We start from the raw sequence: 144,179 nt of genomic DNA, 5'->3' as shown, positions 1-144,179 counted from the left end.
AGGAGGACTCCGCTCACGCCCCTTATACAAGCTGGCGTACCGGATACTCCTTTGGTCTCAAGAGAAATTCCTCTCCCTGAGAGCAGTCCACATCCCTGGACATCTGAATGTGGGAGCAGACGTCCTGTCAAGGCAGGGGCCGAGGCCCGGGGGATGGATGCTTCACCCAGAGGTGGTGAGGCAGATCTGGAGAGTGTTTGGCCAGGCACAGGTGGACCTGTTTGCGACTCAGAAGATATCGCACTGTCCCCTCTGGTACTCTCTAGTTCCTCCAGCTCCACTGGGGCTGGAGGCCATGGCACAGACGTGGCCGAGGCTGCGTCTGTACGCCTTTCCCCCGATCGCTCTGCTCCCGGGAGTTCTGGAACGGGTCCGTCGGTTTCAAGTGCGGCTGCTACTAGTAGCCCCGTACTGGCCGGCACGAGTATGGTTCTCGGACCTGGTATCTCTCCTAGACGGCTCTCCGTGCGAGATTCCCGTCAGGAGGGACCTCCTGTCTCAGGCTGGGGGCGCAATATGCCACCCCCGCCCAGAGAGGTGGAGGTTATGGGTGTGGCCCCTGAGGGGGCACAACTCATAGGAGCGGGTCTCTCAACCGAGGTTGTTGAGACCCTTCTCCAATCCAGAGCTCCCTCTACGAGGAAACTGTATGGCCTTAAGTGGAACTTATTCGCGAGATGGTGCCGCGAGCACCACCTGGACCCAGTCAACTGCCCGGTCGGTACAGTTCTGGAGTTCCTACAGTCTCGCCTATCCGCAGGGCTAGCTCACTCCACTCTAAAGGTATACGTGGCGGCCATAAGTGCCTACCACGCCCCTTTAGGTGGCCTCTCAGTAGGTAGAGAGCCCTTGGTCATACGGTTCCTCCGCGGTGCGCTCAGGCTGAGGCCTCGAGTGACACCCAGGGTCCCCACATGGGACCTCGCTGTGGTGCTAGAAGCTCTCTGCAAGCCTCCATTCGAGCCCATAGAGGAGTCTACGGACCGCGCCCTCACAATTAAGACGGCGCTCCTGTTAGCACTCACCTCCCTCAAGAGAGTAGGCGATCTGCAGGCCCTTTCAGTGGCCCCATCTCATTTAGAGTTTGCCCCAGGGATGGCCAAGGCCTTTCTATATCCCAGGGTCGGGTACGTCCCGAAGGTCCACTCCCTAGCACCGCAGCCAGTAACACTGCAGGCGTTTTATCCTCCTCCGTTCGCGGAGCCGAACCACAGGAAGTTAAATTGCATGTGCCCAGTCAGAGCCTTAGATGCATACGTCCACAGAGCTGCCACTTGGCGTAGAACAGAGCTATTGTTTGTCTGTTACGGCCCCCCTAAGAGGGGGAGCCCAGCTTCAAAGCCCACTATTAGTAGATGGATCATCGATGCCATAACTACTGCTTACGAGTCCTCTGATCTCCCCTCACCGTTGGGACTCAAGGCTCACTCTACTCGGGGCATGAGTGCCTCGAGGGCTCTGACGGCAGGTGTCCCCATACAAGACATCTGCAATGCTGCGGGTTGGTCCACGCCCCTAACATTCGTTAGGTATTACGAGCTCGACCTCAGAGCCGCTCCAGGCTCGGCTGTACTCTCGGCCTAGTGCGCTAGGCCTAGAGGGTCAGCCACCTCCCTAGCCAGGAGGAGACTTCTCAAGGCGCATTCTTTCTGCGGAAAGAAGAGAAGTCGTTTCGCCACTCATAAGAGATCTGCAAAACTTTACCCCTTTTGTCCGTGAAAGCTAGACAAAAGCCCTTTCAGTCCCTCTTGTCCTGGCAGAACCCCCAGACAAAGGACTAAGACCCCTCGTGAGCCCGAGGGCCGAGGGGTGCCTCTCGCACTGGCTGGCGAACCAGGCAGAGGTCACGGTTCTCGTGTGCCCGAGGGCCGAGAACTGTACAGCCCTCTTGTCCGCGGAATGCTAGACAATGGCTTAATTCTCCTCGTGTTCTGACGCAGGATGCTATCAGACCGAGTGTACTCCGGTCCCTCTGGTTTCTGGCTTTCCCCAGACCAAGGACTAAGACTCCTCGTCTGCCTTCACAGAAGGCCGAGGAGTGCCTCATGCACTGGCTGGCTACCAGGCAGAGGCACCTACTGTCTTCCCCGTGAGCCCGAGGGCCGGGGATTGCAGTGCCCTCTTGTCCGCGTAATGCTAGACAATGGCTTATTCCCTCGCGTCCTGGCGGAGCTCCAGGCCGAGCCTTGGATCCCTCTTGTTCTGGCTGAACCCCCAGACAAAGGATCACCCTCTCTTTGTGTGCCCGAGGGCCGAGGAGCCTTGAGGTCGAGCTCACCGTCCTCGTGGGTCTGCGGACCGAGGACTTCCCACACCATCTGTCCGCCGAGTGCTAGACAGTGGTTATTCGGTCCCTCTTGTTCTGGCTAACTCCCAGACAAAGGACTAAGACTCTGCGTGTGCCTGAGGGCCGTGGAGTACCTCTCGTTCTGGCTGGCGACCAGACAGAGGAAGACTACCATTCCTCGTGTGCCCGAGGGCCGAGGACTACAGGGCCTTCTTGTCCGCGTAATGCTAGACAAGGGCTCTCTCTTTTTCCACCCTGGTTGAGCAGACACTCGCAGGGCTCGGAAATTATGGGGGCGTTGGTAGTCTCGTTCCCCATAGCGTTCCTGACGCGGCTCGAGTTCCCGGAAGGGAACGTCTCGGGTTACTATTGTAACCTTAGTTCCCTGAGGGAACGAGACGCCGCGTCTCGGACCATAATTCCCGCACCCTGCGGCGCTCGCTTCATTCCTAAAAGAGCTGCCGCCGGCTTCAAACGCACGTGCTTTATACTTCCCGGTCGGTGACGTCACCGCGCCTGTGACGTCACCCCCGTCATTCATTGGTTGTTAGACATAGTTCAGAGTGCGGCCCGCCAATGGCGTTCCCCATAGCGTTCCTGACGCGGCGTCTCGTTCCCTCAGGGAACTAAGGTTACAATAGTAACCCGAGACGTTTTTGGTCAATTTTGACAGTGGTTTGGGGGATTATTTTATGAGGCCAAACTCTTTCTATTTTGCTGTAGCCCTACTGAAAGGTTAAATACGTTAAAGCCTACCTAATCACTATAGCCTGACGGATGAACAAATAAAATTAAAACCTTATGAATAAATAGGATATCTTGTAAGATACTGCATGATCAAATATAGTATTATTTGATACATTTTTAAAGTTTTCATTACATTTTGGGCATGAAATCCACGCTTAATCCACCCTTCTGATGGGATCAGGTTAATACAGAATTTTTGGATCAAAGTGATCCAAATCCTACAAAAAAGTTCTGAAAAACCCAAACTAAAGGTTTGATCCGGATCCAAACCAAGATTGGATTACGTGATCTAATCCAATTATGTAATCCATTTTTTCTTTTGAAAAACCCATTTTCAAGATTTGATCCAATCCGTTATCCAAAATCCTAGTGGATTACTTTTGAAAAACTGGGCCCAAAAGATTGGTATCAAATCCAAACACATCCCTTGCTTTTGAACTTTTCAATTTAGAGATTATGTTTTCTACTTCATTTTCTGTAATTATTTGAATATTAAACTTTGAATTTTGAGTTGAGGCATCCATATGGAGGTCGGTGTTGCCAATATTTTGTTGAGAGTCACAAGAATTAGAAAACAGTTGTGCAATTTCATCAATGGTACTTTGGAAATAATCATTCAATTTAGTTGCTAGGCTGAAAGGCTCTGATACCAATTCATTGTCAAATTTGAGTTCAAGGTCTTTATCAGCATTATGCTTATTTTTACCAAGGAGTTTGTTAATATTTTCCCAAATTAGCTTACAATTTCCTTTGGCACCATTAATTACAGTCATGAAAAAATTAGCTTTTGCCATTCTCAAAGTTTGTGTAACTTTATTCCTTGCAGATACAAAATTTAATCGATCAATAGTTAATCCAGATTGTAATGATTTTTTTAAGTAGTTTGTCTCTGAGAGTCATAAGCTGTTTACACTCACTATTGAACCAAGGCAAGGAATAAACTCGTTTCTTTAAATGACCCGCTTTCTGAAAGTGAGACAGAACCCCTTTAATAGAGGAGGATAGTAGATCACAACATTTATTTGTGTCATCACAAGATAATATATTTGACCAATCAAAATTATTTAAAGCTGCAGTTAAACGTTGTTCTTGGCTCTTTGGAATAAATGTTTGTTTTATATTAGTGCTTTTACTAACACCTCTCAAACGTTTTTTAGTCAACTTTCTAGAGAAGAATATGGCATTGTGGTCAGACAAGCCAGTCAAGAAATTGTATGTTTTTGTCATTCTTTCTAGTTTGTTAGAGAATACCAGGTCTATTAAAGTTTTAGAATGATTTGTTATTCTAGTTGGATCACTGATCATTTGTGTTAGTCCAAAATTATCTGTAATTTCTTTCAGTTTCTTTCTATCACTTTTGTTGTCCCAATTTACATTTAAGTCTCCCATTAGAATAACCTCATTATTAAAGTCACAACAACTCAGAAGTACTTTAAATTGATCATAAAAATCTACTTTTGCTGAAGGTGGACGATAAAGACATAAAACAGTAAATGACATTTCTGCTGAAAGTGACACTTTAACTCCAACACATTCAATTGAGATTTCATTAGGCCAAACTATTTGTGTACATTTTAGAGAGTCCTTCATATAGAGTAACACCCCTCCCCCCTTTCCTTGATACCTATCCTTTCTAAAGACATTGTAGCCTTGTAATGATACCACTGCTTGTGGGGAAGAGGGTTTAAGCCAAGTTTCTGAAAGTCCCATGAAATCTACATTTGAGTCAATGAGAAGATGCTCCAATTGTTCCCTCTTAGGGGCCATACTGCGTATGTTCAGATGGCCACCCAAGAGCCCTTTGTTTTTACACTGTGGATCCCATATAGTTCTGGCTTGATTAAGAGTCTGAAATAACTTACATGATCGATGGTTTTTAAATACAGGGTTCCTCTGTGTACGCATGGGTGTAATGGGTTGTGGTGACATACTGGGCTTAGCTGTAATAGGGTCCTGCAGTGGTGGTATTAGCCCAGGGAACTGCTCTAGCCCAGGTAGCAATGGTGGAATTAGCCCAGGAAGCTGTTGTAGCCCAGGTAGCAGTGGTGGATTTAGCCCAGGAAGCTGCTGTAGCCCAGGTAGCAGTGGTGGATTTAGCCCAGGGAGCTGTTGTAGCCCAGGTAGCAGTGGAGGAATTAGCCCAGGGAGCTGTTGTAGCCCAGGTAGCAGTGTTGGAATTAGCCCAGGAAGCGGTTGTAGCCCAGGTAGCAGTGATGGAATTGGCCCAGGAAGCTGTTGTAGCCCAGGTAGCAGTGGTGGAATTAGCCCATGAAGCTGTTGTAGCCCAGGTAGCAGTGGTGGAATTAGCCCATGAAGCTGTTGTAGCCCAGGTAGCAGTGGTGGAATTAGCCCATGAAGCTGTTGTAGCCCAGGTAGCAGAGGAGGAATTAGCCCAGGAATCTGTTGTAGCCCAGGTAGCAGTGGTGGAATTAGCCCATGAAGCTGTTGTAGCCCAGGTAGCAGAGGAGGAATTAGCCCAGGAATCTGTTGTAGCCCAGGTAGCAGTGGTGGAATTAGCCCAGGAATCTGTTGTAGCCCAGGTAGCAATGGTGGTATTAGCCCAGAGAACTGCTGTAGCCCAGGCAGCAGAAGTGGTGTTAGCCCAGGGAGCTGCTGTAGCTGTAGCACAGGACTTAAAACAGGTCCAGGGTTTTGCTGAACATCACCAGCCAGAAGTATTATCATCAAAAGATACACAACCCCAGGAGATGATCTAGATGCTGTTTGATCAAGTTTACCTGGGGGCGGCCTAGCATGACCACAATCCAGGATTCTTGCATACAGAAGATGTTGGCTCCTCTTTGCTGGATAGAGAGTTAAGTTATCCATTTTCCTTGGACACGTTAAACTCAAGAGGAGGTAGAAAGACAGGAGAAGACCAGACAAGCATGGCACAATCCAAGGGTTTTTGATATACTTTTGATATACTTTTGTGGCAAACACACAGGACCTGCCAAACACTGTGGCTGCACCCTGGCGGCCATCTTGAATTCGCTCACCGAATTCTGATTGGTCGAGAGGATATATCGCATTTAGATTAAAAACAGGTTTGGCGCTTATAGCGTTTTGGAAAGAAACTGCATCTTGCAGTACATTTTAAACAAGGAAATAAAGCGATTTGGCATGAAACATTTATGGAGCAGTGAATAGGTTCAGTACACTGCAAAATGGCATAATTAACCCATTTTTTATAAACTAAAGAAACGAAAATAAATGTCATTACTTCGCTATTAAAAACAGCAGCTGTGCAATGTGGAAGAGAAAGAAAAAGTCAGGTTCCAGTCGGACTCGGGCCATTAATTCCGATGAGCTGTCCAGGTTGTTAGGAATTTTTTGCAACGAATGTCTGTTTAATAGCATATTTAACACTTATTTAGGCTACTTTCTTATTTAAATGTATTCATTATTTTATTTATTTTAGCGTTTTGTAGGCTGCTTGTTCACTGACCGAATTGCTAAAATAAACACGCACGTTTGTTATTAATGTTTGAGCCTCATTTATTTTGATATATATAAAAACACCGCGCCACCTGCGGTAGTTGGTCCATTACCACCGCGGTGGTAAAAATCTGGTATTTTAACACATTCAAGGACAGATGTTTCAGCACAATTAATGTTTTTGCGCTGAGGATTAATTGTCTCCCCGTCTGTGTTCCGGATGTTTGACGCTCATTCAGTAAACTTAACACAGACTGTCATAATGAACTTTTATGCATAAATGGAAATGGATTTTATCGATTAGCTGTTGCAGCCCTAGTTTGGTTATGGGTAAAACAAAGACCATGCGGGTCAGGTAGTGGAAATGGTAGGCTTCGTTATGAATTAATTATTTAACAACAGCCATCACCCCCCCCCACCCCCCCAATCCCCCGCCTATGACGACGATGCCATCGTCCATCGCGATGTTTCCCATTAGACATTGTACGATGCCGAATTGGTCGACATCGCCCAACCCTAATAAGTAGATTCCCCTTTCGACCGCTTCAAGCATGTCCTTCATCTAAACAATAGGGAATCTACTTTTACAAGCTACCCGCTAATGTAGATGAGGATCCTTTTCATTTTAAAACACTGTTTGAAAAACAAAAACGCACTAGTAAACATGCAGGGCTTGAGTGACGAACCTTCTTTTTTGTTTTGTCTTTGTCTAGTCTGCGTTTTCTAACCACAGGTGCAGTTATCACTGCCTCATCCAGGCCATCAAAATTGTTAATCGAGTTTAAAGCTCTCATTTTGAAGACGTAACATCTCTCGCTTCAGAGCTCCGCCATGTTAGATTGCATCGAACGCTCACCGAATTCTGATTGGTCGAGAGGATATATCGCATTTAGATTAAAAACAGGTTTGGCGCTTATAGCGTTTTGGAAAGAAACTGCATCTTGCAGTACATTTTAAACAAGGAAATAAAGCGATTTGGCATGAAACATTTATGGAGCAGTGAATAGGTTCAGTACACTGCAAAATGGCATAATTAAACCCATTTTTTTTTAATTTGGCGTTTATCGCGTTTTGGAAAAGAGCTCTTCATATATTGCTCATTGTAGCCGTCTGCAATCGCAGAGAATTGTATAATCCGTCCTCGTCGTTGTATAAAGACAGGAATGTAAAGGAACTTGCTTGGATGAAGATCGCTGAAGAGATCGGGATGTCGGCTAAGTTATCAAATATTTTCTCAACGTAATTATTTCCCATTTCGTTAGCTACCGAAACATGGTCATGAGAAGATTACAAAATGTCCACTCCCTACTAGTTTGCCATTGTTTATTCAGGGGAAGTGTGCAAACTAGATGCGTTGCCTGACGTGTGCGGTGTGAACGCACCAAAAAGCAAGCGTTGCGAGCTTCAACGTACATCCGTCAAACTAGATGCGTTGGCAGCGTTGCCTGACGCAGACAAAGTGTGCGGTGTGAACGCACCATTAGGCTTTTGGCACTATTTTTTTGCCAAAATATGGCCAAATGTATTGTAAGCCTGTAAACAGAGTTTTGCAAGTGAAACGACCAGTGTCAAGAACTGCAAAACGCATTAATAGCGTAAAACTAATCTGTGTGTGTAAAAATAAAAACGACTTGTTGTGTACGTAGGATAAAAGCTTCCGAAATAACCCGATCTTGTACAGTTCTGTCTTTCTTATACTTGCGCTTACACTTCTGGCACGATTTTCTTACTCACTTGAGTTTTGCAAGCATGAGGGGGAAGGCGGGATTACCTTCATCTCCTAGCCAATCAAATGAGGTTTCCAGACTGTCGATGTCCCCTTATCTGATTGGTTGATTTAATGTGCTGGGCTCCAGAACACATCTGTAGCTTCATTTGGCTCAGCTTCATCCTCGCTGCCGCAATGGTACTCTTCATGCACACATACACTATATATATATAGGGATGGCCGATATCTAGTTTGCTAAAATTAACTTAATAACCTAAGTCGAGTGTTTGAAATAACCTTTTGTAATATCACAGAATGAGACAGAAATCATACTGTTTTATATTATTATACACAGTGATAAAAGCTATGTCGATTAGCATTGCATTATAAATATACCCTTTGCGAAATTAACTTCATAACCTAAGTTGAGTGTTTGAAATAATCTTTTTTAATAATCTTTACGTGGTTTCATATCACAGAATGGGGCAGAAATCATACTATTTTATAGCTTCTATCACTGTATAATACTATGTCGATTAGCATTGCATTATAAATATACTATATTCTTATAAAAATACCCAAGATTGCTTGAAGAACACAGACAATCCATATATTGTCACAGTCATATGTTTACTGTCATCAAGTTTCCGCAATTCAAATTTCTCTATCAGCGTTTTATTCAGCTACACTCCAGCGATGACTGGATACCTTTGTCCATATTAGGAATATCCTGGTACTACTACTTCTGCTGTACATAATTATGTAGAGTTTCAGAGCAAGGTCGCTCTCTGGCTTCCAGTATGAATTAAACAGTCATTACTGGTTTAGATCCTACTGTTACGATGCTTGAGGTAATCTGTGGGCAGATGGCATACTGTAGTGCTGCAGAAGAGCGATTAGAAACTGATTTAAAACATTTGTTGGACTGTGTGGAGGATGCACGCCACAACCCCACCCCTACCCCTACCTGACCAGGGTCCAATAGAACAGCTTCTAGTGGACCTGCTGGTCTCATACGTACAGGGATGATCTCAGCCTCTGGAAAGCCAAGTGGATCTCCTGGTATTAATACAGGGACAAACAGGCCTTCCCCAGCACCCACTGTCAACAATGAAATCCAAAGGTTAGTTATAAAAATTTAACATTAATGTAAATTATGTAATTTTTTTACACACTCTTATGTTGTTTACAGCCTGTATCACTCTGTCTGTGGAAAACAAAAGTTTTAGTCAGTCACTTTGTTGAAAAAGTATCTAAATATTAAAAGATTGAAAACTCAATTTGTCTAGGTAACAAAGCCAGGATGCCAACTGCACATCTGATAATTTCAGTCTCAGCTCACACACAGATGTTTTCTACTTTTTCTTTACCCTCAATTGGTCTGTAACAATTATTTCCAAATTATTCAGTTTACTCTTTAACTGTGGCATGCTACCAACTTATCTTAAAACAAAACAGAAAAACATTAAAAAACATATATCAAGACAGTGTACATAATATGTAAATAATAATACATTTTTCTTTAATACTAGAAAATTGGATTGTTTTGTACAAAGATATTTTGGTTTTATGGTTTTGCTATATCTCAGTGTAAATTACAGATGGTATTTTATGGGCTGATTTAATTTATTAATTTATATATATATTTAAAAAAAAAACAAAAAAAAACAGGGTAAACGGCGTTTTCAAGTAGCAAAATCAATAGGGAAAGTCTCCATACAATTCTTTTTGCTCCCAGAGCATACTGACAGAACTCCTAAGGGGGCAGATGAGCTTAGGCTACTTCAGGCAGGTCTTGGACGAAGGGTTGTATCATTGCAAGAAAATGCTACTCATAAAGAGGTAGTGTACTACGTTCTGAATATGTGCTCAGTTTTCACTTTACTAAGTGAGGTGTTTTTGTGACTGTTCTTTATTCTTTCTCTTAACCCTTTATTTAGATTGTCAGTATCCTTGAGGAGGAGTATGGGGTCAAATTTCCTTAAAAAGTATTGTGGTCACAGATCAAAAATAAGGGTGAATCAAAGATTTGAAAACGCATGTAAAAATATATCGCACACAAATGAAAATTAAATGCAAAGACATTCAGAAGAATAAAATACGTTGACACAAACTGAAAAATAAGCACAAGATAAATATTTATACACCTGCACGCACAAATCTGAAACGTGAATTCACAGTTATTTGATTTACTCTTAAAATCCTGTTTTCTGCTCACATTTTTAGTTTACGTACGTTTACGCTCTTTGCTCACTCGCTCTCGGTTCAACAATCTGCGCTTGTTTTTCTAAATGTTGCGCTGCTGGTTTCATGTAAATGAGGGCGGGCTTTAACGTCACCATTGGTCCACCAGATGTGATTGACAGCCTCCTTCTCTAGCCAATCGATCGAAGCGGAGAAGTTGACGTCACTCCATTGCGACTGTCAATCTCTCTCGCTGTGTTCTCCTGCGTGATGGATCGTTCCCGACAGGAAAATGCTGGACAATCTCAGGTAATTTTCCATAAGTATATTTTTTTATGTTGAAAGTTGCACCCTTTTTACGTATGCTATGAATACGTACACCAAATTACAAAGTTTCATGAAATAACACATTAGCAGGAACCGGTAGTAGTTATGTGGTTTTTACTTTTTTAGCACTGTGTCTAAAGTTTGTTTTATCAGTGTTTTAACCATTAAACTACTTTGGGCTCTTTATTGATAATAAAGCAATAACTCTAATTTGCCTGTAGTGGACTTTCATTCAGAACATCCGAATCTTTACTGTATTGTGGGTCTTATTTTAAGAGATGTGCCAAATTGTGCATTGATATGTGCATGTATGTATTTTATTCTGATTGAATTTGTTCTATTCACATGTTTTGTCAAGATTGCTTTTAAAGAGACTACAGTCTCGACTCCAGGAAGCAATACAGCACTTGCCCCTGTACTTGGATTATTTATATTTTATTTGTACAAACAGTTTAATATTGATCACTCACACATATCGTGCACATTTTCCTCAAGAGGTGATGCAATGTCTTTCGAACCTGTGTTCTTTACTTTCCAATCGAATGGACACAAGGCATACCACTTCAGTTGCTGTGGAGGCAATTGGTGGACCAGTGGGAAGTCCAAAACTCACTGTATCTGAGCAGCACCTCAGACGATTGATTGACATTGGTCTAACTGTACCCTGCATTTCGAAACTGCTCTGCATGTCAGTATCAACTGTAGAACGCAGAATGCGTGAGTTTGGGATGTTTTGTTTACATTAAGATACCTCAGTCACATTTTCACTCATCAGTGAACAGGACGGTAGACCACTGCTGCATTGTCCAGGGTCACATGGTCTTGTGCCCACTGCATTCGTTCACGGCGGTGTCTTGGTGTCAGTGGAGGCACCTGCAATGGTTGTCTGGCATTCAATCCAAAGCGGTGGAGTCAGTTGCCAATGGTTTGTCTGGAAACCCTAGTACCCCTCACATCTCGTAAACGGGCCTGCAGCTGTCTGGCAGTTGCATAACGATATCTGAGTGCATAGGTCCTTAGGTACTGGTCATCGTTGCGGTCTGTCACTCGTGGGGCTCCACTTCTGGGTCTGTCATGAACTCTGCCAGTAGTTCTGTGTCTTGATGCATGTCTGCTGATGACACTTTGAGACACCAAGTTCACGAGCAACATCTGACTGCCTGCCGCCGACCCGAAGGTGCCCCATGGCCAGGTGGTGCTGCTCGTCTGTTAAGTGACGTTGTGTGTTCATGGCTGTTTAAATGATCAACTTGGAATGACTTGCTGACAATAACAGCTTTTTATACCCACAGAATGTAGAAATTGATGCCACATTGAAAATGGTTGTCTTTTGGTATTGGCCTCAATAAAAGGCACACTGTGCACAATGAGACCATTACATGAAAAACACAAAATGAGGTGTGTCTATCACCCCAATACAATTGCCTCCCTATCCCAACAATGTCTAACGTAAAACAAACGCTGTATGTATGACATCCACTGAGTCTCTCACAAAATACATACATACTTTAATACATATCTAAAAATTACCAAAATCAAAAAAAAAAAAAAAAAAAAAAAAAAACATATTCTGAATTGTTTTGTAAGTCGTGCTTGTATAGGTTGATCCTTTTCAATAATATTCTTCAGATCTGGCTCGGGCTCAAACTGATAACTACCAGTTATGGTAAGCGGTGCAGCGTTTACAGACAATGTTCACAACACACTGGGCCAGCTAAACAAACTGAGCCCACTCAACAGACCATTTTTAGAAACAAAATTAACGTGAATAATAATGAAATATAAGGAAGTATGAACATGTTACAGTGAACCTCATAAACATAATTAAGCCTTCAACAAAAGACAAACCCTTTAAAGTTGTTGAAAGTGAATTTAATGCTTTTGCACACTTTTCAAAGGCCCATGGGTAACGTATTTTCTCCAGAGTGAATGAACAGATGAATTCAGAAATTAAACTTTTGCCACACTTACAATTCCTTGCCAGAATGCGTTTACAAATGAGGCCTCTCTCTGGTGTGAACTGTTATAAAACCATATAGTTTTTTTTTTCTTTATCTCTTTCTACACTGTTGTCAGGTGAAAAGCGTCTCTCAGTTGTGAGCTCTCATGTGAGTCCTGAGGTTTGCTTTATTAATGAAAGTCTTTCCACAGTCATTACACTTAAAAGGCTCTTGTCCAGTGTGTCTCATTGTGTGTCTCTTAAGAAGACTCCTGTCTCTGAATCTCAGTCCACACTGATGGCAGTTAAAACAGCTCTCTCTGAAGTGAATCTTCATGTGCTTTTTAAGGCTATCTGCATAAGGGAAACATTTTCCACACTGATCACATGTATAAGGCTTCTCTCCAGTGTGAATCCTCATATGTTTCACTAGTTCGCTTTTGCATATAATAAACAGCGTAAAGTTAAGCGTGTTTGGCATGCTGTCCGGGAGAGGGCTCCGAGCTCGGTAGTCATTCCCGAGCCCGGGGCACTCCCCCTGCCCAGGGAGAGGGGTCCGAGCTCGGCCTTTGGCCCGAACCCAATAGCGCTCCCCCCCTGGCTGGAGGTGAGGAGAAAATAAACAGGGGGGGTGGGAGGGATGCTGGAATCAGAGATAGCTGAAGGTAGGACTGCTTGGTTATTTAAAGGGACTGTAGTAATGGGATAGGGAGAGTGATTGGATAGGGAGTGATTGCTGATGATGAATTGGCCGTGTTAATTATCTGCGCGAGCTCCTCCTGAAATTTGTTAATGAAACATCACTTCACTAGTTCGCTTTTGCATATAATAAACAGCGTAAAGTTAAGCGTGTTTGGCATGCTGTCCGGGAGAGGGCTCCGAGCTCGGTAGTCATTCCCGAGCCCGGGGCACTCCCCCTGCCCAGGGAGAGGGGTCCGAGCTCGGCCTTTGGCCCGAACCCAATAGCGCTCCCCCAAAGTGCAAAATAACTGCAGGACAGCAGCCAGGTGGCCCCCCAAAAAGCTTAACTTGAGCTGGAGGGATGCTGGACGATTAGCGGCGGGGAAGCGCGGGAGGAGCTGCTGCGGGCACTGCTAGGGAAGGAAAAGCAAAGAGAACCTTATGTGGGGTGGCAATTAGGGGGAATGAAGAATGGCGTTTTCTTGGGGGTGGGTACTGCTGTGGTGTAGGGAAAACATGCTAGGTGCTCTAGGATGTGTGGGCTTTGCTGCGCTAAAGGGGACTGAGCGGGGGCTGCCGCGTGAAAGGGGGAATAAGCGGGGCGCTCTAGACAGAGCGGGCATTGTTGCGGCATGGGGAAATAAGCAGGGCGTTCTAGTGTGAGCGGGCATTGCTGCGTGAAAGGGGGAATAAGCGGGGCGCTCTAGTCAGAGCGGGCATTGCTGCGGCATGGGGGAATAAGCGGGGCGCTCTAGCAAGAGCGGGCATTGCTGCGGCATGGGGGAATAAGCGGGGCGCTCTAGCGAGAGCGGGCAATGCAGCGGCGTGGGGAAACGAGCAGGGGCTATGGTGAGAGCGGGCATTGCAGTGCGTAAAGGGAATGAGCGGGGCGTTCTAGAATGAGCAGGCGTTGCTGCGGCATGGGGGGAGCGAGCGGGGTGGCTTTAGCATGAGCGGGCGTTGCTGTTCTGTAAGGGGAATAAGCGGGGGCTTGAACAGGAGCCATGCGATGTTGAGCGTGACGGGAAAAGCGGGGCGAGCACTGCTGTGCGTAAGGGGGGCTCCAGCGGGGGCGCGCATTGCTGCGTGTATAGGGGATAAGCGGGGGCTTGAACAGGAGCCATGCGATGTTGAGCGTGACGGGAAAAGCGGGGCGAGCACTGCTGTGCGTAAGGGGGGCTCCAGCGGGGGCGCGCATTGCTGCGTGTATAGGGGATAAGCGGGGGCTTGAACAGGAGCCATGCGATGTTGAGCGTGACGGGAAAAGCGGGGCGAGCACTGCTGTGCGTAAGGGGGGCTCCAGCGGGGGCGCGCATTGCTGCGTGTATAGGGGATAAGCGGGGGCTTGAACAGGAGCCATGCGATGTTGAGCGTGATGGGAAAAGCGGGGCGAGCACTGCTGTGCGTAAGGGGGGCTCCAGCGGGGGCGTGCATTGCTGCGCATATAGGGGGATAAGCGGGGGCTTGAACAGGAGCCATGCGATGTTGAGCGTGACGGGAAAAGCGGGGCGAGCACTGCTGTGCGTAAGGGGGGCTCCAGCGGGGGCGTGCATTGCTGCGCGTATAGGGGATAAGTGGGGGCTTGAACAGGAGCCATGCGATGTTGAGCGTGACGGGAAAAGCGGGGCGAGCACTGTTGTGCGTAAGGGGGGCTCCAGCGGGGGCGCGCATTGCTGCGCGTAGGGGAATAAGCTGGGGTTTTAACGAAGGCAGGATGTCCCAAGGAAAAGGGACGCCGAGGGGGTGGTTGAAGCGGCTAGAGATGGCGTGGACGGGGGTGGGCTGGCGGTAGAACGGGTTGGCCGATTAGGGTTTGGTGTGTTTCCCTGATAAAAGAGCGATCTGCTCGAATGTAGCTCTTGAAAGCTTCAGATGACCAGCGGCCGAGCGCTTGGATCTGCTGTTGGGAGAGACCTTTTTGGGCGGCTGTAGTTGCTGCGCCTATGCGAAATGAATGGCTGGAGAAGTTGTCTGCTGGGGTACCAGAGAGAAGCAAGACAGACTTCAGGTGCTTTTGGAACCAGAAGCGTGTGGCAGGGCGGTTGGCATCATCAGTAAAGAGGGGGTCAGAGGGGAGGGAGGATTGGGATTTCCTGTGGCAAAGGAAGGCTAGGAGGGTTTGGAATGGTTGGAGGGGAGTTTGGAGGTTAAAAATATATATGAAATGGCCCTTCTTTATTTGGTCTGTCTTGCTTTGTTTAATAAAGTAAGAGATGGTATCGCCGTCTAGCACGGTTAGGTCGGAGAAGGTGGGGTGAATGGCTGGGTTAAAACTGGATGTAATGGCGAGCTCAGAGCATCTGAGGAAACCGAAAAAGCCAGGATGAACATGGCGTCCAGTATGTGGGCAGTGTGGATGGAATGGTAGCCTTTGCAGAGGGAGGAGATGCATTTGGTCAAAATATTTAAAGTGATAGGTTGTCTGGGGTCTGGGCGGTTGGGCTGGGTTTTTTGGATGCCTTTGATGAGAAGGGAGGTCTGGGAATTAGTTATATGAGGGGAAGGCGAGCCGTGACACAGTTTATGAAAAAACTGAATACCGCTAAGGTATGCTTTGATGGAGCTAGCTTGGAGGTTTTTTATGGGAATTGAGGTGGGAGATAAATGAGGTGACAGTGAGCAGGGATAAAACGGGGAAAGGTAAGCTGTAGGCGGCGTGGAAAGTTTTAAAGCATTTCCACGCTGTGGGGTAGGATTGGAGAGTCCTGAGGGAGACTGCTTGGAGAATGGAGTCGATGGATGCTTCGAGAAGAGGCCTTAGGGGGAGGGTTATGGGAATATCAGTTCTGAATAAGGAGGGACTGGGGTTGGGAGCGGGTCCGCTTCTGGAGCCAGCGATCTGAATTTCTGAAAAACAAAACGAGAGAGAGAGTCAGCGATTTGATTCTTTGACCCGGGGATGTGTTTTGCAGTTATGATAAATTGGTCACGAGCTGAAATCCAAATCAAACATCTGAGCAAAGGCATGAGTACGGGGGAGTGGGAACGGCCTTTGTTAATGCAGTGCACGGTAGCTGCGTTGTCGTATTGGACGACGATGCTGGTGGCGGACCATTCTTTGCCCCATAAGGAAGCTGCGGCCACTAATGGGTAAAGCTCAAATAGTGCTGAGGATGATAGCTGGAGGGGTAAATTTGCCAACTCTGGGGGCCAGGTAGAAGCGAACCAGCGGCCCCGGAGGAAACCTCCAAAGCCGACGGAGAGGGCGGCGTCGGTATATAATTCGATATCAATTGGGGAAGAAACCAAATTGCTGTAAAAGAACGATAGCTGTTCCACTGTTTAAGGAAGGAAATCCATAAGCTGAGCTCCTTGCGGCAAGAATCAGTTATGGAAATGCGGTCCTCAAGGGCGTGGGCGGAGGAGGAGAGGGAGAGGAGATGGGAGATAAAGGGGCGGCCTTGTGGGATGATGCGCATCGCGGTATTTAGATGACCCAGAATGGATAGCAGCTCGCGTTTTGTACAACAACAGTTTGTTAACAAAGTGGAAGCTACTAGAATTGTTCTAGTAGTCAATCTTTTCTTTGGGCAGGGAAGCCAGGAATTTTTGGGAATCTAAATTGATGCCCAAAAATTCGATGGAAGTGCTAGAACCCTCGGTTTTGTCTTGGGCGAGGGGAATCCCGAGCTCTGAGAAAAGCTTTGGGATGTCAAGAGGTGTGCGGCTGGGACGGAATCTGGGGGTGGGATGATTAAGAAATCGTCTAAAAGATGAATCAGATAGGGTAAACTGTAATTGTTGGAGAGGATCCAGCAAATTGCCTCCGACGGCGTGTCGAAGATTTTTTGGATTGCTTTGCAACCAAATGTGAGGCGGACAGCGAAATAGAATTCGTTTTTCCAGCAAATGCCAAATAAGTGCCAGAAATCTGGGTGGATGGGCGTAACTTTGAAAGCAGAAGTAATATTGACTTTGGCCAACCAAGCGCCGCGACCTGCTTTAATCAAGGTAGTGGCTTGGTCGACGTCGTGATAGTGAAGAGAAAACTCTTCGAGTGGAATGAGGCTGTTAATGCTAAGGAATGGGGAATTATGCGGAGATAAAAGATCAATTTATGAGGCGTTTTTGCCTGAGAATTTTTTGGTGGCAACGCCGATGGGGCTGACTCGATAGATGCTAAAGGGAGGAACAGAAAAGGGGCCTATCATGAAATTTGAGTCTATTTCTTTTTAATTAGCCGTCCACTATTTCAGGTTCGGTGAGAGCGGAGTGGAGATTTGGGCAGATGAGGTTTTGGGAGGGGAGGCTCAGGACGCCGGGGTGGAATCCATGTGTGAGACCTGCTAGTATCTGGGTCCTGATGGAGTTGGAAACTGGGGGAGGTTCCTGCGCTAAAGCGTTTGGCGGGGCTGGAAGGGGTGTGGCTGAGGCCAATGAGAAGGGAGGACGGGCCTGAGGAGGAGGGAAAGTGGCTACCGGGACCGGTAGTGGCGGTAAACCTAAGCTGCGGCCGTCTCCTGGGACGGAAAAGAAGGGGGAAAAGAGAGGGGGAATGGCGTGCGTCGGAGCCTGCGAGGGTAGAGGCATGCTCGCGCTGGGGACGGCTCCTGGGGCGGAGGAAACAGAAGGGAAGAGAGGGGGAATGGGGAGCGCCGGTGCTTGTGGCATGAGCGGGGGAATGCTCGTGCTATGAGCGGAAGGCGGTGCTGCGGGCCATGAGAAGGGGAGAGAAAGGAGGGGCAAGGGTTGCGGACGGGAATCGGCTGCTGGAGTGGGCGAGCTCGTGCTGCTGCGGCGGCTTGTGGAGGCGATGGCCGGCTCTCTGACAGCATGAGCGGCGAGCTCCCGCTTCGAGGATCGAGCGGGATGGGCGTGGCTGGAGACTGCGGTGTCCGGGGCGTGGCCCAAGCTCGGTGACGGCCTTCTGCTGCGTCCTGACGTGGAGTAGGGGGCTCTGCATAAGCGTAAGCTGGCGTCTCGGAGCAGTGTTGTTTTTGACAACCATCCTAGATTTAGTCTTATGGACTAAAATGCTTGTTAGTTTTAGTCCAATTTTAGTCGACGAAAGCCAAAAAGGTTTTAGTCTAAAAAGGGGAAAAAGTCTTTTAACAAATTAATGTAGGTCGGTAAGTATTTTGCTGTTGGGTAGTGTCACTTGTAAGTTCTGAAAATAGCAGATCTAGTTCAACACAATGTGAGCTTCCGGATCGACTATTTTCACCAATAATTGCAATAAGGAATGTTTTAAAACATAAAAGATAAACAAGGATGGAATGCTAAAACGGCTTGCCATGCTAGTATGGCAAAGAGTATTTAATGCTAAAACGGCTTGCCATAGCGGCATCAAAACGTTTAAGGTTTTGATTGGCATGCACGATAAGCAGAAATGTCATGCATTTTAAACGTCTGACGGACCACCCGTCTCATCAACGAAAACTCACGCACGTCTCGTCATGTTTTAGTCATCAACGAGCCATTTTTATCTCGTCATCGGCTCGTTATCCTCATGAAAAGTGGCGTCAACGAAATGATTTCGCCATCGTTGACTAAAACTAAAACAACACTGCTCGGAGTGCGAGCAGCAGCGGTGCGTGAGGGCCTGCGGCCCCGTGATGCAGCGGCGGGCTCGATTAGTGGATCCTGTGGAGCGCTGGTGGCCTGAGCGGCGACCTGGATAAAGGGCGGATGAGCTGCAGGTTTGTCTGTATCAGAGGAATAATCCTCAGAGGACGAGTGAATCTCGGACATGTTGCGGCGATTGGGAGTGCCAATGCTGGAATCAGAGATAGCTGAAGGTAGGACTGCTTGGTTATTTAAAGGGACTGTAGTAATGGGATAGGGAGAGTGATTGGATAGGGAGTGATTGCTGATGATGAATTGGCCGTGTTAATTATCTGCGCGAGCTCCTCCTGAAATTTGTTAATGAAACATCACTTAGAAAAGGTTGCTTTATAAGAGAAACTCTTTCCACACTGACCACATACAAATGGCTTCTCTCCAGTGTGAACTCTCAAATGACTCTTGAGGTTATCTGTACTTATGAAGCTTTTCCCACAATATTGGCAGGAGTAAGGTTTCTCTCCAGTGTGGACTCTCATGTGAATCTTGAGGTTTCCATCTTGAGTATAGGTTTTTCCACACAGTTTGCAGGTGTAAGGTTTCTCTCCAGTGTGAATCCTTATATGTTTATAAAAGGTTGTTTTATGAGAGAAACTCTTTCCACACCGACCACATTCAAATGGCTTCTCTCCAGTGTGAACTCTCAAGTGACTCTTAAGATCATCTGTTCGTAGGAAGCTCTTCCCACAATGTTGGCAGGTGTACGGTTTCTCTCCAGTGTGAATTTTCAAGTGGACTTTAAGGATTCCTTTTTTACTAAAACTCTTCCCACAATGTTGGCAGAAGAAAAGACTTGTAGTTCCAGTCTGTGAAAAACTGTGAAAAGATTTTTCTCCAGTTATAAAATCAGGATGCTTTATATCTTTCTCTTCCATTTCATTCAGATCTTGACTCTCCATTTTCACTGTCACAATGTCTAAGGGGAAAAGACAAATGCATGTTAAGCCCAGTTTTATAGCATAGCACTTGAAATCTGTTATGGAGCAATATTATTATTTACATTTATTTACATGTTGTTTGTAAAATGTATGTTGTTGTAATGTAATGTTCCCATTTTGTCTCACTAGTTTGTTTTATGCCCCATTATATAGGCATATAAGCATGCTTGGATGGCTAGAAACACTTTTTAAAAAATTACACAAATGATAATGATTGTGTAAAAAATATCATCTTAAGGTAGCTGCTAATTTTACATTTCAAAATAACTCTAATTCACAATTTGTGTGTGGTGTTATCTGAATTATTTCCAATTCATTCTCCTTGTATATATGCTCTGCTTGTTTAGCTAGAAGTTAAAAAAACTGCTAACTCACTGGATCATATATGAGCTAGTCTCAGTCTGTCTGGAAAAAAAAATCATGTTAAGCTACATTGAGTTTATTTCTCTTAATGTGAAGAAGATCCCACACATGTGCTGCTGCTACGTGAAGAAGAGGAGAAACACTCATCCTAGATCAACTTCTGATGAACATTTACAACTGAGGATGACAGAAGATCAAGATCAGAACCCTTTTTTTTTTGTGCACATTTTGTGTTTCTGATTTGATTCTAACAAATGGTTTGATTTACAAATATTTTGACCTACTGGCTATGTTATCTGTTCTCTAAAGCCCTTTAAATGAAAAACTAATGTAGGCAGCACACAGCAACTATAGCAAGCTGTGTCAGCTGGAGAAATGTTTTATATTACTAACAGACTGATCTTTTTGAAGCTCAGAATATTGTAATGTCTGAAAATGTAAATGCATTTTTGGGCAGTTTAATATTACACAAATCAAATGTTTAATTACTACTCATATAACATTTTTTAAAATACTAACTGCAGTAGAGCTGGACATTTTAATAAAGTTCAAATGAGTGAGTTCAGCTTTAAGAATGAAAACCAACCTGTTTGTTCCTCAGTATCTTCATGTTTGACTCTGAATGTTTCTTCAATCTTCATGTCTTCACTCTCCTCTTTAATAAACCCCATCTTTGTTTGTTCCTCAGTATCTTCATGTTTGACTCTGAATGTTTCTTCAATCTTCATGTTTTCACTCTCCTCTTTAATAAACACCATCTTTATAATAGTGTCACGTGGATCTCAGTTGATTCAGCAGGAGTGTTTCTGTGTGTTTGAACTCTTTGTCCTGTTTAAGATCAGAATAATAATTAAAAAAAACACTGAGATTAATAAAAGGACATATCGAAGATTCCTATTTGCATTAAGATGAACTTGGTCTTGACTGAAATAGCATGCTACATTTAATGTATTCCAGGTTCACATGATTGTTATTTCCACAGTTTTGGTCATCAGTGTGTTGTGATTCGAAACACTGAATCATTTTGCGAATCAATTGACTCCCAAAAGATCCGTTTCTTCATCTCTACTCACCAGAAACTGAATTTGTGTTTATGATAAACCGATTCAGATCTTAGAAGAGAAATGCTCTGTTACTCGTGTGTCAGAGCGCTTTATTCACACAAAACAACCTTCATTAATGCACTTGATAAATAATGACAGACTTACACTCGGCAATAATTCATTTCACCGATTTATATACAACTATTTAAACACTTAAAATGAATAAAACAACTCACCTTTCTTCAGCCGAAGCACAGACAGGAGCGCAGCGCTGCCTAATGACGTCACACCAGCCGGCCAAAATAAAAGTCCTGTTCGCTTGAGTTTAACATTGGCTGCGTCCGAAATCGCCTACTCAATGAGTAGGTACTTAATTTCAATAAGTACTTACTTAACGAGCGCTAAAAGAGTACCTACTCAACAGCCAAATCTCATTGAGTATGGATGCGTTCCGCCATGTTGACGTTATCATGTGACCTATGACGTTATAACAAGCGCAACATGAAATGATATGAGCGACGGATTTAATTCATCTATCTGTAAACATTTTGATGTTGATGAAATTTGCTTATTTTGGATTGATTTAAGTTTTTATATTTTTAACAATACTAAAATGACTAAAACCCCCAAATTTGTTGTCTTGAATATGTTAATGGGCAAAATTGTGCAAAACTAGCTTAGATCTGATTTGTTTTCCTTTTTCTTGCTGAATTTCTCTGTCCTTTCATCCCTGAAACTTAAAATAATAATAAATAAATAACAAAAACAAAGGCAATTTTTAATTCATTGCGATTTTATGAATATTCAAATATATTTAATATTTTTTTTCTGTATCTAATCTTGTACTATGTACGCAAACCTTTTATAGTTATGTTTTCTGTCATGATTGTTCTTTGTTAAAGATACTTAAGTCTTTCCCTGAGTTTGTATGGAATTATAAATTCTGCAGTAATAATAATACAAAAATTTGAGCGACAGCGACACCTCATGGCATCAGTAACATGACAACCCTACCCAGTACGCTCTCCTCCATGTTTACAACATCTGCACAAAAGAGACGTCGATCAGTTGCTCAAAGATCTTACCTTTGGAGAAGACTGTTGATTTTACACTCGGAAAATTTAAGTATTACTATTTAGAAATTAAAATAACTTTAGAATGCATTGCTAGCCCACTCCAACACGTACCAACAATAATAATGATAAATGCTGACTAATAATTAATGATATTTTTAGTTAAACAAGCATAATGTTGTTGTTTTTTTTCAATGAAGTAATGAATAAATGCATAGGCTTATGAAAATGTTATATTTTATTTACTGACAACATCAGGAAACATGAATAAATTAGTAAAATAATAAAAGTAACCATGAACATAAATAAATACACATGGAACAAAGCTTTATTAAACATATTGGTCTTCTAGTCTTTTTGATGAAGAGACCGCAGCAACTTCTGGTCCAGATGAGACAAAGGGCAGGTGGAGTGATGGAGGGATCTCATTTCCAGGATGCTGCTGTGGATTTCTCCTTTGTCACTGCACACACCAGTCTGCAGACATTTCAGATCATACAAAGATGCACAAATATAATACAAAAACTGTCATTTTAACAGCACAGTGTCATTAGATCTCTGTATTGGAAGTTACAAAATGATCAATCTTTATATTAAGTTTCGGATTTTACTTTTCCCCAAAAATGCTGCAGTCACCTTTCCTTTCAGGTCCTGCTCCACCACAAAACATCTGCAACAAAGTCACATAAATCAAGAATCAGAAAAGTTCTGTTTGAAATGAGTTTGAAGTTCAGTTAGGCCTACTATATGTATGTGTTTATTTACATTACTTACATTAATGTAAAGCAGTGACAGTGAATTCTCACATAACGTCCATCACTCACTCAGATGTTTTGTGTTTTGTGTTGCTCTAGTCTAGAACATTTTCCTGTCATTTGATAAATAGACATTTATTAAACGTCTTTAAAATGTATATGTTTTATGTAAATCCGCTTTTAAAGACGTGCGTGTGCTACCCTGGTGCTACCTGAAGCTTAATGTTCGCTAAACGTCATAAAACATGTTTTAACAGCGAAATCACAAATATACTAACTATAGCATACTGTATAACATCTTGGCACCTTATGCAAATCAACAGTTTACGATAAAGTAGCTCAACAAATATGATTTTTAAGACAGGGAACCGTGTTTTGGTTGTAATACTCACATTTGTAAACACCCTCGTTGCGGTTCTCAATCACGTTCGATGATGACGTTTTGGCCTCCTGTGGACTCCTGGGATTGAAAAGTATCCATCGATGAAGACTTCAGGATCTGGGCTGAAGCAGTAGGACATCCGGGGATTTCTCGCCTACTCTTTTGTGAATACTGAGGTTTCGGACGTACTTCTTTCTTCACGTACTCTTTTTTTCCTACTATATAGTAGTTAAGTAGGCATATTCGGACGCACTTTAAGTAGACGTACACCCGAATCTCGCGAGAAGTAGTGCATTCGCCTACTAATTCTCGCCTACTCTTTTATAAATACTTAGGATTCGGACATACTTATTTGCTCGCCTACTGCTTTTCCCTACTAAATAGTAGAGAAGTAGGCGATTTCGGACGCAGCCATTTACTTCTTCTTCTTCTTCTTCTTTTGATTTTATTGGCGGTTGACAACCAGATTTAAAGGTGTATTACCGCCACCTACCAGACTGGAGTGTGGAACAGTAGATGACAATACAAAAAAAAAAAAAAAAAAAAAAATTATAATCTATCCATCAGACCTGTGTTTTTCAGATAATTCATGAGATATTTGACAACATCCTGGGAACTTCCTTTTAATAGATTCTGAATATTAATATTTTCACTGTTATTCTCTAGCATTTTAAACATTTCTCTTCTTTCTTCCTCATATTGTCTACACTCTAATAGTACATGTGTTACTGATTCCATTACTTTACAGTTTTCACATAAACCTGTTGGATGCTTGCCTATCATGTGCAGTGTCTGATTTAGTCCATTATGCCCTAATCTAAGACGGGTGAGCAGAATCTCTTCCTTTCGGTTTCTGCCCCTTATTCTGCCTTCACCAACTTTTTCCTGGATATTATATAAATGTCGACCCACATCATTAAAATCCCAGTATTGTTGCCATTTTCCCATAATTCTGGATTTAATAATTTGTCTTCTTAATGATAATTTAGCCAGCTTATCAACGGCTTCATTTCCCTCAATTCCTACATGTGCAGGGACCCAAACAAATCCAACATTCAAGCCCTTCTCATGCAAATTAAAAATGACTTGATGAATTTCATTAATAATATCGAGTCTGCATGATTTAAGAGTTTTAATACTTAAAAGAGCTGACCAGCTGTCTGTTGCAATTACGGCACCATTCACATTATTTTCCTGAATCCAGTTTAGAGCTGTTAAAACTCCCACAAGTTCTACTGTATACACTGATAAGTTATCTGTAGTTCTTCTAATTATAGCTAATTCATATTGAGGAATATATATTGCCATTCCTGTGCGTCCTGTCTCTGGATCTTTAGATCCATCTGTAAAAATCATTAGTTTTCCCATAAACTGCTCTTTAATATAATTTTGTGCTAAAACACCTTTTGGTATCTGTAGGCAATTATCCCTTATTTGATTTTGAATGTTTAAGTCTATTATTGGCATCCTGAATAACCAAGGGGGCGTATCTGAAAAACAAACTGTTGAGCAGTATTGCTGGTTACACAGTCCCTCATTCTCTGCTTTTATATCTCCTATCCATCCAAAGCTTCTAACATTATACTTACTGTGCTCCCAACACTCCTGTAAAATATTTTTGGTAGGGTGAGAACAATTATGGCCTTTCAGATTTAACCAATATGTTAACATAAGTTTATGTCTCCTTATGCACAGAGGCATCTCTCCGGTTTCTACTTGTAATGCCACTATTGGTGACGTCTTAAAAGCTCCACTGCATGTTCTTAGCGCTTGCGCCTGCTCCACATCCAACTTCTTAAGGTGGCTATCTGCAGCCGACATATAGGCTACACACCCATAGTCAAACGAGGCCCTCATAATAGCCTGATAAATATTTATCATTGATGTTCTAGTTGCTCCCCAGTCTTTTCCAGCTAAACATCTTAAAAGATTGTTAATTTTCTTGGTTTTCCCTTTTATTTTCTCTATATGCTGTTTCCAAGTTAACTTTTCATCTAGAAGTATTCCAAGAAACCTAACAACTTTGACTTGCTCAAGAGTTTGGCCATATAGCTTAAGAGTTATTTCTTTATGTCTTCTAGAAAAACAGATAGTTTGCGTTTTAGTTATTGATAGTTTAACATTTACTATTAGAAGTCTTGTTTTTAAATGTAAAAGCAGTATCTTTTTCATCAATTTACAGGACTATAAAGGTAATTGTATTTGGTTCATAATATTTATTTGGTTAAAGTGTATTTCATTAGAGGTTTGTAAGGATTACATTGACAGTGGATTTAAAACAGATTCTGAATGGAAATCTTTAATTGTTTTAATAACATGTAATTTACATTTCCCTAGATTATCTTTATTAAAATGATAAAGTATATCATTTTTGTTTATTAAATTTATTGATATTTTACATTATTCTGATTTATATGATCGCACATTAATTTATGTAAAAGCATCATAGTCAAGTTTCTCTAAGAAAAATATCCATATTTAAAAGGGTATTAACAGTTTTTGTCTAGATTACACTAACTGTCACACGTGCAAGAACTTCCAGACTATGAAACATGTCATTCTATTTCAACATAAGCCAGGATTTTCTTTCTTAAAGTAAAGAAAGTTTAATTCCTTTACTCCTGTCAACAAACGCTGCTTCTCCCAACACTGACATATCTCTCAGATACATGTGCTACACATATCTGGAACGGCTTCCACATATGAAAATTACTAGAAGTTAGACAAAAGTGTTTATGATGTTATAAATATAACTATTTTCCTTACAAAAATGCTACACTTCACTGCAGAACATCTTTATTCACCCCTTAGAGCAGAGTAACACACTTTTTATTATAGACAGGTGCACATTACTCAACCAGAACAATTTCTAATATAATTCCAGTTAGATTTGTCATATACACCTAGGATGCCTTTAAGGGGACTGAATCGTGTGGTAATTTTAATTTTTAGGTAAACTAACCATTTAAAATCATTTTATGCACAGCTAGACATGCATTACCATTACTTATTATAGATCAAAATAATAGAAGAGTCAATTGTAGAAGAGTGCCACATTTTCTATTTTAAAAATTTAACTGTATTTATAATGTTACAGAATGTTCACATTATGTTGGAGATTTCATTAAAAAAAAATATTAAAATGTGCCAGTCTATCATTATTATTATTATTATTATTATTATTATTATTATTATTATTTGGATAACAGGGAATAAACAATTCAGTAAGGCTGCTTTAACAATATACATTTACCAATATACATTTTTAAATTAGGCAAAAAAAAAAAAAAGAAGTATGCTACCACAATTTAAAATATTTAATTGGGCCAATTGCATGATTTGGTAGACTTATTTGTTTCAACTGGCTCAACATTATTTCTTATTAAGCCAAAGTTAACAGACTGTTGCCACAATTGATGAAATTCATTTAGCACAAAATTCAACTGGGCAAATGAAACAATTTATGTGATGAGTCACTAACAATTTTGAGTTGAGGAGGTCTGAAATTTTTCACAGTGAAAGGATGACATCAACAGTTACTTTCACTTTCATTTATGATGACGGTAGCACGTGATGGGTTGCCAGATCCCAGTTCCTGACATCCCAGCACTCTGTCATTAAGCATACTGAACATTTCCACACACATTTCAGCTAAAACGTTATACTTTCACCTGTAAAAAAGATATATTGTTCTTTAAATTGGTATTATTAGACATAAAATATTACCTAGATTGGTTACATCACTGTGTGTATAATCGTTAGGCTTGTTAGACATGTGCCGCCTAAAATATATTTGTGTCCTCATTTTCCCCAATAGCAAAATAAAAATAAAATCCCTGACAGTGTTTCAATTAATTTCAAAAAGAGGAATAAATAAATACACAAACGAACAAAATAGCAAGAGATTGATTACAATGTTCAAAAGAGTGATAGATCAAATTTGCCATCACACAACCTTTGTAACAGTTACACAGCAGCATTAGTTTTATGTGAATTTAATGGCAAGGTATAAAAGCAGAAAGTATAGTGTTTTAAATGTACATTAAATGAAAAAACTAAATACATGAGAGAAAAGTATTCCTAGATTTACAATGTTAATAACTTAATAACAAATTCGATTTTATATAGGCTACAACATTTCTATGATGTTTTTGTGATTCTAGAGAGCAGTGCACCAATGGGACTTTTATTTTGGTCTGGTGATGTGACGTCTTTAAGACACGCAGCGCTCCTCATCTGTTGTGATTCATCTGAAAAAGGTTTGTAGTTTTGTGTTTTTAAATCATGCAAATTGTTAGATCAATTAAAGCGTTTTTACAAGCTATGTAAAATAAATGCAGTATTCTTGGATGTAATGTTATAATGCTTTATTTAGAGTTAGTTAAATAAAGCATCAGCTAGTAACAGACAAGGTACGTTTCACATTGCTCTCTCTATGTCATGAATCAATCGTGTGATGATAAGAAGTGAGAGACTCAGAATCCGAATCATTTGAATCAAATCATTTGTGAAATGATTCAGTGATTTGATTCAGCTGCACGCGGACTACAAACGACAACAACAAACACAAACGAGTGAATCACAACCGAGAATGATTTCATTAAAGTGTAATATTTTAGGTATGAACATATCATTGAAAACCCTTAATTGAATAAAAAATAGTCTCCCTAAATATGAACGTCCTGTGTAATTTGTATGTACTGTATTTCAAGTCTATAACCTCTGTCTTTTTAGTAGTGCACTAGTGAACTAGGAGATGATTGAGACGCACCCAGAGATTTAGTTTGCATGCATTCTATTAATTATTCTCATCTTAAACAGGAAAAAGTGTTCAAACAGAAACAATCCTGGAGAATCAACAGAGACCCATGTGACACGATTATAAAGATGGTGTTTATTAAAGATGAGCATGAAGACATGAAGATTGCAGAAACATTTAGAGTCAAACATGAAGATACTGAGGAACAAACAAAGATGGTGTTTATTAAAGTGGAGAGTGAAGACATGAAGATTGAAGAGACATTCAGAGTCAAACATGAAGATACTGAGGAACAAACAGGTTGGTTTTCATTCTCAACGCTGAAATGAATTGTATTTATGAATAATGTCACAGGAGTGCAGAAATGTGGAGACATTCAACAGAAGTTTTGAGATCACATGACATATATTAACCTGCGCTCTCTGTTCCTGACGCGGAGGCGACAGCGCTCTCTGTTCCTGACACGGAGGCGGCTGCGCTCTCTGTTCCTGACGCGGAGGCGACAGCGCTCTCTGTTCCTGACGCGGAGGCGACAGCGCTCTCTGTTCCTGACGCGGAGGCGACAGCGCTCTCTGTTCCTGACGCGGAGGCGACAGCGCTCTCTGTTCCTGACGCGGAGGCGACAGCGCTCTCTGTTCCTGACGCGGAGGCGAAAGCGCTCTCTGTTCCTGACGCGGAGGCGACAGCGCTCTCTGTTCCTGACGCGGAGGCGGCTGCGCTCTCTGTTCCTGACGCGGAGGCGACTGCGCTCTCTCTTCCTGACGCGGAGGCGACAGCGCTCTCTGTTCCTGACGCGGAGGCGACAGCGCTCTCTGTTCCTGACGCGGAGGCGACAGCGCTCTCTGTTCCTGACGCGGAGGCGACAGCGCTCTCTGTTCCTGACGCGGAGGCGACAGCGCTCTCTGTTCCTGACGCGGAGGCGACCGCGCTCTCTCTTCCTGACGCGGAGGCGACCGCGCTCTCTCTTCCTGACGCGGAGGCGATTGCTGTCTCTGTTCCTGACGCGGAAGTGACCGCCGTCTCTGTTCCTGACATGGCGGCGATCGCTGTCTCTGTTCCTGACGCGGAAGTGACCGCTGTCTCTCTTCCTGACGCGGAGACGACCGCGCCCTCTGTTCCTGACGCAGAGGCGACCGCGCTCTCTCTTCCTGACGCGGAGGCGACAGCGCTCTCTGTTCCTGAAGCAGAAGTAACCGCCGTCTCTGTTCCTGACGTGCCGGCGATCGCTGTTTCTGTTCTTGACGCGGAAGTGACCGCCGTCTCTGTTCCTGACGTGGCGGCGATCGCTGTCTCTGTTCCTGACGCGGAAGTGACCGCTGTCTCTGTTCCTGACGCGGCGGTGACCGCTGTCTCTGTTCCTGACACGGAGGCGGCTGCGCTCTCTGTTTCTGACGCAGAGGCGGCTGCGCTCTCTGTTCCTGACGCGGAGGCGACTGCGCTCTCTGTTCCTGACGTGGCGGCGATCGCTATCTCTGTTCCTGACGCAGAAGTAACCGCCGTCTCTGTTCCTGACGTGGCGGCGATCGCTGTCTCTGTTCCTGACGCGGAAATGACCGCTGTTTCTGTTCCTGACGCGGCGGTGACCGCTGTCTCTGTTCCTGACACGGAGGCGGCTGCGCTCTCTGTTCCTGACGCAGAGGCGACCGCGCTCTCTGTTCCTGACGTGGCGGCGATCGCTATCTCTGTTCCTGACGCAGAAGCGACTGCGCTCTCTGTTCCTGACGCAGAGGCGACTGCACTCTCTCTTCCTGACGCGGAGGCGACTGCGCTCTCTGTTCCTGACGCGGAGGCGACTGCGCTCTCTGTTCCTGACGCAGAAGCGACTGCGCTCTCTGTTCCTGACGCGGAGGCGACTGCGCTCTCTCTTCCTGACGCGGAAGCGACTGCGCTCTCTGTTCCTGACGCGGAGGCGACTGCGCTCTCTTCCTGACGCGGAGGCGACTGCGCTCTCTGTTCCTGACGTGGAGGAGACCGCGCTCTCTGTTCCTGACGCGGAGGCGACTGCGCTCTCTGTTCCTGACGCAGAAGTAACCGCCGTCTCTGTTCCTGACGTGGCGGCGATCGCTGTCTCTGTCTCTGTTCCTGACGCGGAAGTGACCGCTGTCTCTGTTCCTGACGCGGCGGTGACCGCTGTCTCTGTTCCTGACACGGAGGCGGCTGCGCTCTCTGTTTCTGACGCAGAGGCGGCTGCGCTCTCTGTTCCTGACGCGGAGGCGACCGCGCTCTCTGTTCCTGACGTGGCGGCGATCCCTATCTCTGTTCCTGACGCAGAAGTAACCGCCGTCTCTGTTCCTGACGTGGCGGCGATCGCTGTCTCTGTCTCTGTTCCTGACGCGGAAGTGACCGCTGTCTCTGTTCCTGACGTGGCGGCGATCGCTATCTCTGTTCCTGACGCAGAAGTAACCGCCGTCTCTGTTCCTGACGTGGCGGCGATCGCTGTCTCTGTTCCTGACGCGGAAGTGACCGCTGTCTCTGTTCCTGACGTGGCGGCGATCGCTATCTCTGTTCCTGACGCAGAAGTAACCGCCGTCTCTGTTCCTGACGTGGCGGCGATCGCTGTCTCTGTTCCTGACGCGGAAGTGACCGCTGTCTCTGTTCCTGACGCGGCGGTGACCGCTGTCTCTGTTCCTGACACGGAGGCGGCTGCGCTCTCTGTTCCTGACGCAGAGGCGACCGCGCTCTCTGTTCCTGACGTGGCGGCGATCGCTATCTCTGTTCCTGACGCAGAAGCGACTGCGCTCTCTGTTCCTGACGCAGAGGCGACTGCGCTCTCTCTTCCTGACACGGAGGCGACTGCGCTCTCTCTTCCTGACGCAGAAGCGACTGCGCTCTCTGTTCCTGACGCGGAGGCGACTGCGCTCTCTCTTCCTGACGCAGAAGCGACTGCGCTCTCTGTTCCTGACGCGGAGGCGACTGCGCTCTCTGTTCCTGACGCGGAGGCGACCGCGCTCTCTGTTCCTGACGTGGCGGCGATCGCTATCTCTGTTCCTGACGCAGAAGTAACCGCCGTCTCTGTTCCTGACGTGGCGGCGATCGCTGTCTCTGTCTCTGTTCCTGACGCGGAAGTGACCGCTGTCTCTGTTCCTGACGTGGCAGCGATCGCTATCTCTGTTCCTGACGCAGAAGTAACCGCCGTCTCTGTTCCTGACGTGGCGGCGATCGCTGTCTCTGTTCCTGACGCGGAAGTGACCGCTGTCTCTGTTCCTGACGTGGCGGCGATCGCTATCTCTGTTCCTGACGCAGAAGTAACCGCCGTCTCTGTTCCTGACGTGGCGGCGATCGCTGTCTCTGTTCCTGACGCGGAAGTGACCGCTGTCTCTGTTCCTGACACGGAGGCGGCTGCGCTCTCTGTTCCTGACGCAGAGGCGACCGCGCTCTCTGTTCCTGACGTGGCGGCGATCGCTATCTCTGTTCCTGACGCGGAAGTGACCGCTGTCTCTGTTCCTGACGCGGCGGTGACCGCTGTCTCTGTTCCTGACACGGAGGCGGCTGCGCTCTCTGTTCCTGACGCAGAGGCGACCGCGCTCTCTGTTCCTGACGTGGCGGCGATCGCTATCTCTGTTCCTGACGCAGAAGCGACTGCGCTCTCTGTTCCTGACGCAGAGGCGACTGCGCTCTCTCTTCCTGACGCGGAGGCGACTGCGCTCTCTGTTCCTGACGCGGAGGCGACTGCGCTCTCTGTTCCTGACGCAGAAGCGACTGCGCTCTCTGTTCCTGACGCGGAGGCGACTGCGCTCTCTCTTCCTGACGCGGAGGCGACTGCGCTCTCTCTTCCTGACGCGGAGGCGGCTGCGCTCTCTGTTCCTGACCCAGAAGCGACTGCGCTCTCTGTTCCTGACGCGGAGGCGACTGCGCTCTCTTCCTGACGCGGAGGCGACTGCGCTCTCTGTTCCTGACGTGGAGGAGACCGCGCTCTCTGTTCCTGACGCGGAGGCGACTGCGCTCTCTGTTCCTGACGCAGAAGTAACCGCCGTCTCTGTTCCTGACGTGGCGGCGATCGCTGTCTCTGTCTCTGTTCCTGACGCGGAAGTGACCGCTGTCTCTGTTCCTGACGCGGCGGTGACCGCTGTCTCTGTTCCTGACACGGAGGCGGCTGCGCTCTCTGTTTCTGACGCAGAGGCGGCTGCGCTCTCTGTTCCTGACGCGGAGGCGACCGCGCTCTCTGTTCCTGACGTGGCGGCGATCCCTATCTCTGTTCCTGACGCAGAAGTAACCGCCGTCTCTGTTCCTGACGTGGCGGCGATCGCTGTCTCTGTCTCTGTTCCTGACGCGGAAGTGACCGCTGTCTCTGTTCCTGACGTGGCGGCGATCGCTATCTCTGTTCCTGACGCAGAAGTAACCGCCGTCTCTGTTCCTGACGTGGCGGCGATCGCTGTCTCTGTTCCTGACGCGGAAGTGACCGCTGTCTCTGTTCCTGACGTGGCGGCGATCGCTATCTCTGTTCCTGACGCAGAAGTAACCGCCGTCTCTGTTCCTGACGTGGCGGCGATCGCTGTCTCTGTTCCTGACGCGGAAGTGACCGCTGTCTCTGTTCCTGACGCGGCGGTGACCGCTGTCTCTGTTCCTGACACGGAGGCGGCTGCGCTCTCTGTTCCTGACGCAGAGGCGACCGCGCTCTCTGTTCCTGACGTGGCGGCGATCGCTATCTCTGTTCCTGACGCAGAAGCGACTGCGCTCTCTGTTCCTGACGCAGAGGCGACTGCGCTCTCTCTTCCTGACACGGAGGCGACTGCGCTCTCTCTTCCTGACGCAGAAGCGACTGCGCTCTCTGTTCCTGACGCGGAGGCGACTGCGCTCTCTCTTCCTGACGCAGAAGCGACTGCGCTCTCTGTTCCTGACGCGGAGGCGACTGCGCTCTCTGTTCCTGACGCGGAGGCGACCGCGCTCTCTGTTCCTGACGTGGCGGCGATCGCTATCTCTGTTCCTGACGCAGAAGTAACCGCCGTCTCTGTTCCTGACGTGGCGGCGATCGCTGTCTCTGTCTCTGTTCCTGACGCGGAAGTGACCGCTGTCTCTGTTCCTGACGTGGCAGCGATCGCTATCTCTGTTCCTGACGCAGAAGTAACCGCCGTCTCTGTTCCTGACGTGGCGGCGATCGCTGTCTCTGTTCCTGACGCGGAAGTGACCGCTGTCTCTGTTCCTGACGTGGCGGCGATCGCTATCTCTGTTCCTGACGCAGAAGTAACCGCCGTCTCTGTTCCTGACGTGGCGGCGATCGCTGTCTCTGTTCCTGACGCGGAAGTGACCGCTGTCTCTGTTCCTGACACGGAGGCGGCTGCGCTCTCTGTTCCTGACGCAGAGGCGACCGCGCTCTCTGTTCCTGACGTGGCGGCGATCGCTATCTCTGTTCCTGACGCGGAAGTGACCGCTGTCTCTGTTCCTGACGCGGCGGTGACCGCTGTCTCTGTTCCTGACACGGAGGCGGCTGCGCTCTCTCTTCCTGACGCAGAGGCGACTGCGCTCTCTGTTCCTGACACGGAGGCGACTGCGCTCTCTCTTCCTGACGCAGAGGCGACTGCGCTCTCTGTTCCTGACGCGGAGGCGACTGCGCTCTCTGTTCCTGACGCAGAAGCGACTGCGCTCTCTGTTCCTGACGCGGAGGCGACTGCGCTCTCTCTTCCTGACGCGGAGGCGACTGCGCTCTCTCTTCCTGACGCGGAGGCGGCTGCGCTCTCTGTTCCTGACCCAGAAGCGACTGCGCTCTCTGTTCCTGACGCGGAGGCGACTGCGCTCTCTTCCTGACGCGGAGGCGACTGCGCTCTCTGTTCCTGACGCAGAAGTAACCGCCGTCTCTGTTCCTGACGTGGTGGCGATCGCTGTCTCTGTCTCTGTTCCTGACGCGGAAGTGACCGCTGTCTCTGTTCCTGACGCGGCGGTGACCGCTGTCTCTGTTCCTGACACGGAGGCGGCTGCGCTCTCTGTTTCTGACACAGAGGCGGCTGCGCTCTCTGTTCCTGACGCGGAGGCGACCGCGCTCTCTGTTCCTGACGTGGCGGCGATCGCTATCTCTGTTCCTGACGCAGAAGTAACCGCCGTCTCTGTTCCTGACGTGGCGGCTATCGCTGTCTCTGTCTCTGTTCCTGACGCGGAAGTGACCGCTGTCTCTGTTCCTGACGCGGAGGCGACCGCGCTCTCTGTTCCTGACGCGGAGGCGACCGCGCTCTCTGTTCCTGACGCGGAGGCGACCGCGCTCTCTGTTCCTGACGCGGAGGCGACCGCGCTCTCTGTTCCTGACGCGGAGGAGACCGCGCTCTCTGTTCCTGACGCAGAAGCGACTGCGCTCTCTGTTCCTGACGTGGCGGCGATCGCTATCTCTGTTCCTGACGCAGAAGTAACCGCCGTCTCTGTTCCTGACGTGGCGGCGATCGCTGTCTCTGTTCCTGACGCGGAAGTGACCGCTGTCTCTGTTCCTGACGCGGCGGTGACCGCTGTCTCTGTTCCTGACACGGAGGCGGCTGCGCTCTCTGTTCCTGACGCAGAGGCGACCGCGCTCTCTGTTCCTGACGTGGCGGCGATCGCTATCTCTGTTCCTGACGCAGAAGCGACTGCGCTCTCTGTTCCTGACGCAGAGGCGACTGCGCTCTCTCTTCCTGACGCGGAGGCGACTGCGCTCTCTGTTCCTGACGCAGAAGCGACTGCGCTCTCTGTTCCTGACGCGGAGGCGACTGCGCTCTCTCTTCCTGACGCGGAGGCGACTGCGCTCTCTCTTCCTGACGTGGAGGCGGCTGCGCTCTCTGTTCCTGACCCAGAAGCGACTGCGCTCTCTGTTCCTGACGCGGAGGCGACTGCGCTCTCTGTTCCTGACGCAGAAGCGACTGCGCTCTCTGTTCCTGACGCGGAGGCGACTGCGCTCTCTCTTCCTGACGCGGAGGCGACTGCGCTCTCTCTGCCTGATGCGGAGGCGACTGCGCTCTCTGTTCCTGACGTGGAGGAGACCGCGCTCTCTGTTCCTGACGTGGAGGAGACTGCGCTCTCTGTTCCTGACGCAGAAGTAACCGCCGTCTCTGTTCCTGACGTGGCGGCGATCGCTGTCTCTGTTCCTGACGCGGAGGCGATTGCGCTCTCTGTTCCTGACGCGGAAGTGACCGCTGTCTCTGATCCAGACGTGGCGGCGATCGCTGACTCCACCTCTATATATCCCTTCCCTTTGGAAATGTATTTAAACTGTATTGTATCTGACATTAATCAGACGAACTTTGATGACTGCGGCAACGAACAGCTAGGATCTCAATAAAGAGAAACTTCTGCTTCAAGATATCCAAACGTCTCCTGGTCTCTGAGACAAATTCACAACAGTTTTCAACATATTGTTTCAGAAATGCAAACAATTAAAGACTGAAATTCAAAATTTGGTTGGGTTTGAGCCACAGGAACACAGAGAACCCTTTGTTTTAGATACATTTTGATCATTCGAATTGATAGGAAACATCCTGAAAATTACTTTAGATACTTTCATTGTACTCCTGTTTTTTTGCAGTAAAAAATGGCTCATCTTACCCCGCTCTTCCCCTACTGTGTCATATTTTCTACTTGCATGTTCATCACCACCTCAAGGTCTTGTAGGATATATTATTTTGCGAATTTGTTGGTTTTGGTTCTTATTATGCTGTCTAGAAAATGTTGGAATTTGGTGACAGTAATTTGTGACTAAATGTCAGTATTTGACGTCAAATGGATGTTGGAACTTGCTTACTTTACAACACGACCTAAAAACATCCAAACTGATATTAGATGTATAACTGACAATGGAATGCACTACGTTGTAACCAAAATTGAACCAAATGTCTAATGACATTGTGTGCCTGCTGGGACATGGAAATTGGATTAATGTATACTATAAATTAATTTATGCATGACATAAATGGGTGTATTACATGAATTGGAAATAAAAGTATGAATACTCGTTTTTTTATTTGATTAGTGAGCTTTAAAATTCAATATCAAACACGCCTTTAGGTCAGGGGTGCCCAAACTCGGTCATAGAGGGCCGGTGTCCTGCAAAGTTTAGCTCCAACCCCAACTGAACACATTTACTAGACCTTGCCAGGTTAGACAGAGAGTCTCACATATTATATGTGGTACAGACTTTCAGCACTCAATTAGACAGCAACTCTGAATACCTCTGACATGTTTTTTTTTTTTTTTTTTGGTTGATTTATTAAATGTTGAATGTTAGTCACAAAGCAGTTTTATTAGTCGGTAAATTGTCCATGATGGACAGATCGGTCTCTGGGGATAATAACAGTTTATTATCAGGTAGGAAATCTAAATGTTCACAACTTCAATCTGATTTATCTGTATCAAAGGTACATTTCTCTCTAAAGGCACGTCACTGTTCTGTGGAGATGGTGAGTCAGCACTGGCTGACACTGACTTGGAAAACACAGTTTATTAATAAAAATTTAAATATGTCCTTTCTCTTTTTCTGACTCATTCATAGTCATTATTTTTTGCTGCTGCTTTTTTAAAGCACCTTCATCCCCATGTCTAAAGAGCTAATCATTCAGAACGCTAAGAGGCAATGCTGCCATTAATACCTGTAAAACTTGAACATAAGCTGTCAACAGGCCTCAAAGTCATAATAAAAGTTGTCAGTTTGTATAGTACCATGACCTGATGTGACCTAGATATCCTATTATGTAGAATAAGCAATCAATCATCATCAGCAGGTGTCACTTTATTTTAATAATAGTTGTCAATCCTTGTTACACCTACTATAAACCTTATTTCTAACATATAGAGTTGATCTATTTGTCAAAAAAGTAAACATATGAACATAGAAACATAGAAACTAATGAAGAGCATACATTTCCTTAAAATTATGACAGAATCGCTGGTTTACAAAGCATAATAAACTCACAGAACTGAAGCTAAATGGTCCTTGATTCTTAATTTGACTTGTATGATGTTCAGCACCACGGACAGCAGCTGATCCAGAGCTCAGAGCAGCAGTGGATGTGACGACTACCAAAGCAACAGCAGACATCTATACATTACAGTCATGACTTTATTGTTGGTTTAGTGCTGCATTTTCTGAATCTAAATATGGGGAAGTAATAGATAATCAAACTTGGCTACAAATAGTCTTTCATCATTGTATTAAATTGTCTAGAAAGTGTCAGCAATATCTAATATGTGTTAAATAACAAGCACTCCAGGTAATTCTGACATGTCTTAAATGTTGTGTTACTGCAGTAGTTTTCAATGAATAAATAAACACATTCATAACACTAAATGTTGTCCAGTTGTCAGGTGTTCACATGAAACTTTGTTGGATGGGGTTTCAAACTCACCATATATCTCCATTTTTACTAACATATGTTCCTTCAATTCAGAGATATTTACACTATATTTGTTTAGTTTTATGGTCTACCTATTACACATACTTTTTAAAGTATTGCAATACATTTGAATATGTATGACACACAAAAATACATATATTTTTTCTTTCAAACATTTCCTTGTTTGCTGTTGGAATAAAACAGTACATTGAGGTTATTGATTTACAGTATTTACAGGAATTTGCCCAGATTTTCAGCAACTCTAATACAATCAGCATAATAACACTCATTATCACAGAGATCAGGGAAAGTCTCACCTTCAGACACTGCTTTCACATTTAACTCAGGTATTAATCAGCAAGAACAAAGACACCAATTAAAGAAATGAAGCAGAAGCATCAATAAAGACAAAAGGTGACACTTACCATGATTTCACATTTGTATTCATACAGACATCTAGAAAAATGTATTCAGCTTAAAAAATGTATTTATCTATATGCTTTTTTCTTAGGCTATGATTAAATGTAGACCCAAAACTATATTTTATATTTAACGAATAATTATATTTCACAGTTATTATTACTTAGACGTGTCTATTTTGAATAACTATTTGCTTATTTCTGTGTTTCTTTTAATCTTCAATGTACTAGAAAAAGTTGTGTTGGGCAAATTACAGTGTTTTCAAAGCATTGAATTTGCTTTGCTGAGGGTCCTAAGTAATATTTTAGATGCAATCGATGCAGGTGAGGCAGTCTGAGCTGTACACTTATTAATTCCTAAGAAGACATCGAGTCAGACTTCAGTGAGAGATCAGAATCGGACTTTTATTTTGCTCTGGTGGTGTGACGTCATTAAGATTCGCCGCGCTCCTCATCTGTTGTGATTCACCTGAAGAAAGGTTCGTGGTTTTAAAGTTTTTAAATCAATGAATTAAAGCGGTTTTTTTTACAAGTTACGTAAAATAAATACATAATTTTTAAATATAAACATTGTAATGCTTTATTTAGTGTTAGTTAAAGCGTTAGCCTTTAGTAACAGAGAATGTGCGTCTCAGTTCTCTCTCTATATCATGAATCAATCGTGTGATGATAAGAAGTGATGAGAGAAACTGAGAATCCGAATCATTTGAATCAAATCATTTGTGAAATGATTCAGTGATTCGATTCAGCGGTACGCGGACCACAAACGACAACAACAAACACAAACGAGTGAAATCACAACCGACAATGATTTCATTAAAGTGTAATATATTATATATGATGTACAAATAATTAAATACCAAATACAAGTTAAAACTAGCCTACCTAAATATGAACGATATGTTTAACTTTTGTATAGTTATTATCAAATATCTTACTGTAGCTCTCACTCTGACAACTGAACTAATTAAAACACACAGAGTGTGTTTAGTTTGCATATATTTTATCTTTAATTATTCTCATCTTAAACAGGACAAAGTGTTCAAACACACAGAAAAACTCCTGGAGAAACATCAAGAGATCCATGTGACACACTATTATAAAGATGGTGTTTATTAAAGAGGAGAGTGAAGACATGAAGATTGAAGAAACATTCATCAAACATGAAGAAACTAAAGAACAAACAAAGATGGTGTTTATTAAAGAGGAGATTGAAGACTTGAAGACTGAAGAAGCATTCAGAGTCAAACATGAAGATACTGAGGAACATACAGGTTGGTTTTTATTCTGAAAGCTGAATTCACTTCAGAAAGGAATGTTATTTATAAACAATGTCACAGGAGTGTAGAAATGTTAAGACATTTGACAGAAGTGTTGAGATCACATGACAAATACTAACCCTGCCTTCAATATCCTGCGTTCACACTGAACATTTGTTATTATGAGATCATGCATTTATGTTGTAACAATAATATGGAAATAAGCCTTAAACATTTTTCAGTAATATTAAACCCAATATCTGCTATAATATTAAAACCATTGATAGCACTTTAGCTAATTATGCAAAAGTATCTAAGAAAGTTATTTGCACAAACCTTGAAATGTAAGTAATCACATTTGGCTACTGCATGCTGACTACATTTGTTCATTTAAAGTATTTGATAAGCAAATAAAACAGCCAGTGGACAGTAAAGCTACATCTAAATTAATCCGGATATCAATGGAAAGGTGTTTTTGTTTTTAAAAATTTCTCCATCCACACTAGCCCCTAAGCGTTTTCGAGCATTTTCCAAAAGTTTCTCATCCACACTTAAATGTAAGAAAGTGTCACATTTGCCTTTCTACGCGTACCTGAAACCTTATTAAAACTCACTGAGACTATACAAATGGAACGGATAATACTTTTTCATGCAATTTCCTCTAGTAAGATCATTTCATTTGCCGAAAAAAAATAAAAATAATATATATATATATATATATATATATATATATATATAGTTGTTTTAGACAATGTCGGACATACAGAAAAACAGCATAAAATAGGAGAAACAGAGCTGTAAATATAAAGCAAGTCTGACAAGAAAACAAACTAAAAAAAATTAAAAGAGAGGAAAATAATTTTAATAATATTAATATTATTAAGTGAATAAATAGATGACCGCTGTTCAGGAGCATCAGAGTGGAGCAGCAGGGCACATAGAAGGTGCTGTATTTCACCATGAGAACAGTATTAACCAGTGGTTCTCAAACTGATGGAGGGGGTACACAAACAAAATGCTGAGCTTTGGCTTTCATTTAATTCTATCCAGACTTTAAGTAAAATAAAGCAAGTACTTTTCACTAGCAAAATGCCACTTTTAGTATAAAAACAGGAAAATTGGAGTAAACAATAGTTTTCCTTGATAAAAATGCCATATCAGTGTGGACGGAAGGCCAAAACAGAGAGAGAGAAAGAAAAAAAAAGTGTTTTCAAGGTTCCATTCTTGGGCCTATTTTGTTCTCTATATATTTGCTTCCCCTAGGGTCCATCTGTAGGAAGTCTGGCATCTCGTTTCATTTTTATGCAGATGATTCTCAGCTTTATCTGCACTTGAAATAGAAAGATAAAAAGTCCATAGCACCATTTTTGTACTGTCTTGAAGACATTAAACCTGGTTGGCTCTAAAAATGTTTTAAAGCTTAATGAAGAAAAGAAAAGTTGTGGTATTTGGATCTAGGGGTGCTCATGACTCTTCTCAGTTGGATCTTGGTGTTTTAAGATTATATGTGAAGCCCAATGCAAAAAATGTGGGTGTTATTATGGAGTGAAAACTGGATAAAAAGGGTAATTCAGTAATTAAAGCTAGTTGTTTCCAGTTGAGGCAATTATCCAAAGTGAAGTCTTTTCTATCTTTTAGTGAGTATGAAAGAGTTATACATATTTTTAGGTATTAACCAGGCTTCTCTCATACATTTGTAGTTGGTACAGAATGCTGCTGCTCGTATGTTGACAGGAACACAAATGAGAACATATTACACCAATTCTGGCACCTCTCCACTGGCTTCCTGTTCATTTTAGAATCGATTTTAATTGATTTTGGTTTTAGTGTTTAAATCACTAAATGGACTAGAATATTTTGACTTAATACAGCTATACACTCCAACAAGAGCACTTAGATCCACTGAGCATTTACTTTTGGTTGTTCCTGCCATAAGGTTAAAAACCGGGGGACCTAGTCTTAAAACTCATCTTTACACTTTGGCTTTTAACACAGTATGAGTGTTTAGATTTTATGATTGTGTTGGACTCTTGTCTGTTTTACAGTGGTGTGAAAAAGTGTTGTTCTTTTAATGAAGGGAAAACAAAATCCAATTCCACATGTCCCTGTGTGTGGAAAAGTGTTAAAACATAACTGTGTTTTATCACACCTGAGTTCAGTTTCTCTGGCCACACCCAGGCCTGAATCACACCTGTTCGCAATCAACAAATCATAAATACGACCTGCCTGACTTAAGTAGACCAAAAGGTCCTCAAAAGCTACACATTTTGAGATCCAAAGAAATTCAGGAACAAATGAAAATGAAAGTAATTTAGACCAGTCAGTCTGGAAAAGATTATAAAGCCATTTCTAAAGCTTTGGGACTCCAGCGAGACATTATCCACAAATGGCGAAAACATGGAACAGTGGTGAACCTTCCCAGGAGTGGCCGGCCGACCAGAATTACCCCAAGAGTGCAGCGATGACTCATCCAAGAGATCACAAAAGACCCCACAACAAAATCAACTGCACAACTGCTTGAAAGAGACTGGGCAAAAATGGCCTGCATGGCAGAGCTCCAAGACAAAAACCACTGCTGAGCAAAAAGAACATAAAGGCTTGTCTCAGTTTTGCCAGAACACGTCTTGATGATTCCCAAGACTTTTGGGAAAATACTCTAATGAGGGACCGACGAGACAAAAGTTTAACTTTTTGGAAGGTGTGTGTCCTATTACATCTGGCGTTAAAGTAACACAGCATTTCAGAAAAAGAACAGTGGTAGTGTGATGGCTGGGGCTGTTTTGCTGCTTCTAGACCTGGGGTACGTTTCCCAAAAGCATCGTTAGCTAACTATGATCGTTAGTTCCATTGAACTATATTGGAAACGACCGAACTTTTGGGAAACGCACCCCTGGACGACTTGCTGTGATAAATGGAACCATGAATTCTGCTGTCTACCAGTAAATCCTGAAGGACAATGTCCGGCCATCTGTTCGTGACCTCATTGCAAGTTATCACAAACGCTTGATTGCAGTTGTTGCTGCTAAGGGTGGCCCAAACAGTTAAGCTTAGGGGGCAAACACTTTTTCACAGAGGGCCATGTGGGTTTTGATTTCCCTACATAATAAAAAAAGCTTCATTAAAAAACTATGTTGTGTTTACTTTGGTTATCTTTGATTAATATTTACATTTGTTTGATGATCTGAAACATTAAAGTGTGATGCATGCAAAAAAAGAAGATAAAAAAAATCAGTAAGGGGGCCAACACTTTTCCACACCACTGTATGTGTTTATTGTTTTAAATTTAGTATGCTTGTACAGCACTTTAATAAACACTTTTTGTTTTTAACAGTAATTTAAATTAGATAAATAAACTTTGACATTGACCTTAGTGCTGGGGGTAAACGATTATTTTTAAAACGATTATTCTGGCGATGATTTTATCGAATAGTCGACTATTCTAATGACTAATTAGATGATTTATCTTTCTTTCTTTTTTTTTTTTTTACATAGTTAGCAGTTTCCTCCTAAAAGATGCTCCCAAATGGAAGTTGTGCTGGTGTGGTATGCTTGCTCCATCTTGCAGAGACTGCATATAACTATACCGTTACGTTTCTGGCTGTGTTTAAAATATTCCCACACCTTTGAGGTAGGACGGCGAGTTGTTTTCTCAAGACAGGGCTTGACATTAAGCTTTGACATGTGCTTTTCCTTCGGACAAGTAAATCAGACATTCACTTGTCCGAGTAAAAAAATTACTTGTCCAAGGCAAAAAAGAGCCTTTTTTTGCCGTAAATTAATCTTTTCTGAAGCAACAGTCTCATCACTGCTCTATAAGGTCTTTCTTAAAATCAGAATATTTTTGATATTTGCCTTAAATTGATTCTAGGACACTTTTTAACTTTATTTATCTAACCTTACTAAATGTGTCATCATTTATATTAAATTCTGAAATTGTATCAATACATTCAATTAGAATAACTAGACTCTGTATGGTTACCATTCAGATTAAATCCGTATCAACAAACTCCATCTTTCCACTGCACAGGAAAAACCCAGCCTGCATCGAAAATGCAAATGTATTTACTTAGACTGTTTAATGAAGATAAGAGGTTTCAAAAAATGCATTTACACAGTAAAACTGCAAATACATAAATAATGTTATAAGATTAATGTTGTACTTTTTTTAACATATAAAATGTTGAAAAAATGCATTACTTTTAAATATGAAACGAACCACCAATAGGTGGCAGTAAGTCACTGTCTTAATAAATGAATCACGGATTCAACCAGTTCGTTCACTGACTCACCTCATTCATTAAATGCTAAATCATTCAGTATTGAAACACCGCTGTGTGTTTGTCGGATTTGCGACTGTTCTGCTGCTTATTTCATTAACAAAAACAGTCAGTGATTTGTCTAAAAATGTAAGTCAGTTAATATTAGTTAATATTAAATACTAGTTTATTGAACTATTGTTGTATAAAATCAATGTCACGTTTGCAATCGTAATGTTGCTTACCTATATAATATGTTATACAATATTTATCTTTTTTTCTACTGCAGTATGTTTGTTTCTTTGTGTATGCTGTTACGCCTATTAGTTTTAAAATTTCCGTGAGTCAGATAGGCTGCACGAGCTTGATCCTTGATACTGTCCGTTTTCAGTCACCGTTTACACTGTAATGAATACACTCAGAATCATTCTCACCAAAGTTTCGGTGCTACGCTAGTTACGCTAGTCGAGCCCTGTTTCTGATGACATGTATTGCTTGGGAGTGCAGGCTGCTGAACCTGAGAAGTGGACGGAGTTTCTGTTTTGGTCGCCAACATGCGTCTGGTGAGTGGGCGTGATGTATCGACTACTAGTTTTTACGTCAACGTTTTTTTTAGAACCGAGTCGTCGACGTCATCGACGCGTCGCTGCAGGCCTAATTGACCTAGCAGGTCAGTGTAACAGCCCGTTTTTTGATCGGCTAACATAATTGCCCCATTTATAAAACCTCAGAAAGAATTGTGTGATGAATTTTTCATCTGACAGTTGAGATCGGAGGTTTATCCCCTTTTTTTTCTTTTTAAATTTGTTGGATTTTATTCCCTAGGTGACAAAAATGGTACAGAAAAATTGAGATCAGTTTGTATATAGATTATATATATATATATATAGATCCTAAACTCTGTCATTAGATTTTCTAGGTTTTTTATTGTATAATGGCCAGCCTAATCTCTGTAGGGTACTGGCTGAGCAGGATCAGGTTAGGACACCCTGGTATAGGATCTAGCATACATGCATTACATATCTACATGTTTTGATGTTAATTGTTTTGTGCCATTAAACTAAGGTTAACTTTTATTCCTTTTTTCCCACCTTAGACCTAACAGCGCTGAAAGAGGAGAGAGAAGTACTGAATGAAACTGAAGAGAAAAATCAGTTTGAGAATCTTCATGCTTTTGTGTCTGGAGAAAAATCTTTTTGTTCATTAGAGTCTGAAAAGACTTCTACACAAAAAAGAGCTCAAACTACAAACCTTGAAGTCCACCAGAAAATTTACACTACAGAGAACCCTTTTACCTGCCAACAGTGTGGAAAGAATTTCACTCGAAAAGGATGCCTTAACAGACACATAAGACTTCACACTGGAGAGAAGCCTTACACCTGCCAACATTGTGGAAAGAGTTTCGCTCGAAGTGGAAATCTTAAAGTCCACCAGAAAATTCACACTAAGGAGAACCCTTTTACCTGCCAACAATGTGGAAAGAGTTTCACTCAAAAAGGACACCTTAACACACACATGATAATTCACACTGGAGAGAAGCCTTACACCTGCAAACAGTGTGGAAAGAGTTTCAATCAAAGTGGAAACCTTGAAGTCCACCAGAAAATTCACACCATGGAGAGCCCTTTTACCTGCCAGTGGTGTGGAAAGAGTTTTAAACTAAAAGGAAGCCTTAACATTCACATGAGAGTCCACACTGGAGAGAAGCCTTACACATGCAAACAGTGTGGAAAGAGTTTCAATGAAAAAGGAGCCCTTAACAAGCACATGAGAGTTCATACTGGAGAGAGGCCTCACACATGCAAACAGTGTGGACACTGTTTCAGTCAAAAAGGAAGCCTTGACAGGCACATGAAAATTCATAATAGAGAGAAGCCTAACAGATCCCCTTAGTGAAGAGTGAGTTTCAAACTAAATGTATAGAATGGAACTTTCTAATTATGTTTCTCATTATGTTTTGTCCATTGTACACTTTAAGCTCAGTCCAACACAATATAGCTAGTTGACTCGGTTATGCATAAAAGCGCAAGGAATAATATTGATAATGGACAATGTGTTCGCTCTGTCTACAGTGTAAGAACTTCACATTGGTATATCATGAATTGAAAAGAGATCTCACAGGAAGTGCAGTTTTTTGGTTGAAGCACAATAAAGGACATTGTTAGCATTTTTAACATCACCGTTTCGGGTTACAACTACAACCCTTGTTCCCTGAGAAAGGGAAGGAGACACGAGGACATACAGAGGAAGGCTCCTCCCTCCGTCATCTCCACCTTGGACTCTGTTAATCATTTTCCTTCCGGATGTCCATTCTCCTCCTTCTGTTGTTCCATCAGTGCAAGGATGCGCCTTCCAGAAGGGGGATGATATGCCAGGAATATGGACCTGTTTTTGTTTCTGTGTGCCCTTTTTTGGTTACGTTCCTTTCCTTTAGTCCAGTTAGTCATTCTGTGCACCCGTGTTCCCCAGTTACCCCATATATTAAAATCAAAGTCTGTGCATTCTGTCTCTGTTGGGTCTCTATCGTCCAATACGTCTGTCTTCCCTATTTCATTGTGTGGGTTACCCTGTGTCTTTGAACTATAATAAACTCTGTTCCTTTGATCTAAGTTTCTGTTGTTCCTCCCAGCACAGTATCGTGACATCAGTGTGTTCAAGTATTGGAGCAATTTTATTAATCACTGTCACACCCCCTGTCAACCTCAACACACTACACCACATCCAGCATTCAGTGCACTATAGCAATGCAAGGGGCCTAGTAATGAGTTCAATTTGTGGTGTCCGAGACAAATTACTACTGCTCATGAAGAACACACTGCCAGATTGAAATACACAGTATGATGTCACAATGACAGAGTCATTAGCATAAAAAAGAATGTTTGAAATCTTTGATCTTCAGTTGAAGTTTCTGAATGACTCTTGTGCAGATTTAAGCCTCAGATGTCTCTCTTAAACACTCACTCTAGTAAAAGTTTTCTTCCCACTTACGAGGAAGCACTAGGGACCAGAAATAAATTCTAGGGCCGCCAAATTCTTTGGCTGGTTGGTGGGTGCAGGAGGCCCCTTTAGCGTCCTAAATGCTGGGTGTGGTGTAGTGTGTTGTGTTTGGTGGAGGGTGTGAGACAGTCATTGACAAAAGAGGAGCGGAGCTGTATTCTCTCCAATCAAATGAACAGTAATGGTTTATTGCAAGGGTCCCCAAACTAAGGCCCGCGGGCCACATTTGGACGGCCCTCTGAACAATGCCAGAGACATATTTTTAAAATGAAAAATGAAAATTAGAAGTTGTAAATATATGTTTTACTTTTATCATAATGATGTTTTATTAAACAAAGTTTGGGAGGAGCACGTCAGATACTTAGCCTAATTAACACAGCTGGAACTCACTCAAGTCAATCTACATCATGCATAAATACAGCTGACTTACTTCTACCCATTTGACGGATTATCAGCATTCGGTTTGCACCTTTTGCCATGACATCACAGATCTTTCCCAGGATTGACAGTCTTCATCGCGGTCTCTGCTTGACCAGCCACACACGCTCCCACCAAAGCCCTTAAAACGTAATCTCGTCCACACCGGCGTCACTTCCAAACTTCTTCCCTGGCATCCTCTTGTCATCCGGCCGGGCCAACAATTCTTCTGATCGGAAAGTGGATAGTTTTTAAGCCTGAGGCAAACGCTGATCAATTCCGACGCACCGTCCTCACGGAGGATAAACAAAGTGAATCCGTACGATCTTAGTTATTCGTTTCCCTTCAATTAGCCGACCTCACTCCTAAATCCACTCCAGCAGGGCAGCCAATATTTACAGCAAAACTCACAAAGCCCCGTACTCCCCTCGTTCGATACCACCACTGCCTCGCATTAGACCCGGCTTGTGCACTGGGTCGCACCGGCAGGCCTTCAACGAGCCTGGGGAGCGCCCCAGATCTCATCGCACCAAAGCCACTCGCTGCCCGCTTCAGCTTAACCATTTAACGTGGCTCTCCCGGCCACAGCATCGAATGCAGCTCTCGTAAATGATACTATAGCCTGAAGACATCTCCGCTCGAGGCACAGGTCATGTTGCAAATCAATTTTAGAAACAGTCGCAAAAAGGTAGGTCATTTTTTGCTAAAGGCTTTTAAACGATGTTGTGACAAAATGTTAATAATTTTTGTAACTAGGATTGAAGAAAACACAACAAATTACCCAGTTTCTGAATTAATATTATTTTTTTTTTTTTTGCATTTTAAATTACACATTTCACTCAGATAATCTGAAGATAGATTTTCGAGAAATAAGTGTTTGCCTAAATGACTAATATATAGGCACAAACCACCAACCAAACAAATAAATAAATAAACAGAGCAAGTGCAACTAAGCACTTGTGATGTGCATATTGCAAGCACCTCTCTCCAAGTCTCTAGCGGATGTGCCACTAGGCTAGCTTTTCAACACTTATTACTTTGCATGGTTAAGAGGAAAATGTATGTCTTTTTAGCATCTTATTTTTAAAGCATGCCTGAAGTTGCAATAAATTTTTATATTTATAGGATATTTCACTAAATATGTTGCTATGTGCTTTGAAAAACACGTCGCTAAGGTAATCTGAGAATTTGCTAAATCTGGCAACAATTTGTCCAATTGGTAACACTACCATACTGCAACATACAATCTACCCGCCCCACCTTCCCACAGCACCGCGGTTTTAAATGTGCTTTTATTCTAAATTCACAAAGCTTGAACTTAAGAATGCAGCAATTTCTCATGCAAGATCGTGCTTCCAGTCTTATCCATTCACATATGAATGCAAGTCCATGGAACGAAGTGGCCTCCAGCTCCTGTAGCAAACACTACTGTGATTCTACCTCTGCTAGCAGTGCAGGCTACACGAGTTCTTCAGGACTCCCATCCCGTGGCCCACAGCTATAGCAGATAAAGCCAGCGAGAGGCTGCCTCTGCTTGCAACACAGGCCCACATATCTCAGCCTTTTTCCTCCCACTACTAATAACCCCTTTTTTCTTTTCAGTGGCCTCCAACTCCTGTAGCAGACTGTAGAGCATCAATGAGCTGACGATTGTTTTTACATGTCAGTCAAGTCAAGTCACCTTTATTTATATAGCACTTGTAACAATACAGATTGTGTCAAAGCAACTGCACAGTATTTAAACAGAACAATAGTGTGTAAGTAACGCATTATTGTAGATAATCAATTTGTCACAGTGCGATTTCATTTTCATTTGAATAAATCACAATCAATTGAAATGACCACTTAATCTTTAATATTTGGCCATTTCTTTACAACAGACATGTTGAAATTGCAAATCCTTGGATGCGGACATCAAATCTGCCATTCTTCCGAATTTATCATTACATTCAGTCATTTCACAAAATAACCTTCCAGCTTTTTCCCCCGTAGGTAGCATGAATTAAATGAGGGTTTCACATTAGCCAATCGGAGTGGCTACTAGCATAATTCTTAGGTAAGGAATGCCCTCTAGTCTATCTGTCAGCTTCGCATAACTCTCTGTTTCCAAGCATTTTCGCCTAAAAATCCTCTTGACGAATTCTCTCACAATAGTAGGACATTGATCGTGCAACCAATTTGTTAAATCATGGGTCTTCACACTGGCTAAAGTCGACATCACCTCAGCTTAAAGCTATGCCATCCATCCAGAACCATGGCACTTACTTAGGGTACGTTAACACATGAAGCCTTTGTCATACACCTAACTTTCAGATGCAAGCAGCGAGGGCTGTCGCGATAACCGCAATATCGCAATACCGCGCTACTGACAAGCATAACCGCAGAGGAATGCAACAACCGCAGCAACCGAGATATTTGCATGTTTCTTTTTATGGAAGGTTTTGCCCATCTCGCTTTACTCTTAATGCATGTGTACTGAATATTAATTTAGTAATAAGTTAGTAATGGTAACATAATATGTACTTGATTTGTACAGAGGCTCAGTAGATTTGCACTTAACAAGCCTAAACTGACAGCAAATGAAAGAGAGCGAGATCGACTGAGCATGTGCGATTACCTGCGTTTGTCCTTCAGGATAAATAGATATATATGTGAAACTAGCTTGTCTTGTCCAAGTAAAGCGAAATCTCTGTCTTAGCATCGTTGCTCCGCCGGTCAGCTGATTATTTAAAACTGGTGGTTAAAGTTAAAATTATTATAAGTCTCTCTTTGAATAAATGAGAGTTTTTGAACGTGTATGTAGTTGAATGAATGGTTTAAAGACTCATTTAAAAACAGTCCCTTGCCTCCATCTTGTGGCGTAACAATAAAACTGCACTAACTGACAGCTTTATAACACGTCCATATATAATATGGCGCTATCGAGCCACTCAAAATTACCGCAAGGGAAATTCTTTTAACCGCGACAGCCCTACAAGCAGCACCAAGATTTTCTGACGTTATCAGAAGCGGCTTTTTGGATTTGTCAAACATTTTAGGTAAAGTAATCCTCAAAGCATCTACCCCATCAAATTGAGTATTGAACTCCCTGTCAGATGATGCTAGAGCGCCCCGGTGGTGCAAATATGTTTTTCTTTCGACTCTCAACTACCGGCAAAACTGACCTGTCTGAAGCCGCGTGTATTAAACTCACGTCAGACACTGCGAGAGCTATTCCACTCGTAAATGTTTTCCTTCAACTACCAAAAAAACAACAACAACAACACACCTTTCCATCCCTGACCTTTTCCTTCCTACGATCCGCGAGGCATTCCAGTCTGATACCGTGAGCCTTGGTCTCCTGTCAGACACCCCAGGAACCTCCTGACCACACAACTTTACCATTCTGTCGTAGGTTCGGCGGGGCCCACCCGTTCGATGCCGTGAGCATTGGTCTCCTGTTGGACGCTGCAGGGGCCCCCCGGCCAGTCATCCTTACTTTTCCACCCTATAGTCGGCAAGACCTACCCGTCCGATGAAGAGCCTTGGTCTCCCATCGGATGCCGCGAGAGCCTAACCGAACTTGCAATTTTTTCTGTTCCGTCAACGCCGTGATTATTAAACTCCTGTCAAACGCTACAACAGCCTTCCTGTCAAGCAATCTTGGCCCCTCAGTTCCGTATACCAGTTCCGTCTACCCATCTGATGCCTTGAGTATTGAACTCTCGTCGATTGCTGCTGCTGCTGCTGCTGCTTTGTCCGGCGCCTGTCCTACACTCCATTGCTTATTGGGGGGTACTCTAAGTTCGTGCCATTCCCGAGCTCAGAGCCCTTCCCTGGACAGCACGCCAAACATGCTTTACATACTCCAGCTAATTATATGTAAGTGAGAACTCGTGAAATGATGTTTTATTAAACAAAGTTCGGGAGGAGCACGTCAGATACTTAGCCTAATTAATACAGCTGGAACTCACTCAAGTCAATCTACATCATGCATAAATACAGCTGACTTACCTCTACCCATTTGACGGATTATCAGCATCCCTCCACCACCCCATCTCCTCACTCTGAGTTCCTTCTACACATATACATGGGGGGGGGGTACTCTAGGTTCGGACCATTCCCGAGCTCGGAGCCCTTCCCTGGACAGCACGCCAAACATGCTTTACATACTCCAGCTAATTATATGTAAGTGGGAACTCGTGTAATGATAAATATTACCATTCTGTAGAATATTCTTATATTTCACTTTTACTTGTTCCCATGTTCTAGTGGATCCTGTTATGGCTCTAATGTGTAAGAGGATATAATAAAATATAATTAATTTAATATATCTTACGAGTTTACTTTGTCAGCAACTTTCTGCCAGCCCTCTCTGAAACTCCTGAAATCCCTCAATATAGAGTTCTTGCTCTGGTGCAGAAAAATACTGAGAGCGCTCCTTCGACGTTTTTGCCGACCAATCAAAGAGTTGCCGATCAATGTTTCTACTATCGATACGTAGCCCCTTTTAAGCCACACAGTGATCTCAAATAACTTCATCCAGCTATACTGATTATAAACAACAGGTGCGTTCGGAGAACCGAAATAGTGAGCTCATAGTTAGCGCGATGATTTGATCTTAGATGTGTCATTTGATCTTGGATGTAGTAAGCGATGTACGAAGAATGGACCCCTGGTGTCAGATTGAGTCAGGTGATGCCAGAATTGAATAGCTCTTTTTCTCATTTCAATGTGTAAGGGGTATAAGCCCAGTTCAGCTCTGCAGGCATTGTAAGAAGTGCTTCTGTTTACCATTAGTAAGTATTTTGCAAATTCCAATTGTGTTTTTTCTATTAAACTTTTTTCCCAATTTTCAAACTTTAATACTGGTCCCCAAATTTCACTCCCGTACAGTAGAATTGGTTTAATGATTGCTTGATATAATTTAATCCATGTTCTACCTGGTAGTTTTAATTGTTCAAATCGTGATTTTATGGCATAAAATGCCTTCTGGCCTTCACCACCAGACGTCATTTTCAATGGACATCAGAGACGGGTGATTGGGTCGGTTTTGGCCCATGGTGGATCTGAGTCTGTTTTTAATTAGTTTCGGTTTTGAAAAAGAGCGCTCTCCACTGGCATTGGTTACAGGTAAAGTCATAAATAGCCGGAGTGCTATGTCAGCATTTTGAAACACTGATTGTAGTTTCCTTGCTCTTATAAATTGCAGTAGTGACCTTCCTGAGGTGTCCTCATTTTCTTTGAGGAATTGTCTGAATTGTCCAATATCGTCCACAAAATCCTCCTCTAGATCACCTGCATATTTTTTCTGCAGATTTGCTGCTCCTATACATAGATCTTGTAGGGTAATGGATGGGATCTCATTCAAAAACCCAAATGTCTGCTGAATTCCTTTGTAAGAGTGACAACTGGACAATCTATGACGGCAATAAAAACAGCTGTTTTGAATTTTTCGCAGCCTGACCGCACATAGTCCGGTTCACTGAATTAATCCACTTGTTTTTACCTTTTCCTGTGTCTCTGCGTGTCCACTTTGTAGTCTTGGGACAAAGATGGAGAAATGTTTTTTGCATCACTCTCACACTTGTCAAAATCTCCTCTGAGGTGGTTTGTGTTTGTTCCGATCAGAGCATGTAAGCGGAGAGCACATTTCTGAATATTCCGCTTGCACATTCCACTCAGGGTCGCTCACTCAACCCAGAATTGCCTGCAAATAAGTGGAATAAGGGCTGCCTCCGACTAAATTTTTTTCTAGTATAGTTGTTCATTTAAGACATTCGTGGACAAATCGCCCCTTTATATTAAATTCATTACTTAGGCTATATACCCGATAGATGAGCATTTACGTAATATAGCCGCACTCAAGCGCACGACCACAAGGAGACATTTAATAATTTTTTAATAAACTAGTGTTTTCTGTGTCGCAGCAAAGATGAAGTTGACGATGTGGTCTCGCCATGAACGGCAGAGAAAAAAAAAATTGTCTGGCCAATCCGAGGCCCCCTGAACACGTGAGGCCCCTAGGTTGCAGCCTATATAAGCCTGTGCATTAATCTGCGCCAGTTTACAGTACAGGCAATAACAATGAATTATTAACAAAAAACAATAAATAAATTAAAGCTGCAAGCAGCGATGAACGGGCCCTCACACCCGGGCTCATCGCCGACCAGTGGCTTTAGGAAAATGGCAAACGGTGGGCAGTATGCTTTTAATACAGTAAATGTAGGAGAAATATGTCATAAGTCATTTAAATGTGCTTAACTTGCCGCTCCCAGCTGGTGGCGCTATGCCTATAACTGATTATTGGCATAAGATGTAGATGTGTTCAGGCCAGCACTATTATCAAACATTTGAAGTTTGGTACAGATTGACCTTGTTATGTTTGAGTTAGTGAAAGATATGATATATCCTGCTGCCAACAGGTGGCGCTATTATAATATCTGAATATTGGCCTCTAGGGGTCCGTTCTTCGTACCTCGCTTACTACATCCAAGATCAAATGACACATCCAAGATCAAATCATCGCGCTAACTATGAGCTCGCTATTTCGGTTCTCCGAACGCACCTGTTGTTGATGATTAGTATAGCTGGATGAGGTAATCTGAGATCACTGGGTGGCTTAAAAGGGGCTACGTATCGATAGTAGAAACATTGATCGGCAACTCTTTGATTGGTCGGCGAACATGACAAAGGAGCGCGCTCAGTATTTTTCTGCAGCAGAGCAACTCTTGATTGAGGGTTTTCAGGAGTTTCAGAGTTTCATTAAAACGCAAGGGAACACTGCAAAGGCTGGAAAAGCAAGGAGAGAGGGCTGGCAAAAAGTAGTGAACAAATTAAATGCATTAATGCTGCCCATGTTACATGTTTTTTCCTTGATATGTTATTTTATTTATATTTTTATTTTTTTATACACTACCGTTCAAAAGTTTGGGGTCAGTAGTCTTTAAAGAAGTCTCTTATGCTAATCAAGACTGCATTTATTTGATTAAAAATACAGAAAAAAACAGTAATATTGCAAATTGTTTTTTACAATATAAAATAATGTTTTTTTATATATATATATATTTTAACATACTTCAAAATAGAATTTATTCCTGTGATGAAAAGCTGAATTTTCATCAGCTGTTACTCCAGTCTTAAGTGTCACATGATCCTTCAGAAATCATTCTAATATGCTGATTTATCATTAGAATGATCAATGTTGGATAATATCAACCATATTAATACCAAATATTATTTGGGACCTGTGATTTCCCCCCCCCCAGGATTCTTCCATGAATAACAAGTTTAAAAAGTACAGTGTTTATTCAATATATATATATTTTTTCTTTTCCCACGTGAGTCAGTCCGCGTCAGTTGTGCTCCTTAACCAATCAGATGTGACCTCGCCATTTCAACCAATCATAACCCGCCAGGAGCGCAGCCTAAATCCTGTTTACATGAAATAAACCTGCTCCAGAGCAGGTTTAAGCTTGCGCACCTGTTGCTATGACAGCAAGTCCCGGATGAACTTCGAAGAACCGAGCGATCCAAGATCATGCCAAATCGTCAACAATCAAATCCAGCTAACTTAGTTAGCGAGCTACGAAGAACGGACCCCATGTGTCTTCAGGCCAGGACTCTTACCAAACCTGTGAAGTTTGAGGCAGATCGGACATTTTATGGCTGAGTTATAACAACTTCTATGTCCATGGCGAAACAACAAACTTTGTCAGGCCGCCACGGACACGCCCTATAACGAAAACTCAGGATCGTCACAATTTAACATCTCTAAGGCCTTTAGATCAGACTGAGCAAATATAATGTTGATATCATTAAAACTCCAGGAGGAATTTGTTATAGGCAAGGCAAGGCAAGTTTATTTATATAGCACATTTCATACACAATGGTAATTCAAAGTGCTGTACATAAAAAGGAATTAAAATCACAACAGCAACAAATCATAAAAATTTTAAATAATAATCACACTAACAACAATAATTTAAGATTATTTAAGATGATTTAAAAAATGTATTTTAAAATTAATTAGCACAGTAAAATGATTATACAAAAAATAATGCAGTCTGTTCGGACGTAGCACAGTGCTCATTCAATAAATGCACAACTAAACAGGTGAGTTTTGAGTCTGCATTTAAATGTGTCTAATGTATTAGCACATTTGATCTCTTCTGGAAGTTGATTCCAACTGCGGGCAGCATAATAGCTAAAAGCGGATTCCCCTTGTTTTGTGTGAACCCTTGATATTACTAGCTGACTCGATCCTAGTGATCGGAGTTGTCTGTTAGGTTTGTATACAGTGAGCATATTTGCAATGTATGTAGGTCCTAGGCCATTGAGTGCTTTATAAACAAGTAAAAGTACTTTAAAATCTATCCTAAACATAACTGGTAGCCAGTGTAAGGACCTGAGGACTGGTGTAATATGCTCTGATTTTTTGGTTCTAGTCAGAATCCTGGCAGCAGCGTTCTGTATGAGCTGCAGCTGTCTAATGGTCTTCTTGGGAAGGCCAGTGAGGAGACCATTACAATAGTCCACCCTGCTTGTGATAAAGGCATAAACAAGTTTCTCCAAGTCTTGACGGGAAACAAAACATCTAATTCTTGCAATGTTTTTGAGATGGTAGTATGCTGATTTAGTTACTGCTTTGACATGGCTACTGAAACTGAGGTCTGACTCCAGAATCACACCCAGATTCTTGACTTGATTTTTTTGTTTTTTGACCCCTAGTGTCAAGGTACGCATTTACCTTATGAACTTCATCTTTGTTTCCAAAAAGCAATGACTTCCGTTTTCTCCTTGTTTAACTGTAAAAAAATTTGGCACATCCAACTGTTAATTTCATCAATGCATTGGCAGAGAGAGTCAATGGGGCTGTAGTCATTTGGCGATAAGGCTAGGTAAATCTGGGTATCATCTGCATAGCTGTGATATGCAATTTGGTTCTTTCTCATTATTTGACTTAGTGGGAGCATATACAGGCTGAACAACAGCGGCGATAGAATTGAGCCTTGTGGGACTCCGCATGTCATGGACGTCCACTTAGACTTATATTCTCCTATACTCACATAATAGCCTCTCCCTTCTGAGTATGATCTGAACCTTCTGAGAACCATCCCAGAAAGCCCGACCCAGTTTTCCAATCTATCTAGAAGAATGTTATGATCTACAGTGTCAAACGCAGCACTGAGATCTAGTAATACCAGCACTGATATTTTGCCAGAATCTGAATTTAGGCGAATATCATTTATTATCTTTATGAGCGCTGTCTCTGTGCTATGATGTTGTCTAAAGCCAGATTGGAAATGGTCCAGGTATCCATTTGAGTTTATGTAGTGGTTCAGCTGATTAAAAACAACCTTTTCAATAATCTTGCTTATAAAAGGAAGATTTGATATTGGTCTATAGTTGCTCAGTATGGTGTTATCAAGATTTTTCTTTTTCAGAAGGGGCTTAATAGCTGCAGTTTTCAGGGAGTTTGGAAAAGTCCCAGAAATAAGTGAGGTGTTCACCACTTCTAGAAGATCTGCTCCTAAACAGTTAAGCACACTTTAAAAAAAAGATGTGAGAAGTGTGTCAAGGTGGCAGGTTGATGATTTGAGGGGCTGTACTGTTTCTTCCAAAATGTTGCTATTGATTTCTTCAAAAGTAGATATAATGACTTCTTTTTGAAATTGCTGTCGATTCTGTCTGACCTCTGCATAACTTGAGGGTGTGCTAATTGTCTTTCTGATATTATTGATCTTCTCAGAAAATAAGGAAGCAAACTCATCGCACTTGCTGTCAGAGAGCAGTTCACTAGGGATCTGACTAGGGGGGGTTTGTTAGTCTCTCAACTGTAGCGAAAAGAGTGTGAGTGTTGTTTAAGTTGCTGTTTATAAGGTTCGAGAAGAATGTTTGTCTAGCTTTACCTAGTTCAGCATTAAAAGCATGAAGGTTGTCTTTATAGATGCTATAGTGAATTTCGAGTTTCGTCTTCCGCCACATCCGCTCAGCTTTCCTGCATTGTCTTTTCATACTCTGTACTGCTGTTGATTTTCTCCACGGCGATTTCTTGCCAGTCATCTGTCTGACCTTCACAGGTGCAAAGTCATCAATGACATTCTTAACTTTTGAGTTAAAAGACTCCAGGAGAAAATCAACAGAGTCTGCAGAAATGCTTGGCATTGAAAATATAGCCTTCATAAATAGCACACTAGTGTTATCGTTAATGCATCTCTTTCTGACAGAGACAAATCTAGATTCAATGGTAGCAGAGATCAATATATCAAAGAAAATACAGAAGTGATCAGATAGTGCTACATCCTTGATAACAGTGGATGAAATGTTTAGACCCTTACTGATGAGTAAATCAAGAGTGTGTCCACGATTGTGTGTGGGCCCATGCACATGCTGAATCAGGTCAAACGTGTTCAAAACCGTTATAATTTCTTTTGTAGTTTTGCTTTCTGCGTTTTCTATGTGAACATTAAAATCCCCTGCAATAGCAAAACAGTCAAACTCTGATAAAATCATTGATAGCAGTTCTGTGAACTCTTCAACAAAGGCTGGAGAGTATTTTGGGGGCCTGTAAATAATGATAAACAGATTGCGTGGAGCACCTTTCAGTACAATCCCTAGATATTCAAAAGACAAGTACTGACCAAATGACACTTGTTTGCATTCATAGACATCTTTAAATAGGGCAGCTACACCACCTCCCCTTTTGACAGCTCTGCAGACATTCATGAAAGTAAAGTTAGAAGGAGCTGCTTCATTTAAGACTGTTGCACTAGAATTGTCTTCTAACCATGTTTCATTTAAAACCATAAAATCTAGGTTGTTTGTGGTTATAAAATCATTGATCAGAAGTGATTTATTTTTAGTGAGCGAACATTTAAAAATGCTAGCTTGATGGCATCACTTTTTGTCTCTATAGCAATCTTAGTTTGATGCCTAATAAGCCTCAGGCTACATCCTGGGAAATAGCGCACGGATCCTTGAACCAACGTGTGGAAGGGGCAAGGCTCTCCCTGATATAAGTAAGAAAGGGTTCTACCCAGTGCACCCTGGCTTCTACCACTCAATGGGCCAACCTCTGTTTAGAGACAGCATTCCCTTTTTTGCTGACCTCCGAAGCAGACAAAGAGCTGCTCGGTGCATCTGAAGTGCAGAGTGCGGTCTACGTACATTCGCAAAGCACGGACTGGACACAGAAATGCAGAAGCTGGGTCTGCCTCCTCCAGGAGCAGAGCTTGCAGGTTCACCACCCGATTGCGGAAAGGTGTGGTGGGAACCTTGGGCACATAACCGGGCCGTGGTCTCAAGATGACGTGAGAATCTCCGGGTCCGAACTCTAGGCCCGCTTCATTGAAAGAGAAAGCTTGTAGGTCCCCTACCCTCTTGATGGAGGCCAACGCGGTCAGGAGCACTGTCTTCAATGACAGGAACTTTAGCTCGACTGACGCGAGTGGCTCGAGTGGGGCGTCCCGTAGGCCCCGAAGGGCGACGGAGAGATCCCAAAAGGGTATGAGGCGTGGTCTGGGAGGATTCATCCTCCTCGCACCTCAAAGGAACCTCACGACCAGTTGGTACTTACCAAGGGATGTTCCATCCACTGCATCGTGATACGCTGCGATGGCAGCAACGTATACTTTGAGAGTCGAAGGGGACAGCCTGCACACCAACTTCTCTTGCAGGAAGGAAAGCACTACTGCAATCGGGTTCTCTATTCGAGAGGAACACCAGTCAACGAATAGACCCCAACTCAGTGTGTAAGCCTGTGGAAGGCCAGAGAGGTCTGACATGTCTCGTCCAGAAGCCAGACGTACAGGCTCCACCGAGCGGGATGCGGGTGCCGAATTGTTTCCATCTCCTAAGAGAGAAATCTCAAGGCGTACTTGGGCCCCGGAGGCCAGCTGTATGTCAGTGCGTCCCTGACTTGTGACGGAAGCGATAAGCACTGGTCGCAGTACTGCCGATGCAAACCAGCACGTGTTTCTGGCAAAACTTCGGTTGGAAGTGATGAAGGGCTAAAAGCACAGGCCACAACTCGAGGCAATTGATATGCCACCAACCGAAGTCCTATCCAGGAGCCCGATGCTTTAGATCCCGCAGGGGGGGCGCCCTCAGCGACGAGCAGGCAGAGGTTGAGCCACCGGCGGCTGGATGGTAGCTTCATGGTGAAGCAGGATGTGTTTGATGGCCTCCGTCTGCTTCTGGGCTGTCGAGAACTGCTGGGCGAAGTATTCGACAGTGTTGGTAAATAGGCCGCTCTGGGAGATGGGAGCGTCAAGAAAGTGTGCTTTATTGACGTCTGCCATCTGAGCCAAAGTCAGCCACAGGTGTCGCTCCTGAACAACAGCCGTGGACATCACCTGACCAAGGGCCCGTGCAGTGAACTTTGTCGCCCAGAGGGCGAAGTCGGTAGCCGCATAGAGTTCCTTCAGCGCGCCCTGGTCAGAACCACCCTCGTGCAGCTTGGTACACCTGAAGGTGGCCTTGGCGTGCAAGTCAGAGGAATCTTGTCCAGCAGCATGGTAAATGTGGCCCGCTAACGCGGACGAGCGCTCACATGCTCTGGACGGTAGATTTTGGTAGCCCGACTGGAAAACACAAAAATACGATTTTGCGAGCCCTGAACAGGTACTAACAATGTGCCTGACAGTATACCAGCTCTGTAAAAGTGTTTCCACCGCTTGCTAAAACACTGCTCTCGCATACCTTGCAAATCACTTTCGTCTCATTCATATCACTTTTACTATAGACGGTTTCAACGGCAACAACATAAACAAACGTTACTGCGCATGCGCGCTTTTGTGGCCCAAACTTAACTTATGGTAGACATCCAAATAGAATCAATAACAACAGCTAAGTCCTTCTAGAGTAGATTATTTTTTTAATAACATGCGAAATATGTTGGCTGCGTAAATTAGACTGATTTATTAAAAATGCAAACTCATCCTCTGCCAGCAGGAGGTGCTTTAAGCACGAGAAACGAGGTTTCCCCGGTAATGGCTATAGACAAAGCAGCTCTTAAAAAAACGCTGCCTTATGCAGGATGAAATGAAAATGACATTTTCTAAAGACAGTCTTCCTTCAGAAATACAGTGATATAAAAACACATATGCCTTGGTTTGATTTTTAAACATGCATTACGTTTATTCAACGAAGTCTATTGGAAAATCAGTCGGTTTTTATATCGTGGCAGGTCGCCACAAATAAATAAATGTTTGGGAAACACATACCACAGCACAATAACCTGAGACCAACTTCATTACTCATTATTAGCTGCGTTTGTAGCCCGCGACACGAACCAAACAGATAAACAAACACAGACCGGAAGTTAACTTAGGTCCAGGCGCTTGCGCCCGATGAAACGTCTATACCCAAACCAATTCCACACCATAGACGATGCACCTTTTTTCTTTACAATCTCCTCGTTGCTGGTTTTTCGTCACATGTAAGTGAACTCACCGCTGCTGCACCGTCTTCTTCCATTGTCGAAGTGAATGTGTATTGCGTGGTTGCGTAACGTGCAACGTCACGTGATCTCAATCGCGATTAAGACGATATCTATCGGTTAACAAATTTCTACCGGTTAATCGTGTCTACCGGTATATCGCCCACCCCTACATGGCATGTGATCTGTCTGTACAGTTATTGCCCCCCGAGCTCCCTGATGAAGGTTCAACTGATAAGGCTATAAGTTAAACAAAAAAAAGAAGTGGGCCACATGATGAAATCAAGACGAGAGCTAATAGGTTCTTAAAGTACTGTGTGTGACTTTGAAAGTGCAAAGAGTGAAGAGTTTTACACACTGTGTGAACAGTGTATGGTTAAAAATGACCGAACTGTGTAATTTGGCAACAAAAGAAATGCTGCGCGATTGAGAATAGGCGAGAATAGGCAAGGCAAGGCAAGACAAGGCAAGGCAAGTTTATTTATATAGCACATTTCATACACAATGGTAATTCAAAGTGCTGTACATAAAAAGGAATTAAAATCACAATAGCATAAAAATCATAAAAATTTTAAATAATAATCACAACAATAAAAACTAAATTAAGAACATTTAAGATGATTTAAAAAAAGAAAATGATTTCAAATTAATTAATACAGACATGATTATACATAAAATAATGCAAGAATACCATGAAGTGTTTGAAGTATGTGCTAAAAGTGATGAGTTGTAAAATGTAGCTTGGCTGGGTAGCCAACAGAAAATACATAAAATGGGTTGATGAGAATCTATTTGTGCATGGATAGAGGAGGGGTATGAAAATGTGTCACTGCTGAATACAACTATTTCTTTATTTTTTTAATACTTTCTTTAATGTATAATTAACAAACAAAAACAAAAAAAAAGAATGAAGGCCAACTGCTGAATATTGTTTATTGTAGCAAATGAATTAGAGTTAGAAATGAAACAGTACATATATCTTCTGTTTCATACAGGCTACTGGAAGCACAACAAAGAATGAACTGTGCAGTAAAAAAAAAAAAAAAAAAACTTGTATAATATTTCCATGCCTCTCCTGATAAGGTCTATAAACATAAACAGATATTACAACATTAAATTGAGATCAACTAAACATTAAGCTAAAATACACTTAAAATCAATAGGAACAAGTCATTTTGTTTAGTTTGTCAATTCAATTTAAAATCTTCCAGTTGCTTTTGCTTTTCCCAGCAAGGTAAGTTTGATTAATATTTTGATTCAGAAAAATTAACACATGGAACTGAGTGACATACTCTTCATAATCACAATTTGAGGGAATCTACCGTAATCACTCACTGTTTGAAACTACAGTAAAGTAAAAGGTCAGGTTTGGCTACAGAAGTACAAAAAATAAAAAAAGCCTCATGGTGTAACATAAAAAAGAAGGTTGCATGAAGGTGATAAGATGTAGCCCACAATCACTTCCAATGTGTACATAGACTTGATTTCACACAACTTTTTTCTCAGTACACTCTTGAACAAAGAACACAGTCTTACATTTGCATGATTGTTCTGTAAATGTGATGAAAAAAAAAATGTTTTATTACTTTGACTACAATTGAATGTATTTCAAAATGAATGTGTAGATTATTGTAGAAATTGCTCCTTTTTCTAAACCTCTTCTTGCATTGAAGAAAACAGCAGTTTCTTCCCAGAATGAGTTTTCAAATGATGTTTCATGGTGCTTAGACATGTGAAACTCTTCTCACACTTGTACGCTTTCTTTCCAGTGTGAACTCTCTTGTGAATCTTAAGGTTTACTTTATGCGTGAAACTCTTTCCACACTGTTCACAGGTGTAAGGTTTCTCTCCAGTGTGAATGCCCAAGTGAACCCTGAGGTTTCCTTCTTTTGAACAACTCTTTCCACAGTGATGACACATGAAAGGCTTTTCTCCCATGTGAGTTATTACATGAGTCTTAAGATGTTCCCTCTTTGTGAAACTCTTTTTGCACTGATTTAAAACTCTTCTTTCTTGAGTGAACCTTTATGTGCTTATTAAGGTTTGCGCTGTGTCTGAAACTCTTCCCACATTGATCACATTTAAACGGACTCTCTCCAGTGTGAATTCTCATGTGAGTCTGGAGGTTTCCTTTATACGTGAAACTCTTTCCACACTGAGGAAAGGCTTCTCTCCAGTGTGAGTTCTCATGTGGAGAGTAAGCGTACTTTTCTGTGTAAAACTCTTTCCACACTGAGGACATATGAACGGCTTCGTTTCGGTGTGAATTATCATGTGTCTCAAGAACTCCATTTCGTGTGAAACTTTTTCCACAGAGTTTACAAATGTAAGGCTTCTCTCCAGTGTGAATTCTCATGTGGACAATAAGATTTTTTTTCTGCGTAAAACACTTTTCACACTGAGGGCAGGCAAAAGGCTTCTCTCCGGTGTGAGTTTTCATGTGGGCCTTAAGGTTTTTTTTCTTTGCGAAACTCTTTCCACACTGAGGGCATATTAACAGCTTCTTTTCAAAGTGAATTTTCATGTGAGTCTTAAGATCTCCATTTCGTGAGAAACTCTTCGCACACTGTTGGCAGCTGTAAGGTCTCTCTCCAGTGTGAATTCTCACATTAGAATTAAGATTTGTACTTTGTGTTTTTTTATTTATTTCTGGTGAGGAAGTTTTTTTATTCTGTGAGCAACTAATAGATTTTTCTTCAGTTTTGAAATCATGTTTCTCATTTTGATCTTTCTCTTCTGTTTCATTGAGTTCTTGACTCTCCTCTTTCAGTGCCATCAGGTCTGAGGTGAAATAAGAAAAATGTAAGTTAACAGCAGTTTAATGGCACAAAGCAACAGACATCAAAACATTTAGACTAGTGCTGTCAATCAATTAAAAACTAACCATTTGACTATAAACAATTTCATATTAAATCTCCAAATTAATGTGAAACAACAAAGACTGTACATTTAAAATATGTGGCTTATTGGCATCTTTTCACCAAGTAGCCTATTGTTAATGGAGACCAGTCTCATTGATACAAATACTGCCACTGATCTTTCTCTATTAAACGCATTTCCTTTCAATTTTAGCCAGTAATTATAGCCATAATTAAAACGTTATTTGTAACATATATTGTTGTGCTTTTGTCACAACTACCATATAATTATTAAAAAAACACCAGCTCCTTTAAAAAAAAAAAAAAAAAACATAATCTGCCATGTTTATCTTCACGCTACAGAATTTAAAAGCAGCATTGAAGTAAGAAATAATTTCTAATCAAACCCACAAAAGAAAGAAAGTACATGTAACATCATTATGTATTTAAAATACAAAATATGAGTAACTATTCAATTAACAACCTGCACTGCTAGTCAGGACTCCCAGGAGGAAATCAGAAAGCCAAGAATTATGGAAATACACATAAAAAATCATGTAACATCATAGTCCAATGGAATTTTTTGTTTACTTGCAACTTGTCTCTCCGATCGGCTTTAAGACACAATCTAATCTTGAAAAAGCATCTTCAAGTAAGCCATTTTCTTTCTTTGAAAACAGTGCTGTCAACACTGTTCTTGTTGTTAATTTACAACATATTGTATGTTTAAGCAACTCTTAAAGAAGAAGAGTGCTGTTTTCCTGAATATTAGCATGATTGCAAATGTGATGCTGACTTTATTCAATTCAAAAGACTGAGACTTGTTAAGAAAAAGTGGCATAACAGGTCCTCTTTAATTTCCATCACAGCACAGATATTGAGCTTATTAAAGTTGCATTTGTATTCTAGTGCTATTGGATCTCTCAGAAACCAAAACTTTTCCTTAAAGAGCTTGAAAATGATGTTGGCATTTGTGGACTAGAGTTAACTCTGTTTAGTTCTTGACCATCTGACCACTAACCATTAGGCCACTACAGTACTTACATTAAGGCCGTACACAGTGTGAATTCAGACGGTCGGAAGACCATATGGCCACACACACGTCATGAGTGATGGACGCAGTGTTACACGGCACGATTTTAAAACCAGACGATTTCCGAGGCAATCACATTCATTTTCTAATCAGAAGTAGGTACTGTTTAATGTTACACTAAATAACTTTTTTTCTGTAGAGCTGGACATTTTAATAGGGATCAAATGAGTGACTTTGAGGATGAAAACCAACCTGTTTGTTCCTCAGTATCTTCATGTTTGAATGACTCTGAATGTTTCTTCAATCTTCATGTCTTCTCTCTCCTCTTTAGTAAATGCCATCTTTATAATAGTGAGTTGTGGATCTCAGTTGCTTCAGCAGGAGTTTTACTGTGTTTGGTAGAAAGAAGAATCAATGTAAACTAAAACTCGGGGTGCGTTTCTGAATAAATCATTTGTTTGAAAAACATCAATTGAATAAATGATTTAGTAATAAAAGCGTGGCTTGTCATTTGTAAAGTATTATTTCAGTTATTTAAATAATGTAATATTTTTATATTAAAAATGCTATATTGAAAAGATTAATTTCAAGTGTAATTTATGAATGTAATGTTTACCACTGAGCCTCAGTGTAGAGCTTAGATCGGGCCCAAAAAATTAAACCCGATCCTACCCTTGTGTCCGAGCCCGACCCGGTCCGACACATTAACTGTAATTATGAGCCCGTTTTAAATCCGACTACTTTTTGCAACAAGGATGAAGCATGTAAACTGCATTGTTTGTTTATTCAGAATGGATCGACATTTATGTTGTCACTGCCCACGACTTGTTGAAAATATTTCCATACCTCCGACTTTCCTCCAAACTTGCTCAAAGTTAATTCCCCCGTTTTAATTTTTTTCTTTATGTCTTCAAGCTCCATGTTGCACTTAGGCTATACACAATACAGCACAACTGTATCAGCTCCCTAGTTTAGTAGTCAGCACACTTGTAAGGGAGTCAGTCAGAGAGTGAGTGTTAATGGACCTAATAAAAGAACACAAATTATACTCAATGTTTACATTTGTATTAAGATTGCTATTTAGTATTTGCTGATTTGTAGATTATATTTATTAGATTAAACTTTTATAAAAAAAACCATTTGCTATTTATTTGCTTATTTATGAAAACGTGCAATTGTGTGTAGACCAGGGCCGGCGCCACGTGGGGGCGTGAGGGGGCGTTGCCCCCTCACTGGCACTATCATGCCCCCTCAGAGCACCATTCATGTTAAAATGGATTTTAATGATAAAATGTACTATTTAGAAATCTCATTTGCGAAGTGTATTTTCTTCCTAGAGTGAATAATAAGCTAAAATAGCAATATAATAGTCTGATAAAGGCAAGGTCGAATTTTGATTCGTCGTTTGATTAAGCGTCCTCCTCCCCAACCCTAATGCCACGTAAAATTTCTTGCATTATGGAAATCAAACAGAAAGTTTGAAAAATAGGAAGTTCAGGCAAGAATGGAAGAATTACTGCTGAGGAAGTTTCACTCATCGAAAAGAAGGTGCTTTACTTGAGGTCGCAGCAGTGGTGTAAGGTATATGCAGCGAATACAAACTTCTTTATCGGGTGGCTTTGCGTATACCCACTTGATGCGCATCATTCAGTAGTGTCCTGCATTAGCCAAAATTATGACAGTCCAACAAATCCTGTCAATAAATGTAAATATTCGCTAAAAACACCCAATAAAGACAGTGATGATGCAGACAAGACCGTTGCGCCAGCTTGCTTATTGATGATTGATGATATCTGATGCGCCTGCCTGCGCCCGCACCCAAGTAATTTGTATCAGTAGGCTACATAATAACGAAAAAGAAGCAGCGTTTTTCGATCAGAAATTTCTTAAACACGTGAACCCCTGTAAACTTTTCAGTCCAAGGATCTAGTAAACGAATGCGTTCAAATAGTAAGTTCAAAACGTCTCTTATACACAGCACCATAGGTCGCAGGCATAAATTGCTTTTGATGGTGTTGTTGCGTGACTTGCGTAAAACTTCATATATATATATATATATATATATATATATATATATATTAGGGCCGGGACTCGATTAAAAAATTTAATCTAATTAATTAGAGGCTTTGTAATTAATTAATCGAAATTAATCGCATTTTAATCGCATGTAAATATTTGACCTGAGAACAGTGAGAATTAAGATTTTTACATGGATTTTTAGTATACCATTGAATAATGACTGAATACATAAGCTTAAGCAACAAAATATTGTTTATTTTTGTTCAACCAAGTCCAACAGACCAGTGCAATATTGCCATTAAGTGTAGCAAGCATAGGGTAGCAAGAGGCACGTTCTTTAACGAGTCTTTCATTCCGAGAACTCTGCTCTTGTGTTTGCTTAATTATGCATTTAAACGTTAATGACCAAACCTATCATTATAAATGTTGCTGCACATGGAATATAACGCGGATAACATTTTAAAAAATAGTTATCATCAGGTTACACACTGATTATTTATCACTCAACCCCCTTTCTCTACCTGTCCGTTGGTCGCGTATATCCTCCATGTTTGTAGTTTTTAACACTTTTTATGCGTGTTTGTAGTTCTAATCGAATCCTCGTTCACGGCGCAGTGTGTTGCGGGCAATATTAGCAGTTAAGAGTGTGCATTGATCGTTAAGTAGTAGACCATCCGGGAATCTTTGGAATACTTTTTAAACATACTACGATTTGGGACATTCAATACTATTTAGGACGGACGCAGCTTCTTTGGTATAAGTTCTTTGGCTTGTCTGAACGCTAGTTTGTGCTCCAGTATAATCGGTCCGCCGAATCTCACCCAGTGAGAAACGTTCCGCGGTGCAAAACTTAGTGCGATTAAAATGCGTTAAAAAAATTTAACGCGTTATTTTTGTGTAATTAATTAATCTAAATTAACGCGTTAAAGTCCCGGCCCTAATATATATATATATATATATATATATATGCATTAATATGATCACCCCCTCTTGGTATTTCAGACGCCCCCTCTTCAGCGCTCGGCCGGCTCTGGTGTAGACGTTGTCATTACACGTGTTTGTTGTTCTCGTTGCATTTGCAGTGTTTTGAGCAGCAGATGCCGTCAGTGTGCAGCGATTCAAATCAGTGAATCATTTTGTGAATCGATTGCTTCAGTTGATTCGGAATTTCGAAAAGATCCGTTTCTATCAACATTACTGACAGTAACCGAATTCTTTAGGGAAAATGATTCAATATATAGGGACTACGTGTCACTAGCCTTACAGTGGCTAACAATTCATTTCACAGTTGTATATGCAGTTATCTAAACAAGTTGTACTGATTTAAACACTTTCAGTTGTTAAGAGCACACACCTTTCTCTGTTTGAATCCCAGATGCAGGAGCGCGCCGCAGCCTTGTGACGTCACGTACCCAGAACAAAATAAAAGTCTTGTTCGCTAAAATCAATATAATTTAAGATTACAAAAGTATAAAATGGTACAGCTGTATCTATACCTAGGATAAACTGAAGGGATCAACTGTAGATCTATCAAAAGTCCAAAGCTACTGATACTAAGTATCTAATTTTATATCTAATTAATACATCACGACATTTGTGATATTCTCAACCAAAAAGAGAGATTGAACTATTATGAACTGAAATGGAATCCTTATAGCAATGAATTAATCTTATTACATCTTAATTTCTCCCCAGAACATAAAGAGAGTAAATCAGACTTTTAAGCTTTAAAGCTTAATGACTGTAAATGATTACATTGACTGGGGTTTAGTACAGTTGATTTTGACTGAATAAAAAAAAACTTTAATTTTAATGTTTTAAATAATTTATTTCAAATGTTAATGTGATTTTAATTTTCACAGAGTATCTTTATTAAAATTGCCAGACGGTATAACAGCCTGTTCTAAAATGTGATTATAATATAAAAAAGTTATCTATTAAGCTGTTAGATTTCAGTTACTGCAAACTGATTTACTTACAATTCAATTCCATTAAAGTTTATTTGTATAGTGTGACGGGCGTCCCGAGGAGCAATCAGCGTCGCCCTGGCAACACACGAGGACCAGCTGGATCCACTCACCACGGACCAATCGGTCACGGCACCACCACCTTTATAAGCAGCCTACTTCAGCCAGAGAGTGAGAGACATCTCCAATGCACTGTGAGACTTACCTGATCGCTGTATCCTTTCTCCTACAGAGTCGCCGTGACCGCTTGGTCCCCCACTTCCGGGTTGCACGTTTGGGGTTAAAGCACCTCCCTTGCACCGACCCCCTGCACCGGCCACCGTCACTAGGAGACACAAGCACCCAGGAAGAAGCCACCTTGCACCGCCAGGAAGACGAACTCACCTCCTCACCCACCGTATTGTTTACTTACCTTTACATCTGTCAATAAACGCACCCTCCGGGGCTCACTCAACTCTTGTTGTGTTGTTGCTGTTCTCCGCCCGGCCACAAGGTGGTGGAGAATGCGGGCAAGACGTTGCTAGAGCCGGCTGAGAACACCAACAAGCAAGACGTTGTTTACACCGCCATTTTGTTGCCCCTCTCACCTCCGGCTGTTTTTTTCCTTTCCTTTTAGGCTCGCTCCTCCCCGCAACGATGGAGGAACTTGTCAAACAGCTCGCAGAGGTTAGCGTCCGCCAGCAACAGTGCTTTGAGCTACTTACGGAGCAACACAGCCACATTCAAGGGTATCTGGCCGAATTACGCTTACCGGCCGCCCAGAACGTCCCTCTACCGGATCCTCGAGTCACCGCTGCCCGTTTGCTACCCAAGCTAACCACAAGTGATGACATTGAGGCCTACCTTAAGATGTTCGAATCACTCGCCCGCACCGAGGGGTGGGCGAGAGGTACGTAGGCGGCGACACTGGCACCGCTGCTTTCCGGTGAGGCGCAACGGGCGTATTTTTCCTTACCAGCGTCTTCCCAAAATAATTATAATGAGTTAAAAAAAGAAATATTAGGCCGTCTCGGCCTTTCTGCAACCGCTGCCGCCCAGCGCTTCCACGAGTGGGAGTTTAAAACACGGTTGCCAGTCCGCGCCCAGGCCGCTGATCTGATGCGGTTAGCCGAGCACTGGCTACTAGAAGATTCACCCTCCCCAGCTCAAGTGGCCGAACGGGTGGTGGTAGATAGGCTGCTGAGAGCTTTACCCCACTCGATAAGGCAGGCCGCGGGTATGCGCGGACCCAAAACCATTGCTGAAGTGATCGACGCCGTGGAGCTGGCGGACACAACCTACCACCGGGACGTCGGGGAGCGAGCGCAGCCATTTCCCCGGAGGGTGCCCCAGGAGCGACGCCCGCCGGAAGGCACCCCACGACCGGTACACAGGCCGACCAGCCCCCGCGACGAGCCCATGCCCACGGAACCGTCAACCCCCGTCAAAGCTTGGATGGCAGGCTGTGTGGTTCACCAAAAAACACCCCCTGATGCGCCTACAGCCACTGTCAGAGTCAGAGGACGTCACTTCCGGGCCCTGTTGGACTCCGGCAGCGCAGTCTCCCTTGTGCGGCCCGCCACCCTCGGGCCCCAGCCCGCCTCCAAGGCGGTAATGCCGATCACCTGCGTCCACGGAGACACGCGTCAGGTACAAACTAACCTTCTTACTTTCCATAAGGATGGACAGTCGTGGACCTTGGAGGTCGGGGTGCTGAAAGACCTACCTGTTCCCCTCCTGCTGGGCAGAGACTGGCCGGGGCTCGACGCCGCCTTGGCCTCTACCACACAGCCTGTCCGCTGCCGCCGCAAGCCGCAGCCACCGCCGTCGCGGGGGTCCGGATACCGCTCCAGCCTGCTAACGACGGACAGTGGGAGAGAGGGTGAGTCGGCCGGCCAACGTTCTAACCTGTTCCACAATGTGTTTCAACAGGTTACTGGAGGAGATTTTGGGAAGGCCCAAAAAGAGGACGACAGGCTCAAGCACTGCTGGCGGCAGGTCCGCGTGCTGGAGGACCAGGAAATTCTGCCGGCCCCTCACCCCCTCCCACATTTCATCGTTCGGAATGGCCTGTTGTAGTGCGTCGCGGAGAGACGGGGGGAGGTTAAATGGCTACTGGTAGTACCAAAAGGAAAGACGGAGATGGTCCTGGAGCTCGCCCACGCTCATCCCATGGCAGGCCACCTGGGGGCCCAGAACACTACCCAACGAATCCGAGACAGGTTCCACTGGCCGGGGCTGGAAGCCCAAGTGAAGAGCTTTTGCCAAGCCTGCCCTGAATGCCAACGCACGTCTCCTCGGAAGCCTCCCCCCAGTCCTCTGATCCCTTTACCCATCATCGGGGTGCCTTTCGAGCGGATCGGGATGGACATCGTCGGGCCGTTGCCGAGGTCTGGCCGGGGGCACGAACACATTCTTGTCATCGTTGACTACGCCACCCGGTATCCAGAGGCAGTCCCCCTTCGCCAAGCCACCGCCAAAGCCATCGCCCGTGAGCTGTTCCTGCTCTCCAGCTGGGTGGGTATTCCGTCGGAGATTCTGACCGACCAGGGAATCCCGTTTATGTCCCGGCTAATGGCTGACCTGTGCCGGCTGCTGAAGGTAAAACAAATCAAAACATCTGTCTACCATCCTCAGACCGACGGGCTCGTCGAGAGATTTAATCAGACCCTCAAACAGATGCTCCGGAAGGTGGCGGCCGAAGACAAGAAGGATTGGGACTTGCTCTTACCCTACGTTCTCTTTGGCATACGGGAGGTCCCCCAAGCTTCCACCGGGTTCACACCCTTTGAGCTCCTGTTCGGCCGCCAGCCTCGTGGTCTCCTCGACGTAGCCCGAGAGGCCTGGGAGCAGCAGCCGGCCGTCTACCGCACCGTCGTGGAGCACGTGCAGGACATGAGGAGTAAGATCGACAGGGTCATGCCGTTAGTCCGGGAACACCTCGTGAATCCCAACAAGCCCAGCAACGCCATTACAGGGTTTCTGCAGATATGAACAAGTGAAATTTAAGACTTTTTAAGACCTTTTTAATACCACCTTATATGAAATTTAAGACCTAAACCTGTAATGAAATAGATATTATATTACATGCATACATGTAATATTTAATGTGTTTAATGTAAAAAGTAAACACAATTTCATGGCTGTCATAAATTAAATTTATTACTACGATATAAAGTGAACTTTTCATATCAGCAGATACTATTCCACACAAAATATCCCCATAAAAGTACCACTAGAAATATCTGATGTAAAAAAAAAATTCTGAAGCATATTTTCATCAGTGCTCTATTAGCTTTTACATCTTAAATCTGCATATTTCATTTACCTTTATAAAGGCCTTTTTTTTTTTACTTTTGAAATGTATGCATTACCTTTGAAATTTATTTTATGAATTTATCAATAAATTCTAAATGGCTGTTAGCAGTGAGATTACATAATTTACACTGCAAAATTAAAAGTGAGATTAATGTTTTAAATACATTTATTGATTTATAAATATATACATTAGAAATGTTGGGTGTGGAGGCATACTTTTAAACACACTAAACTACCAGCAGGTGGCAGTAAGTCACTTCATGAGCGAGTTATTTCAACTGATTCGAGCAAAACGCTGAATCATAGCAAAACGTTGCTAGGAGAATGCTTCTGCTAATGTTGCATATTGTCTAATATGTAAGTAACTACTTGACTAACTACTTTTTTATTGAGCTAAAATTAATGTAACATTTGTAATTGTGAGAATTTTCAGCAAAAAGCTCACTTGGTATATTACTGAACTATATCATGTTATAAATAAACTATACATTTTAAATTTTTACCTCAGTGTGTTTCTTTAGAGTGCCGTTACATTCATTTGTTTTAAAGTATGTCACAAATAGACCAGAAATACACTATCCATTATCAATTTCTGTTCACGTTGAATGTATTAAAATATGAATCTTTCTTGCCTTTCGATGCTTCGCTAACGTTAGTTGTTTTTGTCACTTCAGTTTTAATCAGGCGGTTTGTTCGGTCGGGCAAGTAAAAAAAAAAAACATTTTAAAAGTATCTCGAAGGCTGGCGGTCAGCTAGCTCGACCTATATATCTTATTATTATTGATAACATTATATACAGAAAAAGGTCGTTTGACCTGTATTCTGCTACTGCGATTCTGAAGACGCAGTAACTTCCACAGAGGGAGAAAAAAATCTAGTTGTTAGCAACTGGCCTTAGCCAAGCCCTATATTCAGTTTTTTTCAAGCTAAGTATCGCTAAACTTGCACTTCCCCATAGCTAAAAAGGTAAATCCATTTTACTTCTGCGGTACAATCCGAGAGAGACTCGCGCCAATAACAGAAAGCTGATTGGTTATTGCATACTGGTCTCATTTGTAGTTTAAATACAGCAAATTATATTTGGAATTGTGAAATAAAGAACTACAACACCATGGAAACAACAAAAAGAGAATTTAAATGAGCATTAGAGGTAGCGTTACATGGACATCGGAAAAAATAAGACCTGTGTAAAATTATTTAAGACCTAGAACAGCGAATTTAAGACTTTTTAAGGCCTAAAATTTTGATTTTTAAATTTTAGACTTTTTAAGACTTTTTAAGACCCCGCGGAAACCCTGCATTATAATCGGCCGGCCCAACCGCGGGAGTTCCAGCCTGGAGACAGGGTGATGGTCTTGGTCCCTAATGCGGCCTGCAAGTTCCTCGCCCAGTGGCAGGGCCCATTCACCGTGGAGGAAAGAGTAGGCCCGGTTAACTATCGTGTGAGACAGCCCGGGCGAAGACGACCCCTGCAGCTGTACCATATCAACTTACTCAAGAAATGGATTGGAGATAGGGACCAAGCCGTCGCCCTCGCCGTCACAGAACCCGGTTGTAGACATCAATCCCCACCTGTCGGCCACCCAGAAGACGGACCGACGGCACCTGGTCGGTCAGTTCCTGGACATGTTCTCCGACACCCCCGGCCAGACTAATGTCCTCTCCCATTATCCGCACTCCTCCCGGCGTCATCGTCCGGCAACGGCCCTATCGAGTCCCCGAGGCCCGCCGGCAGGCTATAGAGGAGGAAGTCCAGAAAATGCTCAAGCTGGGGATCATTGAGCCCTCTCGGAGCCCCTGGTCCAGCCCGATAGTCCTGGTCCCAAAGCCGGACGGCACCCTCAGGTTCTGTAATGACTATCGACGCCTCAACGAAGTCTCGGAGTTTGACAGCTACCCCATGCCCCGGGTGGATGAGCTCCTGGAGCGCCTGGGAAGGGCCCGGTACATCACCACCCTAGACCTGACCAAGGGCTATTGGCAGGTCCCCCTCTCCGCTGACGCCAGGCCCAAAACCGCCTTCTCCACTCCATCAGGCCACTGGCAGTACCGGACCCTTCCCTTCGGCCTGCATGGCGCTCCAGCGACGTTTCAGCGCCTCATGGACGTGATACTCCGCCCCCATCAGAGCTACGCTGCGGCCTACCTAGACGACGTGGTCATCCACTCGGAGGCATGGGAGGACCGGCTTCGGAGGGTGCTGTCCGAGCTCCGTCGGGTTGGACTGACGGCCAACCCCCGCAAATGCCACCTTGCCTTGGAAGAAGCCAGGTACCTGGGTTACAGAGTTGGAAGAGGCCTCGTAAAACCCCAGGAGGACAAAGTTAGGGCGATCCTGGAAGCGCCAAAGCCACGCAGCAAGACCCAGGTACGAGCCTTCCTGGGGTTGGCCGGCTACTACCGCTGTTTCATCCCCAGCTTCTCCTCTATAGCCGCCCCTCTGACAGACCTGACCAGGAAGGGGCAGCCCGAGCAGGTACGATGGACCCCGGAAGCGGAGCGTGCCTTCCAGCAGATCAAACAGGCCTTGACCACGGAACCAGTCCTGCGCGCTCCAGACTTCAACTGCCCCTTCCTGCTCCAAACGGATGCCTCAAACACGGGATTGGGGGCCGTGCTCTCCCAAGTCCAGGAGGGAGAGGAGCATCCGGTGGTTTACATCAGCCGAAAGCTGACCCGGGCCGAGAGGAACTACGCTGCCGTGGAAAAAGAAGCACTCGCCATCAAGTGGGCAGTCCTGGAGCTCAGGTATTATCTTTTAGGTCGCAAATTTACTCTCTTCACAGACCATGCCCCGCTGCAATGGATGGCCCGGGCCAAGGACACAAACGCCCGGGTCACAAGGTGGTTCCTGTCGCTCCAGGACTTCCACTTCGATGTGCGCCACCGGGCCGGTTCCAGCAACAACAACGCCGACGGGCTCTCTTGGTCCTGGGCAGCTTACACAGGTCTGTCGGGGGTCACTCCCCACCCACCCACCCCCTGTCTCCCCTTTCTCTCTTCACCTCCAGGACCAGGACGTCGCTTGGGGGGGGGAGTGTGACGGGCGTCCCGAGGAGCAATCAGCGTCGCCCTGGCAACACACGAGGACCAGCTGGATCCACTCACCATGGACCAATCGGTCAAGGCGCCACCACCTTTATAAGCAGCCTACTTCAGCCAGGGTGTGAGAGACATCTCCAATGCACTGTGAGACTTACCTGAACGCTGTATCCTTTCTCCTACAGAGTCGCCGTGACCGCTTGGTCCCCCACTTCCGGGTTGCACATTTGGGGTTAAAGCACCTCCCTTGCACCGACCCCCTGCACCGGCCACCGTCACTAGGAGACACAAGCACCCAGGAAGAAGCCACCTTGCACCGCCAGGAAGACGAACTCACCTCCTCACCCACCGTATTGTTTACTTACCTTCACATCTGTCAATAAACGCACCCTCCGGGGCTCACTCAACTCTTGTTGTGTTGTTGCTGTTCTCCGCCCGGCCACAATAGTATTGTTTTTCAATACAAATCGTTGCAAAAAAAAAAAAACAAAAAAAAAAAAAACAGAACATTTTAGTTTCTACAATATATTTAGTTTGATTATGTACCATAAGGAGTTGTCTTATTTTAAGTGAGATTTGGCCATACAGACCCAGGCCAGTTAAGAGTGCTGGGGGTGGCTCTCCTTTTACAATGTGCTCAATTATGTGTAGCAGTGAGCCTTAACCACTTAAACTCTGCAGCATATTTTGAATTTGTTAGAGGATTTGGCATATCTGAATTTAAAAGAGTGCCCTTCCCACATGCATTGGAGTAAATTGATAAAAATGGTCTCATTTTACAGAAAACTGAATTTTAACACAGTAGTGGAATATTTCATATATTATATTGTATAAATTCACAATTTTATGATAAACACATATAAAAAGTCATTTTTTGATACTGTTTTTAATTAATATTTTATTTTTAAAAATTGACCTTTTTTTTCTATGTCCCTTTAGAAAGTTTCTTTTGATTCCACTAGGTGGTAGTAAACAGGGACACATTTTTTTCTTCTTTTTTTTTGATATCTCCTTCTAAAAACGTTATTGAGATTTATCTGAAAGGAGTCACCGGTGTTTTCAAGTCTACTTTTACAGTCTACATTTTTGATTGCTAAAAGAATTGGGCATACCTAAATTTAATATTGCGTCCTACCCACATAGGAGTAAATGGATACAAATGGTCTAATTTTACAGAAATCACTCAAAATTATAACCCAGTGGGGGAATATTTCATATATTTTAATGTATTTATTCACAATTCTATGATAAACAAGGATAAAAAGTCAGAAATTGATTAATTAAACAAAAAAAAGTTTTATATGAGAGTCTGTTTGGTGTATGTCCCTGCGGAAGGTTTCTTTTGAATCATCTAGGTGGCAGCGAATAGAGAAGAAAAGAATTATCTTTCTATCACCTTCTTACAGGGTTCCTACAGGTTTCTTCAAGTTAAATTCAAGTCTTTTTAAGACCTTTTTAAGACCATTTATATAAAAAAATTAATACCTACTTCACTTCCTACCAGCAAAGAAAAACAAAATCCTTGAACTTGTGTTCATTTATTTTTCAAATGTGGAATGGGTAAAAGATAGTTTGATTCGTAGTCTCGTTGAGACTCTCATCAAACATCAGAACGAACGGCGATGGCTATGTAAGCTGTTTTGTCGGGACCGCAAGTAAAAGTTTTAGCGATGTCGGAGTCAGGGAACATGCACTTGAAAAGCTCTGAGATACCCTCATTTCCATTGTAGGACTGGTGTTTAGCGATTGTGTTAAGAGTCCACAACACCTCGGCTTTCATTGTTGGTGTGGACCCAAAAAATGTGCGCAGATCCACTCTAGTTGCGGTCATAGCTGGAGGGTCTGCAGCGCTAGCAACAAGCTGGCTAACATTAGCTCCTGCTGCCGCTTCAGGCACATTAGCAGCTAGCTGGCTAACATTAGTTGGTTGAAACACGCAGGTGCAAAAAGCCTCAAAAACGTTGTTGTCCACTGGTTTTAACCAATGACGAAAAGAGTTTTTATCCAGCCACGCTTCATTAAATTTACATTTCCCCATAACCTCAGAATGAAATTGGTAGCTAACTAACGTAAAAACAAACGTTAAAAATATAACGGCGTCAGTCAACCTGTCCTGTGGAATGCTGAGATTTTCCTTGATTTTTCGTGCTTCTCCTTTGCTTGTTGCTTGAGGTCTGTGTTGTGTTGTGTTGTAGTCTATGGTTGTGATGCTGTAGCGCATGATCTTCATTTACTGAAGGCATTAACGTTACGTGTTCGCAGTATTTTGTACTGTGACCCGGGGCTGCATTGCGTTCTCAATTATTGGTTCAGCCACTCTTTATTTATACTACGTCATTTAATCAAAATAATCGTGGTTGACAAATGAAACTTTTGAGGAAAATTACAACACGGAGAAGTTACATACAGCACAATTTTTAAGACCCAGACATCAAAATTCAAGACTTTTTAAAGTCTTTTTAAGGTATTATTTCCAAATTAATAAATTCAATGCTTTTAAGGCTTTTTAAGACCCCGCGGGAACCCTGTCTTAACAAAATGTATTTAGATTTAATTGAAGAAAGGCAATATCTTCTCTGAAGTCTCCACTTTTACTCCATAAACACAAATTATTCAAAGTGCAAAAACAGGCTTATTACCTGTAAAATACTATTTTACCATGTTACATTTGACAAGAGAATAAACACTTTATCACCTAACTTAACCCATGTCATGTAATATATTAACAAAATGATGAAAAGTACCAGAAAGTAGCAGTTGTTGTATTTTATTATATACAAAGATAATAAACTCCAAGAAAATAAATTAAATGTTTTAAAGAAAAATGTGCAAAAAACTGTGCAAAAACACAATATACAAATCTAAGATATAAAATAACTATATACAGCACATAGTAACTATAAAAGTCAACAAGTTACTATACTGGTTTGCTTGCTGGCAGTTCAAGTTCTTTGTGGCCTCACAGAATCACCAACAGAAGATGTGGGGGTCCTGGAGGTATGAGGTGGGGAAACAACCTCCTTGCTGCTGGTGCATGTCAAATCTGGCTGCCACTCTTCCTCACTGTCCAGACTGCAAAACAAAACAAATTTATAAATCCACACTGCAATTCAGAAATGCATGCTGATATTACATGCACAAAAAAGTATTCACATATGCACATAACAGATACAAGAATATAATTTGCATATCCACATAAGATACACAAATAAATGTGTGCATTCAAATATGAATGCAACAGAAACATGTAGAATGCATTTTATGGATAGATTACAAAAAAAGCTGTAAAAAAAGAAAAGCTGCACATATGCATGCCATAGTTCAAATAAGCTTGGGAGCATTTGCTTTTGACACATGTACACACATGCATCAATGCAAGTGATGAACAAACGCGTGCAAAACTAAAAATATGCATGTAAAATTATTTTAGCACATGTGGGTGCAAAACAGCACAAAAAGCTCCCAAGCTTATTTTATCATTGCATGCATATGTTTTTAGGTGAAAAAATTCTCGAATACTCGTGCACAAACATGTATGCGACACACACAAAAAACAGCAAAACCACCCATGCTATTCTGAATTAGCGCATGCACGGGTTACAATATTTCTTGATGTCTGTTGCATGCATATTTTGTATTGTTGCATGCATATTTTGTATTGTTGCATGCATTTGTTCATGAAATACACAAATACAACGTTTATAAGTTCGAAATGTGTACTTACTCAAATTCAGGATCTTCGGCCTCATTGTACGCTGCTTGTCTAACAGAATCAAAACTTCCATCACTGCAAGTTTCAGTATCACTCTGTCGATCAAGCTCTGCCAAAACAGCCTCCACACTGAAACATCACACAACAAAACATGAAGATAAACATTTAGGAATTTATTGATTGTACTTAGTATATTAATTATAACAATTGATCAATTTATTAATACAACACAAACAACTGTAATGATACAATCCTATAAATATAATGAACAAAAAAAAACAATGTTGATTATCCACTTTTAAGATAAATAGATTATTTTAAGAGAGAATATTTCAAGTTAAAAGGACTATGTACAATACAAAAATAAAATAAAATAACAAAATGTTGAAACGGGTCCTTAGTCGCTGTCGTCGAAGAGGCAGGGTGACTGAAATTCAAATCATTGCAATAAAATCAGTTGTTTGTGTCTACCAGTTGTCTCAGTGAAACAATTCATTTGTGAATCAACGTGAAAGTGTACCTGTCCAATTTGGGTCTGTTAAAAAAGAATAAAAAAAGTTTGTAATTGTTATCATCGAGAGCTGTAGTCTTGCTAGATTAGACCCTAAAAGTGTTTGGTCTCATTCAATAGCACTAATTTGTGTGTCAAATCCCAGCCTGATCTCACAGCAGTTTCTACATGAGATAGTGTTGAAAATTCAACACGCTGCAAACGAACATTTTAACGAACAAATCTGATTCTCCAAAAATCTTGTTCTGAAAATGTCTTCTAAATTTATGAAAATAAATATAAGAACAACTGAAACAAAAAAATAAAAAATAAAATAAATAATAATAAAAAAACACTTTCTTAGTGCAGTAATAAATTAATATTTCATCTGACGTAAATTTTATAGTGAAAGTTTATCAAACCATGCCCATAGCCAGCGAGGTCACCGAGGTCCAGACTTCGGTATTTTTTATGTTCAAAAATAAAAATAATAGAGAAAAATAATAGCCCTTTACAGAAGCTACGGTGGCCCACACGGGATTGAGATGTCGTCGTTTTAGACAGCAAAGAGTAATGAGGTTTCTTTTAAAACGTAAATTAAGTAATTATATTTACTTAATTATTAAATAAAACGATGTTATTGTGAATATTACAGTTACTTGTTTATCATTGTGTCAGTGTTTTTCCGCTAGAACAACAGTGATGAAACGCGATCTGTAGAGCAGTTTGTCCGTTTAGGGCTACTGTAGAAACAATACGGCGACTTCCATGTGAGGGGACGCGCGGTGTATGTAGATATAAACTGATCATTCTAAGGTAATGAAAACATAATGGTTCATTAAGTAAGGTCTTTATACATCCCTGAAAACATAGTTATGTATACTATATTGCATTTCTGTCTAGAGATCCTCTTAAATATTACACATTGCACCTTTAATATATACAGAATGATTTTATTTCCTCATATAATGTGTTAATATCACAACAGGTCATCAGAAGTGCTCTTTTTCAAACATGTTAGCATATTTTCAGTTGTGTTATTAAACTATTTGTAATATACAGATCCTTTTTAGAAAATTATTATTCTGTCATGTCATTATCATTATTTTCTGTAATGTACTGATAAACATTAGACTTCCATATATTTTAGATTCATTACACACTAACTGAAGTAGTTCAAGCCTTTTATTGTTTTAATATTGATGATTTTGGCATACAGCTCATGAAAACCCAAAATTCCTATCTCAAAAAATTAGCATATCATGAAAAGGTTCTCTAAACGAGCTATTAACCTAATCATCCGAATCAACTAATTAACTCTAAACACCTGCAAAAGATTCCTGAGGCTTTTAAAAACTCCCAGCCTGGTTCATTACTCAAAACCGCAATCATGGGTAAGACTGCCGACCTGACTGCTGCAGGTGCCGCATTCCCCAGGTCAAGCCACTTTTGAACCAGAAACAGTGGCAGAAGCGCCTGACCTGGGCTACAGAGAAGCAGTTCTGGACTGTTGCTCAGTGGTCCAAAGTACTTTTTCGGATGAAAGCAAATTTTGCATGTCATTCGGAAATCAAGGTGCCAGAGTCTGAAGGAAGACTGGGGAGAGGGAAATGCCAAAATGCCTGAAGTCCAGTGTCAAGTACCCACAGTCAGTGATGGTCTGGGGTGCCATGTCAGCTGCTGGTGTTGGTCCACTGTGTTTTATCAAGGGCAGGGTCAATGCAGCTAGCTATCAGGAGATTTTGGAGCACTTCATGCTTCCATCTGCTGAAAAGCTTTATGGAGATGAAGATTTCATTTTTCAGCACGACCTGGCACCTGCTCACAGTGCCAAAACCACTGGAAAATGGTTTACTGACTATGGTATTACTGTGCTCAATTGGCCTGCCAACTCTCCTGACCTGAACCCCATAGAGAATCTGTGGGATATTGTGAAGAGAAAGTTGAGAGACGCAAGACCCAACACTCTGGATGAGCTTAAGGCCGCTATCGAAGCATCCTGGGCCTCCATAACACCTCAGCAGTGCCACAGGCTGATTGCCTCCATGCCACGCTGCATTGAAGCAGTCATTTCTGCAAAAGGATTCCCAACCAAGTATTGAGTGCATAACTGAACATAATTATTTGAAGGTGGATTTTTTTTTTTTTTTATTAAAAACACTTTTCTTTTATTGGTCGGATGAAATATGCAAATTTTTTGAGATAGGAATTTTGGGTTTTCATGAGCTGTATGCCAAAATCATCAACATTAAAACAATAAAAGGCTTGAACTACTTCAGTTGTGTACCCTGGAAATCCAGAGGTCTTGCGAGAGCACAATTTGAATTGTCTCTGCAAGACACTCTGGCATCGAGCAATGATGCAGGTTACTGCAATACGTAAGCAATAGTGGGAACCAATCAAATCGGTGTATCTGATGTAGGCGGGCCAGAGGCGAGCTAAGCTTATGACGACAGCGCTGCGACCTCCGGAATCATTAGTAAACATTGAAAGAGATCTACAGATGAAAACCAGTTGTTTGAAACGGCTTTGGCCGCTACAATGACCGAGTTAGACTTGGCTTTTCATTTAAAAGAGGAACAGAAAACCGCGCTCGAATCGTTCCTTTGCCAGAAGGACGTTTTTGCTGTTTTGCCGACTGGATACGGCAAGAGTTTAATCTATCAGTTAGCTCCGCTGGTAGTTAAGCGTATGGGGAGACCACGAAAAGGAACAGATCCGAAGCGGGCAATGCCAGATAGCATTCGGCAGTCTCGAGTCCTGGCTGTTAAAAAAGAAGTGGCGATAAATGTTATCGAACAAGGTCTACCGGGACAACCTGATCGGGATTGTGGTGGATGAGGTCCATCTCATTTACAAATGGTAAGAGTCACTTGGTAAACTTACTGTAACCAGAAACTGAACTATTCAATAGTAAAACAGTAGCCTAACTTGAACAGGACGATATGTCTCGCTGCTGAATGAAACGCTAGCGTCTATCCACATATTAGTTGATAGTTAATGAATAGTTTGATCGGACCTAATTGTTTTAATGAGATTGATTCGGCTGTCGTAATTAATAGTTATTAATCTTGTCACATTGTTTATGTTATAACATTGAAATCCACTCTTATATGTTCACCGTCGCTCTGGATAAGTCACACCATGTATTGTTGTGATTGGTCGTGGCGTTATCCAATTGCGTTCAGTGAGAGTTTCAAATGCACGCTCGGTGCCGCCCCTCGAGTTAGGTACTTTTCATTGCTCGATCCCAGACCCATAATCTCAATAGATTTGGGTCTGGATTTTTCCAGGCTATCAGTTGTGTGTAATGAATCTAAAATATATGAAAGTCTAATCTTTATCAGTACATTACAGAAAATAATGAACTTTATCACAATATGCTAATTTTTTGAGAAGGACCTGTATTATTGAGTATTTCTCTAGACATGTTTATTAAAATAATAAAAATATATAATCAAATATGAAATATAAATAAAAACATGAAATCAAATGTTCATGCAGTTTTACTGTTATATATATTTCTTTAAATAATTGCATACCAAAGTAAGGAAAAGTACTATTAACTCTCTCTATATAGACACAGGCGTAAGACGTGAAGGGGCTGGGGAGTAGAACTAATAATCTGTTTTCAGAGTTTTCAGAAAACATTTTTATTTTTTTATTTTCATAAATTTTTAAAATGTCTACAGCAATGTAAATAGCATTTGTCTTGATTTTGGTATGAAATTATTAAAAAATGATACAGTAAAACAGCATGAAAATCACCACAGTGGTACTTGGGGACATGCAGAACAATAAAGTTTTGGAGTTTTCAGAAAACAATTTGATTTCATATTTTTATGATTTTCTTTATGTCTATGGAGCAATGTAATTAGCATTTGTCTTGACTTTAGTATGCAATTATACATTTTTTTTTTTTTTTTTTACAGTAAAACAGCATGAAAATCACCACAGTGGTACTTGGGGACATGCAGAACAATAAAGTTTTGGAGTTTTCAGAAAACAATTTTATTTAATATTTTTATGATTTATTTTTATTTTTATGTACAGCATCGACAAAGCTGTCCAACAACGTCAGCTTTATCTTCCCTGTTACATCGTAGATGTGCAACTCTTTAATTTGACAGTCCGAGCCACTGACCGTGTCCACTTACTGCAGCTTGGTCATTTCTACGTCGGTCCCATGAGAGCACAAGAAGTCACTGCCATCTGGATCAGAGAAGCCTAGGAACAAGCAAAAATCTTTAATTAAAACCGAAGCCAAGGCCAACTGAGCAACGAGCCACAATACAAAACAGTGAGGTTAATCTGGAAAGGCTTCTTAAAGGAACACTCCACTTTTTTTGGAAATAGGCTCATTCTCCAACTCCCCCCGAGTTAATAAGTTGATTTTTACCGTTTTGAAATCCATTCAGCCGTTCCCAGCTCGGTAACTTCCAATGTGACCGGTGCTAAGTTTGTGTAATTCTGGTTGTTGCAGCTGTCAGAGTTGCAGCTGGTAAATTGTAAGTGGCTGGATTTACCTGTGTGCGATTAGCTATGGTTATGTGCATTGTAAGGGGCTGTGATAGTAAGTCGAAGACGTACTCTACTACCATGTTTCATAGAATTCCCACGAAAAAAAAAGCAATTCCGACTAATGAATCAATGGCTGGCTGCTGAACATGGATCTCGAGGATTTTGAACCAGATGACTATTTGGATCGTTTTACCGGTACTACAGCACGGTGTCTAATCTTCAAACTAACGTTACAGACAGGACAACGAGGAGCATCGCCCATGGCTGTAAGTGTTACATGATTAATTGCTATTGTTGGCTAACGTTACCTGTGAAATGCAACCCATGAAGAGAAGTTTTGAGCGAACAGTTGGCTTAGTATTTGCTATGACCAAATTCCATGTGTGATTGCAAAAGAAAGTTATTGCGAACAGTCGGTGGTGTTTTAAAGTCAGTTTTGAGTAAAAGTGTACATCATGAATATAAGCCTGAAAATGCAAACTGACAGTATGCATTTAAAATCTTTATATTATATATTGTAGTGGTTGCAGGAATAACTTACTCTTGCGACAGCTGGCCATTAGGTCCACTCGGCGTGTGACGTTTTTTCTCGGATGTTGCGACATGCCACTTCCTCATCAGGTAGATCCACCCTTGCCATCGATGGCAATACCTGGTCCCACTCGCGACAACACAGGCACTCACTTTCAGTTGGCAACTTGGCATGGGTTGGCAAGCCCCACCAGCTCGAATCTGCTCTCCTCATCCCTTCTGTCCCAGGCAGTTGAGACACACTTTCTTGTCTTTCGCGTACCAAAACCTTAGCTTCAGTGAATTCTGGTTCAAATTGATACGGTTCAGGATCTGCACCAAAGTAAATATCTTCTAAATCGTCTCTCACAAATGTCTCCATGGCGAGGAACGCTGCCTGTGCTGTGCATGCACGTTGGATATGTTGACGGAAGTAAACATTAGCACATGTGCTGTGTGATATTACTGCGCCTGCTTCGGCCATGTTACAGCAGCAAACTTACTTGACTATTACGCCAGAATGGGAGTGTAGTTCCTAATCTTATCGGCCTAGAAAACCGCATCTTTACATTTCCGCTGGTCTTAGTACGCGATATAACTACAGAAGAGTCAAGTTTCAAATATCGAAACTCGTTGGTCATTTTTGAACGCGATGCTACTGGTCTAATAGGATTCAATGATTTATGCTAAGCTATGCTAAAAGTGATATCGCCAGAACAGGAGAACGGCTGAATGAATTTCAAAACGGTAAAAATCAACTTATTAACTCGGGGGGAGTTGGAGAATGAGCCTATTTCCAAAAAAAGTGGAGTGTTCCTTTAATGGTGTAGCTGAAGTTCTTTTCAGCTTGAACGAAGACGATCAGTTTTTTTTTTTTTTTTCAGAAACTCCTGCCTGGCAGCGGTGAGAAATGCAGAACTATTCCTGGATTGCTTTCTGGGAGTGAAGTTAAAGACAAATCAGTTCACCGCGTCTTCACCTTCTTTACTTTCGAAATCGTTATGCTGGCCCCTTACACTGAAGCGAATGGGAGGCTTAGTCTTAATATAATTTGCATAGTAGAGGTATAAAAAGCTCAACTGCTACCTGTGCTGTCGTTTGTCGGAGCAAGCCAAGTTGAGTCTGCATCAGGTGGTGTCTCGAAAAGGATGCATGAGCAGTCCTGCTAAGGTACGAAAAGACAGTGAAGACTCAGTGGAGGGATTCCTCTTTAACGTCTCTCCCAGAAAGCAGTCCAAGAATAGTTCTGCGTTCTTCACTGCTGTTCTTCAGAGTGCCAGGCAGCCATACCATTTTTGGTCGTCTTTGCTATGGATAAACAAGCTGTTTTCCTCCAGGCCGAAAAGAACGGCAACCCAGTGCGCTTGCGGAACGTCAGGCGCAGCATAAGTAAGCAGCCTAGATGTAAATGAACCTCCACCTCAGCTCTGTCCACATACCTGCGCGACACCGGCCTCAGCAGCATGTCTAACGACGCGGAGGCGATCGAAGATCATTTTCTGCAGTTATCAGTCGTTGACCTACAAGTCAATGTAGACGGCTTCCTTCTTTCAATTCAGCCAGCGGCTCCCAGGTTGACTGTCGCCGCGGACGAGCAGTTGGATGCAGACGGTGAGGCACAGCAAGTGACCGCAGAGGAAGGCCAGCTACCAGAACAGGGCGACGGTGAAACAGGAGGGGACGGCGAAGTGGCGTCTGCTGGTTCGCTTTTTTGAAGTTTATTATCAGTTTCGTTTAAAGACATGGTTTTGTCAAATGCCTTTTTTTCTTGAAGGATGTTTTTTTTCTGATTTCACTTAAAGATTGTCTGCGTGTTTTGATAGAAGTTCAATAAATGTTTATTTTTTTCATCAAATCGTTTTTGTATTGTCTGCTTATTTTTTTTGGAATAAAGGGTTTCACATTGAATATTTAAAAATATATTAAAAATGTTCTAAATATAAAATATTTTATAAAAATGTATCAAAGGGTAAAAAATTGTAATTTGAGCAAATTTTACTTTCAAGTTTTAAATTCAAGTCTATTTTTAAAGTCTGTTCTAGTCTATAATTAACCTAAAGTATAGAAGTAGGTGTTCATCACTAACGCTCAATCAGCACTTAATTGATTACTTAATTGCCTTATCTTTAACTCTGCTTAGAGTGGGACTAAACGTTGATTTAACAATGGGGGTTTAACTGTGTAAATATGTTAAAAATATTACAGAATAGATCAACAATTTTTACAGTGATTGTCTATATTTTGTACTTTTACAGTTTTCTTAATTTTCTGTGTCTATAAGACTAAATAGATAGGCCTATTCAATCATATAATTTTAAATGTAGTATGCAGTGTAAAGCAAATACAAAAGACAATACAAAAGTACTACATGAAAATCAAAAGTTTTATTTATTATTTATTCAATCTTACATTTACTCAGAAAACCTTTACACTATTTTCAATCAGAGTGAATTTTTAATTTTAATCCGCATCACTTCCTGTTTGTTCAAGCGCATGACTTGAGTTGAAGCTCCGTCGAGTTAAATTATTATTTTCGATTTTTAAAACCAAAAACAATTCTATACACCATAATTTTTGTCTTCCACAACATGTGAATATACCCCCGTTGTGTTTTACAACAAAAACAATCAGAACGCCTTATCATTAGTTTTTATCATTCGTTTTTATTTGCTTTCCTGAGTCTGCTACTAAACTAGCTTATAGCCCATTTAACATTGCCAATGTGGTTGCGGCTAATCTTGCTTACATTGTTTATTCTCTAATCACACACATTTCAACTGTTTACTCAGCTTTAATGGCGAATTTGTGTCTACCTTTGAGTGCAGGTGAAGACACGTTCGAGCTGCAGGCCGTTGAGAAGCAGATCCATGGGTTGCAGGCCAGGACCTCCCCGCCTCCGCCACCTCCGGTCTTCGAGATCTTATCGTCAGAGACTCCATCGTCCGGTACGTTCGTGCTAACTTAGCTACCGGTAAAGTGCACACTCACTGTTTCCCTGGTGCTCGCGTTCTCGATGTTTCCTCACAGATACCTGCCATCCTGAAGGACGATGTGAGCGTCGATGCGATCGTCCTGCACACGGGGGTGAACGACGTCAGGCTGCGGCAGACGGAGGTCTTGAAGAGGGATTTCGGGAGCCTGATCGAGACGGTACGCAGCACATCGCCCACGACGAAGATCATCGTGTCAGGACCGCTTCCCACGTATCGACGTGGACACGAAAGGTTCAGTAGACTTTTTGCTCTAAATGAATGGTTGTTGTCATGGTGTAAAGAACAGAATCTTTTCTGGGAGCGTCCTAGGCTTTTCCGCTCTGATGGCCTGCACCCCAGCAAAGTCGGAGCAGAACTGCTGTCGGACAACATCTCCAGGACGCTGCGCTCCATTTGACTAGTAAGCAAATCTTCAAATAGCTGCGATGATGGCTTTTGTTCTGCACATTTAAACGATAGTACTGGTGCTGTCCAATCTATAAAGACTGTGTCTGTTCCTCGAATAGTGAGGTCAAAAAAATGTTTAATGCAGGATCTAGAAAAAACCTAATCGTGATTAAACCAGAAAAATGCACAGTAAATGAACAAAAACAATTTTTAAAGCATGGGCTCTTAAACATTAGATCACTCGCACCCAAATAACTTATTTAAAATGAAATGATCACAGATAATAGCTTTGATGTACTCTGTTTGGCTGAAACTTGGCTAAAACCAAATGATTATATTGGTCTTAATGAGTCTACTCCACCAAACTACTGTTATAAGCATGAACCCCATCAGATCGGTCGTGGCGGTGGTGTTGCAACAATTTATAGTGATATTTTCAATGTTACTCAGAAAACAGGGTACAGGTTTAATTCATTTGAAATACTTTTACTTAATGTTACTCTGTCAGATATACAAAAGAAATCTCTCCTATCACTTGCTCTGGTTACTGTGTATAGACCTCCAGGGCCGTATACAGATTTCCTAAAAGAATTTGCAGATTTCCTCTCAGACCTATTGGTTAACTTTGACAAAGCATTAATTTGTGGGGATTTTAACATTCATGTTGATAATACAAATGATGCGTTAGGACTTGCGTTTACTGACCTGATAAACTCTTTTGGAGTCAAGCAAAACGTCACTGGACCCACTCATCGTTTTAATCATACACTAGATCTAATTATATCGCATGGTATTTACCCATAAATACACATGAACTAGACAAAATGACTAGTAACATAGGCACTATCTTCTCTAATACATTAGAAGCTGTTGCCCCCATCAAGCTAAAAAAGGTTAGAGAAAAATGTACTGCGCCATGGTACAACAGTAATACCCATTCTCTCAAAAAAGAAACTCGAAAACTTGAGCGTAAATGGAGAAAAACTAACTGAGAAGTTTTTAGAATTGCATGCAAAAACATGTCCAGCTATAGACGGGCTTTAAAAGCTGCTAGAGCTGAGTACATCCACCAACTCATAGAAAAAAAGCAGAACAATCAAAGGTTTTTATTTAGCACAGTGGCTAGATTAACAAATAACCAGACGCTGCCTGACCTAAATATTCCTGCACAGTTTAATAGTAATGATTTATGAATTTCTTTACTGATAAAATAGACAACATCAGAAATATAATAACAAATATAGATACTACAGCAACTGATACTTCAGCATTATTTATTACACCAGAAGAAAAAATGCAGTGCTTTACAAATATAGAACAGGAAGAATTAAATAAACTTATCACCAGATCTAAAGCAACAACATGCCTATTAGATCCTGTACCCACTAAATTACTAAAAGAGTTGTTACCTGTAGCAGAAGTACCGCTTCTTACTATTGTTAATTCATCGTTATTTCTAGGTCATGTCCCAAAACCATTCAAACTAGCGGTTATTAAACCTCTTATTAAGAAACCACAGCTAGACCCTAGTGAACTGGCAAATTTCAGACCCATTTCTAATCTTCCATTTATGTCTAAAATGTTAGAAAAAAGTTGTGTCTGCTCAATTGTGCTCCTTCTTGCAAAATAATAATCTCTCAGAAACTGCACTTGTAAAAATCACAAATGACTTGCTACTTGCGTCAGATCAAGGCTGCGTCTCATTGCTAGTTTTACTTGATCTTAGTGCTGCGTTCGACACTATAGATCATGAAATACTCATAGATCGATTACAAAACTATACAGGTATTCAAGGGCAGGCTTTAGGATGTTCAGATCATACCTGACTGATCGCTACCACTTTGTTTATTTAAACGGGGAGTCATCGCAGCTATCACCAGTAAAGTATGGAGTGCCACAAGGATCTGTCCTAAGTCCTCTACTATTTTCACTTTACATGTTACCCCTCTGTAATATTATTAGGAAATATGGGATTAGTTTCCATTGTTATGCTGATGACACTCAACTATATATCTCAACAAGACCAGATGAAACTTCTAACTTAGCAAAGTTAACAGAGTGTGTTAAAAATGTGAAAGACTGGATGACCAATAATTTTCTACTATTAAACTCAGATAAGACCGAAATATTACTTATTGGACCAAAAAACAATACACAGAATGCCTTAAACTGCAATTTGCAACTAGACGGATGTACTGTTATTTCCTCTACAGTTAAAAATCTGGGTATTATATTAGACAGCAACCTGTCTTTTGAAAATCATATTTCTCATGTTACAAAAACAGCATTCTTCCATCTTAGAAACATTGCTAAGCTACGGAACATGTTACCTGTTTCTGATGCAGAAAAGTTAGTCCATGCATTCATGACGTCTAGACTGGACTATTGTAATGCACTACTAGGTGGTTGTCCTGCTTCTTCAATAAACAAGTTACAGGTAGTCCAAAATGCAGCTGCTAGAGTCCTTACCAGATCAAGAAAATATGATCATATTACCCCAATTTTACGGTCTCTACACTGGCTACCTATTAGGTTCCGTATCACTTACAAAATATTACTTCTTACCTATAAGGCCCTTAATGGTTTAGCTCCTGCATACCTAACTAGTCTCCTACCACGCTACAATCCCTCACGCTCCCTAAGGTCGCAAAACTCTGGACTTTTAGTAGTACCTAGGATAGCAAAGTCCACTAAAGGAGGGAGAGCCTTATCACATTTGCCTCCCAAACTCTGGAATAGCCTTCCTAATAACGTTCGGGGTTCAGACACACTCTCTATGTTTAAATCTAGATTAAAGACTCATCTCTTTAGCCAAGCATTCACATAATGTATCTCATAACGTTGTACTTCAGTTACATCTGATCAAATGCATATCAACTTTCTTCAGCTTGGGCTAAACACATTATTTTTTGCTTGGTTGGAAGTTGGAACAGCAGCTACGCTAATTATTTCTCTATTTGTTTCTCTGTTTCTGCCACGGGATTCCCATCCCGTGGTAACTAGGAATTATACAAGATTCAGTCCGGATTCAGAATACCTAATAAGAGATGATGCCAACCCCTCAGAGGACCGCCGATGATGGGGTCACCAGATGAGCACCAGAGATGAATCAATGAAGACATTGCCAACCTAGACGGCCATTGGTGCGACTCCACAGGAACCTGATGAGTTTCTCTACAATCTGACATTGGTAAAAACTGCTGGTTTCGTCTGGCCAGAGGAGAACTGGTCCCCCGACTGAGCCTGGTTCTCCCAAGGTTTTTTCTCCATTTCTGTCACCGATGGAGTTTTGGTTTCTTGCCGCTGGCTTGCTTAGTTGGGGACACTTTCCAGCGATATTGTATAATACTGAACTGAACTGACGATGATATCACTGAATTCGTTGCTGTACTGCCTTGATCTTAAAATTGATTGTTTACAATAATGCGTTACCTACCCACTATTGTGGTGTTTAAATACTGTGCAGTTGCTTTGACACAATCTGTATTGTTAAAAGCGCTATATAAATAAAGGTGACTTGACTTGACTTGACTTGACTAGAGAGTTCTAGCTCATCTTCCTCATCTTCCTAGGAGTTTAAGGCCTCCCAGGCGAAGAAGAATCAACTCTGGGACTTATCAACCAGAAGATGGCAAGGTGATGAGACACGGTACTAAAAGAACTGAGAAAAGCCTGGAGAACTGAGGCAAGTCACTGTGTGAACCCTTTATCTCCTATGGGGGTCGCAGTTAAGAGATAAAGGTAATTGGGAGGCCAGGTTAATTGATCATTGGGAGGCTAGAGAGCCAATTCTGGGATTGGTTGTTCATGAAAAAACTACTAAAGATTCTTAAAACACTAATATTCTGCATAGGTATCAAAAGATAAGACACAATCTTTTAGATCATCAACAAATTCAACGAGACTCATCATGTTATATGTGATGTTATACTACATAGTGATCATAACACATGCATAAAAACATTACAAAATACAAAAGACAAAATAAATGAACAGTTATAATATACACAATGATCTGAGGATCTGTGTGTTCATTCACAGAAAGGTTTTTATAAGAATTAATGAAAGAAGTCAGTTCCTATGGCAGTATGTGTCCTTTTTAGAGTATTAGTTGGGGAAAGTACATACTTTTGATTCGTAAAGTTTATCTGGTCTGGCAGAGGAGTCCTGGATGCCATAGTAAGACCATTTGTAGACATCATGGCAGCCAGTGTTGTGGATTGGGTGAAGGGGGACTGTGACCATTTGTTAATCTAATGAAAAATTTATTATTTGGTAAATCTAATGAACAACTGTGTCTAATTGGTCCGGACCCTACATTGGGTTTTTTTTTCGGTTTGTAGAGTAATTTACAACAGCTTCAGATGTGGCTCAAACAATCAGAATCAAGGGCCGGAACTGTCCGTTTATACATTTTGGTTGAAACTCTTTCCACACTGAGGGGATCTGTCAGCCTTCTCTCCATTGTGAATCTTCATGTGCTTGTAAAGGTGTCCTATTTGACTGAAACTCTTTCCACACTGTTTGCATGTGTAAGGCTTCTCTCCAGTGTGAATTCTCATGTGCCTGTTTAGATTTCCTTTATGAGTCAAACTCTTTCCACACTGTTTGCAGGTCAAAAGGCTATCTATAATGTAAATTTTCTGGTGGACGTCAAGGTTTCCACTATGATCAAAACTCTTTCCAGACTGAGGGGATCTGTTAGACTTCTTTCTATTGTGGATCCTCATGTGCTTGTCAAGGTGTCCTCGTTGACTGAAACTCTTTCCACACTGTTTGCAGGCATAAGGTCTCTCTCCAGGGTGAACTCTGAGGTGGACTCTAAGGTTTCCAGGATTACTGAAACTTCTTCCACACCATTTGCAGATGAAACACTTATCTTTTGTGTGAATTCTCATGTGCCTTTTCAGGTTTTTTTTTCAATGAAACTCTTTCCACACTGTTGACAGATGAAAGGCTTCTCCCCTGTGTGAATTCTCAAGTGGTCTTTAAGGGTTCTTTTTTGAGTGAAACTCTTTCCACACTGATCGCACGAGATAGACCTATCTCCTGTGTGAATTCTCATGTGACATTCAAGGTTTCCTTTTCGAGTGAAACTCTTTCCACACTGTTGGTATGGGGTCAAATTTCCTTCAAAAGTATTGCGCTCACAGATCGAAAAATAACAAGCGTGAATCAAAGATTTGAAAACGCATGTAAAAATATATCGCACGCAAATGAAAATTAAATGCAAAGACATTCAGAAGAATAAAATACGTGGACACAAACTGAAAAATAATAAGCACAAGATAAATATTTATACACTTGCACGCACAAATCTGAAACGTGAATTCACAGTTATTCGATTCACTCTTAAAATCGTGTTTTCTGCTCACATTTTTAGTTTTCGTACGTTTACGCTCTTTGCTCACTCGCTCTCGGTTCAACAATCTGCGCTTGGTTTTCTAAATGTTGCGCTCCTGGTTTCATGTAAATGAGGGCGGGCTTTAACATCACCATTGGTTCACCAGATGTGATTGACAGCCTTCTTCTCTAGCCAATCGATCGAAGCGGAGAAGTTGACGTCACTCCAATGCGTGATGGATGATTCCCGTCAGAAAATTGCTGGACAATCTCAGTAAATTTTCCATAAGTATATTTTTTATGTTGAAAGTTGCACCCTTTTTACACCGCGGTCAAGTGAGCCGCCATCTGCGAAGACCCCGTCAAGCCAGCCGCCACCTGAATTCTGCTGCACGTCTATTTGTGGTATTACGGTACAGAGACTCGAAGCAGTCAAAAAGCTGACGAACATCTATATTCAGCGGGTAAAAATCAAATGTGCCCGAAAATAACGGGAAACTATTTAAAAACATATCAATATTGTAGGCTTCATTAAAAAAAGATACAATTTGAATATACTTAACGGTGTAGTTTTCTTGAGAAATAAAGTCATATTGTAGCCTACATGTGTTATTAAAATTTCTTCAGTTAACATGAACACTTCAATAAATTATTTTTTTCTGAATGACCGTGTCTCTATCTTTGTCAGCTTTCATGAGATTTTACTGTAGAATTTAGCAGAAAATAAATGGCAAATTCAGTCACTATGCATTACCAGTTCTTCACATGTATCATTCAAAATCCTTCATAGTTAACATATGAAAATTTCTATTCATACTTCTTCAGAATACTCAAGACTCTGTCTGTGTCAGTTTTCATGACATTTTACTATAGAATTTAGCAGAAAATTAATTGCAAATTCTGTCACTATGCATTATAATGCATTAACGTTTGCATCTATATCTCATATTTTCTAAAAGCTAAGGGAGCAAAGTGTTTTTAAAATCAGTCAAATTATCTAGTTAATACAAAACTCTCATCAACATAAATTCATATAACATAATAAATGTTAATATTAAATAACCACAGTTAGTCTTTAGATAAGACCAGTAAATTACAATACTTTATCATCAACCAGGTAAAACTTCCTGATCATGTTTTCTTCTGGATTATTTTGCTATAACAAATGTGTTTTGCAAACATATATTCAGCAACCAAAAGATCAGAAGTAATTGTTAAAAAGTGAAGGATCAAGAACTAAAGCAAACATTGATCACATGAATCTAAACCTCTGTTCTCAATCATAATTTAGTCAATCTGGTCAGTAGTGAATGAAGCTGGTGCTGCTGTTTGTGGAGCTGTTTAGTCCTCCTCTGCTGAGATCTTCAGAGATTTATTGTGTTTTATTTCAGTTGATTTCATCTGAGGCTGTGACTAAGTCTGTTATAGCTGTCTTTCTGTTTGTCTCTTCTTTTTTTGTGTTTCTCTTTGCTTCATTAATTTTGCTTAACATTCTCTTTAAGTTCATCTCTGCTTCAGTGTTCAGTTAACACTGTATTGTGGGACCAAATACACTCTGAGCATTGTTGATAGATTTTATTAAAAAATAGATTTTTTTTTTTTTGTATTGCATACAAAATGTAAATGCAATGCAAAAATTAACTGAGACTGTCCAGCATTGTCCTGACGGGAATCATCCATCACGCATTGGAGTGACGTCAACTTCTGCGCTTTGATCGATTGGCTAGAGAAGGAGGCTGTCAATCACATCTGGTGAACCAATGGTGATGTTTGAGCCCGCCCTCATTTACATGAAACCAGGAGTGCAACATTTAGAAAACCAAGCGCAGATTGTTGAACCGAGAGCGAGTGAACAAAGAGCGTAAACGTACGAAAACTAAAAATGTGAGCAGAAAACACGATTTTAAGAGTGAATCAAATAACTGTGAATTCAAGTTTCAGATTTGTGCGTGCAAGTGTATAAATATTTATCTTGTGCTTATTATTTTTCAGTTTGTGTCCACGTATTTTATTCTTCTGAATGTCTTTGCATTTAATTTTCATTTGCGTGCGATATATTTTTACATGCGTTTTCAAATCTTTGATTCACGCTTGTTATTTTTCGATCTGTGAGCGCAATACTTTTGAAGGAAATTTGACCCCATAACCACTGTCTGTTATGTGCATTGAATTGTGATATGGTTGTATGTTGTAGATTAAGTAGAAAATGAGAAACGCTAAAATATTGAATATATTTTTAGACAAAGATCTTAAAGGTCTTAATGATTACCAGTTTGGTTTAAGATAATTAAAGGCAACAGTTTTTCAATAACCAAAAAAAATATATAAAAGTATGATATTTGGGGTACTAATCGCCCCGGCTGTTGGGGCTAAAGGCACAATAATTTACAAGATAATAATAGATGACTGACTTTTACATTTGTTGACTCATATGGTAGGCTATATATCATATTTTTTATGGTGGTTGTCCAACTTTGAGATAATGAAACCATCATATTTAAAAACATGATAAGACATATCATTTAAAAATATAATTTGTTGTTACTACTGTAAATCTATATTATTATAGGATCTCCTTCAATACTTTCAGAATCTTCACTTTTAAAAATGATTTTGTTTCTGTATTTTAATATATGTTTTATATTAACATTCTAATGGCAGTAATATACATTTATTTATTCTTGTATATATCAAAACAAGCAGAAAATAGTACAATCTTTGCTAAAGTGATTGTTTTGAACAAGTAGGCTAACTAGACATTATTTACAAAAAAAAAACAACATTATTTTTTACTGGTGAGCCATTTAAACCGTGATTGTGTTACATGTGACACATGATTTTATGGTGAAATTGTTATTTTTCGTGTTAATCAGGCCAGTTTTGATCAAGATCGATGCACTGTGGCTTTAACCCAGCGTAAGCGGCGCAGCAAAAATAGACTCGGCGCCAAAACGATCGCGGCACTGACGCTTCTGCTCTGCTCCTGCTACGCGCTGCCGCGCCGTCCCTGCGTGCGTTGTGAATGCTCTAATCTGTTAACATGGGCGCTGTCAAATAAGTCTCTCTTACAACAACTGTTGCTCAGAACTTAGTTTATTAACAATGACCAGAACAGATGTCTATATGTCTCTCTCAGCTAGAACTCCTTTTATCGCCCCGCCCCTTATTTCCATTGGCTGTTTAACTTCTCAATCAACACACAATTATTCCATCACTATGACACCTCCCCCTTTTACTTTTCTTTCCTATCCCCAAAACACACTGTCATAATTCTATTAAAGGATTAACAAGCACCTAACAGTTTTCTCAGTTACCTAAAAAAAATATAAACATTTAAACACTTTTATTTCTCTTTCATCTGAACCGTTATCTAACTCTCATTATTACACAGCATCTGCAATATGCCTAGATTTCTTAATTAGTGTTTTGCTTTTTCTTAACTACAGGTCCATTTTGACAATTGGTTTTATTAATCTTCCCGACCTGGTCACAGTTTCTCCTTGTTTTGTACTAAGTGCTCTTAACTCCGGCTGATTCTCGTTCGTGGCATGCTCTTCTTTAAGCGTTTGTTGACTCTGCCCCGCAACCTCAGCATCAGAATATTCCGCTGGCACGGCCTGCAGGTGTCTACGGTTCCGCCTCTTCTCTCCCACTCCCTCCGGAGGTTGCACTATGAACGAATGCGGAGCGACTTCTTCTGATTTCACCAAGTGTTGAGACATACGAGTCCTATCAAGTGGTCAAATACAACCTGAAGGCCATGCAGGTGTCGGCCATTCAGCACTATTCCAGGAAAACAAAGGAGAGTCCTGTTAATGTACAGCTGTGCAGAAATGTAAAACTATCGAGCCAAAGGTACAGAGCTCTGCTCAAAGATAAAGAAGAACTGAACAAAAGGCCTTATAACTCTGAGAAGCCATGGCCGGCAAGAAAATGGGAAAAGATGCCATCGTGGCAGCAGCTGTGAGTGCCAGGCGCAAATTCCAAAAGAAACGTGTAGAGGCTCTAAAAAAGCTTGCTACAAAGGCTAAGGAGTCATACAAAAATTAAGGCCTTCTTTTGGCATGAACATTTTCCTTTTGATTCCCACTGTTACACATCCACCAAATAAGTTATGTGTCATACTCTAAAATGTTAAATGTTAAATAAATTACAGTCTATTTTTTTGTTCAAATAAGTTGTTATGGGTCCTGCTTTACTATCCATATAGATCCGGCACCAGTTTGATCGGCGTGGGGGGGGGGTGTCTTAGTATATTTATATATCCTTCTTTTGCTGAAATATAATTTTTTCCCATTTAGTACTGCTTTAGTTAGCAACAGAAGATACTTGCATGTTTCCCATAAGACAAAATAAGTACAATTTACCTTGATCTTCAAATTTAATGCATTGTGTTTCCTTGTGAAGCATCAGTGAGTGTTTGAACCTTTTTTAATGGTTGTGTTTGAGTCCCTCAGTTGTCCTGAGCGTGAAAATATGGATCTCAGAATCATACAGTCACTGCTGGAAAGGGTTCAAATATGCAAAAAGTGCTGGAAAATGAAGAATCTGCAGGACCTGAAGGATTTTTCCTGAAGAACAGTGCTCAGTTTAACTGTTCAGAACAAACAAGAGACTCGTGAACAACCATTTCAAAACAAAATAACAATCGTAGATCATCCAGGTAACCACACACAGTAATAAAAACTAATGTTTCCCAAACTTTTGCAGGGGGTTATTTTAATAATTTCAGCTATTATTTTGTATTGTGGACTATATGTAAACATCTTTGATGTAAAATATCTTACTCAGGACAGCACTCCTCTTCTGTATGAGTTCTCAAGTGCCTTTTAAGCTGTCTATTTTCACTGAAACTATTTCCACACTGTTGGCAGATGAAACGCCTCTCTTCTGTGTGAATTTTCATGTGGACTTTAAGGGATGCTTTTTGAATGAAACTCTTTCCACACTGTTGGCAGATGAAAGACTTCTCTCCTGTGTGAATTTTCATGTGGACTTTAAGGTTTTGTATTTGACTGAAACTCTTTCCACACTGGCAGATGAAAGGCTTCTCCCCAGTGTGAATTTTCATGTGGACTTTAAGGCTTTTATTTTGAGTGAAACTCTTTCCACACTGTTGGCAGATGAAAGACTTCTCTCTTGTGTGAATTTTCATGTGGAGTTTAAGGTTTGTATTTTGACTGAAACTCTTTCCACACTGTTGGCAGATGAAAGGCTTCTCTCCAGTGTGAATTTTCATATGGACTTTAAATTCTCCTTGTTGACTGAAACTCTTTCCACACTGACGGCACTTGAAAGACTTTTCTCCTGTGTGAATTTTCATGTGGACTTTAAGGTTTGTATTTTGATTGAAACTCTTTCCACACTGTTGGCAGATGAAAGGCTTCTCTCCAGTGTGAATTCTCATGTGTGTTTTAAGGTTTCTATTTTGACTGAAACTCTTTCCACACTGTTGACAGATGAAAGGTTTCTCTCCTGTGTGAATTTTCATGTGGTCTTTAAGGGTTCCTCTTCGAGTGAAACTCTTTCCACACTGTTGGCAGATAAAACGCCTCTCTCCGGTGTGAATTTTCTTGTGGACCTTAAAGTTTCCTTTGTGACTGAAACTCTTTCCACACTGTTGGCAGATGAAATGCCTCTCTCTGGTGTGAATTTTCTTGTGGACTTTAAATTCTCCTTGTTCATTGAAACTCTTTCCACACTGAAAGCAAGTGAAAAAACTCCTAGTTCTTGCCTTTTGAGCTCTTTTTTGTGTAGATGTATTTTCTGATTGTAAGCAACAAAATGATTTTTTTCCAGTTATGAAAACATGATTCTCAAACTGATCTTTCTCTTCAGTTTCATTCAGTACTTCCTTCTCCTCTTTCAGTGCTGTTGGGCCTAAGGTGGGAAAACAAAGAAATAAAAGTTAACCCCAGTTTAATGCCACAAAGCAGGTTACACCAATCCATGTTGAGGTCATTTACCGCCCTCCTAGTCAACTTGGCATCTTCTTAGAAGAGCTGGATGGGCTGCTATCCTCTTTTCCAGAAGATGGCAGCCCACTTCTAGTCTTTGGAGATTTTAACATGCATCTGGACAAACCCTATGCTGCAGACTTCCATTCACTCCTTGCTTCATTTGACCTAAAACGCACTACCACTGCATACACTCATAAATCCGGCAACCAACTTGATCTCATCTACACACGAAACTGTACTTCAGACGACATTGTGGTCAAACCCCTTCACATCTCTGACCATTTCTTCATTACACTAAACCTACATTTTGCTACTTGTGCACCCCCACCCCCCCTACCCGTTACTTTTAGACGAAACCTACGCTCTCTCTCACCCTCCCATCTCTCTTCATCAATATCCTCCTCTCTTCCCTCTCCTACCCACTTCACATCTCTGGATACTAATGCAGCAACCGACACGTTATGTTCCACTCTTACTTCTTGCCTAGATGAAATATGCCCTCTCTCCTCCAGGCCAGCACGGGCTGCTCCTTCCAACCCTTGGCTATCCGATGTTCTTCGTGAGCATCGGTCCAAACTTAGGGCAGCTGAGAGAAAATGGCACAAATCTAAGGATCCATCTGACTTGAGTATGTATCAGTCTCTGCTGTCATCTTTCTCTACCCATGTCCATACTGCCAAATCTTCATACTTCCACAACAAGATCAACAATGCTCCGGACACACGCAACCTTTTCAAAACTTTTAATTCACTGCTCTGTCCCCCTCCACCACCTCCCACCACTTCTATAACAGCTGATGATTTTGCCACATTTTTTACAGACAAAACTACATCTATCAGTAATAAGTTCTCAGCTCCACACATACAGGAACTAAAACTGACCACACCCACGGCTGAAACTCCCCTCTTCTCCTTCCATCCCCATTCTGAGGCAGAAGTAACCAAACTTCTCCTCTCCAGCCATCCGACGACATGTCCTTTAGACCCCATCCCCTCACACCTTATCCAAGCAATCTCCCCTACAATCCTACCAGCGCTCACACACATCATCAACACATCTCTTCTCACAGGCACTTTCCCCACTACATTTAAGCATGCCCGGGTAACCCCACTGCTCAAAAAACCTACACTTAACACTTCACTCATAGACAACTATAGACCTGTCTCTCTCCTTCCGTTCATAGCAAAAACATTGGAACGAGCTGTTTTCAACCAGCTATCTTTATTTCTCTCACAGAACAACCTATTGGATGTTAACCAGTCAGGGTTCAAGAGTGGCCATTCAACTGAGACGGCACTACTGTCTGTCACTGAAGCCCTGCGGATTGCAAAAGCTGATTCCAAATCATCAGTACTCATCTTACTGGACCTTTCTGCAGCATTTGACACAGTAAATCACCAGATCCTTCTGTCTACCCTCTCATCGTTGGGCATCACAGGGACTTCACTTCACTGGTTCAAATCCTATCTCTCTGGTAGGTCTTTCAGAGTGGCCTGGGGAGGAGAGGTTTCCAAAACTCATCAACTGGTCACTGGGGTTCCTCAGGGATCAGTTCTTGGACCCCTCCTCTTCTCCATATACACTACATCTCTGGGCCCCATCATACAGGCACATGGCTTCTCCTACCATTGCTATGCTGATGACACACAGCTCTATCTTTCTTTCAAACCAGATGATCCATCAGTAGCTGCAAGGATCTCTGGCTGCCTGGCGGATATCTCTGCATGGATGAAGGAACACCATCTTCAGCTCAATCTAGCTAAAACTGAGCTCCTTGTCTTTCCCGCCACTCCAACTTTACAACATGACTTCTCCATCCAGTTAGGTTCATCAACAATTACCCCATCGACTTCAGCCAGAAATCTTGGTGTAATCTTTGATGACCAATTGACTTTTAAAGAACACATAGCTAAAACTGCTCGATCCTGCAGGTTTGCATTGCACAACATCAGAAAGATCAGGCCCTTCCTAACAGAGCATGCTGCACAACTCCTCGTCCAGGCCCTGGTCATTTCCAGGCTGGACTATTGCAATGCTCTTTTAGCTGGTCTTCCAGCATGTACAATCAGGCCTCTACAAATGATTCAGAATGCAGCAGCACGGCTCGTCTTCAATGAGCCCAAGAAGGCCCATGTCACACCTCTCTTCATATCCCTGCACTGGCTACCGGTTACAGCACGCATCAAATTCAAGACACTGATGCTGGCCTATAGGACAGCCACCGGCTCATCACCGGCCTACCTCCATTCACTACTACGCATCTACACTCCCTCCAGAAGTCTGAGATCCTCTAGTGAAAGACGCCTTATTGTACCACCACAGAGAGGCACGAAATCACTTTCCAAAACATTCTCCTTCAATGTCCCTGCCTGGTGGAATGATCTTCCCACCCCCATCCGAAATGCTGACTCCATTACTGTCTTCAAGCGACTGCTGAAAACCCATCTTTTTCGTCACTATCTGACTATCTGAAAAAAAAAAAAAAAATTCTTCTCCTCTCTTTCCTGATCTTCCCTTTCTAGCCCGTACTCACCTAACAACGCCTGACATATGGTATTTTTGAGCACTTCCTATGTCGATCTGCCTCCTTAGGATGAATCATTTGTTGTATTCCCAATTGTAAGTCGCTTTGGATAAAAGCGTCTGCTAAATGAATAAATGTAAAATGTAAATGTAAATGTAATGTAGATTTGTAATGCATGTATGCTAGATTGCATATCATGGTGTCCAAACCTGATCATAGTCTGGTGTCCTATAGAGTTTAAGCTGGCTGCTATACAGTTTATTCAATCTAATAATAGTTTAGGAAACCTAGATAAAGATTGATCTCAATTATGATGTAGCATTTTTTAAATGTCTTCTAGGGGATCAAATGCAACAAAAATAAGAAAGGCTAGGAAAATGGACAAACTCCCCACTCAACCATCAGATGAACACGTTATCACAATAATTCTTTCTGAGGTTTTATTGTGGGGCAATGATGTTAGCCAATCATAAAAATGGGCTGTTACGGCGAGTCCCAACCACGTTCCTTGAGGCCCCTAAACACTGCATGTTTTTCATGTTTCTCCAATTAAGTGATTAATTAACTGGTTCAGGTGTGTTTGATCTGGTTTGGACCTTAACTTTGAAGGATGGTAAATCTTTAGGCACAGGGTTGGGCACCCCTGCACCAAGACCTAAAATGGATGACAAATGGTCAGACAAAGGAGAGATGCAAAATATGCAATGTTGGGTGCCTCCAGGAACATGGTTGGAACCACTGGTCTGTTACAATGACCTATTGAATGGAAAATGCCCAAAAACTTACTGCAAAACAAACAAACACATCACAGACCATATCCTTTAAAAGAGAACAGGCAACATTTTTACACCAATTGAAAGTGAAGTAAGATGTGAAGATGGTGAATTTGTGCTCTGCAATAAATCCATCCAAGTGGTCATTTATAGAACCACTTTAACCCAGATTGATTTGTTATCTTATCTCAAGTCAGGTTTTGACTTTTCTTAGTCTTTCCCCCAGAGCTTGACATAACACTAAATCAATCATAGATTCATTCAAGTAAATGTTTGTTATATGTACGATTATTTCCACCATTTGTTGTTAATTTATTCATAAGCAACAATACAGTTATATAAGCTCAAACATAAATAAGCATATCTGTGGTATTTGCCACATTGAATCGATTACTAAGACGCTGTCATAAAAGAAAAATAAACAATGAAAGAAACCATCCTGGATATTTAAACCAGAAGTATGCATGATAACCTGCTTTGTTCTAGCATCCCCAAACACCCTTGGAGTTAAACATGGAGGTGAAAATATTATGCTTAATCCTTAATCCAATAGAAAATCTGTGGAGTGAGCTGAAGGTTTAAATTGCCAAATGTCAGCCTTAAAACCCTAATGTCTTGGAGAGGATCTGCAAAGAGGAGTGGAACAAAATCCCTCTTGAGATGTGTGCAAACCTGATGGCCAACTACAAGAAACGTCTGACCTCTTTGATTGCCAAAAAGGGTTTTGCCAGCAAATACCAAGTCATGTTTCTCTAAGGGGTGAAATACTTTTTTACTCATTAAAATGCAAATCAATTATAACTTTTTTGAAATGTGTTTTTCTGCTTTTTTGCTGTTGTTGTTACTCAAAATCAGCAGGGGATCAAGTAATTATTTTCCCCACTGTTGTAATTTGAACTTTTAGGCTATTTAGTAAAAATAGTTTGCTGAATTTTGAGTAAAGTCATGTGAGAGATCAGGACAAAATAAAGAGACTGAAAAGTAAAATGGAAGTGAAGGTGCAGTTCAAGAGAGGACTTTGAATTATTTTACATGTTGCATAGTCTAACGATTTAAAACTTTTTTATGTGATGACCATACAAAAATAGGGTTGTCCATGTTTTAGAGATTGTTGTGGGTGTATGGGATGGCCTGGATGAGTGTGAGATTTCCCAGCCTGAAATTTTGTCCCAGTTCACCCCTGAGCTCAAGCTTCAGGGAACAGAGGATTTAACTCTAAGAGATGAAAAGGGAACTCTGATGCTCCCTTTGGGAACACTGTACTCATAGGCGACCCTTGAGAGTGAGGGGAGCACTGCTGTGCTCAACCATAAAAGCCACCTAAGAGAGGCAAAGGTGGACTAACAATTTTTGGTGCCTCACGGAACATGAGAGAGCAGACTCAACTCTCAGAAATCAAAGGAGAACTTAGAGGCTCACCTTAGGAGCGACATGATCATAGGCAACCCTCTAAATTGAGTTAGGGTTAGGATAGCACTGCCAACTAAGCCATAAGGGCAGTCACATGATGGGAGCTCCTGGGAGAAGCATGCAGAAGCATAAGACACCTGGAATGACTGCCTCACGAAGTTCCATGGAGCAGAGGACTTCATTCTCATAGATGAGAGGGGGCCCAGATGTTTTCTTTGGGAGCGATGTGCTAATTGGAGACCCTCAAGAGTAGGGTGGCGAACATCTGCCCAGGAGAGCCACAGCCTCACAGAGTTTTGCTTCAACCCTTAATCAAACACACCTGAACAACATCATCAATGTCTGAAGGGTTACTAGAAAGCTACAGGCAGGTGAGTTTTAATTAGGGTTGGAGCTGAATTCTGTAGGACGGTGGCTCTCCAGGACCGGAGTTCGTTTTCCCTGCTCTAGAACAGCGTTTCCCAACTCCAGTCCTCGCTCTAGAGTGAAGGGAGCACTGCCAAGTTCAAAGACAGGAGCAGAATAACAGGGAAGGGGAAAAAGGCCAAAGAACCTGATATGACTGCACACAGAGCTCATGGAGAAAAGTCCTTAGCTCTCAGATCGAGAGAACTCACATGCTACATCTTTATCAGGCATTACATGCAGACAAAATGAAAATGACATTAAAAACTTGAAAGCTGCAGATTCGATCACTAATGAAATGCTGCCGTTTCTTGGGGACTCACACAGTTCTGTTGTGGATTTCGTTGGATCTATTATTGCTTTGTTGTAAAATCTAACAATATTGACAGTGTAGTGTTTAAAATGTAGACTACATTTAAAATGTAAAATGTTCACTTAATATTACCTTTTTGTTTAACTTATAAAATCAACATTTGAAATCATTTGAATATTCAGAGAAAATTGCACACATGCTCATATTTTAAAGATGAAAAACAGTAAGTCACACTGTATGTTTCTTAAACCAATCGCTCTGTACAGTCTGTCAACATTATATTAAAGCACTTGTTCGAAATAAGTATTTATACATATTAGGGGTGTGCACAGCAGCCAGTATTTGTATCTGTATTTGTATTTGTTGAGGGGGGAAAAGTATTTGTATTTGTATTCGAGTAAAATTCAAAACAGGTTTTAATTTAATTTAAGTTATAGTGTAAGTATTCTTTAATTATATCCATTATAATAAAAATGGATATGCAATATTGGTTAGTGTTTTTGAACATGTAACAAGGAACATCATTGAAAAGAAAATAACATAACAGCCATTACCTCATCCATGGTTAAACCAACAACTAATAAAATACCATTGTGAACATTATGAACCCCACCACCACCCATCCTTGTTGGAGGATGCTGAACAGACAGAATAAAAACAAATAACACTTCAAAGAATTGTTCTTCTTCTGAAAGAACTTCTTTCTAATGCACAGAATTCCAAGAACTAAACTTTATCAACCCCTGACTGGGAGATCTGGCAGAACAAAAGTTACTTTTTTCCCGGTACATTAGCCAACTTTGTGTAATAATGAAAACATTTATTTCATTGAAAAAATAAGTCCAAAACTCTCTATTTTAACACTTTGAACAATAGGGCTCTACAATCTTTTTTTTTTTTGTGCGTTTTAATTTTTCTGATAATCAAATTAAAGCATAATTTTAATTTTTGGGTTTACTGTTAAAATCAATACATGGAAGAAAAATTATATTCATTTAAAACGTTTAAATAATAATTGTAATATTTTTTTCTACAATTAAGGGGTTAATCTTGTTGTAATATTTATTTTTTATCATATATATTGTTTTGTCAATTATTTAAATAGGAATATATAAACACCTACATTATACTGTACAAAAGTAATACAAGACTAATATTGTTCTGTTTGATGTTAAACCGTACTTTTATTTTGACAGGTTGCCGTGAAGTTTCTGTGTGTACAGTATGATGTGATGCTAGTTTTCTCAAATGAAATGGTGAAAGTTAACACTCACAGCAGCTTTGGAGATTGAGTTTATCTGTTCATGTGAGATGCAAATGCCAAAAATTTAGCGGGAGCATCATGTGTGCCTCAGGATGTGTGTAGTAAAAAAAAAAAAAATGCGTCTCCACCATTCATACATACAGAGGCAAACGGAACATGCAGGATTCATATTAAAACAGTCTTTTTGCATTTCAGTTTTCACAGACACTAGTCCATATAGCGATTTGATTTATTAATCCAAAAATCAATGAATTCCGTGGCATTCCGCGCTATAGTAGATTCCGTTTTTTTATGAACGAGTCCGCGAACCAGTCCACGTTTTCGTGGGAGACATGGTAAACTCACTCACTCATGCGGGCATGCACTGCGATCTCATGAGGAATGCAGCTTTTTGATATAAAGTTTTTCTTGTTCCCGAATACAAATATTTTTTTTAAGTATTTGTTCGAAATAAGTATTTATAAAAAACACTATATTTGTGCCTTTCCGAATACCGTATTCGGGTTCGGCTCCACCCCTAATACATATATATATATATATATATATATATATATATATATATAGGGTAGAGTGGGGGGAAATGCCCCCCACCTGTTTTTTCCCAAAATAACCACTAAAGATACATTTTCACTGTTGCTATGCACTACGTTGGCAACGGGGATAAACAAATCTCCTTGGAGAATATTGTTCTGTAGGATATCACAGTGATGTATGACAGATGAATAGTGAAGTCTGTAGTTTGATAGGATGTGTTATTTATAAGGAATATAATTGTATTTTAAAAATTACAGTTTTTAAAAAAAGACAATAGAAAGAAAAAAAAGACCCCCCCAGGGTATTTAGGGTTTTCTGTTTGTCTTGGTGATAGTGGTGAACAAATACATCAATGTTAAAAAATCTGGATATTTTGGACATTCCTCAAATAAATATTAATATATATACATGTTGATACATTACTTGCCTTTTACTTTTAGAGATTAAGAACTGTAGTCTGTTCATTTTGCTGTTGATCTATGAAGCGAACTGGTTGGTAAGAAAGGGAAAATTTTACCCAACTGCTGGGGCAAAACGCCCCCTTTGTACAAAAATATGTTCAGACAAAATACTAATTAATAATGAAGGCTGAGCAATTTTAATATTTGGTGAATAACTCCTGCCATCGTCACTCAAAACCGGGATGGCAATTCCAGTCACATTTATGTTTTGTTTCAGTTTAATGTCACATTTTCCCCCCACTCAGGGTAGATATATAAGGGATAATCTCCGCTTCGCATCGGGTGGTTATTAGCCTCCACGTCGTGCATTTAAAATCCTTTAATGCACGGCAAACCGTTGATTATCCCGCTTATTCCATGGTTATAGACAAATTAAAACTAGGATTGATATTTGCAGCGCAAAATTTGACTGAATGGATAAAAAAGACGGTTATTTTCGTCAGTTATGACACGCAGCTCTAGCATTCTGGCCGCTTCAAATCAGACTCGGAGATTAAATAGTCCGGTAAAATCACATTTATTTGAATGAAAAATAGCATTTGTTTCAGTAGATTATCGATCGACCAAGAGAGAGTGTGAAGGCAAGAGAGATGACAGTTGTGTGTGTGCGTAATGTTACCTGCCTGCATGCTGTGCGTCTCTCTCTACAAACAACAATTCATTCAAAAACAGCAGCTTTACCACCCCGTTGCTGAGGAATATAATGTAGCGATCTAGTATCTAGGCTATTTTAATAAGGATCGCAGGCAAACGCTGACAAGAAGTTTATGTATGTGCGCAGCACAATGCGATCTCCGACCTCTCTCTCTCTCTCTCTCTCTCTCTCTGTGCTTTTGCGTGCATCAATTAAAGCAGCGCATTAATATAGAACGGTGAATAAACTGACTTGGAACTACCTGTGCATTAAACGGTTTTACTGCACACCTGCCAGCCAATCAGAATCCAGTATCCAGACATTCCATGGAATATATATATATATTAGGCTAATTCCATAATATTGTTACAATTGAACCAAATGCATGATGTCTACACACATTATTCATTAATATCTTATATTTATCTTTAAGAATAAAAACCAACCTGTTTGTTCCTCAGTTTCTTCATGTTTGACTCTGAATGTTTCTTCAATCTTCATGTCTTCACTCTCCTCTTTAATAAACACCATCTTTGTTTGTTCCTCAATATCTTCTTGTTTTAATGTTTCTTCAATCCTCATGTCACATGGATCTCTGTTGATTCTCCATAAGTTTTTCTGTGTGTTTGTACACTTTGTCCTGTTTAAGATGACAGTAATTAATAGAAAGAAAAATCAATGCAAACTCAATCTCTGGGTACGTCTCAATCAGCTCCTAGTTCAGTAGTCAGTGCACTAGTAAGACAGTCAGAGAGTTAATAGACATATAAAATTTATAAAATATACAAATTACCAAAAAGGTTAATATTTAGGCAGGCAATTTTTAATTTATAACTGGTATTCAATTATTTGTACATCATATCTAATATATTACACTTTCATGAAATCATCCTCGGTTGTGATTCACTCGTTTGTGTTTGTTATTGTCGTTTGTAGTCCGCGTGCCGCTGAATCGAGTCACTGAATCATTTCACAAATTATTTGATTCAAATGATTCGGATTCTCAAGCTGTGTCTCATACGTCATCGAGGCTGTCTCATTTCAGAAAAGCAAGTAGGACACTTCAAATGCTACCTTCACAGGAATTTGAAGGATGCATGAGATGTACACTGCAAAAAAGGCTTTTCTTACTTAGATTTTTTGTCTTGTTTCCAGCCAAAATATCTAAAATATCTTGAATCAAAATTAAGTGAGTTTTTGCTTAAAACAAGCAAAATAATCTGCCAATGGGGTAAGAAAAAAAATCTAGTTGTCTGCTTGAAATAAGATTTTTTTTCTTACCCCATTGGCAGATTATTTTGCTTGTTTTAAGCAAAAACTCACCTAATTTTGACTTGTTTTTACTAAAAACAAGACACAAATTTTTACTTGTCTAGAAAATCCTTCCTGGTTCAAGAATTTTTAGATATTTTGGCTGGAAACAAGACAAAAAATCTAAGTAAGAAAAGCATTTTTTGCAGTGTATCCTTTGCTACTACAGATAACCCACAATTCTTTGCGTCGCCGTAAACAACTGTCGTTAATTTGAAAAATGCCGGCACCGGCAGATGTACACACAAGCCAAGATGTGGTGTTTATCATTTAAATAGGTAAAAACGGATAAGGTTGTTCTTAATATCCTCCTATTTTTTTCTCTAACAGATATGCTGCAGCTCTTGAAACAATGAATAAAATAAAACAAGTAAAAGTTTTTTTTTTTTTTTCAAATTACTTTACAAATTTAAAAATAATTTTCCTTCATTTAAGTAGTGTGAGAGTGCAACGATGCTCTAAATTTGTTTGCATAGTAACGTGATAAATCCTGTTTCATTTTCCAACTGTCCTTTTTTTTCTTTCCTCCCGTCCTACGGAGGCTGCCTCGTTTTTGTTCTAAGTTGAGGACACTTCGTATACACATCCTACAGAGGGCGCAGCCTTCCAAATGAGACACAGCTTCAGTTTCTCTCATCACTTCTTATCATCACACGATTGATTCATGATATAGAGAGAGAAATGAGACGCACATTCTCTGTTACTAACGTCTTAAGTAACACTAAATAAAGCATTACAACGTTAGATTTAATATTGATGCGTTTACTTTACATAGCTTGTAAAAAACGCTTTATTGATGCAGCAATATCCATTGGTTTAAAAACTTTAAAACCACAAACCTTTCTTCAGGTGATTCACAACAGATGAGGAGCGCGGCGCAGTTTTATGACGTCACATCATCAGAGCAAAATAAAAGTCCCATTGGTGCACTGCTCTCTAGAATCACAAACACATCATAGAAATGTTGATTATAGAATAGAATTTCGTACCCATATGATGATGCTTTTCTAAAGTTACTAACATCGTGAATCTATTAATATTATTCTCTATTTTTATGTACATTTATAACACTTTGTTTTATGTTGACATACCTTGCCATTAAATTCACATTAAACTAGTTCATGCTGCTGTGTAACTGTTACAAAGAGGGTGTGTTGGCAAATTTGAACTATCACTCTTTTGACTATTGTAATCAATCTCTTGTTTTTTTGTTTGTTTGTTTGTTTGTTTATTCCTTTTGGAAAGTTGCTGAAACACTGTCAGTGTATTTATTTTTATTTTGCAATTGAAGCAAATGTGTCAGTTTCTATTTACCACTACAGAAGTTTATTTATAATGAAATATGACTTAGATTTCCCCAGAGTATTATTACTTTTTTAAATTTGTATATAATCTGTGATAAAATATGATTATAATATAAACAAGTAACATATTAAGATTTCAGTTTTGGAAATGCATTTACAAAGAAAAGTCATTAATAAGAGATCCACACTGAAAACGAACAAATCTTCTGTAAGGATTAGATGGAAAGATATGGTCTGTATATGATCTTTTCTATTTCAATGGTAATGTTTTTTTTATGGTGATTTGGTTTTAAATACTTTTTTGTTTTTTGCAGTGTAAAGGAATATGGTTAATTTATTGTTACCTTTTCAGTTTCGTTAATTGGCAAAAATATGCCAACATATTCAGTTCACTCCATTTCTTAATGAGCTCATGAGCTACATCTTCAATATCTACATGATTATAGTGAAATTAAAAGCAAAATACCTACAATATCCAGTTAGACCTGTAGTAAACTCAGAAGAGAAGATCAGGAGAGTGAATCTTCATCAGATCTTGGTTGAGATGTTACTGTGTGGCGCTGCAGTCATCCAGACTGACTAAAGCACTCAATCACTGGAGTTTAAGACAGATTTCAGGATCATCATTAGAAGATAAAATATGCAAAGGCTGTAAGCAGTTACAGGAATTTGCCCAGATTTACAGTGACTCTAATCCAATCAGCAGAACTATAGACTCATTATCACATAGATCAGGGAAAGTCTCACCTTCAGCCTCTGCATTCATATTTAACTCAGATATTGATCAGAAACAAAGACACCAATTAAAGAAATGAGGCAGAAACATCAACAGCCAATAAAGACAAAAGATGACACTTACCATCATTTCACATTCATATTCACACACTCCTAAAGCTAAATATATTCATTAAAAATGTAAATGCCATTTATCTTTCTGATCAACACAATGAAAACAGTGACAGGAAAACCAAATTAGAGAACACCATTAGAGAACACCAGGACAAACAAGGACAAGGAGCACATTGTAAAAAAACAACAACAAAAAAACACAAGGACAGTCCATAGGTGTGACAATCATTACTGCAAAAAACACAATTATATTGGTTGAAATAAAATTATTGCTTAGGAAATTAAGCAGAAATTTTCAATTGTAAATGAACCTCTTTTGCTTTAGGTGTGTGTGAAAACAAATGTAAAATGAGACTGACATCTTTTGTCTGTGATACTCTTGATGCTCCTGCCTCATTTTTTTAATTGTTGTGATTGTTAATGCTAATGAACACTTGAGTTGTGTGTGAATGTGTCTTTCCCTGATCTCTGTGATCATGAGTGCTATAGTTAGAGTATAGTATAGATCTGCTCACATCCCTTGAATACTGTGTTTAAGCAAAGTCCTTTTAAGACAAGTCATGTCACTCGGCGGCCATCTTTGAAACTTCTCTCGGGCATTCAAGTGCAGCTCCTATCTATTTGAATGGGGAAACATCAAATTCTCCAAAACTGTTCGCCAAACTTACGATTAAATTTCATATTTGAAATCTCCAAAGAAATCCAACAAGAACTGCCTCATAAATATAGTTCCTTGTGCTTTAATAGCGTTAAAAAAACGCTTATTTTTCCGTCTAGATGAGCCAGTGCGCATGCGCAGTACTGAACGCACGTCTTGAGTGCCGACTGTTTCTATAGTAACCGGGACTTCTAACGGCAGCTGTAGTGACGCGCTGACTTTACTAATCAACGATTGGCTCTTTCACTAGAAGGCGGAGCTTCGCGGCCATATTGACCGTTGCATTTTTCCCCATTCAAAACTACACAAGTGACATGTCTTTGGTATTCTATAGTCTTTGGTTTAAGCTCGTGATCTGATAGCTTTGTCTTCATCTGTAAGAACCAGGGTTCATACACATTTTTACCAGTAAAATTCCATGACTTTTCCATGACTTTAAGTAAATATTCATGACTTAATGTTTCATGAAATGTATATGTACCAGGGCTCGAAATTAACTTTTTCACTGGTGCTCCCAACTTCAAACTTCATTTACATCTGCAAGACATCTACAAGACGTAGTTTGCTCATCTGCAATATGTCTATTGGACGTTTCCTATCAGATGTCAAATAGACCTCTATTAGATGTTTGTGATTCAGAATGTATGTAAAACTGACATCTTACAGACGTCTGCCAGACGTTTGTACACAGCAGATGCTTTCCAGATCAAGAGATCTTTAACAGACATCTTGCAAACATACGTGTGCTTTGTACAGTATATTGACATGGAGGCGCCAGAATTGTATCTGACAGAATGTGCGCTGTAGCACGAAATTTACTATATTTCTACAAAAGCAGATTGTGGAGATCTTTTAATTGTCCACAATAAAAAAAAATCGTCATATTTCACACCCTTATACAGTATTTCACAATTGCTAAAACACATTTTTTTAAACCTTCAACCATATTCTCAAAACTTTAAACACAAAACCCATTCTTTAAACTACATTCACAAAACCCCTGACTCTTCTGGCAAAATCAAACACTTGCCTCAAAACCATTTGATCTGTGCTCAAAATCAAACAATGCTTTCAAAACATAAACACAGCCAGTCAATATATAAACACTCATCAGCATTCATTAGACACTACATCAAAAAATTGACAACACAGTGTCCAGGGCATGTAGTTACAGAGAAAACAATGTTTATTGCATATAGAAAATAATTTTGCCATAAATAAAAGTAAATAATTCACAACTCATTCAATTCAGTACAGCAAATATATTGCATACTGTAAGTACTGCAAGTAATACAGTATTGAATTTCTGTATTTTCAGCATAAAAATAAAGTAAGCCCAAAGAACAAAGACAACTCTAAATGAAAAGCGTATTACACGAAATATTGTGAAATTGCAAAATCAAAGTCAATGAGAGACTCATTCTGCCTCAGCATCCCGTCTTCGTGCTGGGTCCGGCCAGAGGACTTCGTCCACATCACATGCAATGTTGTCCCTTCCTAGACAAGGGGGGAAGAACCCTCTCGTGTGCCGGATCCAGCCTTGACAACACTCCACACCTATGTCATCACAGGCCAATTCCATTGCCTGTAAAAGATTTACCCTTGTGTATGGGTTACGGTCATAGACCTTCCATCGCCACGCAGAGAAAAACTCTTCTATTGGGTTGAGGAAAGGGCTGTATGGTGGAAGGCAAACATTCACGAATCGCTGGTTGATATTGAACCACTCACGTATTCGGACACTACGGTGAAAGCTGACATTGTCCCAAACCACAACATACACAGGATGCACTGCCTGCTGATGATCCTGCTCACGTTCAAACAAAACATCCCGAAGACCACCCATAAATGTAAGAAGATGGTTAGTGTTATATGGCCCCAGGGTTGCATGATGGTGGAGAACCCCCCCATTGCTTATAGCTGCACATAGGGTGACATTGCCACCACGCTGGCCAGGGACTTCCACAATGGCACGTTGGCCAATTATGTTCCAGCCTCTCCTTCTCCTCTTCGCCAGATTGAACCCTGCTTCATCTACAAAAATATATTCATGGGGCCTTTCCAGGGAATCCATTTCAAACACCCTCTATATATACAGTTTTTCTCGATTGTTTACACACAAAAACTGGTACTTGAGACACAATGACCACCACATGTAACTCGTGCACCAACCCCCTGAACCAATTCTGCTAAACTACAAGCACAATTCCTGCTTTACACTCAAATTGCAATTCTAAAACACATTTTTTTCACAACACTACACACAATTCTCTGCATTTGGCACAATTTTCATGACGGAAATATCTTGTTTTCACAAGGAACACACTACCATTCAAATTCTAAAGTTAAGATGTCCTACTATGCACACTGACTCATCACAATGGTAAACACCTGTCACACAGGTTTACAATTAGCAATCAGAGCTTTAGCATAAAAAGGGCAACAGGTCAGCTCTGTTTTGGAGCAATGGATGCCAACATTGGAAACAGAGGGAGAGCCAGAGCCAGAGGAGTGAGAGTAAGAGGAGGAGGAGGAAGAGGAGGAGGAGGACGGGGAGGAGGAGGAGGACGGGGAGGAGGACGGGGAGGAGGAGGAAGAGGAGGAGGAGGAAGAGGAGGAGGAGGACGGGGAAGAGGAGGAGGAGGACGGGGAGGAGGAGGAAGAGGAGGAGGAGGACGGGGAGGACGAGGACAAGGAAGGCCAAGGAATGTAATCTCTGATGAGATCCGAGCCACTTTGGTTGACCATGTGATCAACCATGGTCTAACAATGAGGGAGGCTGGGCAAAGAGTACAGCCAAATTTGAGCAGGTACACTGTAGCATCCATTATTCGGACCTTCCGAAATGAGAATAGGTAAGAAATCTACTTTCAATAGAAAATTGCAGTACTGCAATCTGTGGACTGTTCTATAAAAATAAAGTGTGTTTCAAGTATTTGGAAAATGTATTCCTACTTTGTATTCCTACAGAGTATTTACAGTATTTTACTATTTGTTTGGCAGAACTGAAAGATTACCAACACAAGGTGGCCGGGAACGTCTTCTATCTCCTGAGCAGGAAACTGAAATTACCAACATGGTCCTAGAAAATAATGCCATAACATTACGGCAAATACAAAGAAAAATAATAGAAAACAATGACATATTTCACAATATTGATAGGGTAAGCTTATCAACACTGGACCGTGTCTTGCGCAGAAATGATCTGAGGATGAAGCAGGTCTACAGGGTGCCATTTGAACGCAATTCAGAGAGAGTCAAAGAACTGCGATACAACTATGTGCAAGTGAGTCCTATACAATCCCACAATTGATGCATACTTGCAACACTATAAATTACTGTATACATATTTCAGTATTGTAATCACAACGATTGTGTTTTACAATATTGACCACTCCCATGTCTATTTCTGATATTGTCATGTGTGTTTCAGAGAGTCCTTGAGCTAGAGGTGGCTGCAGTGGAGCACCAGTTCATCTTCATTGATGAGGTTGGATTCAACCTCACAAAAAGACGAAGGAGGGGAAGGAATATAATTGGGCAGCGTGCTATTGTTGACGTCCCTGGCCAGCGCGGAGGGAACATCACAATGTGTGCAGCGATTACGCACCACGGTGTCATGCATCACCATGCTACCCTTGGCCCCTACAACACTGCCCATCTGATCACGTTCCTGGACATGCTACACAACACACTCATTCCACCAGACCAGATAGATCTCCCAGAGCAGCTCAGGTACGTTGTAATTTGGGACAACGTAAGTTTCCACCGGGCTGCTCTGGTTCGTAACTGGTTCATTGCACACCCACGTTTTTTTGTTGTTTATCTCCCTCCATATTCCCCATTCCTAAATCCTATTGAGGAATTTTTTTCTGCCTGGAGATGGAAAGTGTATGACCGGAACCCACACACACGTATACCCCTTCTCCAAGCTATGGAAGATGCATGTGGAGATATAACAGTTGATGCCTTTCATGGCTGGATTCGCCATGCTAGGCGATATTTCCCCCGCTGCTTGGCCAGGGAAAACATTGCTTGTGATGTGGATGAGGTGCTGTGGCCAGACCGAAACAGAAGACAGGATGCAGCATAGTTTTTTTTTTTTTTTTTTTTTTTTTATACAGTAACTGTATTCAGTAAATACTTTTTTGTATGTAGACCACTGTACAGTATGTGGAACTTTGTGTTGGTTGGGATGTACACTGTGTAAATTGTTTTTGTGGGAAAAATAAAATATATTCATTACCATGTATATTCTCAAATATTTTACATCACAACACACTTATGTATATACTGTCTGTAGTAAGTGTAACACTGAACAAAAAAGGCCTAAGTCATTACGATGAATGGATAAGTGTGTTTTACATTGAGCACATCAGTGTTCAACTGGTTCTTATAAATGTCTATTGATATGATGGTTTGTGTGTGTCATTTGAAAACAAAATACCATTTTGAGAAGAAATAACATTGTTTTGAATGTGAAGTTTAATTTTGCAGGAGAATTGAGAGGTTTTGCCCATTGTGTGTGTGTTTTTGGATTTGTGTGTAGAGTTCTGAGAATATGAGGCATGCTTTCAGAAAATGTGTGTAAACAATCGAGAAAAACTGTAAAAGAGATAAATAAATAGTTTTGTAAGTGTTACAGAAAGACAATACTTCTGTACATGATTTACATACTCCTGATTTACATACACTACAATATAGTGCAGTTACAGTAACAGTATAGGACAATAACTGTAGGCTACAAACTTGTACTGTAAGCATCAGTGATGAAAGTGTACACTTACTTGCACATACTGATATCGTAGATCTTTGACCCTTTCTGAATTGCGCTCAAAGGGTACTCTGTACACTTGCTTCATGCTTACCCTGTTGCGATGGAGGACACGGGAAATGGTAGAAAGGCTGACACTGTTGATACCTTCAAAGTTTACATTGTCTTCTACAAGTCTTTGCTGTATTTCACGCAGTCGGATGACATTGTTTTGACGGACCATATCAACAATGAGAGCCTCTTGCTGTTGGGAGAACAAAGGAGTCCTTCCACCCTCATTTGGTAGTCTTGCAATTCTACAAAAGGGAAAATGCTCTTACAAATGTATACATACAGAAACAATAGTAATGGACATCACATTCATATGTAAAAAGTATTGTAATTTTTTTTTCTTTTTACCCCACTCCCCTTTCTATTGACAAACAGTAAACTTTCAGTCGCACAAATTAGAAAAACAATACCTGTTCTCTTCTGTGAATGTCCTGATTATGGTGGCCACAGAGAATCTGGACAAATTGGGTTGTACTCTTTGTCCTGCTTCCCTCATTGCCATTCCATGAACAAGAACATGGTCTATCACAGTTGCCCGAATTTGATCTGAAATTACTGTTCTTTGTCTTGCTCTTCGTTGTCCTTGTACTATTCCTCCTCGTCCACCACCTCGTCCACCACCTCTTACACCACCTCTTACACAAACTCTTCCTCCTCTGCCTCTCACATTGTTTCCGTCCATTGTGGTATACTGTAAACACTCAACGTACCTGGGCCACCTATACTGGCTTATATTCTAGACAACTGATTTGATCATATCATTAGAAACAAGTGTGAACAATTTTGAGTTGTTGTGTGTAAATGATGACAGCTGTGTTGTAGTTGTGTTTAACTTTTGACACATGTATTTACTATTTTGCAACACGGTGCCAAATGTGTTTTAGTGAGTAAGAATGTGTTTAGAGTTTTGCAAAAAGAGTGTATGAGATTTGCATACAGTGTCTTAACTACCTGAACTTGTTTAAGGTTTTGCCTACAAAGTGACTGATTCAACAAATGTGTTTAGGCCACTGAGCATTGGGTTCAGAGAATGGGGTTTAGTGTTTTAGCAATTGTGAAATACTGTAATAGCCATGCAGTTTGTGCAATGCCGGAACAGGGTTTGGTAGAGAGAGTGGTAGAGAGAGAGAGAGTGGTAGAGAGAGAGAGAGGTAGAGAGAGAGAGAGAGAGAGAGAGAGAGAGGTAGAGAGAGAGAGAGAGAGTAGAACCATGAGGAAAAAATTAAGACAATTATCAAATCAAAAACATAGACAACCAAACAATGCAGATTTACGCCATCAATATTGTGAAGAACTTAAACAGTATAAAAGTACACTCAGAAAAAAGAGAGAACAGTACATTCAAAATCAACTAAAAACTATTGAAGAATCTGTAAATTCTAACAATTTCTGGGACAACTGGAATTACTTGTATAAAAAAACATCATGAACAAGCAGCCATACAAAATGGAGACACCTGGAAAAATCACTTTGAACAACTTTATAGTGAAATTAAAATGAACCCAGAACAAACCCAGGAATATGAAAAAATGATTCATATGGAACATACATTTGGTAAATATCAAAACCCATTAGACTACCCCATTACAGAAAAAGAACTGATTGATAAAATCCAGGCCCTAAAAAACAAAAAAGCGGACCAGATGGCATTCTCAACGAAATGCTCAAGAACACAGAGCACAAATTAAGATTGGCCCTTCTAAAACTGTTCAACTTTATTCTGAGTGTTGGTCATTTCCCTCAAACCTGGAATCAAGGACTCATAACACCCATATTCAAGAGTGGAGACAAATCAGACCCCAACAATTACAGAGGCATCTGTGTAAGCAGTAATCTGGGGAAGCTGTTCTGCAACATCATCAACACAAGACTTGTACACTTCCTTACAGAGCACAATGTCCTCAGCAAAAGTCAAATTGGATTCTTACCAAATTATAGAACAACAGACCACATCTTCACCCTTCACACCCTAATTGACAAATACATTAACCAAAACAAAACCAAAATATTTGCTTGCTTTGTAGATTTCCAAAAGGCCTTTGATTCAATCTGGCATAAAGGTCTGCTGTCAAAACTTCTAGAATCAGGTATTGGGGGTAAAACATACAATATTATTAAAACAATGTATTCTAACAATCAGTGTTCAATTAAAATTGGAAATAAACAAACAGAATTCTTCACTCAAAAACGAGGTGTGAGGCAGGGCTGCCCACTATCACCGACCCTCTTCAATATTTACATCAATGAATTGGCGAAACTCCTAGAACAATCAACAGCACCTGGCCTCACACTACATGACTGCAACATAAAGTTCTTGTTGTTTGCAGATGATCTGGTTCTGCTGTCTCCAACAGAAGAGGGTCTACAGCAGAACCTAGACATTCTGAACAAGTTTTGTCAGACCTGGGCCCTGACTATTAATCCTAACAAAACTAAAGTACTAACATTCCAGAAAAGACCCACATGTCAGGGAAAGAGATACAATTTCACCCTTGGTATGACCAAAATTGAATATGCCCCAAACTACACATACCTTGGGGTGAAAATAAGTGCAACTGGTAAGCTGAATTTGGCTGTGAATGAAATGAAGGAGAAAGCAAGAAGGGCCTTTTATGCCATCAAAAAATCTATCCAAATTGAAATACCAGTTAGAATCTGGCTCAAAATATTCCAATCAGTCATAGAACCTATTGCATTATATGGCAGTGAAGTATGGGGTCCTCTCCTAAATCACGAATTTGAAAAATGGGACAAAAATCCGATTGAAGCTCTGCATACTGAGTTCTGTAAGAGTATTCTCAGAGTACAGAGGAACACACCGAACAACGCATGCAGGGCAGAATTAGGCCAATACCCTCTACTAATGCACATTGAGAAACGAGCCATCAAATTTTGGAAACACCTAAAAACGAGTGACCCCAACTCTTACCATTTTAAAGCCCTTAAAAACCATGAAGTGAACCCTGAAAAAAGTCCCCTGATTCAGATGCTCCTGAAGCTGCAAAAACACACTAACATAACTAACAACATCCAGAATCAGGAAAATGAAATATCCATTCACAAAATTCATCCCAACCAAATTATAAAAGCACACAAAGAAAATTATCTATCCTATTGGAATGAAACGACAGAAAAACAAAGTAAACTTGAATGTTATTTGGCCCTACATAGAGATTATGCAACTGCAGATTATCTGAGTACAGTGAAAAACTGTAAATTAAGAAGACAAATGACGAGGTACAGACTGAGCAATCATTCTCTGACTATAGAGACGGGCAGATATTGACAGCACTGGCTGCCCAAAGAGAGCCGCATCTGCCCATACTGTAATCATGGGGAAGTGGAGACAGAGCAACACTTCCTCACCAGCTGTCCAAACTACCAAGAAATTAGAACAAAATTTTATCCAAAATTTGAAACACTTTGCCCTGACTTTAAAATGTTAAACAAGAAAACACAACTTCAATATTTATTAGGTGAAAAACAAGATTGTATCTTACTAGCAGCAAGATACATTGATGCCTGTCACAAAAAGAGGGAGGAGTCAACAAATCAGTGATGCGCCCGCCACATACACACACGCACACACAAACACACACACACACACACACACACACACACATTGAATTTTAAATTGTTCATAGAATTCTAATATGTTCATTATTTGTCCTGCTTTTAAAAATGTATATACATGCATGTTTCTGTTGCATACATACCTGTTTTACATTCAATGTAAACACTCTGCTTTGGCAATACACTGTAATAATTGTCATGCCAATAAAGCACATATTGAATTGAATTGAATTGAATTGAGAGGTAGAGAGAGAGAGAGAGAGAGGGGTAGAGAGAGAGAGGTAGAACAGCGAAGTTCTGGTTCCATCTGTCTGACACACTGACAGACGGCTACCATCACTGTGCTCTTACTTACAGGGCAGGACACCCAGAGAGTGACCCCATGCAATATTTAGTGGAAAAACACCAACTAAATTCAACAATTCAGTTTAGACATGCAAAAGTTAAAGAAATTGGTAGATTAACCCAGGAAGAATATATCCATGATTGGCAAATCAAAATAGCACAAATTAACAAATTAAAGTACTTCTCCAGATTAAAGACTGGTTATCAATTGGCACCTTACTTGACCAAAATTAAAGATTATCATCAGAGAAAGCTCCTGACAAAGTATCGTCTAAGTGAGCATAGTCTATATGTAGAGACGGGCCGACACAAGCAGAGCTGGAGAGCCAGAGAGCTAAGACTGTGTTCTCACTGCACAGATGGACTTATAGAGGATGAGCTGCATTTCCTTACGGAGTGCAGCAAATATAAAAACATCAGAGACGCCTATTTTACCAAAATAGCTCAAATTGTGCCTGATTTCCAACAAGTAAGCCACATAGACAAACTCGGTTATATCTTGGGAGAGAAAGACAAGTGTATCCATTTAGCAGCGCAGTATGTTTCCTCCTGCCACATTATGAGGGACAAAGGCTGAACCCCCCTTTTCCTTATCACTGCTCTCTGTAGATATTTACATGATATTTGCTATTGTTTTTGTTTTCTTTTTTATGCATTTATTTATTTATTTATGTATTTATTGTTGTTGTTCACTGTTTATTGCTTTGGCAACATTGTACTATTATACAGTCATGCCAATAAAGCTCAATTGAATTGAATTGAATTGAATTGAATTGAATTGAGAGAGGTAGAGAGAGAGAGAGAGAGAGAGAGAGAGAGAGAGAGAGAGAGAGAGAGAGTGTGAGTGTGAGTGAGAGAGAGAGTGTGAGTGAGAGAGAGAGAGAGTGTGAGTGAGAGAGAGTGAGAGAGTGAGAGAGAGAGAGAGAGTGAGTGAGAGAGAGTGTGAGTGAGTTCCAAGTTAAGCGGAGCGCAGTGTCAGTGACAGGGAGTCATTGACGGCTCAGGGGTCGCAAAATGTCAAAATCTCTGGTAGCCCTTTGGGCAGGCACTCATCAGATTCTGGGAGCCCAAAAATTAATTTAACTAGCCCAAATAAAAAATACTTTTTTTTTTTTAAATATAGAAAATCAGATAGGAGTTTAAATTTTAATTAAAAAAAAAAAAAAAAAAAAAAAATATATATATATATATATATATATATAAAAGATATATAAGATATATAGATAATTGCAATAATTTGACCATAAAAAGCTGGAAATAAAAATGATTCTTTGTCACTGGGGGGGCTTTAGGAGCGCTGAAATATTAGTTTCCCTAGTAACGGCTGTATACAAAGCACCATTAACGCTGTTTTGTCAGACAAGAAATGAACATGCAACACGTTTCTGAGGACAGTCTGTTCCCTTCAGATACATTCATATATAGACATCCATGCAGCGTTTTGACTTTGAAACGTGCAGTGCACATATTTATTCAATGACATCATTGCCTTTTTGAAGATTTATCCAACCCTATCGCAATCGTCTTTCTGTCTCCAACTGTAAGACCTCTTAAAATTATAATCAAGACATTTCTTTTACTATTTTAAATATTTATAACTTTTTATGGCCTTACATTTGATACAAAACTGCGAGTCGCCGTTACCCCCATAGACTGGTTACCCCGCGCGACCGATCACGTGACCGTTTGTGCGCTCGTTAACTGGAATTTAAACGAAATTGTCAGCAATATTCTAATATACAGACATGGTGAAACAAATTTCCATGACTTTTCCAAAACTTTGTGGGTTAATTTAATTTTCCAAAACTTTTCCAGGCCTGGAAATTGCCATTTTAAAATTCCATGACTTTTCCAGGTTTTTCATGACCGTACGAACCCTGAAGAACAGCCTCCTGAAATCTGAATAAACTCCAGTGGTTGAGTGTTTTAGTCAGTCTGGATGACCACAGCGACACACAGGACCAGCTCAAACAAGTCTCCTGATCTTCATTTTCCTGCAGTTGTATTAAAGGTATTTTGTTTTCAAAACATTTAACTTCACTAAAATCGTAACACTAATACAATATGTTTTTTTTTTTCTGATAGATGACACTTCTAGTTAAAGTTTCTAATAAACAGTTTATTGTGTCTTGTATTTATTACCTAAACTTTTCACTGTTAATAAAAGAAGATATTGAGTGAACTGAATATGTTGGCATATTTTTGCCAATTTATCGAAACTGAAAAGGTAATAATGAATTAACCATATTCCTTTACACTGAAAAAATGTATTTAAAACCAAATTACCATTTAAAAATAAAAAAACATTACCACTGAAATAGAAAAGATCAAATACAGACCATATTATCATTTCCATCCAATCATTACAGAGGATTTGTTCATTTTCAGTGTGGATCTGTTATTAATGACTTTTGTTTGTAAATGCATTTCAAAAACTGAAATTTTAATATTTTACTTGTTTATATTATAATTATATTTTATCACAGATTATATAACAATTTAAAAAAGTAATAATACTCTGGGGAAATCTAAGTCATAATTCATTATAAATAAACTTCTGTAGTGGTAAATAGAAACTGACACAAATATATTTTTGTGTCCTCATTTGCCCTAATAGCAAAATAAAACTAAAAACCCAGACAGCGTTTCAGTAACTTTTCCAAAAGAATAAATAAATAAACAAACAAACAAAATAGCCAGAGATTGATTACAATAGTCAAAAGAGTGATAGATCAAATTGTCATCACACCCTCTTTGTAACAGTTACACAGCAGCATGAACTAGTTTAATGTGAATTTAATGGCAAGGTTCATCAACATAAAACAAAGTGTTATAAATGTACATAAAAAATAGAGAGTAATATTAATAGATTTAAGAAGTAAGTAACTTTTAGAAAAGCATCATTATATGGGTACGAAATTCTATTCTATATACAACATTTCTATATGATTCTAGAGAGCAGTGCACCAATGGGACTTTTATTTTGCTCTGGTGATGTGACGTCATAAAGATGCGCCTTGCTCCTCATCTGTTGTGATTCACATGAAGAAAGGTTTGTGCTTTTAAAGTTTTTAAACCAATGGACATTGTTGCATCAATAAAGCGTTTTTACAAGCTATGGAAAATAAATGTAATGCTTTATTTAGTGCTACTGAAGACGTTAGCCTTTAATAACACAGAAGATGCGTCTCATTTCTCTCTCTATATCATGAATCAATCGTGTGATGATAAGAAGTGAGAGACTCAGAATCCGAATCATTTGAATCAAATCATTTGTGAAATGATTCATTGATTCGATTCAGCGGCACGCGGACTACAAACGACAACAACAAACACAAACGAGTGAATCACAACCGAGAATGACTTTATGAAAGTGTAGCATATTAAATACCATAAATAATTAAATACCTATATATTTTATACCTTAAATATAAGTCTATTAATTTATTTATAATACTGAGTCTATTGAAGTCTATTAACTCTCTGATTGTCTTACTAGTGCACTGACCATAGACTGTATAAAATACACTGACTAGTGAACTAGGAGCTGATTGAGACTCACCCAGAGATTTAGTTTGCATTGATATTTCTTTCTATTATTTATTGTCATCTTAAACAGGACAAAGTGTTCAAACACACAGAAAAACTCCTGGAGAATCAACAGAGATCCAAGTGACACACTGTTATAAAGATGGCGTTTATTAAAGAGGAGAGTGAAGACATGAAGATTGAAGAAACATTCAGAGTCAAACATGAAGATACTGAGGAACAATCAAACATGGGGTTTATTAAAGAGGAGAGTAAAAACATAAGGATTGAAGAAGCATTTAGAGTCAAACATGAAGATACTGAGGAACAAACAGGTTGGTTTTCATTCTCAAAGCTGAATTCACTACAGAAATGAATGATATTTATGAATAATATCACACAAGTGTAGAAATGTTTTGACATTTGACAGAAGTTGAGATCACATACTAATGCTGCCTTCAAGTACAGCTGAGAAGATCTTACTTTAGCACTGGCCATTTGTTATTAATCAAGTAAATAAATAGATGAACACTGTTCAGGAGGCATCAGAGTGGAGCAGTAGGTCATACTTACACCAAGGTACTGTATTTTAACATATGAACAATATAAACCAGTGGTTCTCAAACTGGGGTGTGTACACAAAAAACAAAAGGCAAAGATTTGGCATTAATTTAACTCTACCCCAACTTAAGGTTAAGGTGATGAGTTGGCTTAAGTTGGGCTCAGGTGGTTGTTCTGTGGTGTTTCCCATACATTGGTTAATTTGTGGCGACACAAATATCATTTAACATGACCACAATATCAAAACTGACCACCACAAATAGATTTTCCAAAAGGCTTTAACTTTGTTGAACAAACATGAGAACTGTACGTTTCAAAATCATTGTTTTATATCACTGTATCTCTGAAGGAAACCTTCAGAACATTCCAAGAGAACCTTCTTCAGAACATTTTCGATGTAATTTTCATTTTGTCTGCATGTAATGCCTGATAAAGCTACCAGTCTCAGATGGAACATGTGAGTTCTCTCGATCTGAGAGCCAAGTCTTTCATAGTTGAGCACAGCAGTGCTCTCCTCGCTCTCGAGAGTCGCCTATGAGTTCAACATTCCCAAAGTGAGCATCAAAGTTCCCTTCTCATCGTTTAGTTAAGTTCTCCGCTCCCTGAAGCTGCGTAGGAGTAAAGGCAAAGTCTTTAATAAAATCCTCAGGCAGGGTAACAGACAGGATTTTTCACTTTAAATTGGAAGTTTAAATTTAGTATTTTCTTTATGTTTCCAGAGGTGTAATTATAATATTACTAATGTTTTTGACATAAATACTTTAAATCGAGTGATTTAATTTTATTTAAATAAGATTTTTGAGAGATTAATGACCGTTTTCCACCGCTTCTCTGACAGTCAGTTTTGGGGTGTTTTCCACTTAAAAGGTCAGTGTAACAGCCAACTTGTAGTATTGGCTAACATAATTGCTCCCTTCATAAAACCTCAGAAGTAATTATTGTGTGATGAATTTTCCATCTGTCGGTTGAGTGCGGAGTTTGTCCCCTTTCTTTTTCCTAGTCTCTCTCTAAATTTGTTGAATTTTATTCCCTGGGAGACATAAAAATGGTATATAATAATTGAGATTGGTCTGTATAGATTTCCTAGATTTAATTAATTGTATAACAGCCAACTTAATCTGGACACCTTAGTATAGGATCTAGCATACATGCATTACATATCTACATGTTTTGATGTTAATTGCTTTGTGCCATTAAACTGGGGTTAACTTTTATCTTTTTGTTTTTCCACCTTAGATCTAACAGCGCTGAAAGAGGAGAGAGAAGATCTAAATGAAACTGAAGAGAAATATCAGTTTGAGAATCTTCATGATTTCGTATCTGGAGAAAAATCTTTTTGTTCCTTAGAGTCTGAAAAGACTTCTAAACAAAAAAGTGCTCAGAAGACTGGAACTAGGAGTATTTTCACTTGCTGTCAGTGTGGAAAGAGTTTCAAAGAAAGAGGACACCTTAAAAGGCACATGAGGATTCACACCGGAGAGAAGCCTTACTCTTGCAAGCAGTGTGGAAAGAGTTTCCAACAAGGACACCTTAAAATGCACATGAGATTACACACTGGAGAGAAGCCTTACTCATGCAAACAGTGTGGAAAGAGTTTCACTGAAAAAGGAAGCCTTACCAGACACATGAGAATTCACACTGAAGATAAGCCTTACACATGCAGCCAGTGTGGAAAGGGTTTCAATCGTAAAGAATGCCTTAACATTCACATGAGAGTTCACATGAGGCAACAAGGACAACTTGAAAGTCACATAAAAATTTACAATAGAGAAAAGCCTCACAGATCCCCTCAGTCTGGAAAGAGTTGCAGTGAAAGTGGAAACCTTGAAGTTCACCAGAATGTTCACATTACAGGGAGCCTTTTTACCTGCCAACAGTGTGAAAAGAGTTTCACTCGTAAACTATACCTTTACATTCACATGAGAGTTCACTCTGGAGAGAAGCCTTACACATGCAAACAGTGTGGAAACCGTTTCAGTCAAAAAGGAAGCCTTAACAGGCACATGAAAATTCACAATAAAGAGAAGTCTAACAGATCCCCTTAGCATGGACAGAGTTTCAAACAAAATGTCTAGAATGGACATTTCCAGTCCTTGATTCTGATTGGCCACAATCAAAGCTGTTGTAAATTACTCTACAGACTTACACCTCTTTGTTTCTTAGCAACCACATTGTTGCAACCACAGTTTCAGTTGAGGTCAAAAGTTTACACCCCCTTTCAGAATCTGCAAAATGTTCCCTCGTCAAAACAATCCGAAAGGATTCCAATAAGAATCCTATAAAGGGCTCCTACAATGATATAAATTCTAATTCACTTTTTAAAGCAATGTGTTTTGTCCATGGTACACTTTACTGTGTCAACTAGCTCTATTGTGTTGGACTGAGCTTAATGCATAAACGTGCAAGGAATAATATGGACTATGGACAATGTGTTTGCTCTGTCTACAATGTAAGAACTTCACATTTGTATATCATGAATTGGAAGGAGAGCTCACAGGAAGTGCACTGTTTTTTGATTGAAGCACAATAAAGGACACTGTTAGCATTTTAACATCAGTGTGCATGAATTTAATTTGCACACACCAGTTTCTTGCCCACTTCTACCACCTACATTGGCAGCTTTGTGGAAGGCTGTAATAATCAGTTTTGGAACCAATTAGGAATTGTCTTATAGGACAAGGCATAAATATGCTGCATGATCATTTCTACAGGATTTTAATGGGATCCAATTTCATCTTAATTTTTGAAGGATTGTACTTATTCATTGCATCTATTACAATTTTTTTGCAGTTTACTTAAACTCACCTTGAGTGAGTAAAGTGCAAGAATTTCAAAGAAACTAATAAGATTGATGAAACAAAAGACAAATCAATAAATGTTCTGTTTTAATGTCAATAGTGATTTAATTTAGTCTTTCTTTCACAAGTTCACTCTTACGGATCATAAACTGAGTGAAAGGTTAGGCGTATCTGGCATGCTGTCTGGGAGAGGGCTCTGAGCTCGGCAGTAATTCCCGAGCCCGGGCTGAAGGTGAGGAGACAGTGTGGTGGAACAGTGCTGAAAAAAGGGGGAGGAAGAAGGTAGGTCTGCTTTGGTTATTTACAGGGATTCTTTCTCGTGCTGATTGGATAGGGAGTGTGATTACTGATGATGAAGTGGCTGTGTTAATTATCAGTGTGAGCTCTTCCCAAAAATCCTAAAACCGAAAGCCAGGATAAACATGGCATCTAGGGTACGGGCGATGTGGATGGACTGGTAGACTTTACAGAGAGTGTAGATGCAAATGTTTAGAATTTTTAGGGTTATAAGTTGGCGGGTGTCTGGGCCAGTGGGATGGGTTTTTTGGATTCCTGGAAAAATTTGGATCCCGCTTAGGTACCCTTTGATTGAGCCAAGTTGGAGGTTTTGATGATGTTTAGGTAAGATATGAATGTGGTAATCGATAGCAGGGAAAAATTTGTAAGCTAAGTGAAATGTTTTAAAACATTCCATGCTGTTAGGTAAGACTGAAGGGTCCTGGGGTAGACGGCTTGAAGAATGGAAATAAGAAAAGCTTCTAGGAGAGGGGGTGAGGGAGTGGGGATGTCAGGGGTATCCATGAGGTGTGGGACATAGCTGGTAGATTTTGGCTGGGAAGGTTCAGGCAGATGGGTTTATAAAGAGGCAGGTAATAGTGGAGTGGGAGATGGAGCTGCAGACTGTGGAAAATATGTTGCGGCAGCCTAAAAATACCCGGCTGTGAAGTTCAGGGTCCAATGTGACTGCACATTTGGCTGAGAAGAGCTTTTGGCAAGTATAGAAATGTGAGTCTCCGTATGATAATGTGAGCTCAGCGATTATCGATTAAAAGCGATGGTGAATTCAGCGAACGACAGAATGCAGGATGGGTCGTGAGCTGAGTTTTTAAGGGATACTGAAAATTCTCCACAATTGATTTTGCGATCTGAGGATGAAGGAGAAATAGGAGATAGCAGGGAAAAAGGTCAATATCTGCACCTGACAAAATCTGGGTCCTGATGGCATTAGGTACGGGGGTTGGATCCAGAGCTGTGGCATTTAGAGGAACTGACAGAGGCAAGGCAAGTTTATTTATATAGCACATTTCATACACAATGATAATCCAAAGTGCTGTAAATAAGAGGAATTAAAATAATTATAAATAAAAACAGAATTTGAAAAAAAATTCAACTGATTTAAAAATTTGTTTGGAAGAGGCTAGTGTGAAGGGAGGTCTAGCCTGGGAAGGAGGAAAAGAAGCTGCTGGGAATGACAGCGGAGGCATGCTTGCACTATGGGCGATTCCTGGGGCAGAAGAAAAAGAGGGAAGGAGAGGGGGAATAGCTAGTGGTGGGGCTTGCACCGTTAGCAGAGGCATGCTTGTGCTGGAATTGGATGGTGGCGCTGCAGGCCATGGGTAGGGGAGGGTGTTTGGAGTGTGGTAAAGCCATGGCCGGCTAATGGGGTTTTGCAGCCAGCGGCAGGCTCACGCTGATGTTCCATTGAAAGGGGAGGAGAGCAGGAACTGGCGGTTGCAGGTTGTCCGGGGCACGCCCCAGGCTTGCCGATGGTCTTGTGATGCGTCCTGATGACCATGGGTAAAGGGGTGCTGCGACCCGAGATTGCTATATTCGCAGCCTTGGATGGAGGACTGTAATTTGTGGGTTCGCCAGATTCCTTAAGCTTAACCTTAAGGCTGAGCCTAAAACTATTTTGTTTTTGTTTATTATTACATACATTTAAACAATGTGTCTGAATGCTCAAGTCTGAGTGACTGGAAGGTGTGTAATACAATGTAAATAAATATTTGAAATGGCTGTAATTTTTACCCATTTCATTCAAATATTGCACTGAAAACATGCAAAACGTTTTGGGTTTCAACTGTAACACCTGTTCCCTAATAAAGGAAAGGTACGGAAGTCCTAAGAGGCCATGCAGTGTTATTTTTTTCTTCTGGTTTTGTCGTGATCACGACATATTTTTCTCGTGATCTCGACATAACAGAAGTTGTTTTGTCGTGATCACGACATAATTTTCTCGTGATCTCGACATAACGAGTTGTTTTGTCGTGATAACGACATAATTTTCTTGTGATCTCGACATAACAAAAGTTGTTTTCTTGTGATCACGACTTCATTTTCTCGTGATCTCGAGAAAACAAAAGTTGTTTTCTCGTTATCATGAGTTATTTTTCTCGTTATCACGACATAACAAAAGTTGTTTTCTCGTTATGAGTTATTTTTCTAGTTATCACGACATAACAGAGGTTCTCGAAGTTACACAAATGCGCCAACAGGTGGCAGTATTGTATTACAAATGACTGATTGGACACGCATAATGTACAGTATATCCATGTTTGGGACAGAGCAAGGACCACTCCGTGATTGCTATAGTTTGTGCAGTTAATTATTGACATTTAATTAACTTATAAATGTTTAACGCTTGAATAAAAATGATTATTTTTGCTTTAAAGTGTATCTGTTATGGTTACGTTCTTACTGCTGCACGACTCGTTTCTCAGCTGCAATAGCATTCAGTACTGTAGAGAATTTTGGTTAGCTCAAAGAATTTAAGATGATCAATATATGTGTGTATATGCATGAGACTGTTTCTCTCATCACATATACACTGCAAAACTCCACCAGGTCTTATGACCAATGAATAGGATGAAATGAGTTATTTAAAACATACATTTCAGTCAGGGAAAGTAGTTTAACTCACGGGAAATCGTGTATAATAATCGTCATTAAATATACGCAATTTCCAGTTTCTGATTAGTAACAGTAATAATGATATCGACTGGTTTCTTTGTCCAGCAAATTGTTCAGTGATACCCATTACTCTGACGTTGGCCCGTCGTCACGGCAACGTATTTTACTAATCAGAACGGAGTTAAAACAATTGAACAGAATAGGGCTTAAGGTAGCAATATGAGATCGAAACAGTTTAAGTGACTTTTGTAATGTAAGCATTCAGCACAGAGAATCATTATATGTGAATATATGGTTGTTTATTAAACTATTCTACTTACAAACGATCGCACATAGACAAACGTACATAAAACACAAATAGACAGAGAACGCGTGAGAGAGAGAGTAAGAGAGAGAGAGGGAGAGAGTAAGAGAGAGAGACAGAAAGTGAGTTTGCAAGGGACAGGAATGAAACGGTTCTGACAACCTGAAATCGTTTCTTTTATAAAACGCCTTAAACGCAGCTATCTACGTTAGAAAGGACAGATACTTGCAAGCTCTTGTTGTTGTCCATTGGTTCCGTATGTGTTCAGTTCAGAAAGTCATTTTCAGTTCCTTGAGTGTCCCTGGAGACCGCATGGCTTCGAAGAAGGGTTTGTAGGCCTCATTTCCAATGCTAGGTGAGCCCCCCCCCCCCCCCCATGGATCTGGGGGGGAGGTGCGGGTGACGTGTGATGAGTCCCGAAGAGAAGAGAGAGAGAGAGAGATGAGGGAAGGTTTATAAACCTGTAGGTCGTTCACGCCCACAGTTGGACCTTGTCCAATCCGGTTGATCTGAGTTTTGGAGGGTAGATTGAAAGTCTTTGTCTCTCAAAATGGTGTTTCGCATGTGGAAGCTGATTGGTTGTTTGGCCACAAAACTTTCAAAAGTTCAATAATACCTATAAAGCAAGGAGTTATTAAGATGCCACAAACATTAACATTTAGGGAATAATAAATGCTGCTCATAGACACCAAACAGGATCTATGTATCTTCTTGTTTGACTGAGTGATTCTAAATGTGAGAGTCTTAGCATGCACAATAATTTACCTATTACGGATTAATGTTTGAGGCCGACATACATAACAGAAACATAGATCAATATAAGAAAAGGTAACACATTGATATGTGTACATTTCTATATAACTGTATGTCTGAATAAGGAAAGTGTATCTGCATTTCTGTAAGAGTCTTATCTTGATGGTGGGGGATGAGTTGGATAGTGACCAGAGGTCTGGCTCATAGCACATAGGTGTTAATCATGGGGGAGAAGTCATTTAAGGAATATAACTAGTTATTTCATGTCTGATGGGCTCCAGGCACTACATATCCCCTCTTTCGAACGTTGTTGTCCGTCCAACAGACAACAGCGAGCGACGTCAAAGGTGCGGAACAATCAGGCATGCACCCGGCACTCATGGCTGGAAGAGAGAGGTGGCTCTCTGGAGGTTGGTGCTTCAAGGAGTGGCTGTGGTGCCGTGGTCGACGTTATCAGGTGTGATAATGTAGACAGTGGCAAGGTATGGGTCCTCGAGCTTTGTGCAGCAGGTGTCGAGGCACTGTCACTTGTCATCCTGACCCAGGTTGGTCTGTGTCAGGTGGTTGTTATCTAGTATCTGTGGTCCCTGCAGTCTGGAATCGCTGGTTGGACTCTCACTTGTGAGAGGGCAGGTAGTTCCAGGGTTCGCAGAGAATTGTCGTAAAGATTTTGTAGTGTAAAGAAAGTTTCCGACGGACACGGTTAGGGTGCAGGAGGGCAGCAGGTGTCTGTTATCCCGCTGTTTTGCTCAAATGTCATCAGGCGTCTGATGTTGGGGGTGTCGACACTGACTTGAGCGGGTCTGAGTTGTGTTGGTAGGGGTTTTGCTGTTGGGCCTGTGGGCCCGTTGCTCCATTCAACATTGTCTGGCTGCTCCTGAGGTGTCGGCTGGTCTTATGGGATGCTTTTTCCTTTTAGGAAGTCTAATGCGGTGTTGCGTTGGGCAAGGAGTCAGAAGTTTATCTTTCAGTACTTCTCAGTGGAGTTTCATTCAAGGAGCTCTTTGTTAGCATCAGAAACTCTGTTCTGGAAAAGCAGGCGTGTCCAGCTGTCCTTGTGGGTGTCGGTTAATTTTGGTACTCGGAGACTTGCAGGTTCAGTTCATTTACCTCCTGTCTGAGGCCCTTGAGGGTGTGGGCCAAGGAGAAGATGATGCTGCTCAGCTCCTGGTTGTCCAGGCTGGATGTGAGTTGTCCATTTGTCGCAGTCCTGCTGTTCCTTTCTCTGCCATTGCAGGCCGTTGGCTGCTTTAGGCTGAAGGTTGCCGTTCCCTGTACTCTGCTGAGTCTCCAGTTGGTCCTGGTGAGTGGCAGGGCTGGATGTCCGAGACACGCTGGTTCACAGTTCCTATTGTGAATCTCGCTGGCTGCGGCATGCTTTTGGCTTCCTGCGCTCTTTGGATGCAGGTGTCGCACTCAGGCATGTTTCACTGAAGTACTGGTGAGCAATGTAGGTGGTGACAAGGATGGTCTCTTAGTTGACACGGGTGTCGTTTCTGGTGCCATCTGGTGGTAAACGTTCACAGATGTTTCTCGTCGACTGACTGCTTTGCATCGTAGAGAGGCTGTGTCATTTGAAATCCGCTGGTTTCGAGCTGGCATCAAACTTAGCATATTCTGATGTCCTCTGTCACTGCATGCTTGGCAGTGCGCCACTTTTGCGTTGGTAGTGGCTTTGGTACTCTGGTGTATTCTGCACGGTGCATCTTGGGCATACATCAGCAATGACCCCCCTTTGTTCCTGGAAAGCTGGGAGCTGTGGCGGTGTTTGGTTATCAGGAACAAATGTGAGGATGTGTCATCTAGATGCGGCATGTGTGTGACATCACTGAGTTGTTTTCGGCTTAGTGCCTTAGTGTGGTCGGACAGTGCAAGGTTAAGTGTCAGCAGTGCTTGGGAGCAGTGGAGGCTGCTTTAGCAGAGCTATTTTGTAGGTGGAGCCAGTGTGCATGGGTGTGATGCAGGCCGCGAAGCAGCGTGAGGTGTTTGCTTGTGGCTTAGAAGCGATGCTTGGGTTGGGTGGGTGGGTTTTTTGTTGTTGAAAACCTTAGGCAGCCACAAAATCCCTCAGTTTTTTCCTGGGCCTTTCACTGTTTTTCCACGAATAGCATGTAATGTTCTTATTGTGATGGCAATGCTTGTCTGGAACAGTTGTTGATGCTCGTCTGTTTCAAACTGAGTGGTGTTGTTTGAAACTGAGCTTAGCCTACTTTGAGTCTATGCAGGTTAGTAATTTTCAGAGGGAGTTCTTGCGACTTGCTGTGACACAAGGGTTGATCCGATTGCCGTCACTCGTGCTGTGATGTCAGGTGGCCCGGCTTAAGGTGTTGCAGTGGGACAGGCTTGTCGTTTTCCACTAGGTACCTGCTCTGGGCGTGTCTTGCCTCACTCTTTGGTCTATAAGCACATGGGTTTGTGTGCGTGGGACCCTTGGTCTGCAGGCATTGATAGTTATAAACATCACACGTTGGTGGCAGGTCTCTGTGATTCCCTCTGTCTTCTGGTGCGATTGGCACATCGCTGGATGGCTTGTGCAGCGCAGCTGTTGTCATCTGGGTGCTGGGCTCTGCTGAGAGCCGCTGCAGGTGTAATCCACCCCCCTTCTGGCCGCGCTGTCAGTGTGGACCAGGGTGGAGGTAGTGGATGGCAGATGATACTCCCTTCAGTGTGTGCAACTCAGGGATTTGGTGTAGCGCAGGTGTCATTTTGGTGTTTGTGACACTGTCTTGAGCGCTTGTTTTCCTGAGTGGGCGGTTCTTTTCACAGTTCTCCGAGCTTGTCGGTGGTTTCTGTGTAGCCCTGGATGCAGGTAGGCTTGGTGTGGTGTCATGTCGTTCTGTGCGTAGGACCATGTACATGACATTAGTTCTGCATCATCGTCATATGTGGAGAGCAGCTTTGGCACCACTTCTGAGTGGCCATTTTCCCTTAGGCTCTTCATGACGGAATTGTTTAAAGTCTTTGAAATACCTGAATGGTGTGTACACTGCAAAAGATTACTTTTCAGAAAGGGGGTGTGGCTTCTAGAGTGGGCACTGCTTCACGTATTCCATTGAATGTGTGTGCAGCGTTAGGGTTTTAGCCACACTGTGTTTTGAGCCGAACAGTGACCCCTTTTGGTGAATGCAGGTAGTTCGTTCGCCAGAGTGTAAACATCTGGGAGTAATCTTATCTAGCAAGGCTTTCTCGCAGTTGAGGGAGTATCGTAGGGCTGTGAGAAACAGGAAGTAGCAGGTTTTGCATTGTCTATTCCAGGTTAAGATCAGAGCACAGGTGTCCTCAGTGTTGGCCTGCACTGATCTCAGATCACTCCCACACAGTGATGTCGCTGCGTGTTCAGCTCCCATACACCACTGTATGTTTGTTCACCTTGGTCAGTCAGACGTCCCCCCTTGGCATGGGGCAGCTGGACAATCACTTTGCTAATCTTTATTGCCTTCTGGTGCTTGGCTGTTTTCCGGCGGTCTGTAGAGTCCGCTGAATCGAGCGATCGCTGTACGGAAGAAGGCTGTAGCATTTGGGTGGTGACTCACAGTGTGATGTGGATATCTGAGGGGAAAGATTTTCTGGCGTTGATGCCATCTTCCCTTGGTGCCTGTCGCGTTGTCTCACGTAGGCTCAGATGCTGGTCGTAGCAGTCGTGTTCTTAGCTGCTGTATTCAGTTTTGACAGTTTTGACTGCTGGTACAAATGGCTGGGGTCCTGTTAGCTGGAGGTGGAGCTAAGCAGATCTGTCTCGTGGTCACACTGGGCAATGTTCTTGCTTAAAAGTCAATGTTTTGCAGACAGGCGTGTGTTGTAGCCTACTGCAGTGTTCAGGAAGACAGCGTTTTGTGGTGACAGCTGTCAGATTCCCGGCCAGCTTGCTGGCGTGTGAGGTGTGAACGGTGGGCTGTTAGGCCCGGGAGAGATTTTGTGTTGAGCTCTCCTGTTTGTTCATATTGTTATCTGCAAGTATTTGAGTTCTTTAAGGTGTGCTGGGTTCAGCTCACTTTGTGTTTCTTTGCGGAGTCGTTACTTGAACTTCGGCGTAGGCTGCTTGCAGGAGGCCTTAAGAGGCTTTGGCCGTGGCATGAGTGCTGCTGTCTGCCTGGGTCCATTGTAAAAGAGAGCTTCCGCTGTTTAGGAGTGTTCTCCTGTACTGCTCTCTGCGCTCAGTCTGTGGGGGTGTTGCAGGCGTGTCTTGAAGCTTTTCTCCTCTCTCCTCGTGTAGGTCCTTGTCCTCTTCATCCGCTATCTCTGAACATCCAGATGGTCTAGGCGGTTCTGCGCGCTGTCCTGGTTCCGTCGTGGGTGAAGCTTTCTCCGCTGCGGTTTTAGTCAGACGATCTTGTTGAGGGCGTGGTCACTGATGGTCCGGGCTGTAGATGAGTTGATTGGTTCTCTTCAGCCGTAGCTCTTGACTGGATCGTGATCCATTCGCCTGTGTGCGTGGTCGTCCGGCTGTTCTCCGCTCAGGGGCTGTAGTCACTAGACCCAGGGCAGGATGGCATCTTTGCCTTGTCTGGACTGGATGGCGGGACTGGATGGTGACATGTTGACACAAATAGAGAGGGAGAGACAAAGCACAACGAGCCAATGCAAGTCCGTACAGAACTAATGAGCTAAAATGTTGCTATGTGTTGCGCACTTAACTGATGTCATCAGATGGTGACGCAAACTAAACGCTTATTATCCTAGCTGTAAAGAAGGGGTCAGATAGTTTGTGTGGGTAAACACAGGAAACTATGAGTAAACTTAATGATGAGCGATTAACTTTGGAGCTATTCAGTTCATCGGTGTAGTTACCAAAAGATTTCACTGATGTTCAGACAGGTTCAGTCTCTAATAGGGAGAAAAATAAAAACAAAATCCATCAGAAAGAGAGGTATAAAGGGTTAAAGCAAAAGAGAGAAAGTGAGCTGACTGCCAGCCCTGGGGTCAGTGACGGGGCCCACCGGGTGGGGGCGCTATGGAGTCGTCACACCTGGGAAATGGCAGAGCTGAGAGAGCAAAAGAGAGAAAGGCCCCCCTGGGATGGGCCGAATTACCCGGGGTACTGAGAGTGCAACTTGATCGATTTGGTCAAAGTTTAAATTTAAATCAAGACTGTTTAATCAAAAATTTAAAATGAGCAAATACAATTATAATTGCTAAAGGGAGAGTTGAATCTAAGGCGGTGAAATAATTAAAATTAAATCACACACACACAAAAAAAAAAGAAAACATACATTATGTTAATTATCATTATGGTTTAAATAACAATAATTAATAATGTAAAATCAAAAAGGAAAAGAGAAGGGAGAGACTGACTGGGACTATCCATAAGCGTTGTTGCTCAAAGAAAACAAAAAATATGAAATCCGGCATAGGTATTGGAAGAGGTTTTAGACAGACTTCTATCTTTTAATAGAAGGAAATACCTTTTATGCGGGATTTCAGATTCCACCTTATGTGGATTTAAACGCGCATCTAAGCGCAGTTACCATGGCGACGCGTTATCGCGGGTGTATATTTCTTGTGTCCGTTTTACTGAACACAGGTACATGTGTTTGCAAACTTTAACTTAATAGGATGGTTACACTATTAAAAGGTTGCTTAGTTACGATGCGTGCACCTTGATCTTGAGTCAGCCTGCTGACACAAGACTTGTGTGTGCTTTGCACAAAACAAATAAATAACACTCGATCAAGATTTGTACAGTAATAACGCGAAGTTGTTTACTATATTAAATCTATTCGATGAGCAAACGGGGTCAACCTAATCAGTTAGCTAAGCTGAGGTTTTAACCCAAAGGAGCAAGATAGCTGCTTAACATTGGAGTGCACATCAATGGCTAATCTATCTACCCTCAAAATATAAAGATATGGCCTTGTAAGGTATATATATATATAAAGATATGGCCTTGTAATTCAAAACAAGATGGCGCCGCGAATGGCAGCCTCTGTGCTTAGCTCTCCAGTTGTTTTAGTGTTTTTGTTCGTTTTTCCTGTTTTTTGTTTTGCAAACACGATCAGTTTTACAAGGGATGAACTGCTAAACATTAGGCAGAACATACCACAAAATCTCCTACCGGTTTTTGATTATTCGGACGTTTTGCTCAACATCATAGTTGGCGGAGCGGCGGCGCTTACCAAAGGCTTCAGGACGCGCAGGACGCGCAGGACGCGGGGGAAGCGCGCCGGCGCGCTCGTGAAGCTTCGTCAGCGTGGATTCAGGATGACACTGCCAGGCATACATTTGGCAAATCTCCGGTCTCTACCAAACAAAACGGACGAACTCCTTCTGCTCTCCCGGACAAATAAGGACTTCTCACACTCTGCTGCTCTGTGTTTCACGGAAACCTGGCTGAACGCGGCTATACCGGACAGCGCGATTCATCTCCCGGGATATCAGCTGTTCAGAGGAGACCGCGACGCAGAATCGACGGGGAAATCGCGCGGCGGCGGGACGTGCTTTTACATCAATGAGAGGTGGTGTACAGATGTAACAGTGTTAAAGAAAATATGCTGTTCTGATGTTGAAGCGCTTTTCATAAACTGTAAGCCGTTCTATTCGCCGCGAGAGTTTTGCTCGTTCATTCTCGTGAGTGTGTACATTCCACCGCAAGCGCACGTGAGCCTGGCGTTACAGAAACTCGCTGATCACATCACAGAGACAGAACAACAACACCCGGACTCTGTTTTAATCATTCTTGGGGATTTTAATAGAGCAAATCTCTCCCGTGAACTTCCAAAATACAGACAGCACATCACATGTCCGACCAGAGATAGAAATATATTGGACCACTGTTACACCACAATAAGGAATGCATATCACTCTGTCTCACGGGCAGCTTTGGGACTTTCTGATCACTGCCTGGTTCATCTTATACCAACCTACAGGCAAAAACTTAAATCTGCTAAACCTGTAGCAAAGTCTGTAAAGAGATGGACCAACGAAACAGAGCGGGCTTTACAAGCCTGTTTCGAATGTACTGATTGGAGTGTTTTTGAAGCTGCTGCTACTGATCTGGACGAGCTTACAGAGACTGTTACTTCATATATCAGTTTCTGTGAGGATTTATGCATTCCTACCAGGACTCGCTTAACTTACAACAACGACAAACCATGGTTCACTGCAAAACTCAGACAGCTTCGTCATGTCAAAGATGATGCTTACAGGAAAGGGGACAAAGTCTTGTATAAAGAGGCCAAATACACACTGGAAAAGGAGATCAAAGTGGCAAAGAGAAATTATTCCGAAAAGATAAGGAACCAATTTCATTCCAGTGACTCTTCATCAGTGTGGAAAGGTCTAAAACACATCACCAATTACAAGACATCATCCCCCAGCACTTTGCAGAATCAGCAACTGGCAGACGATCTGAACGAGTTCTATTGTCGGTTTGAAAAGACACCATTTACACCTCCAACATCACCCCTCTCCCCCACTCCTGCAACTCCCATTCAAATCAGTGAAGATGAGGTACGCAAGGTCTTCAAAAAGAACAAAAGAAGAAAGGCACCAGGCCCTGACGGTGTCACACCAGCCTGTCTGAAAACCTGTGCAGATCAGCTGGCACCCATTTTCTCACAGATCTTCAATAGGTCTTTGGAGTTGTGTGAAGTCCCCGCCTCTCTCAAACGTTCTGAAATCATCCCCATTCCAAAGAAACCCAAAATAACAGGACTTAACGACTACAGACCTGTGGCGCTAACATCTGTCGTCATGAAGTCGTTTGAGAAACTGGTTCTGGCTTATCTGAAGGACATCACCAGACCCTCACTGGACCCCCTGCAGTTTGCTTATCGTGCAAACAGGTCTGTAGATGATGCAGTGAACATGAGTCTACATTTCATACTGCAGCATCTGGACAAATCAGGGACTTACGCGAGGATCCTGTTTGTGGACTTCAGTTCAGCCTTCAACACTATCATCCCAAACCTCCTCCTGCCCAAACTAACTCAGCTCTCTGTGCCCACATCAGTCTGTCAGTGGATCAACAGCTTCCTGACAGACAGGCAGCAGCTAGTGAGGCTGGGAAAATTCTCATCCAGCACCCGGACTATCAGCACTGGCGCCCCTCAGGGTTGTGTCCTCTCCCCACTGCTCTTCTCCCTGTATACAAATGACTGTACCTCCAAAGACCCCTCTGTCAAGCTCCTGAAGTTTGCAGACGACACCACACTTATCGGCCTCATTCAGGACGGTGACGAGTCTGCTTACAGACAGGAGGTAAAAGAGCTGGCTGTCTGGTGCAGTCATAACAACCTGGAGCTCAACACGCTCAAGACTGTGGAGATGATCATAGACTTCAGGAAAACCCCCCCTGCTCTCCCCCCACTCACCATCATGGACAGCACTGTAAACACAGTGGAGTCATTCAGGTTCCTTGGCAACACCATCTCTCAGGACCTGAAGTGGGACATTCACATAGACTCCATTGTGAAAAAGGCCCAGCAGAGGCTGTACTTCCTCCGCCAGCTGAGGAAGCTCAACCTGCCACAGGAACTGCTGAAACAGTTTTACTCTGCCATCATTGAATCCGTCCTCTGCACTTCAATTACCATCTGGTTCAGCTCAGCTACAAATTCTGATCTCAGAAGACTACGTCGGATAGTCCGGACTGCTGAGCGAATCATTGGTACTACCCTCCCTACCCTTCAAGATCTGTACTTATCCAGAGTACGAAAAAGGGCTGCCAAAATTACTCTGGACCCCTCACATCCAGCACACTCACTTTTTGAACTGTTACCATCCGGTCGGCGCTACAGAGCACTGAGCACTAGAACGACCAGACACCGAAACAGTTTCTTTCCTCAGGCAATCCATCTCATGAACACTTGATCGTGGAACATACAACACTATACATTCTTTATTCATTTTTCCGTTATTTATTTAAAGCACATACTTACTTCCATTCAAATGTCTTTGCTATTTTTGCACATTGTCTGTCTTGTATACTTGTATATTGTTCTTTTTATAATATGTATCGTCTTGTCACTGTCATTCTGTAGCACTGTGGAGCTCTGTCACAAAAACAAATTCCTAGTATGTGCAAACATACCTGGCAATAAAGCTCATTCTGATTCTGATTCTGATTCTGAAAGAGGAACATCGCTCAATCAGCTTCTTCACGCTAAAAAAAGGTTTTCTTCGCTTAATTTAGGGTGGCTTCAGGACGCACTATTATATAGGGTCAATATATAAACTGCAGTTAAGTTACGTCTTAACAGCGGTTGAGTTTCTCTGTGCGAGAGGCTCAAACATCTGTGAAGGTGTTAAAGGTGGGCTGGTCCACACCGTTCTAACACACACACACAAACAAAAGAGACGCGAGTCGCGAGCCGAGTTTGAATAAACAAGCATGCAGACACACAAATTATTCCTGAGCTGCTCACATCACATAGTTTAAAACTGCCCCGCATTCTAACGCCAATTATGTAGAGAATTTTGGTTAGCTCAAAGAATTTAAGATGATCAATATATGTGTGTATATTGTTGTGAAATGTGTTCAAATGTTATATTGCAAGTATGTCTTCCCCATGTTATTGAAAGTGGTTTATAAAGAAAAGACACCACGCATTTATTGTATACGTTTTATTGAAAGTAGTTTATAGAAGAGACACCACACATTTATTGTATTCTTTTATTCAAAGTGGGTCATTAAAACAACGCCATATTAGTTGTATTGCATGCATTTATTGAAAGTATATATCACATGTATTAGTAAGAACACAGTTAGGAAATCAACTTTGTATTAGGTAAAAGTTTGGATAGAGAGAAGAGTTTGGATGTTACCGTCAGATGTTTTGTTGTAGACGAAGAGGAGAAGACAGCAGCGTAGGAAAGTCCGGAGAAGAAGAATGCGAAAAGAGAAGAGTTTATATAGACAAATGCTTAGGGAATTTCCAGAGCTTAGGTTGTCTCCCGACTTCGGAATGCACCTGCTGTCTATAAAAGACTGAAGTACGCAGAGGACATCAGATGCTGGATCTGCAACAGCTTCTCCGGTGCCAGACGACCTGCCAGCCTTCGAACTACTAGCAATTTATTTTTTCTGTATTTCTTTATTTTATATATTAGTATTTGTATGTAACCTATATAACCTTTAGACAATAAACTTATACTTTATTATAATCAAGAAGCCTGCCTGCCAAAAGACTCTGATTGATAGACTTGAACAGACCACGGAGGAGTCTTCTGAAGCCTGTTGTGTGAGTATGAAAATTACTTATATGATAGGGCAGATTCGACTATCTTTACCTAACCTGAGAATAAACAAAATAAGGTAGAAGGTGTAGGAAATTGAGCACCGCAAAACATGGCGCCCAACGTGTTGGGGGGGCATATTGACCATTGATTTCTGGCCAGGATCAATGATCACTTGCTCAACTCAGCTAATACGATTTAGGCACGAAAATATAGAGTTTAATAGGTAGAGAAAACCTATAGGAAACTCGAAAACTAAAAATAATTCAAACGAATTATTTATACGACCCATAAAGGGTTGTGTGCGCGCACAAAACTAAAAATCTCTGAAGGGAAAGCGCTTCCTGAGATTAGCTAAGTTTTAGTGAAACTTAGAAGGGGCTGTAAAACTGTCAAGTGGGGGACGCTCCACTAAATGATGGTGAGGCCCCGAAACATACAAGTATGTAAGACGAAAGATTCTTAAATATGCGTATGTTAGAGTAGTGCCGTGAAAAGAGAAAGTCGGTTTAAAAAAGAAAAACCGATTTGAGATAATTTGGTGACCATCCAGAGACATTAAAAACTGTAAAGTTTTAGAGAAATTAGATAGAGATCCTCAGTTTTAATTATATTGAGTTTTTGTTCAAGAGGAACTAACAGTAAATAATAGAGTACTTAATACAGTGCTAAGAAAGAAAGTAAAAATGGAAAGTAGTAAAAAAGAGGATAAGGAAATAATTAGTTTAGGAACTGAAGGAGAAAATCGTTTAGAAAAACACGAAGTTGAAAATAGTAACAGAGAGAGCTTAATAATACCAGAGCCAGGATCGGTAAGTAGGCTAAATAAACAGGGATTAAAAATCGGCAAAATTGAAATTATAATGTATGATGGATTAATAGAAGAAACTAGAGGAGGAATTGTGGTTATAGAAAAAGAATCCATACAAATAAATGCCGTTTCCAAACTGCTAGAAGACCAGGCATTAAAGGAGATAGAAAGTACTCAAAAAAAGTTAGGTATGCAGAGTCCAGGCTCTGTTAGAATTACGACCGGATCGCCTCACTGGAATTTTGTAGCTCATGCTGCTATGACAGACTGTGCGGCTAAATTGTGTACAATAAAACGCTCAGAATTAGAGGCTGAAACAATAATGTCATCTCTGATTGAGATAGCGATCAGCAGAGGTGTTAAAATAATGCATTCAACCTTAATAGGTACTAGAGAGTTTGGACATTCCGTAATAGCAGTAATTAAAGGTATGCTGACAGGAATAATAAATAATTCAGAAAAAGAATCTTTGAAAATAAACTTATTAATGACTAACAAAGATAGAGAAAAATTTAAACAACTCTATAACGAAAGGGAAAGAGAAATGCAAGTGGCTGAGAACATAGTCTCTGATACAGAGAGAGTAGAAGTTCAACAAGATCAATCCGAAATAGAAAATACCGAGGAAGAACCAACTAGTGGAGATTCTTATTCGCCTACATTAACTACAGAAAGTCAGGGTAGTGAAGTAGAATTGGAAACACGAAGAGAGACGAGATTACGGAATAAAAAAGGGGGAATATTGCAATTGAAAAAAGTAACTAAACAAATTCAAAATGAGTGGCCAGAGGTAGAGATTAAAGGGACTAAATATAAAAATCCTACCAGTAAAAGAAGAAGTAGGGAATTAATAAGAAAATGGGATCAGAGAATAATTCCTGAAAATAATCTAACTTATGGGCAAATGAGAACAGCAAGTCAGTCACCCCCGGCCGCTCACATCGCAAAGCATGAAGGATGGTCAAAAACAGGGAAACAAATTGTACTTCAAGAAGGGTATGAATTTAATAGAAAAATAGTTAGAGAAATGGAAAAAGTGATAAAAACTTTAAAAACAGAAGTAAAACAATTACGGAGAGAATTGGACACTGTGAGGGGTCAGCAAATCATAGCAAGATTAGGATCAGAAACATCGGATAGTTGGGAAAGCGAAGATGCAGACCAAGCACAGAGAAAAGAGAGAGGTCCTTTTTCGCCTGGAATGTGGGAAACTCCTGCGAAACGGTTAGAATTTACAACTCCGACACAGAGCAGAGAAGGACAAAATGATATACAGGCAAAGTTATTAGAACTGCAGTTAACGGAGGCAGTTAGAAAGCAAATAGGATCTAAAAAGGCAGGAGAAGATCATAATGCTTATACAGATCGTATTATAAAAGCAGCAGAAAATGCAAATTTAGGTTGTGGAGCTATAACTCGCTTAGTTCATACATGTACTGGTCATGCAATTTCAGCCACAGCTATAGAGAGGGTGAGAAATTTAACTGGGATAGAAGACAAATATTCGCAATGGAAAGAAATGTTAATAAACGCTTCCAAAGATCAGGTTCCATTATTAAGTGTATGGTTATCCATAGAAGAAGAAATACCAATGACCGATAAAGTAAGGTTACTAAGAGATGTAGGACGAAATATCCCAGGTGGATATAAGTTAATAGCTATTTTAAATACTGTAACAAAGAAACAAATAGAAGAGAGACTGGCCGAATATGATTTAACTGCGCAGCATGTCCGAGTAGTGAGGAAAAAAGAACCTCAAAATGTGCGTATGCAGAAACAACAGAAAGTTAATTATCAGAAAGCACAAAATACTAAATTAGGTGAGAGAAAAACATATAATACTCGTTTTCAAACTAAACAGAGAGAGGAGAATAAGAGTATAGTACCTAGAACGGAAAGTCAGAGCATAAAAGTATGGAAGAAAAATAACTCAAAAATAGAGAAAAAAGACTTAGGAAGTAATACAGGAAAATTAGGTTATATTTCGGCTGAAAAATGGGGAAAAATGACTCCGGAGGAGAAAAGTCAAGTGATTCAAAAACGCAAAACAGTACAATCGAATATTAAAAAAGTTGGACGGATAAAAGTAGTAGCTAAAAAATCGATGCAATCAAATACAGCTAACGAAACAAGAGTGATAGAGGGAAAGCAAGAAATATCACAATGAAAATCACTTGGCCTGTTGAAGCGGAACATTTGTGACCAAAGAGTGATAGAAAAAGATGAAAATTTATTTATCGATTTAGAAGGAATAGAATATTTCGTAGACACTGGAGCAGATGTGACCACTACAACAGAGCCAATACAATTCACCGATAATATTTTAGTTCAAACTTATAACGGAAAAATAGAAAAGGAACAAATGGGAAAGAAATTTGGAATTAAAATGGTAAAAGGAACAGAAAACTTATTGGCTGCAAAAGATCTAAAAAGGGTCTTAAGATTAAAAGAAGTAAATATTGAGAATGAATTAAATAGAATACGGAATAAAATGATAGGATCAGAAAAAGCAAAAGAAGAGTTAATACAGTTATTTAGAGAAGCTCCATATGGAAAATATAAAAATGATTGTGGAAAAGTAAGTGATGAATACGCTCATGAAATAATAGGTGGAATACATAAGCCTCAACGGCAATATCCAATAAATAAAATGGCGAAAGAAGAATTGAATCAAACCATAGAAGAACTAGTAGAACAAGGTGTACTTGAAGAAGTCAAGTCTGCTATCACAAATAGTCCTATACAATTGATCCCGAAACCAGATCAATCGTTCCGACTAGTTACGAACTAT

The 144,179-nt window shown here is 41.3% G+C and overlaps 4 protein-coding genes across 4 annotated transcripts; 2 read left to right on the top strand and 2 right to left on the bottom strand.

The window, feature by feature from the left end:
* Positions 1-12,781: 12,781 nt before the first annotated feature.
* On the bottom strand, positions 12,782-21,156 carry LOC141322023 (uncharacterized). The gene is made up of 3 exons (XM_073833406.1): positions 20,761-21,156; positions 19,232-19,789; positions 12,782-12,984 (listed from the first exon to the last, which is right to left on the bottom strand). The coding sequence occupies exons 1-3, from the start codon at positions 20,930-20,932 to the stop codon at positions 12,782-12,784; spliced, it is 933 nt and encodes a 310-aa protein (XP_073689507.1). The 5' UTR covers positions 20,933-21,156.
* A 22,799-nt stretch (positions 21,157-43,955) lies between these two features.
* Positions 43,956-126,230, top strand: LOC141322007 (uncharacterized). The gene is made up of 3 exons (XM_073833405.1): positions 43,956-43,964; positions 44,707-45,191; positions 125,039-126,230. The coding sequence occupies exons 1-3, from the start codon at positions 43,956-43,958 to the stop codon at positions 125,682-125,684; spliced, it is 1,140 nt and encodes a 379-aa protein (XP_073689506.1). The 3' UTR covers positions 125,685-126,230.
* Positions 97,191-98,358, bottom strand: LOC141342832 (uncharacterized). The gene is made up of 2 exons (XM_073847394.1): positions 98,349-98,358; positions 97,191-98,287 (listed from the first exon to the last, which is right to left on the bottom strand). The coding sequence occupies exons 1-2, from the start codon at positions 98,356-98,358 to the stop codon at positions 97,191-97,193; spliced, it is 1,107 nt and encodes a 368-aa protein (XP_073703495.1).
* On the top strand, positions 98,359-100,839 carry LOC141342823 (uncharacterized; the record flags this gene model as incomplete). Its single annotated transcript, XM_073847382.1, has 1 exon — positions 98,359-100,839. A coding segment is annotated over one exon (2,481 nt), but the record flags the coding sequence as incomplete, so codon positions are not given.
* Positions 126,231-144,179: the final 17,949 nt, after the last annotated feature.

This window comes from Garra rufa, chromosome 1, assembly GCF_049309525.1.
Source record: "Garra rufa chromosome 1, GarRuf1.0, whole genome shotgun sequence".
Classification (NCBI taxonomy): domain Eukaryota; kingdom Metazoa; phylum Chordata; class Actinopteri; order Cypriniformes; family Cyprinidae; genus Garra; species Garra rufa.
This window is presented reverse-complemented; position numbering and strand designations above follow the sequence as displayed.

Excerpts from the sequence above, each read along its gene's own strand:
- LOC141322023 (XM_073833406.1), bottom strand. The coding sequence starts at position 20,932 with ATGGTGTTTATTAAAGAGGAGAGTGAAAACATGAAGATTGAAGAAACA. Across the intron at positions 19,790-20,760 it reads AGATACTGAGGAACAAACAG|ACATTGTGACAGTGAAAATG; the intron begins GTTGGTTTTCAT and ends TTTTCCCCTTAG. Across the intron at positions 12,985-19,231 it reads AGAGAAGCCATTTGTATGTG|ATAGCCTTAAAAAGCACATG; the intron begins GTCAGTGTGGAA and ends TCCCTTATGCAG.
- LOC141322007 (XM_073833405.1), top strand. Across the intron at positions 45,192-125,038 it reads AGAGTTCATACTGGAGAGAG|TATTTTCACTTGCTGTCAGT; the intron begins GCCTCACACATG and ends TGGAACTAGGAG.